The sequence below is a fragment of the Drosophila erecta genome, unplaced genomic scaffold (genome assembly GCF_003286155.1).
Source record: "Drosophila erecta strain 14021-0224.00,06,07 unplaced genomic scaffold, DereRS2 tig00000055-arrow-pilon, whole genome shotgun sequence".
In the NCBI taxonomy this organism is placed as follows: Eukaryota; Metazoa; Arthropoda; class Insecta; order Diptera; family Drosophilidae; genus Drosophila; species Drosophila erecta.
This window is the reverse complement of record NW_020825200.1, coordinates 8,149,951-8,265,345: the sequence shown is the minus strand read 5'-3', so window position 1 is coordinate 8,265,345 and position 115,395 is coordinate 8,149,951. Positions and strand designations below refer to the sequence as shown.

General features: G+C 40.0%; 25 protein-coding genes across 34 annotated transcripts; 12 read left to right on the top strand and 13 right to left on the bottom strand.

Moving 5' to 3' along the window:
- Positions 1 to 3,799: 3,799 nt before the first annotated feature.
- Positions 3,800 to 6,435, bottom strand: LOC6543074 (chromatin assembly factor 1 subunit B). Its single transcript, XM_001969010.3, has 2 exons — positions 5,706 to 6,435; positions 3,800 to 5,641 (listed from the first exon to the last, which is right to left on the bottom strand). The coding sequence occupies exons 1-2, from the start codon at positions 6,293 to 6,295 to the stop codon at positions 3,979 to 3,981; spliced, it is 2,253 nt and encodes a 750-aa protein (XP_001969046.1). The 5' UTR covers positions 6,296 to 6,435; the 3' UTR covers positions 3,800 to 3,978.
- On the top strand, positions 6,388 to 7,311 carry LOC6541932 (peptidyl-prolyl cis-trans isomerase-like 3). The gene is made up of 3 exons (XM_001969009.3): positions 6,388 to 6,486; positions 6,550 to 6,786; positions 6,933 to 7,311. The coding sequence occupies exons 1-3, from the start codon at positions 6,406 to 6,408 to the stop codon at positions 7,176 to 7,178; spliced, it is 564 nt and encodes a 187-aa protein (XP_001969045.3). The 5' UTR covers positions 6,388 to 6,405; the 3' UTR covers positions 7,179 to 7,311.
- A 268-nt stretch (positions 7,312 to 7,579) lies between these two features.
- On the top strand, positions 7,580 to 8,718 carry LOC6541466 (39S ribosomal protein L4, mitochondrial). The gene is made up of 2 exons (XM_001969008.3): positions 7,580 to 8,343; positions 8,404 to 8,718. Exons 1-2 carry the CDS (start codon positions 7,673 to 7,675, stop codon positions 8,621 to 8,623), a joined length of 891 nt encoding a protein of 296 aa, XP_001969044.1. The 5' UTR covers positions 7,580 to 7,672; the 3' UTR covers positions 8,624 to 8,718.
- Positions 8,627 to 9,772, bottom strand: LOC6541387 (NIF3-like protein 1). The gene has a single exon (XM_001969007.3). It carries the CDS (start codon positions 9,642 to 9,644, stop codon positions 8,775 to 8,777), a length of 870 nt encoding a protein of 289 aa, XP_001969043.1. The 5' UTR covers positions 9,645 to 9,772; the 3' UTR covers positions 8,627 to 8,774.
- A 750-nt stretch (positions 9,773 to 10,522) lies between these two features.
- On the top strand, positions 10,523 to 23,045 carry LOC6541508 (NF-kappa-B inhibitor cactus). The gene is made up of 7 exons (XM_001969006.3): positions 10,523 to 10,692; positions 11,130 to 11,857; positions 12,698 to 12,875; positions 13,048 to 13,258; positions 21,305 to 21,393; positions 21,458 to 21,715; positions 22,692 to 23,045. Exons 2-7 carry the CDS (start codon positions 11,157 to 11,159, stop codon positions 22,761 to 22,763), a joined length of 1,509 nt encoding a protein of 502 aa, XP_001969042.1. The 5' UTR covers positions 10,523 to 10,692; positions 11,130 to 11,156; the 3' UTR covers positions 22,764 to 23,045.
- Positions 23,039 to 25,333, bottom strand: LOC6542552 (cell division cycle protein 20 homolog). Its single transcript, XM_001969005.3, has 3 exons — positions 24,829 to 25,333; positions 24,319 to 24,640; positions 23,039 to 24,252 (listed from the first exon to the last, which is right to left on the bottom strand). The coding sequence occupies exons 1-3, from the start codon at positions 25,138 to 25,140 to the stop codon at positions 23,306 to 23,308; spliced, it is 1,581 nt and encodes a 526-aa protein (XP_001969041.1). The 5' UTR covers positions 25,141 to 25,333; the 3' UTR covers positions 23,039 to 23,305.
- A 133-nt stretch (positions 25,334 to 25,466) lies between these two features.
- Positions 25,467 to 26,651, top strand: LOC6543115 (protein cornichon). 3 transcript variants are annotated; one of them, XM_001969004.3, is made up of 5 exons: positions 25,467 to 25,564; positions 25,631 to 25,813; positions 25,871 to 25,983; positions 26,105 to 26,248; positions 26,315 to 26,651. In XM_001969004.3, the coding sequence occupies exons 2-5, from the start codon at positions 25,664 to 25,666 to the stop codon at positions 26,340 to 26,342; spliced, it is 435 nt and encodes a 144-aa protein (XP_001969040.1). In that variant the 5' UTR covers positions 25,467 to 25,564; positions 25,631 to 25,663; the 3' UTR covers positions 26,343 to 26,651. The 3 variants fall into 3 exon arrangements, with proteins under 3 accessions (XP_001969040.1, XP_026835037.1, XP_026835038.1); XM_026979236.1 differs by having other exon boundaries at positions 25,468 to 25,564; positions 25,618 to 25,813; XM_026979237.1 differs by having other exon boundaries at positions 25,484 to 25,564; positions 25,614 to 25,813.
- Positions 26,652 to 27,005: 354 nt separating this feature from the next.
- LOC6542965 (syntaxin-5) lies at positions 27,006 to 29,233 on the bottom strand. 2 transcript variants are annotated; one of them, XM_026979233.1, is made up of 3 exons: positions 28,950 to 29,030; positions 27,996 to 28,856; positions 27,006 to 27,886 (listed from the first exon to the last, which is right to left on the bottom strand). In XM_026979233.1, exons 2-3 carry the CDS (start codon positions 28,672 to 28,674, stop codon positions 27,153 to 27,155), a joined length of 1,413 nt encoding a protein of 470 aa, XP_026835034.1. In that variant the 5' UTR covers positions 28,675 to 28,856; positions 28,950 to 29,030; the 3' UTR covers positions 27,006 to 27,152. The 2 variants fall into 2 exon arrangements, with proteins under 2 accessions (XP_026835034.1, XP_026835035.1); XM_026979234.1 differs by lacking the exon at positions 28,950 to 29,030 and adding an exon at positions 29,168 to 29,233 and having other exon boundaries at positions 27,153 to 27,886.
- LOC6542303 (transmembrane protein 147) lies at positions 29,048 to 30,535 on the top strand. Its single transcript, XM_001969002.3, has 4 exons — positions 29,048 to 29,402; positions 29,510 to 29,648; positions 29,719 to 29,827; positions 30,011 to 30,535. The coding sequence occupies exons 1-4, from the start codon at positions 29,329 to 29,331 to the stop codon at positions 30,370 to 30,372; spliced, it is 684 nt and encodes a 227-aa protein (XP_001969038.1). The 5' UTR covers positions 29,048 to 29,328; the 3' UTR covers positions 30,373 to 30,535.
- A 300-nt stretch (positions 30,536 to 30,835) lies between these two features.
- LOC6541667 lies at positions 30,836 to 33,119 on the bottom strand. 2 transcript variants are annotated; one of them, XM_001969001.2, is made up of 8 exons: positions 32,821 to 33,119; positions 32,605 to 32,759; positions 32,267 to 32,547; positions 32,025 to 32,208; positions 31,585 to 31,969; positions 31,224 to 31,531; positions 31,033 to 31,167; positions 30,836 to 30,975 (listed from the first exon to the last, which is right to left on the bottom strand). In XM_001969001.2, the coding sequence occupies exons 1-8, from the start codon at positions 32,973 to 32,975 to the stop codon at positions 30,851 to 30,853; spliced, it is 1,728 nt and encodes a 575-aa protein (XP_001969037.2). In that variant the 5' UTR covers positions 32,976 to 33,119; the 3' UTR covers positions 30,836 to 30,850. The 2 variants fall into 2 exon arrangements, with proteins under 2 accessions (XP_001969037.2, XP_026835036.1); XM_026979235.1 differs by lacking the exons at positions 30,836 to 30,975; positions 31,033 to 31,167 and having other exon boundaries at positions 31,493 to 31,517; positions 32,821 to 33,117.
- Positions 33,120 to 33,322: 203 nt separating this feature from the next.
- LOC6541814 (glia maturation factor beta) lies at positions 33,323 to 34,353 on the top strand. Of its 2 annotated transcripts, none has more exons than XM_026979177.1 (4): positions 33,323 to 33,525; positions 33,679 to 33,772; positions 33,839 to 34,029; positions 34,092 to 34,353. In XM_026979177.1, the coding sequence occupies exons 1-4, from the start codon at positions 33,523 to 33,525 to the stop codon at positions 34,218 to 34,220; spliced, it is 417 nt and encodes a 138-aa protein (XP_026834978.1). In that variant the 5' UTR covers positions 33,323 to 33,522; the 3' UTR covers positions 34,221 to 34,353. The 2 variants fall into 2 exon arrangements, with proteins under 2 accessions (XP_026834978.1, XP_001969036.2); XM_001969000.3 differs by having other exon boundaries at positions 33,323 to 33,543; positions 33,629 to 33,772.
- Positions 34,354 to 34,532: 179 nt separating this feature from the next.
- On the bottom strand, positions 34,533 to 36,114 carry LOC6541297 (zinc finger protein OZF). Its single transcript, XM_001968999.3, has 2 exons — positions 35,871 to 36,114; positions 34,533 to 35,804 (listed from the first exon to the last, which is right to left on the bottom strand). Exons 1-2 carry the CDS (start codon positions 35,994 to 35,996, stop codon positions 34,689 to 34,691), a joined length of 1,242 nt encoding a protein of 413 aa, XP_001969035.1. The 5' UTR covers positions 35,997 to 36,114; the 3' UTR covers positions 34,533 to 34,688.
- A 282-nt stretch (positions 36,115 to 36,396) lies between these two features.
- Positions 36,397 to 40,207, top strand: LOC6541993 (ubiA prenyltransferase domain-containing protein 1 homolog). The gene is made up of 2 exons (XM_026978864.1): positions 36,397 to 37,401; positions 38,174 to 40,207. Exons 1-2 carry the CDS (start codon positions 36,964 to 36,966, stop codon positions 38,810 to 38,812), a joined length of 1,077 nt encoding a protein of 358 aa, XP_026834665.1. The 5' UTR covers positions 36,397 to 36,963; the 3' UTR covers positions 38,813 to 40,207.
- An 87-nt stretch (positions 40,208 to 40,294) lies between these two features.
- On the bottom strand, positions 40,295 to 42,072 carry LOC6543080 (probable cytochrome P450 303a1). Its single transcript, XM_001968997.3, has one exon. It carries the CDS (start codon positions 41,911 to 41,913, stop codon positions 40,402 to 40,404), a length of 1,512 nt encoding a protein of 503 aa, XP_001969033.1. The 5' UTR covers positions 41,914 to 42,072; the 3' UTR covers positions 40,295 to 40,401.
- An 894-nt stretch (positions 42,073 to 42,966) lies between these two features.
- On the top strand, positions 42,967 to 44,097 carry LOC6541436. 2 transcript variants are annotated; one of them, XM_026979143.1, is made up of 2 exons: positions 42,967 to 43,148; positions 43,392 to 44,097. In XM_026979143.1, the coding sequence occupies exons 1-2, from the start codon at positions 43,138 to 43,140 to the stop codon at positions 44,023 to 44,025; spliced, it is 645 nt and encodes a 214-aa protein (XP_026834944.1). In that variant the 5' UTR covers positions 42,967 to 43,137; the 3' UTR covers positions 44,026 to 44,097. The 2 variants fall into 2 exon arrangements, with proteins under 2 accessions (XP_026834944.1, XP_026834945.1); XM_026979144.1 differs by having other exon boundaries at positions 42,969 to 43,148; positions 43,416 to 44,097.
- Positions 44,098 to 44,111: 14 nt separating this feature from the next.
- LOC6543195 lies at positions 44,112 to 44,959 on the bottom strand. Its single transcript, XM_001968995.3, has one exon. It carries the CDS (start codon positions 44,898 to 44,900, stop codon positions 44,367 to 44,369), a length of 534 nt encoding a protein of 177 aa, XP_001969031.3. The 5' UTR covers positions 44,901 to 44,959; the 3' UTR covers positions 44,112 to 44,366.
- A 41-nt stretch (positions 44,960 to 45,000) lies between these two features.
- On the bottom strand, positions 45,001 to 47,993 carry LOC6541157 (A-kinase anchor protein 10, mitochondrial). Its single transcript, XM_001968994.3, has 4 exons — positions 47,800 to 47,993; positions 47,423 to 47,671; positions 45,995 to 47,053; positions 45,001 to 45,927 (listed from the first exon to the last, which is right to left on the bottom strand). Exons 1-4 carry the CDS (start codon positions 47,825 to 47,827, stop codon positions 45,422 to 45,424), a joined length of 1,842 nt encoding a protein of 613 aa, XP_001969030.1. The 5' UTR covers positions 47,828 to 47,993; the 3' UTR covers positions 45,001 to 45,421.
- Positions 47,994 to 48,310: 317 nt separating this feature from the next.
- On the top strand, positions 48,311 to 70,134 carry LOC6541627. The gene is made up of 3 exons (XM_001968993.3): positions 48,311 to 48,985; positions 55,693 to 55,999; positions 68,115 to 70,134. The coding sequence occupies exons 1-3, from the start codon at positions 48,894 to 48,896 to the stop codon at positions 69,603 to 69,605; spliced, it is 1,890 nt and encodes a 629-aa protein (XP_001969029.1). The 5' UTR covers positions 48,311 to 48,893; the 3' UTR covers positions 69,606 to 70,134.
- Positions 70,135 to 71,609: 1,475 nt separating this feature from the next.
- On the bottom strand, positions 71,610 to 72,908 carry LOC6542768 (WD repeat domain-containing protein 83). The gene is made up of 5 exons (XM_001968992.3): positions 72,760 to 72,908; positions 72,587 to 72,705; positions 72,455 to 72,527; positions 71,853 to 72,383; positions 71,610 to 71,783 (listed from the first exon to the last, which is right to left on the bottom strand). Exons 1-5 carry the CDS (start codon positions 72,836 to 72,838, stop codon positions 71,659 to 71,661), a joined length of 927 nt encoding a protein of 308 aa, XP_001969028.1. The 5' UTR covers positions 72,839 to 72,908; the 3' UTR covers positions 71,610 to 71,658.
- A 240-nt stretch (positions 72,909 to 73,148) lies between these two features.
- On the top strand, positions 73,149 to 75,168 carry LOC6543258 (cdc25-like protein phosphatase twine). The gene is made up of 2 exons (XM_001968991.3): positions 73,149 to 73,433; positions 73,510 to 75,168. The coding sequence occupies exon 2, from the start codon at positions 73,510 to 73,512 to the stop codon at positions 74,785 to 74,787; it is 1,278 nt and encodes a 425-aa protein (XP_001969027.1). The 5' UTR covers positions 73,149 to 73,433; the 3' UTR covers positions 74,788 to 75,168.
- A 440-nt stretch (positions 75,169 to 75,608) lies between these two features.
- LOC6543137 lies at positions 75,609 to 77,447 on the bottom strand. Its single transcript, XM_001968990.3, has 3 exons — positions 77,370 to 77,447; positions 76,933 to 77,242; positions 75,609 to 76,863 (listed from the first exon to the last, which is right to left on the bottom strand). Exons 2-3 carry the CDS (start codon positions 76,996 to 76,998, stop codon positions 75,847 to 75,849), a joined length of 1,083 nt encoding a protein of 360 aa, XP_001969026.1. The 5' UTR covers positions 76,999 to 77,242; positions 77,370 to 77,447; the 3' UTR covers positions 75,609 to 75,846.
- Positions 77,448 to 77,498: 51 nt separating this feature from the next.
- LOC6543308 (protein tyrosine phosphatase type IVA 1) lies at positions 77,499 to 88,770 on the top strand. Of its 4 annotated transcripts, none has more exons than XM_015159593.2 (6): positions 77,499 to 78,060; positions 84,645 to 84,722; positions 85,086 to 85,922; positions 85,980 to 86,146; positions 87,397 to 87,528; positions 87,590 to 88,770. In XM_015159593.2, the coding sequence occupies exons 3-6, from the start codon at positions 85,803 to 85,805 to the stop codon at positions 87,699 to 87,701; spliced, it is 531 nt and encodes a 176-aa protein (XP_015015079.1). In that variant the 5' UTR covers positions 77,499 to 78,060; positions 84,645 to 84,722; positions 85,086 to 85,802; the 3' UTR covers positions 87,702 to 88,770. The 4 variants fall into 4 exon arrangements, with proteins under 4 accessions (XP_015015079.1, XP_015015080.1, XP_001969025.1 ...); XM_015159594.2 differs by lacking the exon at positions 77,499 to 78,060 and adding an exon at positions 83,027 to 83,194; XM_001968989.3 differs by lacking the exon at positions 77,499 to 78,060 and adding an exon at positions 83,027 to 83,572.
- LOC113564040 lies at positions 83,038 to 85,313 on the top strand. The gene is made up of 3 exons (XM_026978227.1): positions 83,038 to 83,194; positions 84,645 to 84,722; positions 85,086 to 85,313. The coding sequence occupies exon 1, from the start codon at positions 83,060 to 83,062 to the stop codon at positions 83,192 to 83,194; it is 135 nt and encodes a 44-aa protein (XP_026834028.1). The 5' UTR covers positions 83,038 to 83,059; the 3' UTR covers positions 84,645 to 84,722; positions 85,086 to 85,313.
- Positions 88,771 to 88,895: 125 nt separating the features above from the next.
- On the bottom strand, positions 88,896 to 89,873 carry LOC113564039. The gene is made up of 4 exons (XM_026978226.1): positions 89,787 to 89,873; positions 89,598 to 89,735; positions 89,249 to 89,488; positions 88,896 to 89,188 (listed from the first exon to the last, which is right to left on the bottom strand). Exons 1-4 carry the CDS (start codon positions 89,834 to 89,836, stop codon positions 89,092 to 89,094), a joined length of 525 nt encoding a protein of 174 aa, XP_026834027.1. The 5' UTR covers positions 89,837 to 89,873; the 3' UTR covers positions 88,896 to 89,091.
- A 4,479-nt stretch (positions 89,874 to 94,352) lies between these two features.
- LOC6543385 (voltage-dependent calcium channel subunit alpha-2/delta-3) lies at positions 94,353 to 103,781 on the bottom strand. The gene is made up of 12 exons (XM_001968988.3): positions 103,043 to 103,781; positions 97,963 to 99,292; positions 97,582 to 97,758; positions 97,447 to 97,524; positions 97,006 to 97,382; positions 96,795 to 96,943; positions 96,189 to 96,694; positions 95,885 to 96,127; positions 95,734 to 95,827; positions 95,257 to 95,678; positions 94,883 to 94,993; positions 94,353 to 94,772 (listed from the first exon to the last, which is right to left on the bottom strand). Exons 1-11 carry the CDS (start codon positions 103,204 to 103,206, stop codon positions 94,883 to 94,885), a joined length of 3,651 nt encoding a protein of 1,216 aa, XP_001969024.2. The 5' UTR covers positions 103,207 to 103,781; the 3' UTR covers positions 94,353 to 94,772.
- Positions 103,782 to 115,395: the final 11,614 nt, after the last annotated feature.

The window sequence follows — 115,395 nt, the reverse complement described above, 5'->3', positions numbered from 1 at the left end:
CTGAAAAAAGGCAGTTGATTGAAAGGCATTTCCTATATATAAACATATACAAAACACATACATATGCATTATGCAAAGCCACATGTACGACATGACACTAACACACACTCACTCGACATACACAAGCGCCAGCATTGCATACAGTTGTTGTTTGGTCTGAATAATTTTTATAGAATTTCATAATTTATGTGTAGTTTAGTTTCCTCATGTATTTATTAAAACAAAAACCAAACGAGCGTATATCTACATATACCGCATATATATATACATACACTTCTATACATATATATATACATATATATAAATATTATATATTAAATGTTTCCTGTTGCAATCTCTCTTTAAAATTATTCATGCCATCAACGCTCTGCATTTGTCATGCTTGTTTAGACTTAAGTTCGAAAGTTTCAACAAAATCCAGCGGCAAAGGAAATATCAATATTCATTTGATTGAGTGTCAGCGTGTGGGCTAAAGTAAATATAAAATACCAAACCAAAAGAAAAAAAAAAAACAAAAGAAACGAGGAAAAGAAAACATAATATATGAAAAGCAAAATCTTTAACGTTAAGTAAAATTTAAAGATAAATGAAACGGATATAAAATCTATCTATTGTATTTACAAGAACAAAAACGAAGCAAAACTAAACTAAAATCCAGATAAGAGTCAAGTAAAGCAAAGCGTATGTGGCCACTTAACTAACTTATGTAAAGAGCAGCAGTAGCAGCAGCCATCGATAATTGATTGATATATTTCAATGTAAATTGTACTTTGTTGAGTTTACGTGTATAGGAGAAGTTTAGCTGGCAAACACACAAACAACAAGCAAACACGAACACAAACGCATACTGAACACAAACTAAATATAATTTCCTTCACTTATTAAGCTGATTTGTTGTAACTTACAATGATTTGTGGCATTTATTCGAGGAGCAAGGCAAATCAGCGAAGATCAAACACGCAATTCAACTTTGGCGGCGCACAAAAGCATGCTATATATTTTTGCCATATCTACGCACACCCACACACAAAAATATGAATCAAAATGAATGGAACGCAGAACTCAAATCTCCCACAATGAAACTAAGGATTGTATGTAATAATATAATAATTTATAAATTCTACATTTAATGATAAAACATCTTCATACATGTACCTACAATGTATGTGACTGTATCTAGCGAATGGCATTTAACCCCGAGTATGTTGAATTGTTTGATTAGACTTATTATTATAATTATTATGTATATGCTTTGTATGTATGTATTTTGTGCATTTTGATTTTACATGACGATTTAGCTGCAATGAATTTATATTGTTATTTTAATAGTATTTCTTTTGTATCTGCCCAGTTCTCTACTTCTCTCCTCCACCTCCTCCTCCTCCTTTACGGAAATATCCCCACTTGTGCTCTTGCTCTAGTTGGACGGAAATCCATTTATGTTTTATAGTTTTTAAGTCTAATTTATGTAAACGCACACAAACACACACAACTTAAACATCAACTAAGTAAGTTTATTAGCAAAATAAATATTATTTAACCTTCAAAAAGAACAAAGAAAAAAAGAGTAAGGACAATTTGAAAAAGAAAAAAGCTAAACGACATCGTTTCGACTTTTTATTGGACACCCCAGCAGATCCAGTGAAACTTTTCAAAAACCGTGTTGGCCACAAAGTCCGTACAATTCCAAGATTTTATATACCGATCAGCGAACATTCACTTCTACGCATTTACTTTGGCCAGCCAACACTTTCCCATTTCCATGACCCCACCCGACCTCTCTACTATATCCTGGCCCAATCAAATACTGTAATATTTAATACGTATGTATTTCCATTCAACTTGTAAAATTCTACCAAAAAGAAAAAAACAAAAACGCAAAAACCATTTTCAAATAAAACTATTTATTCAAAAACAAAAACCAACAGCAATTTTGTTATTTTCGTTATCGTTTCATGATTTCCTAACAGCCAGCAAAAGGTTTTGCATGAATTAGATTACATATGTAGTCATATATGTAGTTGCTGCTGGCTTTGAATTTGGGGTAATAAACAAGAAAAAAAAACACGGCAGACGATCAGTGTGTAGTCATTTGACCAGTAATGCAAAAGAACAAGAACACAAAAGTTTAATAATTGTATGTAACTATAAATAAATACCAAATCGATATATTTATTGACAATTTAATTAAGCCACAAACAAGAAAGTTATTCATTTACCTTCGAGACAAAAGTAAACAAGGTCGGTCTATATATACAGATATATAAATTTAAATAAATATATTTAGTAAAGGGAGAACAACAAATTGCTACAAAACATACATACATACATATGTACTATATTTTTCTCGTAAATAATTATTAATCGAATACTCATACGGTAGCGACTATAATTTACCTCCTCAACGTCGCTCAACTTTCGAATCAACAAAGATCGCAAAACTAAATAAGTAATGAAACCAGCATTCCAGTAATAGCAACATTCGATCATATAGTACAGCATAGTGTTAACCGCATTATATCGACTAAACTTTTTGCATATTTTCACTACTAAACGGAATAGAATAGAATGGAACGGAAATGGAATCAAACATAATTCATATTTTTCTAAACCTCATACACCTCTTTGCTCCACACACACACACCCACATAACTCATAAAATCGCAAGTCGCACCACTACTACAATTACTTTAATAGCAGTTAAAACATTTATAAGTGAAATCCATAAAGAGCTAACAACGGTAATGTTAATTACTTCGAATCAAATGTCCAAGGACATTCAGACACACGATTTTTGTGAGTGGCAAATACCAAACTTTGGCATTTTAAGAGGAGCTGGAGGAAAAAAGGAGATGGCCAGTGGAACCAAGAGTATAGGTTAGACAAAGTTTACAGATTGTATCTAATCTAATTTGTAGCCTAATTAAAAAATGCTTTGGTTGTCCCATGCAGCAGATCAGATTTGTTTAACTATTTATATACTTACCTATATTAACGTATGTGGAAACATAATTCTCCTCAATTCTTGAGCTCCTTTTCTCTCTCTAATGACCACGTGGATGTAGTGTAGCTAATGGCCCATGGAGCTAACTAAGCTCGAACATGATGAATGAATTTGAATCGTTGAATTAAAAAATACAAATAATATATAAAACATAAAAATAATGATATAAAAACTGAAGTAAACCAAAATGTTTGTATGTAAAAGACACTCAAAACGTTAGAGATCATCTACAATTTAAATAAATATAAATAAAACCAAACAAGCTTTTTGTTTTTTAATAAAGAGTGAGATCAATCTACTGGGTTGACAGATTGCATAGCAAGACACTTTACCCGCTCATGAAGCATGCGGAGTAAATTAGTTTTTTATATCGTATTTTCGTAGTGGAAAATAAAATCAGAATTTTTGTGCCTTGAGGTACGATCTTCACAATTCTAAGATGTGTTTTTGCTTGCTATAAATAGTTTCAAATTCCTGGAAATTTTGGCACAAAAATAATTACCTGATTGAAAATAAATTTTAAGACTTTTCTAAAAAGACGTCGCTGTTCAAATTCAAGCAACCTAAACTTAGGATCAGGTAGAACAGCCCACTTAAAGCAGTTCGAATTTGATGTTTTTCGGGGTACAGTCGACCAGTACAGTCACATAACTTATTAGATGATTATTGTCACAGGTGGGAAAACAGTGAATGTAGATATAGTAACTACTGTAACTGTACAATTTACATGGTGTTTTAGCTGAAGGTCATGATTTTCGTTTTTAAGACCCTGCAAAACCACCAGGTGAATTAAGTTTCCATCCAAAGCAATACAATTAAACAAGGGTATTGCCTTTTATTTTGGAATTGTTTTAGAAAGAATCATGGTTATTTTATACAAATTTCTATGGGGTAACCCCAAAGTGCCTTAATATCTTAACCAGTTTCAGGAATTCCTCTAACATACATATGCTACGTCTAATCTATTGCATTATTTACTCTAAAAGTTTCTTTTTTGATTTGGGCGTGGATATGGTTCGCAAGGACACCCGACGAGGCGTCTTGTTGTTTGGCGTGGATGGCCCCGTATCAGTGCGGTTTTGCGGCGTTTCTTCCTGCGTATCCTCGTAGACCAAACGAATGTCCTCAGTTCGCTCGCAGGTGGCCTCGCTGGCTTCTATTACCGCAGGCTTCGTTTCCGTCTTTGTGATCTCCGGCAAGGGTTTTTGAGAAACCTTTTCTGTCGGTGGCAGGGGTGTGATGCCCTCATCGAGGGGCCAGGCATCCATGGCTTCCTCCATTGGCACCACAGGCGAGTTGATCGGCATTTCGATGAGTACGCGTGGAGTTCTCCTCACTGCAATGGGAGTAGCTTGCTTGGCGGGTTGGCTATTCGGCGTCAGATTGAAATGGCTGGAGCTGCCAGGAGTTCGTGGCTGGCGACGCACTTGAATTGGTGTTGCGGGTCGGGACTTCTTCTCAGGCGACTCGAACTTCTCATCAGAACTAATGATCTCCTTGTCGATAACCGGAATCACTCCAAGTGCCGGCTGTGATGTCTCTGCTGGAGGCACTACCTCTGTGCTCATTTTGCGCTTGACTGGTGATGCCTCTGTTTTCTTTACTTGAGTTGATTTTGTGCGAGTTACTTCAGCTTCTCCTTTGGTCTTGGTTGTTTCGATTTCCCCCTTATCCTCCAGCTTACGCGGAGCTCTGCGTATAGCAATCGGCATGGGTGTAGTCGAATTTTTACGGGGCGAACGCCTGATGGCGATGGGAGCAGGTTTCACCTCTTCACTGGCTTTTGTCTTGGGACTGTTCGTGTTGGACGAACTGACACTGTGCGTTGAAGAGTCGTTTTCAGCATCCAGCTCGAGTGTCCCTTCGTCTTTGATACCTGATCTTGAAGTCTTTCCGATTGTATTCGGTTTCGATGTTTCCTTCAGTGGTTTCCGTGTAGCTGTCACTTCATCTGACGATACCTTACGGAGCTTTTGCTTCTTCTTTTTCTGCGCCGGCATATTCTCCGAAGATTTTAGAACAACGCTCAGCACTGCTTCCATATCTTCATAGCGGTCGCCCAGCTCGGTCGGTTCGAAGGTAATCAGTGAGCAGTAGCCATCGGTGCTGGACACGATCAAGACGGTGCCGTCCCTCGACCAGGTCAAATCCGTGAGCCTGCTGTAGTGGATGTTGGAGACAATGGCAATCGGCACCGGCTGCTGGGTGTCGTAGAAGAACACAGAGTTCTTTGTGGCCACAGCATAGATCATGCGGTACGGCAGCGAAATGATCGGAGAATTCTTCTCCGCATTGTACGGTCTCAGACGGTACAGAACCGGAGAGCAGCGAACAGCCACCGCGTATTCATTGGGAAAGGGCAGCACAAAGGCGGGTTTGGACAAATCGTAGCGACTAAACCCATAGCTGGTGTTTATAGGTTTCACAACACCATCGTAGTCGGTAATTCCTGACGGCGTAAGAAGCAACTTGCCATCGGGAGTGAAACATAAGCGGCGGAAGAAGGTCTGCAAGGTTCCATCTTGGTACAATCGTATGCTTTTGCCGTGCATCTCATGGCTCTCTTTTACTGGAAGCCCACACTTGCTGACTCGGTGCAGCACTCGCTTGGTATTGACATCAAATATCCGCATTTGTCTAAAAGAAATTATACTCCACTTGGTTGAAGTTCGAACACATTATTTAGGACTGTATTGCTTACCTGTCTGTGCTCATGGTGGCGATGTACTGATTGCAGGGATCCCATGCCACACCTTGTACGTAGCCCTTGTGGTCATCTAGAATGGCCATTGATTTCCCACTGTGCACATCCCATAGCATCGCTGTGTTATCCACGGATCCGCTGACCAGAAACTGTGAGTTTGGCGCCCAGCTGAGATCGTAGATATCCTCGCAATGACCGCGCAGAACCTTGAGGGTCATCCAGACCTCCTTGTCCTGTTCACTGCAGCCATCGGCGTCCACAATGTTGACAACTTCGTGGTCTGCCTTCTGTTTCCAGATGAAGACCACACTCTCATCATCTCCGGAGGCCAGCAGTTCACCGTTCGGCGACCAGCGGACCGCGTTGACAGCACGCTGATGCCGTGATAGGTCGGCGGCCAGGTCCACATCCACGCCCTCGGCATCATCGCTTCGGTTCACATACCAAATGAGGACATGGGCATCCGATCCACCAGAGGCTAGTCGGCAGATCGTCGGAGAGCGCAGTCCCAGGCCATTTTGTTGTATATCCACACTTAGGACGGGATCGCGGTTGTGCCACGAGATCTCGGGTATCTTGCACTTCATCCTATTTACTTAATTGGCCGCCGTTGATTGCTTGAAGTGCGAAGAGAAAAATTACTTTATGCGGCAGAGTTCGCGCCTAAAAGTGTGACCTTTTGCCATGGGAATACCAAATGATGGTGTTATCGATTCCTGTTATTGTTGACGGAGCCACTGCCTGGCGAGACGAGGGCTGCACAAGCTCTTTTAAAATGGTAAACAAAAGTTGTAAATTCTGATTTCTTCTAGTTTTACCACATTTTTTATGTAATTAACAGTCTGTAACGCTGCACACCGACGTGGGTGACCTCAAAATAGAGCTCTTCTGCGATGCCTGCCCCAAGGCCTGCGAAAATTTCCTCGCCCTGTGCGCCAGCGACTATTACAGCGGCTGCGTCTTCATTCGGAACATAAAGGGATTCATTGTCCAAACTGGGGATCCTTCCAACACCGGAAAGAATGGACAGTCCATATGGGGCCAGAAGTTCGACGATGAATTCAAGGAGACCATCAAGGTAAGCGGGTTACCACGGTTTTTCCAGAAAAACTACTTTTCTGTTGGGCCAAGCCGGCTGGCTTTAATAAGTACCCTGTATTCTGGCTTTAACGGGCATATTGTTGAATGCAACATCTTTTAAATATCAAACCCTTAATTCTTCAGCACACTGATCGAGGAATGGTTTCCATGGCCAACAACGGACCCAACGCCAATGCCAGCCAGTTTTTTATTACATATGCCGCCCAGCCAAATCTTGACCTAAAGTACACGCTCTTTGGCCGTGTGATTGATGGATTCGATGCCCTGGACGAACTGGAGAAGCTGCCCGTCAATCCCAAGAACTATCGCCCCCATGTGGACAAGAAGATCAATGGAGTAACCATACATGCCAATCCTTTGGCAACGTGATAGATTACACACAATGCCATTCATACGCTTGAAATTAAGTATATCTATAGCACTTAAGGTTACGCGATTTATTCGTTTGCTGTGCATTGTTTATGTATAGCTCTCACAACGACTTTTGCATTTCATTTGGAACTTAAACTAGACGGATGATTAAATAAAAATTGATTTCTTCAACAAAAATTTTAAACATTTTAACTTTCGCTTCAATGTTCAGTATAAGTTTTTCAAATTTTCCCGCTTAATCATTTAATTTGTACAACTTTTTATTTAGAATGATGTATCAAAAAGCCTTATCTGCTAAAAGTAGTCGGCATCATACAAACAGGTGCGTTTCGTCACTATGTGTTCTATGAGTTTGAACACATTTCAAACATTTTCGTGTCGCAATGTAGTCTACACATCGATATCAGCATTCTTCAAGTAATCGATATAAGGCGTTAAGGTGCCAATGTTTAATCTAACCTATCGATAAGCTACACAGCCTGCAAAATAAAATGTTGAACAATATTTTAAAAACATCCAGGCAGGTGCTTTATCCCGTGGCCAGGACTTTCAGCCGCAGCAGCAACCAATGCAATGTGGTGACCGAAGCCCCAGCGGCAGTGTCCGCACCTCCGGCGGCGGGATCACCTCTGATTCTGCCGCAAGATTACACAGATTGCTTGCCGGTGAGCAGGAGCACGGCGCGCCAGGCGTGGATAGAGAATACGGATGCAGTGGCGGAGCGCAAAGTGGGCTTAATTGAACTGCATCCTGATATCTTTGCCGCACAGCCGCGGGTGGACATCATACAAGAGAATGTGGAGTGGCAGCGCAAGTATCGTTATGTAAGCATGGCGCACACCAAAACCCGAGCCGAGGTGCGCGGTGGCGGCCGGAAGCCGTGGCCCCAAAAGGGAGGAGGTCGGGCGCGCCACGGTTCCCTTCGATCGCCCATGCTCAAGGGCGGTGGCGTGGTGCACGGCCCCAGGTCGCCCACGACCCATTTCTACATGCTGCCCTTCTATAAGAGGGTTTTGGGATTGACCTCCACACTGAGTGTTAAGCTAGCGCAGGATGATCTGCACATCATCGAGAGTGTGGACATACCCACCGGGGATGCAGAGTTCCTTAAGGATTTAATCGCCGAACGGAATTGGGGACCTTCCGTTTTGATTGTAGACGAGTGAGTACTTCTTGTAGGTTGTTCTATATTCATACAACATATTGATTCTGATTTTTACAGAGATCATATGTTCCCCGCCAATATTTGCCAGGCCAGCGATGATCTTGGCTATGTCAACTTGATGCCAACCTTTGGCTTAAACGTGTATTCTATGCTAAAGCACGACACTTTGGTGCTGACAGTGGCTGCAGTAAAGCATCTGGAGCAGCGTCTACTATACCAACTTAATCGAAACGACGCCGCCAGCAAGGGCGGAAAGTTTAAGCTGGATCAAGTCTAGAACTTAAGAAAGTTAAATCCTTTAGTTTATTTGTAATCTTTTGTGGATGCCAGAAAATGCATTGTTAAACAAACAAAAATGCTTTTAAGATCAAAGGTATAAAGTTGAACTTTACATTTTACAACTTTGCAGTTCTTTTGATATCCATTGCTTAATGTTTGTAGACGTCAACAAATTCACTCAGGTCTTTGTTTACATCGCTAGCCACGGTGACCAAAGGATCCTTATCCACTGCAGATACATATACCAGGCATTGTCCATTAAGGGAATTAGCCAATACTTGGCAAAACTCATAGAGAAAACCTCTTTCCGAATTACTGTGATTGCAGAGTAGGACGGTTGTTTTGTTGTGAGTAAAATCCAGAACTTCGTGATGGGACATTTCGCCGGTGATGATTAGATCCGCTTGGATACCCTTCAGTAGAGATGCTCCAGAACCGGCACAAATGCCGACGGATTGGATGACTGTCTTGGGATTGTGGCCCACAGCTAAAGCAACGTGCACGCTGTTCTCAATATGCTTTTGCAAAGATTGCACCACCTGGAAAAGCTCCATTTTTGTTTCAACATATCTACCGGATCCCGTACCCGGAGGAGCACCCAACTCCGGTTCCAGAGGGCGAATGTTTAGGACATTCACTGCCTTAGACAGCCAGTCGTTGACCCCACCACTCTTCTTATCCCAAGCCGTATGGGGTGAGTACAAGGCTATATCGTTGGCCAAGCATGCGGCCACCACGCGCTCCTTCCAATGTGACTGCGTAATCCTTGTCAGGGGCTTGAAAATGGGTGGATGATAGCTGATTATGAGCTGTGCCTCCTTCTCCAGCGCTTCGTTCACTACGGGCTCGGTTAAATCGTTAGTTAATAGTATTTTCTTGATTTGCTTTTCGCGGTGTGGTTCAATCAGGAGTCCCACGTTGTCCCACTTCTCCGCCCATGAAGTCGGAGCATAGTTCTCCAGCTCCTTGACCACAGCGGCCAGACCTTGACCACTAATGGTGTTCATCCTTCTCAGCATCCCTTGATGTCCTTGATCCTTGATGGCAATATATTCCTCTGCTTAAGATTTTGTGGAACTATTTATATTATTGGCCATTTAGTGCTGCCAACTTATTTTTAGTAGTTGTACAGCTGCTGGTTCTATTAAAAATCTTTGTGACCCGCAATTTTTAAAATATATGATTAAAGAATATATGATTATAAAGATATGTTAAAGAAAGCTCTTTAACTTTAAATGCAATGCAATAAATAAAATGGTTTTAAACCGTATATATTCATATATAAAAACCATTGAAACTTATAAAAGTATCTTTGACACATTGTATTTTATGGGAAGTTTCTGATAAGCTTGTAAAGTCCCTATATTTCTAGGGTTCAGAGAATTATTTAATTAATACCACTTTGTAAAAACCAAAATATTCTTCTATAAAATATTTATTGACCTAGCGATAAACCGTAGATGTGATTGATTATTAAAAAATCCCAGAAGAAGAGCTTATGACAAATCGGTCGCTCAGAATATCCCCTGAAATTCAGATGAGATTTCAGCAGATCTATGAAAAACCAACGAAAGAATCCTGCATCTTATTTCCGTTCGGTAATCGGGAGAATTCCGCCTCGTCGTCATACGCATTTAACATATAACATCAGATTGCTCTCTCACAAACACATATAAAGCTGATTTAAGCCCCGATTACACCATCGCTCCATTTTTTTATAAAAAGTTTGAATTTAGCACTCTTTAATAGTCGCATTTTATTTTATTTTATTTTTATCAGTAGAAAATATGACAGAGGCGATTTTCTTACCATTAAAAGTTTTTAAGGTAAAGAGAATTAAAATCGAACCAACTTCATATCGTAATAACCCATGGTGTAAACGGGGCTTCACAGTATAGACTGCCTTATAAATATATACATATAAGCGCGCTCCCTCGATTTCATTCGCTATCGAGACGTGAAAGAAAGCAGACGTGCGTCCGGGTACTATGCGAATTGCAGATTACAAACATATAAACCATAAATACGCGTTTTAAAGCCAGCTTCGCAAGACAATTAACCAGCAAGGTAGTGAGAAATCAATAGAAAATAGTGCCGCAGTTAATAACACAAAATCTGTGCAGAAAAAAATAGCTAAAAGGAAGCTGTGTGAGAAGGGAGATCAAAAATCGACCTCTGTGTGTGATTGTGGGTGTGTGTGGGTGAAACAAATGTGAAAAGGCAAATAACACATTGAGCAGATTGAAAAATCGAAAATTGTGAACCAGTATGAAACCGTAATTTTATGTTTCTGTGTCTACATTTGTACATAAGTTCATAGAATGCCTTTAATCTACTAAAATTATTGCGTTTTCACTTGTTCGCTTAAGCCTATATGTTTGTTTCACTCGCACCCGCGAGGTGAGCGCTTACTGTGTGTGTGTATGTGTGTTTGAGAGACTGAGCTCAAAAGCAAAGTTCAAAACGACAGGAGTATATATATAACATATATACATATATTTTAGCCCAACTGAGAGAGGAAAAGCACGAAAATGCCGAGCCCAACAAAAGCAGCGGAGGCAGCAACTAAGGCAACAGCAACAAGTGACTGCAGCTGCAGCGCTGCCAGTGTTGAGCAGCGCGGCCCCATAAACGCGGCTAACCCCTCGTCCCCACTAGCCACTAGCGGTAAAATTGGCGGCAAAACACAAGATCAAACGGCCGCCATTAACAAGCAAAAGGAATTTGCCGTGCCAAACGAAACCAGTGATTCGGGCTTCATCTCCGGCCCGCAATCCTCGCAGATCTTCCCCGAGGAGATAGTCCCCGATAGCGAGGAGCAGGATAAGGATCAGCAGGAGTCGGCAACCCAAAAGGAACAGCCCGTTGTCCTTGATTCCGGTATTATCGACGAAGAAGAGGATCAGGAGCAGGAGAAAGAGGAGGAGGAGGAGCACCAGGACACCACCACTGCCACCGCCGATTCAATGCGACTCAAACACAGCGCGGACACAGGCATCCCACAATGGACCGTCGAAAGCCATTTGGTCAGTCGCGGCGAACAGCTCAACAATCTCGGCCAGAGCAGCAGCAGCACCCAAATCACCGGCCGCAGCAAGGTCCAATCCTCCACAGCCAGCACGGCGAACGCGAATCCTTCGGGAACGGGAGCAACATCATCCGCTCCGCCCAGCAGCATTAATATCATGAACGCCTGGGAGCAGTTCTATCAACAAAACGACGACGGCGACACGTAAGTAAATGACATGGAATCTCCACCGGCGTGGTTGCTAGAGTTTTAAATGATTTATGTATATGCGAACACATTTATAGATTACATTTGTGAATTTTTGATTTGTGGAATTTTCCAAGGATGATTTAAAAATATTAGCGGCTTATCTCTGGGTCATTTCAAAAACTTTCCCATGCTTCTAGTTATATTTCAAATATGGTTTTATAAATGTGTTTTTATGAACGCGAGCACAATCAGCTAAAAATATTTAAATAAACCCACATTAATTAGTAGTCTTGTACAAATACATATATAGGTATTTATAAGATCAGAAATTAATCGGTTTATGACAGCTAAAGTTACGCACGAGATAAGAAGCAAAATCCGAAAAATTAAGGTTTTCTTTAAATTCACAAGTAACAATTATAGATTTATAGCACAATCTTTGAATCATTTCCGAATTTCTATGATCTTATACGTGCCGTATTTCCGATGAGAATCCTCAAATTTCCCAAAATAACAAAGACATCGCGGCATTGCCCCGATGACCACCAAGCGTGCTAAGGGGAGAGTTTCGTGAATCACTCAAAGACCATTGTCTGAGGCGAGAAACGCGACTGACACATGTGTTTTAGTCAGGCTTTGGGGTTTTCCTGGTATGTGGACAGGTACGGGAACAGGTTTTTCGGGGCACCTCTTCTTTCTTCACATTACTTTACATCAACTTAACTTACTTGGGTTTTTACGCCGCCACATGACCGACGACAAGTGTACCGAAAGGGAAGAAAGTGCGGGTGCCGAGCGGCAGGTAAAGAAACCCACAAATTCACGTTGTTTTTTTTTCGCTGTCTCTTGTTTCAGACCTCTGCACCTGGCCTGTATTTCTGGATCAGTGGACGTAGTGGCGGCCCTGATTCGCATGGCTCCTCATCCGTGCCTGCTCAACATCCAGAACGATGTGGCCCAAACTCCCCTTCATCTGGCCGCTCTTACTGCCCAGCCCAATATCATGAGGATACTTTTACTCGCCGGAGCTGAGGTAATATTCTACGAAAATCAAAAAAACATTTGAACATTTAATGATTCTTAATATTTTGCATACTCCCTTATAAACGAATGCAATTTCATATCAACTTTTGTTTCTTAAACTCTGAAAAGCAAGTTCAACCGAGTTTTTTAAAACAACAAATTCCAATTACTCATTTGAATAGCCCACGGTGCGCGATCGTCATGGAAACACAGCCCTCCATCTTTCCTGCATCGCCGGAGAGAAGCAGTGCGTCCGTGCCTTGACAGAGAAGTTCGGAGCCACGGAAATCCATGAGGCCCACCGACAATATGGACACCGATCCAACGACAAGGCGGTCAGTTCCCTGAGCTACGCCTGTTTGCCCGCCGATCTGGAGATTCGCAACTACGATGGTAAGTAAAGTGCATTGCCTTTTAAATCAATTTCTCAACTTCTTTACTGATTTACCCAAACATTTGTTTTAATTTCTTTACTCAATTAGTTAATCCTATTGATTCCACAATTGTATATACTCGTAGATATAAAAATATTATTGCTGAGAAATGGAAATCACGAGTTATTTGTCTCTCAAGCTTGTAGGAATTTTTCCGTTCTAGTAAAGTGATTATTTTTGGCCTAGCATTTTCGGGCATACATATATCATTAAGAATATGAATCTGTGCCAAAAATGTGTCATTATATATAGCTCTATATATGCACATATAGTTGGTGTCCCGCCAACGGCTAGCCGCACTGCGAGACATTGTCTGCCATATAGTACACATTGTAGTATATGCGTTATAGACGTACATATCGTTATGGTTATAGGTCCTATAGACGCCTTTGAGCAGATGCCAAAAATACATTGGCCTCCCCGATACATTTCGCTTGAAATTTTCGCTCGTCAAATTCTTAAAAAAAAAAACAACCCTCCTCCCTGTTCCCTGTTCATTTGCGTTATTGATTAACCAAAATAAACGAAAAACGCTCAGAAAACAGAACATTTGCAAAGTTTCAGACGTCAGCAAAGTATAATAAAAACAATTCAACACAAGGATAGGTAAATATTTATTTGTTTGGTGGATGTGGAATCTGAAATACATTTACATAAGCTGGAAATTCATGTTTTGCTCCGTTTGACTCTGGCGCCTCAATTTCGAATGCAATGCATCGAGGAAATAATTGAAATTAAATTTATTTTCCCCACGTAAGGACAGGCGTGTATCATAATTAACATTTGTTTCCTTATTTGATTTTGGTCTGTATTCGCGGACCAGAAATCGAATTATCGATTTGAACGCCTCTGGGTTGTGGGGGTGCCACCCATTGCCACTCATTGCATAACATGCGTGGGAGTGCACAGGAAGGGTTCTAAATCAGAACGTTTATTTATAATCCATAATTTGTGGCACACTGTATTTGCTCACTAAGACTTTGGTTGCACAATCGGTTTATTTGTTTGATTATTTCAATTACGAGGTGTTCACTGAACTTTCAATTGATACTATTATTGAAACTCAAGCTGTGGAATATTTTCCAGTAAAATCAGCCGCTATTTTAATTTCAATTGAATGGAAAGTAAAAGTGTGGTAATTAACGACTAGACTCTTCAAAAAAGGTTAATAAACTTGTCAGAAAGTGTGGCAAAACCAAAGTTATTTATATTTGACCTTTCGTTTGTTTAATCGATTTCTATTGGCCTTTTTGCAGCTGTGTTTTTTCCTATGTATAACCTTGCCAAAAATAAAATCCGAATTCGTGATTGGCAAACATTTGGTGAACAAACATTTTTTTTACCCGTTTGCCAGCTTTAAGCAGCGCCAACCGGTTTGAAGCTCCACAAAACAGCTGCTCCCCATATCGTGAATATACATATATGTATGTTCATATGCATATGCTATATATAACCCGCACATACAAGACACATAATGTATTTTTCGGCTAGCCAAAAGCAACAGCGCACACATTTCCGACAAAAACTATTAAAAACCAACAAAGCAACAAGAAACGAGACGTTCAGACGCTTTTGAGCATTTCGCCTATTCGAAACCTCTGGGTTTTCCCACTGCCACAGCAATAAATTCGAAAGCAATTTTAAATATTCGAGGCGGGACACCGGGCCAGTTCTGTGTTCAATTCACTATTGATGCCGATCACTAAGTAAACACAAGGCCCTTAGAATATGTGGTCCAATTGCAAGTTAATCCAAACAATTGACGTCAGCATTTCTGGGGCAAAAACACACTTACCGATGTAATGTAATAAATCACTTTGGAACAAATGGCATTATTTCATCCTTAAAGCTAGCGAATTTGAATCGTTTTTTCTCATAGTTTTGGTAGACATTCCAACTCTATTTAAAACTTGAAGGCATTCCCTTCTAAATTAAATGCTACTGAACATGTATTTAGGCATGGGCGACGAAAATAGGACACTTTTTTTTTGTTATTTGGCCGAGAGCCAAGCAAGAGCAGACTTTGAAAGAATGCCGAATAATAGCAATAGAAAAATGATAGCATTAAGCCGATTAAAAGCGCAGACAACAGCGGAAATTGGGAAAGGTTCGTCGTTATCGAAGGCACAGAGGCCCCCTTCTGCACCTCCAGAAACAAATATTTCTGTAGCTTTTGGAAATCCCCACAATAGTAATTACGGCCAAATGCTTTGAGGTCGACCAACTGCCCGTAACGTGGCCGTAATCCATTTTTGGGCATCATTAACGCGCCCGACACGCAACTGGGAAATGGACTGCTATTATATAAATAAACGCACGCAAGGCTCCCGAGGACAGGCTCTATAAATAGTATAGGACGTCTTTCGCTAGTTCGGATCGCTTGACAACTTTGTGGGCTTTGGCCTTTGGTAAATCAAGAGGGCCAGAAATTACCACTGTTGATAATAAACCGTTTGTGATTGGGTTATCTGAAAATATGAACTACTGTCGTAGTATGAGCTGTGCCGTTTTGGGGCCGTATCAAGCTGGGTTTCTATGGAGTTTCAGGAAATCCTACTGCGGATTTTGCAATTAATCTGTAAATAATGTAGAAATTCCCGAAGGGTATGCCGATGAGCAATAAACAAATGTCGGTTAAACCAAAACGGGGGAATTTCAGAACAACACATTTGTCCTGCATGTGTATGCCAGTTGTTGCAAATACTATAAATATCTTTATTTAAGCGAAGAACCCCATGAAATCTTTGGCCTGGCAACTAGGAGCACAATTAGGAGCAGTCACTGCCGTACTTCCCCGCCTGATAAGCCGGCCTACTATAAAAAAGCAAACGAGATATGTCCATTGCTGTTCGATCGTCAGCAGACATTGGTAACTGGAAGTCGTGCGTTATCAGCTATGAGGAAAACCCCATAGGTGGTCGTTTACTGTGCGATTAAACGACCCTCTTTACGTCTCCCGAATTGCGCTATTCAACGTCCTCGCCCTCTTTCGCATTCAAGAAGCTAACTTTGTTATTATCAGTGTGCTGGTTTAACCACATTACCACTCGAATGTTACGGTCTCGTGTTTGAAAAACTTTAACTCAGAACCGTAGAAACCCGCTATTAAATCAGGAGTTGACGTAAATTCTGAAAAACCTCTGAAATGACCGTATAAAATAAAAGGCAATATGGAAATAAATACGTACATCGTCACTGGGATTTTCATAAGCTAATTTCTGGAACTTTCGACTGCAGCTGGAACTATTAGTAGTATTGAAAGTATATATATATATACATATATATATAGAAAGTCCAATCCAATTTGTAAAGTTAACTCAGTCTTACAGCATCGCAAACCCGTTCCGGGCATTAATATAATCGAGATCTACGACATTCTGGAATCCGACGACAATCAATGAGTTTTACATTGTCGCTTGTCCGTTGCACCTACAAACAACAACAAGTTAGTCATAAGCACAAGGTTAAATCTGGACTCCGGTACAAGTCAAGTTCCAGCACTATGACATCCCAGCTAAAATCGCAGTATCATTTCCTTTTTAAAAATCTGAAACTAGCATAATCCGCTTAGACGGGTTTATTCACACCAAGAGATGACGATAAGGCTGCGAAATTTACTTCTTTTTTTTCTTGACTGATAACTTAAAGAAATCTACTTTTGGAGAGTTGAAATTCATATGCTTTGGAGTTCGTTCACATTCTTGTACAGATCACAAGGTTAAATTTGAATAGCAAACGAAAATATGTACTTCTCTATTATGGGCTTTGATCGTATTTTGATGTATACTTCCCATTATGGGCGTTCATCGTTTCATTGATTATCTGTCAGACTGTCAGTTATAAACAAAGTGATCTCAGAAGTTGAATTCCCATTTGCTTACACATAAGAGTTTATTGACTTGCAAGTACTGGCACCTATATCTAATAGATCTTCAGTCATTTCATATGATTCCTTCTATTTTTTGCAAGGTAAGCAAGCAGCAGTGAGTAGCGCTAGAATAACAATACCAGATACATTTAATGAGCTCATGCTAATTGCAAAAATTGAAAACAAATGACGGAAGTTAGAGAATGCAATAAATAATGACTGACGCTTGCTGCAAAATCCGAAGTGCAACTGAGTTGACAAACAAAAAAAACCAAACGCTGATCTCCCACCAACAATGGTGACCTCGTTGGGCTTTTCCCCAAATTTCGTTTGCGTCTTAATTGCCGTGCGGTGTTTTCTTTTTCACTTACTTCTCTTATTACTTTTTCTGTGCAGTCCCACACGTGGCTGACGACGATCCCCATCCAATTTTGGCTGGTTGAGTCGGGTGTTATTTGCATTTCGCATTCATGGGGCCCGAAAGAAAGTCAACAAGGCGAGTCCGCTGACATAACGATCGAGCGATATATAGTAGTAGATCGGGCGGGGGAAGGCAACCAGCCGAGTTGAGCTCGAGCTGGGCTCGACTTGCTTTCAAAACACTTTCATTGCCAAGTCAGTCGTCGTCGTCGTCGTCATGACATGGAAAATCCACGGCTTTAATTGTGCTAAATTGTGCTGTTTGTTTTCGCTTCATTTGGCGGCCGGCTGCAGAGCGCTACCTGGGTTTTTCACTTAACTTAATACTTAAATTTCCACATTGGGAAAGTCAAGCATCGACACACGGCACTTGTGTGCGATACAAATTGCCCAACGGCGCCCAGCAGTTTTTGGGGTAAACAACTTTTAATTAGATATTGTATTTTCCCCCACTTTTGGCTTTTGTTCTTATATTCATCTTTTGGGGTATTTGAAAAGCCAGTCGTATTTGGACAGTTGGCTTTAATTTCATCGGCCATGTCTTGTGGGTATTTTTTTTGTTTTGTGGGTTTTGGGCCAGGTAATTCCCCCAATTGCCTGGTAACTTCTTTTGGCACGCGCTGGGTTGGAAAACTCGAAACAGCTTTCAGATATTTCCCACTCCAATAAATATTGCAAATACTAGCACCTGGCTGTACTTCGGCATACATACATATGTAGATCCATAATTATGAAACAATGACCCAAACTGAAGGACAAATAAGCTGGCAAACTGGGGAATACAAGAGATAAATATTTGAAACAAAAACCCACAAGTATAAGCGAATAACCCGTTGTAGAAATTCCAAAACTCTGACCAAACAATAAGCACAATTAATTAAAATTAAGAGATGGCAGCGGTGCGTTTAATATTTGCGCTGTCAATAAATTTATGAACTTTGCGACTTCGGTTGACTTGTGGAGTACTCTTAACTGCGCCGTTGGGTTTTTCTCATAAGGTCGTTGTCGATATCGTTGTCTTTTTTTTTTTTAATATTTCAGCCGCCTGTGCAAATAGTAACAACATCGCATCGTACAGGCTAATGGGTGAAAGGAAGGCGGCGGGTTGGAGGTGCGATCAGATCAAGTTGGCGGTGGTGCCATTTGTGAAACTGTTTGGATTTTCAAGTGCCAGGCAAATAGAATTTCCCATTGTGCGCAGTTTAAAGCGATTTCATTAATTGCTACGTCTCAAATACCATTGCAGTAATTACTTTTCAATATGGTTGTATTTCAGAGCTTGGAGGATATAGCCCTATATAATGTCAACAGTATTTCAGTTCTGTCTCCTATTATCTCCACCTAGTGGCGTCAATTTATGTTCGAGATTGCCTTAGTTTTTTTTTTTTTTTTTGTTGGTGACAACATCAAGTTTTAAATATAGTCGTTCGCCGATAACATTGTTTTGAATTTTGTGTTTCACAATCGTTCACTTGCTTGCAATGAAATAGCTAAAAATAATGGTGACACTTCAACTTCAATTGCTGCTAAACTAAAACAAGGCGATTTCAGATGTATCTAATTATTGGGCAATCAGCGTATTTATTGCTGTTCTAACCGCTTTCTGGACACGTGTCTTCGGCTTCGAATCAGACTTGCTGGCTAAGACATCGGATTATAAGCTGTGATCTTGTGACGCAGCCTGTGGCCCGCTGATGGGGGAATTCCCAGAGTAAAGCAAAGTTTGAAACAAACTTTTGTGTTTCATATTTCATGTTTTATACTGCTGCCGCCCGCCCGTTTGTCTATTAATATACGTGGGTACATAATATCGTTGTATATACATGGCTCTTTAATCGTATGCTAACGATTGGCACGTTGCTGTGCTGAAGGGGCAACAACAATGAGGATTGTCTTTTACTAGCTCATCGGCTTCTCTTTTAGTTAGTCGAGCTTAAAAAAATCTCCATGTGGTCATCGTTATTTTTATCTTGTGACACAATTGTTGCTTTTGTAAGCTGTCAACCGAGAGATTCACCTTAAAAAAAACCCACAAAAAACTTTACTGTGCAGAGCTCCTGACTTTCTTGGGCCGCTTTCTTTTGCAATAACAGATTTCGGTCTTAAATTGCCGTGCGTAATTCGGGTTTTAATCAATGATAACCTCAGTTGGTTTTTTTTTTTTAGTTTTTGTTTGGCTCCTCTGGGGTTATCTCGTTTGCCTCCAATGACTCATGGGTGGAATTTTTAGTATATTATCACAGTTAGTTCTCGGATTTCCTACCTGAAATCTCCGTCTGGGCCTGTAAATGTGTTCGGTTTATGCAAATGTGCAAACTGTTTGTGTGTGAAAGTCAATCAACAGCACGTGTAGTCCAGCAGTAAAAAAAACGGAAACAACAAAGACAAGATAGAACGCTATAGTCGCGTTCGCCTTATGAAAAAATGTTTTTGATTTTTTAAAATTAGATTAGAGGGGGCGTGGAAGCATCAGGAATCATGCTTGCACTGGAATCTTTCTAGTTTTTATAGTTCTATTGATCCTGATAAAGAATAAATGCCGTTACATGCTTCTCAACAATTCTAGTATACCCTTTTACATCGCGACTAACGGGTATAAAAACTTTGAATAACCGGGTAGAAAATATGGCTAGAGTAGTAACAACAACTCAACGTCAACTAATCATAAAGCTATAAAAACAAAGGCGTGGAATACAAAAACAAACAGAGACTAAACAATTCACCTTTGTTTTCAGTTTTTTAGCAGTAGTTTTTTATACATATCTGAATGCGAACGTCGACTCGATCTGAAAATACGAGAATGAATTGATGAAGAATCGTTAAAAGGCAAGAAGAACAAGAACCATGATGGGAAAGAGGAAACTTAAACTGGCTTTTAAATATTAGTTTATTTATTACATTATCTTCTTTAAATGAATTCATTTATATCGATAGGGTGGGTGTTTATATCGCTTTTTAATGCTAGTTGAGTTTAAAAATGAAACATGATCCGAATTCTGTGCAATTTTTTGCCCAAAATGTCAGTTAGATTATTGCACATTTTTTTATTATTATTTCAGACACTTGTGTTTGTGTGTCCATATATCAGATTTCTATATGCATAAACCAATTTGAACTTGGGCAAACTTGTTGCCGAAGCAGAAACCAAAAAGCCAACTTTGTATTTGGTTTGTTAACTTAACGCCAACTGTTTGATTTTTATTTTATTTTATTGTATTTTTTTCCCTGCCTTAGCTCGTCACTCGACTTTGTTGTTGTCGCTTGCTTTTGTGTTATTGCTGCTGGTTTATTGTGGGAATTTCTTGGGTTTTTCAACGCACACCTATGCACGTACATACATATGTATGCCTTTCGATCGCGCACACAGATACTCGCATGCGAAGTCAACGGGTTGTCATATTGTCTTATAAGGCAAAAGCCTCCACTTGGCACCCAGTTCCCTCCCCTCGAAACCCCCCGTTTGCCACCCAACCGGTCATTGTCGTAATCAGAGCTTTTTGTTCGCATTATAAAACACTACTTGTTTTACAACGGAATGCAGCTTTTTTCACAGCGGACAAGCTTTTGGGTTTCATTCATAAATCAAGCTTTTTCGATCCTCAGCGCAGGAATAGTATTAAAAATGGAAATATTTGTTGATCTTTTATTTTTTAAAGCGTACATGATCCTCTCTTTTTACACTTTCTAACCAAAATCTTCTATTTTCTATCGTTACAGGAGAACGCTGTGTGCATTTGGCCGCCGAGGCGGGACACATTGATATCTTACGCATTTTGGTATCCCATGGAGCCGATATTAACGCCAGGGTAAGTGAGAAGATTACGTCAAATTCATCAATTTACCGTACTAATGACAAGTTTTTATAATTAGGAGGGCAAATCGGGTCGCACACCACTGCACATTGCGATCGAGGGCTGCAACGAGGATCTGGCCAACTTCCTGCTCGACGAATGCGAGAAGCTGAATCTGGAAACGGCCACCTACGCCGGATTGACGGCCTACCAGTTTGCGTGCATCATGAACAAATCGCGGATGCAGAACATCCTGGAGAAGCGCGGAGCGGAGACCGTAACGCCTCCGGACAGTGATTACGACAGTAGCGATATCGAAGATCTAGACGACACGAAGGTGAGCGTCACTGCTTAAGAATATGTACCAAGAAAAGATCAACTGAGATCACTTAGAGCGTAAGGCACAATTTGAAATGGTACACCACCAGCTTCCAAAATGTTCAAACACTAAGTAAGAGAGATGTCCCCAGCTGAACTGGTATTCAGCGAGAAAATATTGTTACACTTGAGAAATTACTTATTGTAACTCAATGTATTGTTAACCAAAAAAAAAAGAAAGGAAAATGTTAAATGAAAAACAAAAGAAAAAAGCAAACAGCAGGATAGCAGCAAGTAAAGAAATTATCCACCCATAAATGATTAGGGGATCTATGTTTTAGTAGAACCCGCTCAAAAGCAAATTGAACCAATATAGTATCGCCCGATTGAAACTGTGCCACGGCAATCTCACAAGCAAGTTGATGCATCGTTTACAATCAGGTTTACAAACAAACCGTAGATGAATATAATATTATCCGAAGAACTTTCGTGCACTGTACCAATTTAAATTATATTAAGGTGTCCAATTTCAAACTCGATGTCTGTTGCTAATTCTCTCAACCACGTATATGTATTTGTGTGTCTGTTTCTGTATGTTTGTAATTCTTGTATGTGCGTGCGCGTGTGCGTGAATCAACCAACTAATCTATTATACAAAATTGAATCATAGATCGTAGTACTAAGATAGCTAAATCTAATTGATGTTTTTATGTTCTGACTGAATGAAATAATGTTGCAAAATAAATATTTTATTCTACAAAAAAATGAGCAAAACAAAAATGCAAATTAAATGTTGAATTTGATGTTGTATGGATTGAAAAGGTTTGTAACTCTATTTAGATTTGAATTTTAGATTTTTAGATTTTTTGTTTACTTGCTCTTGCTATGTTGTTTGCTTATTTTATGGCTTTATAAGGCTTTTGTTCTTGTACCTAACAATGTTGTATTATTTTAATTCTAACCAGCTGTTTTTTGCGAACCTCTTGTTCTTACAGATGTACGATCGCTTCGGTGATCCGCGCTATTTTGTCAGCTACAATGGTGGCAATCCCATGACAGTTGCCTGAATGCCCATCCAATCTGTACATACGATTTAGACTAAACATACACATACCTATGATTAACACAACTTGAATTCCCGACCTGGTTATATCGATGTTCCCAGAAGCACGCCTTTTCTGCCCAGAATTGTATGCAATATTATTCCTAGACACACGTTCTCAAAACGCAGCCAGGAAATTGGAACTTAATGTACTTACTGCCCCGGTACGTGGGAATCCGAAACGAATTGAATTCCTTGTGTTAACGCAAATTGTTTAGAGCGAAATAAAGCATACAAGGATGCAGAATGTCAAGCATTTTATTTATACGCACACAAACTTAACTCTAAGAAATAAATGTAACTGACAAAATTTAATTATTCATATATCGTCGGAGGGGGCACATTATCAAAGATTTATCCATAACTACAAAGTACGAAACATTAAACGAGAACTTATAAATTGGATATGCATTCAAGAAATAATTGTCTAGTGTGGAAACAAATCCAGTGCTGAAGCTTAAATTTAGCAATCAAGGGGGTAAAAACAGTTATAAAGGCCTAAGCATATCAACGAATACTCTGTCGAAACACGCTCTGTTTGGCCTTGCTAGCCGAAACTGCCTTTTTGGACGCCAAAGGATCGGGAGCAAAACAGTTCCACAGGCGCAGCGTTTCATCAGCTCCGGCGCTGATCACAGTGCTGCCGTCCGGAGACATGGCCATCTGCAGAACTCGTGATGTGTGTCCAGTCAAGTCGGCTTGCTTCACCATTGTTGGGTATTTCCAGATGGTCAGTTGGTTGTTGGCAAAACCATGGGCAGAGATCAGCTCCTTGTAGTGTCGGGAAAACAGCAGAGCACAGACCTGCGATTTGGAGTCCACGGATTTAATTAAAGTGCCATTGTTCACATTCCAGAACTTGATGCAGCGATCGGCGGTGCCGCCGCCAGAGGCTAAAGTACTTGGTTGCCACGGACACCAGGCCAAAGCACGCACTGCAGCTTGATGGTCGTTGAATTTGTATAAGGGATCGGTAGCAGTTCCCACGCCACCGCTGGCCGCAGACCAAACATTCACCAGATTGTCGTTGCCTCCGCTAGCCAGATACTTGAAATCCGTCGACCACTTTAGGCCGCAAACCTCCTGTGTGTGTCCAGCCAATGTGGACAGCTTGTGCTCACGTGCACGTACATCGTGGTGGACAATGGTGCCATCCCTGCTGCCTGAGGAAACTAGGAACGAGTTCCAGGCCAAGGATCCCACTCGGGCACTGTGTCCATCCATCACTCGCAGACGCTTCACTTTGGAGCAGTCCCACAGCTCCACGGCACCGGTGCTGTTGCCGATGGCAAGTATCTGACCCTCCTGGATCCACGAAAGCGACCCTGCGTAATCGCCCTCCTCAAACTCTGTGAGCTGCTCAATATTTCCGGTTTGCGCGTTCCATAAATAGACGCAACTGCCCAAGGCAACAGCAACGATATTGTCGGCACTCCAATCCATAAGATTTAAATCTGAAAGAAAACAATATTTCAACTGTATTTTTTGATACAACGTAAAAATAGTTTTCTTCAACCTACAATAATCGTTAATAAAATCAGGGGCATCCAGAATTCTCTCAGATGTGGTGGGTATATAGCGTGAGCCACTCTTCGTAGATATGGGCGTTTTTATGGAGTACACAACCTTCAGGGGATTGTTGTGGGTTTCTGGAGCAGCGGGAGCCTTGTTTTGGTAGCACAATATGCGGCCGCCCTTGGAGTCGCCGACTTGGGCCACTTCAGAGATGAGTTTCTGCCGCTCGCCCTTGTGGGCCGACGCCTGGACATTGCTCTCGTTGCTGTTGCTCGAGGTGGCCTTTTCGTTCTCCTCATCGGACTTATCGCCGGAGTCTTTGTTTACCTAATAAAGGTACCGAAAATTGATCATGAAATCAGATGGTAAATAAAATCGATCAAATATGTTAAGGCTCATATTTTCTGAAGGACCTATCTCAAGCTTTATATCAAAAACGTACAATAATTCTACTCCGTTGAGAGCAGACGCTGTACCGTGCATAATGCAGGGCGTGTTGTCAGTAGAATCCTTACCAGAAAGTGTGCTAATTCAAAGTTGGTAGCCGCCCGGTTTGGAATGAAGCGATCTCCGCCTCCTGGCGTCTTAGTAGGCGTGGTTGTGGACTTCTTGGTCTTGCCCTCGCTGCTTTTGCCCGGTGTTTTCGTGGGCGCCTGGACACCCGAGAAACTGGTGTTGTACGAGACGGATAGCACCGATCGGGTGGTATTTATACTGCCACTTAGAGACGCCTCCAGCTTCTTCTTCCACCTGGGCGCAGGTCCGCGCGTCTCACCGTCCATGATCAGGGCATTCTGCAAATCGCTCACAAAATTGAACTGCGACATGGTTTTCCGATCTTTTAGAAGGGTGTCAGGTAGTTTCACAATTTATTACACAGTTGCCTGGTTATATCACGAGAGTAGTTTGAAGTTCATAGATCACTTAGATTGGGCTTATCCCGATTTTCGGGATGCGACACAAATGGCGGTTCGATTCGGAAATGCAATGTGACCGCAACGGCTAACTGTAAGTGGTATATTTATCGGTAGTGAAAAATACTAGAAACAAAAAAAATGTTAAACAAATTAGAATCCGTTAGATATTACAATCGCTTATTTAAATTAAATTCTAATTAATTGGTATTTGATAGCTGAAAGTAGGTTAGTCCCTTTTGCAATGTTACCATACATCTGTGCTGCCTGATCGTTATGATTACTGCATCCCTGGCGCACAGCTGTCATCATCGCCGCCCTTGTAGAAAAAAAACAAGTAAGTCCCAGCGCTACAATTGGAAGCCGAATTTTACTACAATAATTAGCAAGTCACTTTGATTAGCACCTGGAAGACGTGCTCCAGCGATATTACAAGATGGCCTTCAACTTCACCGCCTTCACGTACATAGTGGCCCTGATCGGGGATGCATTCTTGATATTTTTCGCCATATTCCATGTCATTGCATTCGACGAGCTGAAGACGGATTATAAGAACCCAATTGATCAGTGCAATAGCCTGAATCCGGTAAACTTGGTGCTTACACCCACAGTGCGCCCTGTAATCAATGTGTTTGTATTTCAGCTGGTTTTGCCAGAGTACCTTCTGCACATCTTCCTGAACTTGCTCTTCTTGTTCTGCGGCGAATGGTTCTCACTATGCATCAACATACCACTGATAGCCTATCATTTTTGGCGGTAAGTGACTCATTAGACCGTGTGATATGTGAATAAACATGATTTGAGATCCGAAATGCATCACGATTGACCTAGGCGTAGCATAGGTATTACTCATGTTTTGTACCCCCACCTCTTTCAGTTACAAAAACCGCCCTGTGATGTCGGGACCCGGACTCTACGATCCCACCACGGTCTTAAAAACCGACACTTTATCCCGGAATATGCGTGAGGGTTGGATTAAACTGGCAGTCTACTTGATCAGCTTCTTCTACTACATATACGGGTAATTCTAATTGATATTCTGGGTGGCCAGGGTCCTCATTTGTCTAACGTTTCTTGCTAATTTTAGCATGGTTTATTCGCTCATCTCGACATAGGCAGCTGTTGCCTGGGGATCTCAGTGTTGGCGCCAGCCCATCCGCGTCGTTTATAAGTTGTCTATGCTCGGGTAGAAAACTCCCTTTTTGGGGAAGAATGCCCATCAATCGCGAACAATACTTCACTTGTAAATTCTAGTGTAAATCCATAAAGACATCTTGAAGCTTTGTTTTTTTTATAATTTGTAATCTTTTTTTGCAGTAAGAGATTGTACCGTGTTTTTATTATGATTATTTTTGCATTTCGCATCTTTGGTGTAGTTGGATTTAAGCATTAAATAAAAGTCGAGTCAAAGTAACCAATTTTAATTTTCCTGTTTAGCTTGAGGGACAGCGGAGTCTTTCACTGATCACGACAAACATGGAGCAACCAGCACTTACGATTATAAAGATTATGAAAGGTACATAATCCTTATCAGCAGGGCAAACATAGATATAGTCAGAATTTTTATACTAGCATTACACCTTTTCTTAGGTAAAGCACAAGTTTATTACATAAGCAAGCAACACCCAAAAATATAAACATTTTTATCATACAGTTCTAAATTTCGGAAATAATTTTGAATTACAAAGCTTCCATTAGAAAGAAATCATTTGTTATACAAAATATTCACCAAAGAAGCACAGGCTATTCAGTGTGTTTCCAAAATAAATGCATTTTGCTTTAGAACGTATTTATAACTTTATTTTACAATCGTTTCGGGAGGCCACAGCTTGGAATAAACAATATTGTGATTGAATCTTGATTAAATTAAAATGCTGTATACATGGATAGGTACATGGGGCTTTTAGTGGGCAACTGGCGTTTGATTACGACATAAAAACAATGAAGAACAAGAAGAAAAATATGAGGACGCCGAAGATCTTGATCATCAGCCAGCGATTTTTGGAGACCGACTGAAAGTATTTCAGGATCTCTCCATGGGCAGCCTCAATATTCAATTCGGCATCCGCCACATTTGTGTCAATACGCTCCACAATCTCTTCCTGTTCCTTAACCATATGCGCCAGCTGCTGGAAAATTCCCCCGAGCTCAACGATGGTAGATTCTATATTTTGCATGGTCTCCGCCCGCTGCTGGACGTAATTATCTGAATCATCGTATATGGCCATCTGTGTCTGGGTCGATAGGAGCGGTGTGGTATCGCTGCTTCCCATGTCTATGCTGACAGCTTGGTTTTCCTCGCTGAGAAGTAACGATCCCTGCTTCGCTGTCGATGGTGAGACGGTGTGTGCAGCTAACGGACCTGGTCCTTGGCTAAACTGATCGCGTCGCGTCTTCTGCTGCTTTAGGTTCTCAGTGCGCACCTCTAGGATTTGCTTGAAATCCGTGCTCATGCTGGCCAGTTTCGATTGCAGGGCCAGTACCATGTTAGAGGAATGTGACACCAAATGCTTCCCGTTTGTGTGACGCCGCTGATCCTTGGAGATGTCCTGCAGTCGGGCAATTTGTTGATTTAACGCATTTAGGTCGCCCTTGATGATATAAGTCAGCTCCTGTATCTCCTGCGGTCTGTCATCAAATAAGCTCTTCTTTTTGGCCACTAAAACGAGGACGAGAATTTTAAAGTTTGGTTTAATTTTATCGCTACATATTGGAATCAAAATGAATATTAATTAATCTTGTGGGGTTTTCGCTAACCCTGCACTTACACATTGTGAGCTTTTCCAGTTTGGCGTATGTGCTGGCTATGTTCTTTCCGATAAACCTAGCGACCATCATGAACTCCGAGTAGCTTTGAACCTGCTTAGCTTTGCGGGGATCACGAATATTGACTGCCCGGGTGATGTTTCGAGCCTGCAGGGATCGAATCGCATTGGCGAACTCGCCCGTTCGATCGCGTGCGGCCATGATGAATATTTCTGGTTCGGGTTCCGGTTCCTGGGGCTCCTCCTTCGATTGGTAAAACTGTGAACTACTCGGAATGGAAGCGGGGTAGTTGGTATATTGGCTTTGGCTATCGTTACTGATGCCCGGTTGATTTCCGGTGACCACGGCGGCAGCGGCACTTAAAGTGCGCAGTGCGTGGCCGGAGAAGGCGCGTAGGTTCCACTGGCGGGCCGCTTTGCCGTACTTGTCGTCGGAGTAGTCGGGACTGGGGATGGAATTGTCCGACTGATTGGTATCTCCAATGTGGATGGCCGCCTCGTGGCCAGTTGTTGGTGGAACCAAGGACTGTGTTAATAGTCCAACCGATCCAACAGCTGTTCCCGTGCCCACAGATCCTGTTCCTGCTCCTGCTCCTCCCTGATGATCCGCTTGAATGGTATAGGTACTGCTGCTGCTGTAATCCTGCTGGTCCGTTTGATGAAGGCGTCTTCGGGTTTGCATCTCATTTCAGATTGCAGCTTGTCCCAGGGAGTTGACGTTGCTGTTTTTTCATATGCACACGAACGAACGAAATGATCTGTTGGACTTTCCTTTGCGAAAATTGCCCCTTTGTTTTTCTCTTTTCATACACTGGTTTTCCGTTCGTTGTTTTGCTCGGCACTTAGCTGGCAGGTTCGTGTGTCCTAAACAAAGTAAAATTTGGTTTCCGTTTAAGCATGTCCCATTGATTTGGTCAAAAAATTCATAATAATTGCTAAAGATTGCAGAAAACTCACTCGTACGCACACACACACACACACACACACACTACACAAACACAACTCCAGATGATAGATTACGATGACGTGTTGATATTTAAGCAACTATCGATAGCCACGACAGAGATTTAGCAGCATTAAAACTGTTGCTACTTCTTCTCTTTTCTGTCCATGTTTAATTTTTAATATATATTTAAATAATGTTTTTAAATTATTTGTTTTTGTTTAAATCTCACCAACAAAACTAGCTTGTTTTTCATTATCAGCCTGCCATGCCGTCAGCCCTGTTATGCACATATCGATAACCAACGGCGAGCAACGCTAGTTTTTTTCTTTTCAACTTTTAATTCTTCTCTTAATTAAGCCAAAATAAAATAGTCATAGTTTATCAAAGAAAATGACACTGTACCACTTTGGAAATTGCGTGGCCCTGCTGACGCCGTACTACTTCACCTACAAATACTCCGGCCTGTGAGTTTCCGCCTGTTTTCTGGGGATTTGCCGACTGCCAAGTCCGCAGTTCTACCAGGTCAATAAAACTATTTGTGAATTGTCCCGGCCTATTTTTTTATTTACAGATCAGAATATGGAGCCTTCTGGAAGTGCGTGCAGGCGGGAGGCATTTATATATTCACACAGCTCGTCAAGATGCTAGTGCTGGCCACATTCTTCTACTCGGACGCTCCATCCACCAGCGGCGAGTTTAACTTCTTTGCGGTGCGTTTTCTTATCAGTATTTACCTTTACTCAATTAATAAGGCCATGTTGTGGATTTTCTTGTTTGCAGGAGATCCTCCGCTGCAGCGTGGACATCGCCGATTTGCTTGGATTCGCACTAATCTTGAGTCGCATTCCCGGCAAGGGTCATTCAAAGCTTATTACGGCTGGACTTGGATGTAGGTTGAACGACCAACTTAATTAAACTCATGAGGGTAGTTTTAAATGACCGAAGTACTGTACTAAGTTCATATATATGAGCATTACAACTGCGATGTCTGTTCAATTTTTTATACCCCAACCAAAATTTAACAACTCCCAAAGATTCACTTAAAACCAAACATTTTCGTATACTTATACAGGGGCCACCGCCGAAGTAATTCTTTCCCGAGGTATCATGCTGTGGGTGGGAGCCCGAGGCACCGAGTTCAGTTGGATCTACATACTCAAGTGTCTGGAGTCTAACGTGCTTCTCGTGCAGCACATCACTACGGCCACCCTGATTTGGCTCTTTACTCGTCACGATTTAAACAAGGCGTTAAAGCCGCTGGTTAGTCTGCTTCTGGCGGTGACTGTTTTCAAAGGCGTCTGGCTGGAGGGCATGCTCCACATCCTGACCATTGGACCGTGGCTGACGGTGGCTGTGAAAGCGCTGGTGGCGGCCGTAATTGGATTCTGCACACTGCACATCTATTCGGGTCTGGCCCAGCAGATCGGAATTTAAGCAATTGTGCCAAACACTCTGTATTCCTTTGTTTTTGTAACTGGTTTATTTTTTGGTGTTGTCAGAGATAGAGATTTTGTAACAAGGACAACAATTACGGTTTAGAGAATTACCCCAAATGTTAATGAATTATAGCTACGATAAAGTAATAGTAACAAAGATATCTAACGAGTTTTAATGGGTACAATGAATTTTCAAAAGTTAAGATGACACTGAATAGCAGGAAGAAGTTACTTATAGAATCTTTCAATTCTTGAAATGAAACAATTTACATTATAAACGTACGGAAATTAAGTAAATTAACGCCATTGTATGCTAGAGATTTGCTGAACTTATAACTACGTTAACATAATAGTAACAACAGAAAATACTCAACTGTAAGTAAGAACAATGAATAAACATGATGTCGATCATCGTTGACCAACGTAAGAACTACAAAATGTGTCTGATAATAGAGAAAACAATTATCTAAAAGTATTCAGAAAGTCTCATTTAGCGGCAGATTATCTATTAACTTAGCGGACTCTTTGCCAAGAGTAATTTGGTCCATTTCAAGAGAATTAGCTCGCTTAGATATTTCTATAAAACGGTCTCGAAAGAGATCTGAAATTCAAGTTCTAGATTATTTCGAAAACATTTTTGGTTTTATTTTGGACTCACACAACAAATGGAAAAAGGCTAACGAGGCCTTAATGCGACCCTCGAACGTTTTTATAAAATCACAGGCATCGATACCCGTGATTTTCGGATTATTACGCCAAATGTTTAAGAGGATCATCATTACGCTGTAGGCATCTGTAATGAGATTATACTTAAACATACGTAAACATGTTAAAATTGGTTGAACTCACCATCATGATTATTCTCACAGTATATGCCGTGCTCATACATTTGGTTTGAATGAATTATGAAATTTTTAACAGGCTGCTGCAGTTGAGGTTGCAAAATGTCTTCCACTCCAACTGGTCCTGGCTGATATATATATGCCTCTTTATCCCCACATTTTTTATCCTGAGATGGTCGTACAAATATCTCCTTGTAAAGATTTTCAGTAAATTCACCGCCAAATATTGTTCTCAGTGTGTTTTCAGCCTCGTATTCCATTTCTTCTTTACTGAGCTTGGGGACGGAGTGGTTATGAAGAGCTGAAAAAGTTACACTACATCGAAAGAGTAATAAATTTAATATACGAAATATGATAATGTTCCTCACTTATTATTTAGTTTACAGAGAAGTTCATTTGGGTGTTTCGGTAGATTCGACAGTTTGGGCACTTTCACTTCCCTTGAAATGTAATCTTCCATATATTTCTGTCTATGCTTCACCAGCTGCTCCCGAGTATATTCAATATGTTTGTCTACTATTAGCTTTCTTTTCCGATTCATGGGCTGGCTAAATTTTATTTCTACAAAGGAGTTCAAAACTGAGGGCAACGACGGTTCACAAACTATTTGAGTTACTTCAGCTGGTTCAATGTTATACGGAAAGATTTGGGTCATGATAGCATTGTCAGCTTGGAAAATTTGCGAATCATCCAATCTGGGCATTTTATCTGGTAAGATGTCAGTTGAATCTTGAGTTTTTGAGTGACGCTTTACTATAATAAAACAAATTTTTTGAATACGTTTTTCATCGAAATGATAATTTCTTACAGGAGTTTCTTGTGGCGTCGCTGGGGTAAAGCTCTTGAAAAATGGTTAAGTCCGCTCCATCGGCTTCGCCAAAACCATTTGATGGCATAATAACGCTATGATCCTCGAGAAGTTCTATCTCTTCGGTGATTGTAATAGAATGATACGATTCCGAGTGCGTGCAGTTTCGGGGCAGTTCAATAGACTGATTCCGAAAAATAAATCATATAAGGAAAAAGTTTCACAGTATCCTGGCGACCAACCTCGTCCAAGTCCTCCACCACCTGTTGCGTACTCTCCACTTGCCACATTTGGCATTCAGATAGCATCTTTTCGAAGTAGTCCTGTGCGATTTCATCCAACAGTTCCGATTCCTGCAGTCTGGCACGTTTTGAAGCTGTTATTTTAGATTTTTTGGTGATTATCCGCTTTCGTTTGCGTTGGATTCGAGTCTCAGATTTGTTGACCACTACCGATTTGGTGGTGGTGAGAACGTAATCCAAGTTGGTTCGTGTACATTGATCAAGTAATAGTTTCGTATCCCCTATACAAATTAGTGATTATATAGCAACGCTTTCGTAGTATTCAGGCTAATACTTACCCAAAAGTAGATCCACCTGGCATCTAAAAATATCCGTAACGCCGAAAAACAACCGGGAAATGTCCTTAAAAATAACATTTTGTCTGTTTCTCTTAGCCAAAACATCTGATTGTGTTTTTAATGTATTTTTCTCAATTAGTTCGGTGATTTGCTTGCTAAATTGTAGGCAAAAGACTTGGTTAGCTGAAACAAATAGTTAAATACCTATTGATTTACCAGCAGGCGAGTACATCCACATCTGCGATCTCATTACGATCGAGTTGGGCAAACGCCGATTTCTGCATTTTGCGACATCCCGCTCTCCAGCAGGAATTTAGGACGTTGCCCTCATACAAATTTAAGTTCATCGTATCTACCACATAAATGCACATAAATGATAGTATTGAGTATTTTAAAAGTTAATGCTAAACAATTGAACTTTAAGTAAGAAACATGGCGGCGAAAGTAACGGTGCTTTTTTGACAGTCCTTCAGTGACTAGAGATGACAAACATGCTCCAGATATCGTATAAGACACGATTTTTAATTACTATTACAAAAATTGAAGTCTTAAATTTATGAAAAAAAAAAAACATAAATACAATACATACATAACCACATACAACCATAATACAATACATACAATAAAGCTTTCCAAGTTCAAGCTTAAAAAAAACGGTACATTTGGATTATTTTTAATCATCATCATCGTCGTTTAACAACACTTAACGAAACGATATTTTTGATTCAGCTCGTGATTTTTTTTGGCGTTCAGTGAAGGGTCTCACTGGAGGAACAACAAAACAAAACTCAGAAAAAAACGATAGAATTTAAACGATTTCTTAAGGACAAGTGATACTACATTCCCACAAATAACTGCCAAAAATTCTATAGTGCTGCACAATTTCCAGATCCCATCCTAAAGGCTAGAGCTAGAGTTATGGTAAGATGTGCACAAAAGGTGGGAAATCAATTACCGAAATGAAAACATGACTAATGGAGTGTGGGCGTGTTTTTGTTTTCCAATCGACGATTGTTATTTCCAGATAACAATGGGGATTCCGATTCATTAATCAATTATATCGATTTCATACAGGGTGATAACCAGATATGCGACATAAGCAACGAAGTTCTGACGGAATTGAAGAAGTTCAGATTCAGCAAGAGCAAAAATAATGCCGCTTTGATATGTAAGATTTGATTGCCATGGTAACATACATTTGTAGTTTGTAAGACCGCACCATTGTCCCTTGCAGTGAAAGTCGACCGGGAGAAGCAATCAGTGGTACTGGATGAGTTTATCGACGATATCTCAGTAGACGAACTGCAGGACACATTGCCAGGACACCAGCCCCGATATGTCATCTATACGTATAAGATGGTGCATGACGATCAGCGCATTTCGTACCCAATGTGCTTTATATTCTACACACCAAGGGATAGTCAGGTGGGAGTCTAGTAATACCCAAATATCCTGCATATTTCATAACTTCTTATCATTCATTTCAGATCGAATTGCAGATGATGTATGCCTGCACAAAAAGCGCCCTTCAGCGCGAAGTAGATCTCACACGCGTCTACGAAATACGCGAACTAGACGAACTCACCGAGGAGTGGCTAAGAGCCAAGCTCAAGTAGAGAGGTTTCGATCTCTGGGATCAATCAATCCGGGCCGTTGTCAAAAGCAATATTTTATAGTTCTCTGATTGATTTTTGAGCTTTTTATATACATATTCAAACTGGATCAAGCCGATACCAACGATGCATACCAATACCAAACAAACAAATATTGAGATACTACAATTTTTACCTACAGAAAACACAAATCAAGCTTAGTTTATACAACAATGTCTTTTTTATATCGACGATCGCATGCGACGTATGCGCAAGAAGTTTTTAGTGATTTTAGTTCTTGCATTTAAGTAATAATCTTTATAGAAGCTGTGCTCGCCAAATTTCTACATGTATTTATTGTAAAGATATAAAAGCAAACATGACAAAAAATATTCCATTTTATATAGACAAACTAAATAAATGTTTTCAATATCAAAATATAATTATCGATGAAGTACCAAATTAAGAGTACATTTTTTTTTAAGTAATACTCTAGTAATGAAGTCTCTGTGCCGCCGTATGGTGTAGCATAGTGTAACGTCCTTCGCTAGGCGTTGGCGGTGGAGGAGGCGGCGGAGCCAACATGTGAGCCATTGCAGCCATTCCCATTTGTGTGGCGGGGTTTGGTGGGCCGAGATGATGCAGTGCATCGTGATGGTAGTGATGCGACATGGGCGGTGCGGGAGGCAGCGGCAAATTCAGTAGATTATTATTCGCCGCATGTGTGCGGAAATGGATACTTAGGCTGTCCGCCGTATCAAAAGCCTTGTCACAATCCGGGCACTTGAAGTGGGCGTGATCAAGGGTGTCCAGGCCCACGGGATCCGTGTCTATAGCCTCATCATCATCATCGTCCACTATATCATGGTTTGTACTGGATTCCAATGGATGAAGCTTCAATTTATGCGTTCGCATATCTCTTCGCCTGCTGAAAGCCTTGCCGCAGACATCGCAGTGGTGGTTTTTGATGCCCGTATGGGTTATCATGTGCTTGGAAAGATCACCGGCTGTGTAGAAACCCTTCTGACAGAGCGAGCATACCTGATCTCGCACTCCTAAATGAATCTTGTGGTGCGCCTGGAAGTTTCCCAACGCCGAGAACTGCTTGGAGCAGATCTCACACTGAAATGGCTTGTCGCCCGTGTGCGTTCTTTCGTGGACCTTGAGATTGTACTTCTGGGCGAATCTCTGGATGCAAAAGCTGCATTGGTAGGGTTTCTCGCCCGTATGCGTTCTTATATGCTGTGTTAGTTGGGCAATGCACTTGAAACTTTTGTGGCACTCGTAGCAGGTGTGAGGCATCTTTGGCACAGGTTTGGGACCCCGTTTTTTGTGCTCTTCTGGCGGCTTCCTTTGATACCGTGACCGCCTCTTGCTCACTTTGGCATCCACCGGCTCGTCCTCATCGCTATCGCGCTGCGGTAGCAATGGCTTCTCTACAAAGTCCGTGTTGGTGGCCGCATCCTGGCGCCAGGACTCCAAAATGCCAAGATATTGCCGTAGCCGGAGATCGCTGTTTTCGCATTCCTGCTTGAAGTGAAAGGCTACTCCCAGCCGGTAAATACAGTTGTTGCAGATCACCGACGGTAGGCCATCGGTTTTAAAAACCTAAAACAATATGTACATATATATGCCAATTAAAAGTCAAGTACATATTTTCTTTGTAATACCCACTCTTATTTTTGCGCATTGCATCAACATTACGGAGGGCATCATAGCAAAATCAGTGCTATAAATCGAAGTTACAGGATGTAGTTCCTCCAAGCAAACTCGACAAATTTTGTGGATATTATAGTCCATCTTTTAATTCAAGTTTATAGAAATCAACAAATAAATGCCTTAAAGTCTTGTTTTAGACGCCTATCAGCTGATGCGACCAGGGCTACAAAGGTACAGTAGATACTCTAGCTTGTGAAAATGAAATTGTTATATATGGATAAATTTACTTGGCTTATTTCAGTGAATATGAATACTTGGATTAATGTTGCAAAACTTTTGCGGGAGAACTAATATTTTGTTACTTTTTTCCAAGCTGAAAATATTTCCTATACAACGCTGGTTGTGATAACGTTGTGATCTTTACAACCGACCTTTTGTTTTTCTAAAATATACAAAAATGCACCTAAATGCATCGTTTAATATTTAATATTTACTTTCCAGATTAATTTAATTTAAAAATTATAGAATAAAAACTGTAAGTAAAACCAGGGCTGTACAAGTAATACGGCGCTGCCACCTTCAACGAAAAAGTGTAACCTTTCGTTTTTGCGCTGACGTGACGTGACAGTTGATTTGTTTGATTAAAATAACCAAGATTAAAAGCGCAGCTAAATCGATTTGCGCCGGAATCCATTAACCTGGAAGCAGCAGTCTGAAAGCAAAGACGCAGCCGGAAAAGGAGAGGCATCCAGGAAGAACGATCGTCGCACCAGTCGACGAAAAGAGAGAGAGAGGGAGAGAGAGAGAGAGCGTGAGAAACTGGGAGCTGCACGGGTGAAATTTCGTGGTTTCGCGACCCCAACCACCTGGACCCTCCACCTCCCGCTGATAATAAATCCATTCTCCACTGGAATGATGCTGTGTATACAATATTAGCGATTATCGAGAGCAGGCAGCGCATGTGCCGGCATCCAAAAACCACCTAATGAATATTTAAGCTTTTGTAAACAAATTCTGGAGAGGTTAAACAATCCGGCGAATACGAATACCTGGAGGCTAGTTTCATTTCGCTTCGCCGCAAAGTGCCAGTAATCCCTTGCCGCTTGCAATGGTCACAAGCAGCCAGCTGTTGCCCAACGGCAACTTGTCCAGGAATGGCAAGACTAATACAGAGCACGGTGAGGAGGTGGAAGTCGTCTCTGGAGCTCGTGCAGCAGGTGCAGATGCCGGAGTAACACTAACAGGACTAAAAGGACACCCATCCACATCCGGAACGTTTATGAAACTGAAAACCTATCTCCTAGCTCTGCGTCCTTGGTCGCTGTCCGCCAGTCTGGTACCAACGCTGCTCGGCTCGGCCCTGGCCTACCGCTCCCAGTGGGCGGAGGAGTTTTCGCTGGCCACCTTCTTCCTCACCGCCTTCACCGTGGTCACCGTCCACTGCGCCGGAAACGTCGTTAACACCTATTTCGACTTCATCAAGGGCATTGACAAGCAGAAAGCCGACGACCGCACGCTAGTGGACCATATACTCACCAAGGATGAGGTGAGCAATCGAACGGATGGATCAATTAAGAGAATAGTGTGCTGTTCGTCCATAAGACGTATTTAACAGCGGGACGGCTGACTCATTTTTTTTCGGAAAGTAAAACTAATCCAGTTCAAGATCAAAGTAAATGATATCCTTCAGTCGATTTGAATGATTTTCAACAAATTCGTATTATTAGCAGACCGCCAAGAATAATATATGGCATTCTTTACATACACAATTCAATACACAATTTTTCTGACGTGTACATCCAAGTTCCTAATTTCCAAACAGAATACAATTTATGCAATGAGACTCGCGAAGAGACTTTTAATCTTTAATGGGAAAACGTGATTTTTAAGTTCATATTTGTCAGTAGAAAGAAAAAAATGTCTCAAAATTTATATTTCCATGAACTTTTGTTCTACAGAAATAATTGTTAACGGCTAAAAAGTCTAAAAATGCAGTGTGTACCATTCAGATGAAAAAAATTAAATTATTTTTATATACGTTCAGAAAAAAACGTGCCTAAATCATAAACCATTTTGGATGAGAAAACAATATCAAGATATGTTAGCAATTAGCAAGGTACTAATTTAAATCAAGGGCACATATATTAGTAGAGAGTAGTCAAACAATCATACTTTTAAAATTGATCATTTTAAAGAATTTCTTTTTGAACATTCTTTGAATTCCGTTGATTTCATTTATAATAGGAATTAAATAACTGACAGTAAAAAAATACATCAATTGCCACAATTATAAACAATACTTATTTGTTAATTTTCAGGTGGTATCGCTCGGTGCCATTCTGTACATGGCTGGCTGCGGAGGATTTGTTTTGCTGGCTGTGCTCAGTCCTGCGAAAATGGAGCACCTGGCACTGATCTACTTCGGGGGATTGTCCTCGAGTTTTCTGTATACTGGAGGCATCGGTTTCAAGTACATTGCCCTTGGAGATCTGGTAATACTGATACTCTTTGGACCCATATCGGTTCTTTTCGCCTTCATGTCACAAACTGGTCATGTGGACTGGACGACAATGGGTTATGCGATTCCTTTGGCCCTCAACACAGAGGCCATCCTGCATAGTAACAACACTAGAGATGCGGACAACGATCGCCGGGCTGGAATCGTAACGCTCGCCATTTTAATAGGACGTACAGCATCTCACGTTCTGTATGCCATGCTGCTCTTCGCACCCTACTCCTTATTCTTCATCTTCGGCTTGAAGTACTCTCTGTGGTTCCTACTGCCGCTGGTTACCCTGCCACAAGCCTTCCAGATAGAGAAGCGTTTCCGCAACGAACAGACGATGCACTTGGTGCCTCGGCAAACAGCCAAGCTGAACTTCTTTTTTGGCATCTTGTATATTGTGGCCTGCTGTTGTGCCCATCAGTTGCCTACCTTCGGGTTGCGAAGAAATTGATAGACGGTACATGATCAGAGAGAACCTGGTGCAATGTTTTAGGGAATTTCATTAGGATTAAGTCATTGTGAGTCACAAGAAGGGAGTATGAAGCTTAATCGGCTTTCCACTGTTTGACGTTGCACAAATTTCGAATGCTGCTAGTCGCCCGTTAGATTCTAAACTTTTGAACTGAACATATCCTTGCCCTAATGGGTCGATTAATTTGAGAGAAAACCTATGGCTAATATAAGACATTTTGAAATACAGATTACAGGCCTAGTATCAGCTTAATAGTTTTCTATATCAACTCCAAACGATAATCCATAATCATTGTGCATAAGAAAAATTGAATCCAATTCGTTAAGCTAAAAAGTCCCAAACCAAATACATACTTAAAATAAATATTAAAATCTTTGAATAATTTTTTGATACTCAAATTTTAAGAAATACATTTTATTGTCTCTTAAACCAAAAGCATGATATTAGACAATTAATTTCTATGTCAAAAATTGCTTACATTGTCCAAAGGTTTGTTGACTATCTATAATATCGACCTTAAACTATCCCACTCGTTTTTATTTATTTCATATCGTCACAGCCCCAAGTCTCAACCAATCAATGTTATTAATAATTATACTCTTCTCCTCGCGCGTTGGGAATTACGGACCAAGACAGTTTTGTGCAGCAGCAACCAGTAATTGCAATTCAGACCCACTTTTATATTATTCTAAAATATATTCACCACATTCACATGGGTGTAGATACTTAAGTTTCGCGAATCAAAATGCAGATTTACTTTACGAATAGAAGTGCTTAGAAATGCAGCTAAGTTGAAAGTTTATAGCCAATTGGCTGGCTTGCTTTGAACGTTTTACAAATATTATATACACGAACACGAGCATATATTTATACACTAGATCATGTAAGCCCAGTGTCTAGCGGCAGGCTCAGAGTGAGAATTATAAAGGAAAAATCAAGAAAACCTAAGTAAAACGAACACAGAACACAAATTACAATTTTGAAATAACTACATACGTAGATGTCGAAGGAGCAACAATTGTTTTCCATTAACAATAGCGTATGCATATAAACAAATAGCTTTAAATAACAAACAGAAGAGGAGAAAGCCAAATCCCATTTGCATTATAATCGGAACATTTGTGTGGCAATATTTATTTGTACGCTAGATTTTTGTATATTCATTCATTCTTTTGTGTACTGTATAAGGAAATGCTTCTGTTAGTATCGCTCAGTAACCGAGTGGAATTGAACTAAGTGAATACTTCATAGACTACAAATCAACAACCAGATGAACAATAATTATTATAATGATATTGATAATTAAATGTTTAATTAGAGAATGTAAACGAGAATTGTGTAATATATACTGATTTATATTTTATTGAACGTGAAGAAAGTGCAAGGGGCTTTAATTGAAAATTCCTTTTTCAGTCCATCCCATACAGTCATAAAGATAGGCGAAATTCAAAACAAAAAAAAGCAGCATATATTTTAATTCAAACGGAAGATGGAGGATATTCCAGTAATATTGTAAACTCTAATCCGTGTCGAGGTAAGATTGAATGAACTAAACGCCATAATCCATATTACTGCTCTCTAGCCACCAACATGATGTCATATGGCTTCACGGCAGCGGTGGCTCCTTCGAGCGGGACCTCCTCCGGCACCTGACCAGGAATAGCCACCATTTTAAAGTTTTGCAGCACTGTGGTTGTGAACATAAACAGATTCTGTCGCCCCAACAAGTCGCCCATGCAGCGATGACGTCCGAACCCAAAGGGGTTGAAGGCTTTTGGCAGTTGCAGATGGCCATTAAAGAGGTATCTGTCCGGATTGAATGCCTCAGGATCAGGAAAGTCGACTGGGTTGATCAGCATTCCCCTAAAACAGGCTATGACCATGGTGTCCTTCGGAATATCATATCCCGACAAGCGAGTGTCGCACACGGCTCGATGCGGTATGCCAAAAGTGTGGAGCATGAACATCCTGACCGCCTCCAATGTGATAGCTTCGCAATAGGGCATGTTGGCGCGATCGCGGGACCACTCGGGTATGCGTTCCAGACCCACTACCTCCTTGATTTCCTGAAAGGCTCGCTCCTGGATCTTAGGCTGCAGCACCAAGTGCATAAAACAAAAGCCCAGGCTCTTGTTGGTGGTCTCGGACCCAGCCAAGAACATATCCAAGCAAATGGCCAAGAGGCTCTCATCACTGAACATTCCCTTCTCGTCGTTTCCCTCGTCCTGGGCACGGAGATACGAATCCATCAGATCTCTTGGTTCGTCGTAGTTCTTATATGTCAAGCGATGCAGCTCGATCTCCTTGCTCATAAAGGAATACAAAGATCTATGACTCTCCACGAAACCATTGTAGCCAGAGAAGTCCGGAGCTATGAATCGAAGCAGGGGAAAGTGACTGAATAGAGCACCCACCATATCGATGTTTTTGAAGAGCTCAAAAAAGGTCTCCAGCAGTTGCGTAATCTCCAGAGAACCAGGTTCATATCTTCTACCACTCAGCATGCACCAGAGAGTGTTCAAAACATAAACACTCGTTAGGTCGTGCATTTCAATCCTCGCCTGCTTTCCTCCAGACTTCACCACCTTATCCTTTAAGTCCTGGAGCAGGCACGTGGCCTCGTTATGCACTATATCCATCATGCCACTTCTGGCAAAGCCAAAGTTCTTCAGATGTCTCAGAATGAATCTACGCTGCTCCACCCACATTTCACCGTCGGTCAAAAGTACTCCCAGCCGAGAATTAAAGGTTCTTAGGCGATAAAATATACCATCGGGACGGCCGTCAATATCTTCGTTGGTCATCATTTCACTAATGGCATCGTTCGTATAGGCTATCACCACCTTATCCCTGCCAATCTTGAGGCCGAAGAAACCATATGGATTCACATACTGCTGGGCCAACACGTCGATCACCTTGCAAAACATTCCAAGGCGCCACCGTAGTTGGAATACCTGCAGGGCACTTCCCACAACCGGATACCAACAAGGTCCTGGCGGAAACCGCTTGGGCTTTCGAACTCCTCCAAACCAGATGGCCAACAGGGTGGTACAGAAAATCCATATGACCGCATAAAACATGTTTTTGTCTCCGCTTTCACTTTTCCCCAGTTACGCAATCTTCAGTTTCGAGTTGGTGGTCTATCCACAGTTTCCTGCTGACTTGGTCCAGAGTTTGATCCCGCTCCTGACGTTCACTCAAATCGACTGAATCCGCTCAGTTGGCTGGGCGCCGCTTTTATAGAGGTCTTGTGAAAAGCTTTTCCTCATGTTTGATTTTTCCTTTTTAAGTTATCTCAAGTGTTGATTGTTGAGAAAAATGGTAGTCACAAAATTGTATAGGTGAATGTTCTGGGCTTGATTATATGGAAACTATAAAGACTATACTATAAACTATAAAACAAATTTCCTTTTATATCCGACACTCTTAGAGAACTTGAAAATCTAATATACCCTTTTAATATTTGATTGATGAGTAAGCGTTTATGGAAGCGTTTTCGACCCTAAAAGTATATGTATGTATTTTTGATCAGGATCACTAGCCCAGTCGATCTCGCACCTCGCACTAGCTGAGTAACGGGTATCTGATAGCCGGGGCACTCGACTATAGCGTTGTCTCCTGTTATAAATGTAAAGTGTATCTTTTGGAATTCGCTGAGGGACTATTGCATAAGATCCTGACCTCTATCCATTTCCCTTTAGCCTTAAAGCCCAAATCTTCACCCGTCTGACCCACTGCCTCGTGGATAGTTGAACTGCATTTTCCTCGGCGATAATCGACGCTAGCTACCGACATTAATGGTCATGGACAACGCCACCGAAACCAGTGGAGCACCATCGCCGCCAAAGTCAAGGAAAACTTGTTGCGTTCAGAAAACCGCGAAAACGCAAACAGAAAAAACATGTTTGCTCGAAATGAAAGGGAAATTAATGGAGATGTTGGGAAAGAAAAAAGTAAGCAGGCGGAGGAGGAGGAGGAGGAGGTGGAGGAGGAGCTGCCTGGACAACTCGACTGGATGGGGTTATTATGTCATCGCCATCGCCATCGTCATCGCGTTCGCCATTGCCATTGCGGAAAGCGGCGGGATGGACTTTGTTTTCCTGATAAGTCCGCTGGTTCCGGTTTCTGGGGATCGGGGCCTCGGGTTTGGGACTTTGCCGTTTCAGGCGATCAAAGTGGAGCTGCCATCAAATTTTGGCATCCAATTGGGGCCTTAACACGGCTCCACACTCGCGAAGTTAGCCCATTTGAAGACTGGCGTCCGAGCTGCGAAGACGTGACAGGACTGCAATTTAATCGAAAGAATGGGTTTCAGGTGAGCGCAGCGACAAAGTGACAAGGACCCGTACACTATACATACATATTTAAGTTTGCTACACTGGAAAAGTGGTTAAATCGTCGAGTATTTGAATTGAGTTTAGCAAACTAACTTTGATTTAACTAATTCGTCTAATAGTTCGGTGAATTGTGAAGAAACTCCAATATAAAAAACGTTTTAAAATCACAAATAAAATATGTTGTTTCTGGAACCAAATTATTTTAATAAACCTTAACACAGTTCTTATTATAAAACAACCCTTAGAATTGTGCTCTTAGCTGCCACCGGCCTCGGAGCGATGTACATGATGCATCTACTGGCCCAGGATTGGGTGAAGATCCGACCCATTCGAGGAATAACCCAACTAGCCGGAATGGCCGCTCAACCGATCCAACAGGTTATTGCACCCATCCAACAAGCCAGCGGGGCTCTAAATTTATTCCGGAGCAGAAGAGAGGCCAGCCTGAATCATGAACTCGGTTGGATGCGAAGGACCCCAGATTCGGGAGGAGGGAATGGTGGCAGGGGTGGCGCTGCAGGAGGCCTGGATCACAGGCCACCACCTGCCGTCGATTGGAAGAGGATCCTGTCCAGAGATCCCTTCGAGTGCCTGCAATCCTTGATATGCCAACTGATGTCCGGAGCCGAAGCAAAAGTTCCGGAGGCTGAGCTGCTCATGGATTATCTGGAGTCATCGCTGGAGCTGGCTCCGGCCAAGATTGGTCGCGCCTTCAGCCGAGGATTGGCCTTACGCGGCTCCACGGAGCTGTGCTTCAACGAATATCCATTTTGCCTCTACTCCGCCAAAACGATGTTGCGCATCCTGCGTTGGTTCAGTGAATCGGGTGAAGTGCCCGTGGATAAGGTGGCCTAGTTAAAATCCCGTCTAGCTTCACTTTACTTAAGTCTTAACGGGTGGAAAGTGAAAATGTGAAATTTGTGTTTTAAGTCTTTACTGTATACATATAAATATAATATTTATAGCGCTTGGCTAGTAGCAATACCTAAAGATTTTAACGATCTTTGTCATTTGTCTTTTGTCGTTTTAATCATCTTTATTTTATTTTAAAATAAGTATATGTATATAGTTATTCCTCACTTAAGGTGAGGAACCACCTCCTCACTTTTGTTTACTAGAATTTTCAATAAACATCAACCATGAAAGAACGCACATATTAAAACTACAATGATACCGCATAAATTGGAAGATTCGACTTAATGGGACGAAAAACTGCGACTGTAGATCCTGCGCACATGGAAGTGACGGGCCCGGCGCCTGCAGATTGGGCAGCGATGGTACATTCGAATGGCCATGTGGATGCATCTGCTCCCAAACAAATGGCCACAACGCAGCGAGACCAGGCGATGTATTCCATTTTCCGTCCAGGGCAACAGGCAAATAGAGCAGGTTGCGTCCTCCACCATCCTGTCCAGACGCTGATTGATTTTCTTAACAGCCGCATGCAGATCAGCGATGATCAGGAGTTCGCCAATTTGATGAAGGCGTTCCTGAAGGGTCGTATACTGCAACATCTTCTCCTTCAGCTGGTCCAGGATGCGACGACGCTGAGTGTTAAGATTTTTGATCCGCAAATTGTGATCCCTGAGCTTGCGTACTTGCTCCTCCAGATTGCCATTGGACGCCTCCGTCGGCTCTCGCTCCATGCGCTCAAGTTCGCTCTCTAGTGCATCCATTTCCACCAGTAAAATATAGATATAATTTTCCTGCGACTCTGTTTCCGTCGACATTTTGTATTGTTGTGACAGAACTCCACATCAGATAATTATGTAGATTACTTCTGCCTGCTTTAATGCACGAAGAAATTACAAAATACTTGCAAATGGGAAGTGTGGTTACTGAAAAAGTTTATTAATAACAATAAATTTTCCTTGGTTGTGTACATCAGTATGCAAAAATATTCATATACATTAGTTAATACAATTATTTAATCATATTAAAATCGGAATGAAGTAACATAGCTTCTGTTTCATGTTTGAGTTTTAGATTTTGTTGCAGTAATAACAAATGAGCGAGCGATAGTTCAGTTGATAAGGCGCTTTCAAAGCCCATAGCAGTGATTAAAATAAGTTAAAGAAAAATGTTTGATTTGTTCAACACAATTTGTACATAAGAGAGCGTAGTAGAGAGCTTCTGTTGCGACTTTGATTTGTGCACATGTTGGGGAGATTCTCGCTTTGATTTGGGCGTAAAAATAGTAGTTTTAAAAATGAGAATAAGTAGGAAATAAATTCCGTAATGGTAAAGCACATCAGGCCAGCGGAGATGACTTGCCACTAAGAGTGACACTCGTAACATCCCTGACAATCATTTCGGCCACCTGCCAAGCAATCTCCTCTTGCACATTATCCTCCGGCAGGTTCACCAGCTTTCGCATTGCATTTTTAATCTTGTTTCCGCTTACACTCAGTGACCACGGTTGCGATTTTAGGGCCACAGCATCCACGGCCTCGAAGTCCCGCTCATAGCGTCCCAATGAGTTAACAAATCCGAATTTCAGTGCGCCCGCAGGACGCTGCCACAAAAGTTGGGGATTCGTCAGTTGCCTGGCATCGATGTTGAGATTTCCAGACTGATGATTTATCGCTGTTTTTGACGGCGCTTGATCCATGGAAGCCAGCAGTGTGTTGTGCTGCGAAATATGCGTGCAGTCTGACATGGATAGAGTTTTTCGATGTCGCTGTTGGGCGCTGGTGGAGTTTCCAGCTCTTCGCAAGCTTAGCTTTTTTTGGAGATTCGGATGAGGCGCAGAATTATCTGAATAATGAAAAGTAAGCTTAGGTTAGTGCAACTTTGACACACAAGTTAAAGTATCCGAACAAACCTCTCTTAACCTTCAGTTCATTCACGTAGTTATCAAAGATGTGCGACTTAAGGAAGTCAGCGAAATACTTTTGCTCCAGATACTTGGCCGTTACCAAGAGGGCCAAATCGAAGGCTTGCCACTGTTCACCTGGAGCACAGATCGCTTGTTCCACTCGTAAGCGAAGCTTCTGGGACATCCATAGTCGGCACTCGGATTGGAGGGAGAAGTATTTGTCGTATATGATCATGGCATCGCTTTGCGCCGCCTTGCGATCCTCCTCCTTCTCTTCGCCAGAAGCAAAGCTCTTGCGGAAGTTTATGCCGGTGATCCAGAACTCCAGGCATTCCCGCTCTTGTCGCTGTTCCAGGTACTCGGTAAAGTAGAACAAGGCCAGTTCGCTGTTCAAGACGTCGTAGATATTTATAGAGCCGCCCTCGATCAACTCCAAACAGTATCTAGAGTAGTAGCCGCTTTGCAGAAATCCTTGCACATGATCCCGCTCCAGTTGCTCTAGCACAAACTCTCTAGCTTCGTCAAAGCAGCTAGCCGGGATTGGCCTACTACACTCGGATTTATCCCTTCCGCAAAGGAGCAGCGATATATGCGCGAGGATGACGATGGGCAGCTCCACTTGCAGGCTGGCGTTCACTATCAGATACTTTTGGTATATGGCAATGGCATCGCTGATGCTGGCCCGCGATAACTCGGAGTTCATCACACATTCCATCCCAGACTTTTGCCTATTGATTTGTTTGTTTGTCTCCGCATAGATGCGGCTCTTCTCGTCGTCTGTGAGGGGCTTGCGCATGGAGAGATCGCACAGCGTCTTCAATTCAGGTACATCTTTGTCATCTTTGTGCGGAGAAGATTGTTCCATCGCCAACCGAGGAGGCTCCACCGGCTTCTCCTTCTCTTGCGTAAGCGCCGCCCGCTTAAAGTTCTCAATGTCCAAGTAGAATTTGATTAGCGGCAGTGCCTGTCGGGTATCCAGATACTGAACAAAGAAGCTCAGGCAGTTCGGATCGTTGACGATGGAAGCGAGATTCATGGAGAGGCGTGAGTTGTAGGTGAAAATGTCTGGGAAAAAGCAAAAGTTATGAGTTTTTCTATTGATTGCTTAACATAAATGCCCATCAAGAAGTCAGTCTCTGTTATTACAAGCTGCTCATCAAGACGAGATGGCATCTGGCCCTCGTATATGTTTTCATTTATCATTAATTTAGTTTTCGTATGTGAGTGTTTAATATGTTGGTCAATAAATCCAGTTTTAATATAAGAAACTTTGTTTCAAGATAATTGATACGAGTTTTTTTAAACATGGCCATACATGGAAGTAATCCTTATCGAGAGTAAACCTGCGATTTGCCGATCGTTGCAAACCCATCAGATGCGATTCAAAGGTGCTAACGTGATGAGCAATTGAACAATGGGAAATGAGGTAATTACCATCGTTGCTGGCGAGACTGATGCCATCGGAGGGGGCTCCTCCTCCTCCTCCTGCTGCGGATACCACGCCCCCCTCCTCCTCCGCTTCTAGGAACACTTCGTCGCAAAAACTGGTTGTGGAGCGCAGCGAGTGGCGTTTGTGAGCCATGGCTCCATCTCCAGCTCCGTCGGTGGTGTCCACATCATACGCTGGCATTTGCCCAACTGGCCAACTGGCATCCGTGGCATCTTGGCTGCTGCGACGTCGGCCTAAATAAAATCAACGAAAACAAACGTAATTGGTGTCAACAGCACAAGAAGAGGTGGTTATGAAGCGGGGAAGGGGGAGTTGGGTGAAAACAGCAGCGAAATTTCTTCCAATTGTTTGTTTAACTCACTGGCGTGCCTCTTGATGTAATTTAACATCTTTACATTCTCCGGCTTTTGGTGGATACGAAAAACGCTTCTTGTGCTTTAAAATGCCGATTAACTAGGTATTCGATGAAATAATTAATGCAGTGCGACGGTAAATATTATGAAAATGGTTTCAGGCGCTAGGGTATTTTTTTTTAACTAATCATTTTAGTGTATTGTCTTTGGCTGGTCACTCTGTTGGAACTCTATTCGGTTGTGTTCTTTGCTAAAAAGATTGGAAACCAATTTAAAATAAAAGCGTATTCAAACGCCGAATAGCAATTTCACTAAACATAGGCGAATTTCGGCGGCGAAAAGCAAATTCATAATACTGGGCGAATTTGTACGGCGAAAATTATAAGATGGCGTGTTGGTACATTTTAACACTCAACAGATAGGTGGCGCCTTGGGAAACGCAAATTCAGTGTTGTAAAGCACTAAAGCATAGTGACATCTATGTCATCGATATTACTATCGATAAATTTTGCTATGTGCGGTTTTTTCCCTCGCAGACTACGGTCACTCTGCAGTTTATCGCCGAATCGAACGCACGCAACGGACCGGACGGAAATCGCATCTCCCGATCGGAAAAATCGTACAGTGCAGTCAATTCGAATGTCTACAGAAATCGACCAGCGCGCGTGTGTTGGTGCCAGTGCGGTTGCATTTTAAACCAAAAAAAAAAAAAAAAACAGCTGCGAATTCGAATACACAAATCTCATGCTCACTAAGAGCGAAAATATCAAAGAGTACAGAATAGTGAATTGAACTTTTGGACGCGCTCTCCATCCCAATCTGTCTTGTGTCTCGCTCGCTCTCTCTCTCTCTTGTGTGTGTGTAGTGCTAGTGTGTGCGAGTGTGAGTGAGACTGGCAAACAATTTGCCGCTAAATACAAAAAGCAGCTGAGACCAGCTGACACATGTGTGTGTACCAAATACAATAAAGTTTAAAGGCTATAAATAAATTGCAAATGTTTATGTAGCCGTCAAGCAGCAGCAGTAGCAGCGCAACAACAAAAACCACGTGGCACAGACATTTTGGCCACGATAGTAAGCAAACACACAAACACGATTAAAAATGTCCGCCGTACCGGTTGCCATCAAAACGGAGGAAGTTATTCTAGAGCACGCCGAATACAACAGCGCCGAGGAATTGGATGAGGAATTGCAGTAAGTTTGCGTATAAATCTAAGTGCTGTTTGTTTTAAAGAAAAACCACGCGAGTCAACAGCTTGGCTTGCATTTTTATCACGCAAATTATTGATTATTTTTACTACTTTGCTAGTGCGCTCCTTTCCCGTCTCACTCTCCCGTTCTCTCTCTCTCTCTAATTCTCTCGTTTGCTTTTTGCCGCCGTTTTGCCGACAAAACAAATACGGCACAAAAACACCACCACCATTAAGGTTCATCGCTCACACACACATGCAAGCTAGCGTGTGGCGCATTCCATTCCATTTCCACTTCCATGCCGTTTTCTTGTTGCTGGAATAAATGTGACGCTTCTTTTTTCTCTCATCGTTCATGTCTGAGCCCCTTCTCTCCTCACTCTTTTTTCCGTCGCTCTCGTCCCGCGTTTGTGTTGTTGCTGTTGTTTTCACGCTCTGCCTTTCGTCGTCCATATTGTAAAACGGCTGTTTTGTCAATTTGTCAGCAGTGTCGGCAGACGGGCAACAGTGAAGGCACAAACATGAGTCAAGGGTACAGCTGTTAGAAACGATGATTTTTCATTCGCATCAACTGAAGAAGTATAGAGTTAAGTAAAATCGAAAATGATTAAAATACAAAATACAATATGTATTTCTATGCATTTTTGGAAATATATTTTTATTTTTTGAAGTATTTGTACCTTTGATACACATGTATGATACGAAAATACATATGTACAAAGAAATACTATGTTAAATGATTTTAAGCGATCGGTAGATCCTCTTGAAATAATGTTGTTTTTATTTTCCCCCTTTTGCTTTTTTTCCTAAAATATTTGATCTAATTTGTTACAGCTGCTTTTGCTATTTTCTGTGTTCGTCGATCGCGTTTTGCTCTCTTCGCTCCTCTTCTCTTCTCTGGCTCTTTCTTATTCTGCTGCTCTCACGCTCAGCTGCCAATTTGCGCTAGCTCACATGTTCAAATTAACGGAGGTAGAAAACAGCTGCGCACCCGCACTCCCTCTCTCTTTCGCGCCTTCTCGCTTATCGTTCGTTGCCTAATCAACATTCCTATTTCTTCTTTCGCGTTCATAGTTGAAATAAAATCAGCTGTACCGGTAAATTCGTATCATCAGATGGTTTTGCTTCGGTTTTATTTACATGCTTCTCCGTTTTCCTTTCTTCTCTTTGCTTATCTTTCTCTACACAGCAAGCAAAATGAATACGATTTGAAGATCACTTTAATAAATTTAACTATCTATTTAAAACAATTTGAATTATCATATAGGTATAGTCTACATTCCTACAAATTTAATCAGTCTGGGTTTTTTCTGCGCTACCGAGAAATGTGGAAAAAAATAGGCTGGGAAATGCACAATTTTAGTTTCTAATTTTCCTTTTTGCCTTTCTTTCGATCGTTTTCCTTTCGCGAATACAGCCCATGGTTTCACATCGAAAGTTTCTTTTTCCTTTGCCGGCTTATCAGAATCATATGGTGCCGCTTTTCGCTTTTCACACGTCATAAACGGCGCCTTTTCTTATCGCACGAGCATATGTTTTTGCACAACGCCGAAAAGAATCGGAAATATAAGTATATGTATGTGATTGCACACTTATACTAATCCCTTTCAGCTGGCTTTTCAAGGCTTTTATTTCAGTTTGCGTATATACCGGGTAAATAAATATATTAAACTCGGCAAAATGCCACATGTTTTTGCTGCTGCATTAAAACTCGTACTACTGTCTGCGTTTTATGGATTTCTTTTTTATTGCTAAATAGTTGGCAGCAAAATAAGTTATATTAACTATTAGCATTTCGTAAACGCATGACTAGGAACTTTTTTAATAAAAATAATAATTGTTAGGCATACATTTATTTATAACAGTAAAAATATAAACAATTATTTTATTAGAAACTAAAAAGATAAGATGTACACAAAACTCTAAGAAACCATTTCGCTAATACCAAGCATAGATATGTAACTGTTAAAAATTCAAAGGTGGCACTGTTATTTTTGCCACCAGTGTGGGCGGTATAACAACTGCGTTTTAGCAGCTGCTGTCCGTTTGTTGTTGGTGCTAAAATAAAAGAGCGTGCCTTGGCTAAAAGTCTCCACTCACCTCGCCTTCTTTATTTCTCCCTCTCTCTCAATTCCATCCGTTGCACATTTGCGAATACTACGAAAGCCATGTGTTGCGGCTGTTATTGTTGTTGGTGCTGTTCTGTTTGTGTGGCGTCATTTCCGTTTTTACCCCACTTGACTGGAAAAGAGGAGCAGAGAGTGAGAGAGTGAAACAGAGCGTCGTCAACTCTTTCTTTTTCCGTCTCGCTCTCACTGCAGTTTTATAAGAGCCGCTCCCCAGTTGATCCAAGTACATAAGCAGCGTGAGAAAAAGAGAGCCCCATTTGAGTTGCACTCAAAACCAAAAGCTTGTTGAGCGAGAGAGTGGGAGACAGAAAGAGCGCGCAAAAGTACAGATGCCGCCACACATACATTTTTTTTTACTACCACACACGTTTCATTGAAAAAACATATACACAAAAGCTAAAGCCGTAAACCCACTGCAAAGTTGCGAAAAAACCGAAATGAAATAAAAACTAATACCAACACATGGCTTTAAATCTGCTGCGCAAATTTTTGGGCGATGGCCCTGTGTGTTTCGTTTCGTATGCCAAAACGTTTCGCTTGTTTTTGTTTCGTTTCCACAGCACCTTTTTTTCGCTTTTTCCCATGCGGCATTTATTGGCAACCTGCGAGTGAAAGAGAGGGCGAAGTAGGGTGTGTGTGAAGGAGACAGAGCGCTATGGCTTGTTTATGAAAAACACATGATTTTTGTGTACAACAGTTTTTGGGGCATGGCAAGGAGAGGACGGAAAATAAATGGGTAAAAACCACTATTACACCATAGTTTACGAAAATCCGTTATCATTTATCGAAACATAGCACCCATAATTTTTGTTTAAAATATATGTATACAATAAACGGTTACAATAGGTCATATATTTATAAAATTTATAAAAAGGTGTTCTGGTTGACTCAGTAAAAAATAACAGGAGCTTTTATAAATCGTACTACTTTCTTTTCATCTCCAGTTCTCCTTGTTTATATCAATTTTCTCAGACCTCTTAAATTTCCACCCAATTGTAAACACAGTTGCCTATGGTATCAGCATTTCTCAGGATTTCATTAGAAAACAAACAGCTGGTGTAGAATTTCTTTTCGGCGTTAAGCTTTGTGATTTTCCGTATTCGGCCACTTTATACATACATACAATCATATGTATACTTCTGTTTTTTTTTTTGCATTCGTTTGTTTATATTTTTATGGGAAATGCGGCGCCAACTGGCAGACGCAACTGTAAAAAGAGTGGCGATATAGGGGGAAAAGGGGGAAATGCGAATTCTATTTGTTCATTAGTTCATGCGCCTGTACATTGTTGCACAAATTACGCAAGCGGCGCGAACCTTATTGCGTTGCATTTCATTTTTGCTTCGCATTCACAGTCAGTTTCGCAAGTCTGCCCCGGTTTTCCCCAACGAAATTTAAGTTTGAAAGCGGGATTTCCCGTTGATTTTTTTCTGATGCGACGGCTTAAGGATGCAATTTTTCTTTATAGGCATAATTCTTCTGTATCTTTTGCTTTAAGTATCTGTGACTTACAGATATTGTATTTTTGTCATTATAGATTAAATATCCCCGCTAATAATAGGTGACTTCCCTTTTCTCCCACTTTCCTCGGGCTCCATGCATTTCCTTCTACATCCCCTTTTCCTACCTACATCCGTTATCTTCACCTGCTGCAACTGCAGCAATACGACGAAATTCCAGTGAAATGATGACGTAAGCAGTGACCCAATAAACGTATGTACAATTTATGTGCAAAGTGCAACAACAGCAGCTGAAGAGGAGGGGGGCAGGGTAGCGGGTAGGAGGTATGAGTGGGTGAGTGGCTAGGTGGCAACCAGCACTCGTGACTTCGGCTTTTGTCTCTCTGTCTGTTTATCGTTCGTATCTCTGTGCTTTTCTCTCTATGTACTTGCTGGCGAAAAGTGGCCAATGAACTACATTGAACCCTGGCCAAAAGCAGCGCTGCTGCAGCGCCGTCAGCTGTCCACTATCATATGTTGTTATTATTCTTATATTTACCCATTTGTTTTCACCTCGAAAATGCGTGATTGCAGTTGAAGCGGTCACATTATCTTCAGTTGCATCTTTAATAAACTCAGCATTTCGGACGCAAACAGCTGTTGTAACGCCTCAAGTTGGGAATGTTGCAAGAAACAGTTCAAAATTAGATCCGACTTACGGGCACATAAGAACCCGCAGTTTCTAGATATATCTCGATTTATTAGTTTTTCCTGAAAGCAATGGAATGTACCTGAATTTCTACTTGGCTTCCATACAAAGATATCTCTGAATTATATATATTCTAATTTATTACTGAAACTTCCTATTTACTTATTTAAAGGCAAATAGGACACATGACAAAGTAAAGCTTTGTAAATACTGCTTAGAACTTTTCTTTATTTATCGCATCGTTTCCCTCTTAATGCGCGTTGTTGCAATAATCAGTCCCGCCCTCATAAAGTGCCCAAAATGTGTGTAGCATCAAAAACAACAACAGATGTTGCCACAACATGCAGCATGCAACAACATTCCCCGCGCGGTTTTCATTCAGCGTTTTTCGGCCTTTGTTGTGCAAACAAATAGAAACGAGATGGCAAACAGCAGCCAAGTGGCCAGATCCGAGATCCGAGCCACATTCCTTTGGCCTTTTGCAGAGGCAGCGGTAGCTTCGCAGTCTTTGGAGCCTTTCTGCATCTCTGCTTTTCTGGCTGCCACAATATCCACATCCGCCTGCTGCTGCTGCCGTTGACCAACTTTGGAGGCATCCACCGCCCCCCTCTTTCGATTGCCCCCCATGTCGTCTCCTTGGCGCACTTGCCGCAGAAATGCTGCCGGAGAAGAACGACCTTTGGATGATGTTGCTAAAAATAAACCCAGCCAGCGAGACCATGTCTCTAATACAGTACGGCTTCTATAACTAACGCTTCCTGCCATCCGGTTATTATAAAGTATTTCGATCATTGCTAGAACTTAAATATACTGATGGCTATACATTTCTAAACGACTGATATTTTTTAAATCGATATGATTCGTCAAAAAGTAGCAAACTTCTAATTTAGACATTTATTCTCCATTTTAAGTCTTAAGCTTAAAAATCCATAATATAAATATAACTACTTCTTGGGATTTGAGAAAAATCGCTGGTAATGTTCGAGTTAGAGAGTTGAGACTGTATTTTCTAGCATCGTCTTGGAAGAGCGTTGTTGTTCTGTTGTTTCCCCATGGAATGTGGTGTTGCAACTTTTACACACCACCCCCCGCTTCGTGTACCTGTGTTTTTGTTGTTCTTTCTCGCTGAGCATTCCATTGTGAAAATTGTTTTCATTAGCCTGCAGCATGCGCAGCCAAACTCTGGCCTGTGGAAAACGTGTTTGCTCTTTTTCGTAGGTTAAAACCGGTTTGGAATTCTTGGGATCTCGGGTCTTTGGGACTATGCTATGCTGCAGCATAGCGAAGCCCCGGTCAGAAGAAAAAGAGCAAGAAGAAGGCGGAGAAGAGCTGCGAAATAACAAGAAACGGAGGTCCAAAGCAAATCGAGGCGAACCAAATCGAACCGACAAAACAGAAAGCAGAAAACAACAATCACGACGACCGGCGGCGATGGTGGCAACAATAACAAAAAGTGGAATGCCCATACTATTAACAGCTGTGCCACCTCTCTCTTTCTCTGCTGCTGCTGCTGCTTCCCTCTCGCTCTGTTACATGTGTAGTGCAGTAGTCGATACCCTACAATAAAGTCTATGTGGTGCATCGTATCAACAAAATCTACAAAAATCACTCTCTTGTTAGCATATTCCCTGAAACTGAAAGAGGTTGCCTGGGAGTTTGAGCATTGAAATGCAATTTAAGCAACAGATGGTCACCCTTAACAAGATTTTGTAATATAAATGCATATAATATAAAATAAATAATAAATGCATAGAAAAATGCAATAGAAAAATGTTTATTTAAGTTACTAAAATTATGGTTTTATACAAATCAATGCAAATAATTGTTTAACAAGTTAGGGTGTTATTGAACCTAGTATCCCTAACGTTTTCTCTGCTACGATGCTGATGCTAACGTGACAACAACAGACTAGTGACTGTGTGAGTGTATTTGTTGGCTCTCTGTTGGGATTGTTGTGCAGCGTCGGCGGCTTAAACTAAAATTGAATTGAATGGAATTGTAAATTTATGAATGAATGAAATTTTCAGCGCTTTGGTGAGCGGCAACGTGACTGCGTGAGTGTTGTGTGGGGATTGTATAATGTAAAAATTAATTGGTTTTATGCACGGACAGTTTTAATGTTGAGCCATAAATAGCATCGTAGATAATACCTTAAAGTAGGCATGACTGTCTTCTAGAACCAACTGAGATATACATTCATTCTAGATATTTCTGTGATTTCCCGAACTAGTTTACCATAAGATCTAGCCACCTGCTGGGATTAAAGTTAAAGTATAACAATTTCGAAGAGCACAGCAAAAAAAATACTCTAGAGAATAAATAAATTTATCATTTCTCAGACGAGGATATGAGTCTTCACCAATATATATAGCATTCTTTATTCAGTAACCAGCCACATGACTCACTTGTAACCAATTGTATCATCATTTTCCAGATTGCAACTAGAGGATTCAGGGACTGAGAACTATCACATCGAGTACGCCAGCGAGTCAGCCCATCAGGGTTCGCAGCGCCGCCAGTCGAGCATGAGCGGTACGAATACCTCCAAGGGCGGAGGAGGAGGCGGTGGCGGGGCCTTGAGCGATGGAGATGGTTCGGGAAAGCCCCTTGTGGACAGCGAGAAGCGGATGCGCCGGGAAATCGCCAACAGCAATGAGCGCAGACGCATGCAGAGCATCAATGCCGGATTCCAGAGTCTGCGATCCCTGCTGCCGAGACACGAAGGCGAAAAGTTGAGCAAGGTAAGTTACTCTATCCATTCTAGTTTGGCTTGCATTGGACTCCGGTTTTGTAATATACACTTGTTTATTTAAAGAGTACATTCGCATAGAAAGAAGATTGAAAAAATAGTAGATGTTTATACAATTCAGTGTATACTCTCTGCGTGTTTATAAATGTTTTCTTACTAAACACTGAACTTAAGGACTTTAAGTGACCAAAGTCACTTAGTTTATGAGTTCACCTCATCTTAAAACTATATAGAAATTGGTTATTAGTCATGATTCAATGACCCCATGTCATTTAAATGATTTCATTGCAAGTGTCTGCAGGGTTAAATGATGAAAATTATTACCCATGGTCAGTTCTCGATTGGTTGACGTTGTTTCTCGATTCCTCGGAAAGCAAGCCAATCAGCATCATCTCGACATCAACACCATTTTTGGTCAGAGATGCATCAGTCTCCTCCACGTCGCCTGTACCTTCAAGTTTTTTCTGGTTTCTTCCTTTAAGCCGTGACACGCAACTCCAATTACATCTAACCAAACCCCCAACCCGAATCGTTTTGAACTGGACCTCAATTACAGGGCCGTCCACAAACACATGTTGACAAATTGCCGAGGTCTCCTGGCGAAAAAAGGGGCATACGGAAAACAAACATACACGCCACTTGCTAAAAGCTTCCAGCTATGGAATAAAACGTGAATGGAGATGGAAATGGTTTTATGGGGGGCGTATAAAGTGGGGACTAAAGCTTTGAAGGTCCCTTTTCGACATTTAGTCGTCAGGGCAACCGTGTTGGCGTCGTCGTCTCGATTGTTTGTCGTTGGAGGCGTTACGCTTTTTCTTTTTTACGCCGCCGCATATATATTTTGCTCAGCTTTTCTTTTTCTTATGTTGGCATACACATGTTCTCATATTTATGGGATTTTCACCTTGAGACGACATCGATTTGTTGTGACGCGTGTTTTGTAAAAGGCCGGTAGAACGAACGGCCTTGTTAGTGAGGGATGATATTAGCCAGTCTTATATGAGCAATTTGCGTAGGACACATTATAGGCACTTGCAGATTTTTTTTTTTTTTTTTTTTTTTTTCCAAGGACATCCACTTCAAATTGCGGTACGATTAAGTGGCAGACGGTTGTAAATCAAACGAATGACCAGAGTTAAAAAAGAGCACGACAGTTATTTCTTTTTTAAATGATGTGTCTGTGGCTAGACAAAAAAGACGGCTGAAAGTACAAATCAAAGTAGATAAACTGAAAAATAATTAATGTATATATCAGAAGTAGAACAATAATCTTAAAAATAAAACACTAAAGAGAATCAAAATGAATTTATAATCTGTTTCGTACTCTGATTCCAAATGACCAGTCTTTTTCAGCACTGCTGTTATACATATGTGTCGTTTGTGTAGTTTCCCTGTTTTGAGGATTTCTGCAGCCTTCTTATTTATTGCAAATTGAAAAGTGTCAACTGAAATTGCCAAGCCCCATAAATCAGTATTTGGCCTAAAAAAGAAAGGCAAAGCAGCAAGACTCAGCATAAACAAGCGTGGAACGTAGCAACAGCAAAAAGAGTGAAATGCAAACAGGATGAAAAGCGCGTAAATATTAAAAATACTACCACATGCAAAAACGAAAGGGCATAAACAAACACAACAACGACGTAGCCTGGTGAATGACATAATGGGCGTAGACAGAATGGAGCGAGAAAGAAAAAGACGAGAAGAAAGTGGGGAAGGGGGGAAAGGGGGAGGACTAGTGCAAGTAGTTTATGGATTTTTTCTATGCACTTCGTCAACGTCGACGATTACGAACGGTACCAACACGCCTGTCACACATAGTAAACATTGTAGTAAATACGTGTGAAAGAGAGCAGCCTATGCCCAGTAAAAGGGATGGGGCTATGCACTAGCTCTTTCGAGAGAGAGTGGGAGAGAGTACGCAGCGAAAGAGGAACCTCCGACAGCTTGACCAAGTTTACACCCGCTATATAATCGGTTAAGCACTTATAGTGTCGGCTAAGTGCCGGCTATATAACAGGTTCATTTCTACTAAAATATATGTACATATATCACCAAATGCTTGCATTGCTTAAAATCAAAATTTTAAGATGATTGGAAATACATTAAAAGAAGTTTAAATACTTAGAAGTCAAAAGGGTTTTTGAAGTAGTTTGTCGTTTGTAATGGTAATATTACAATGTAATATCTAAATTTGAATTTTTTTATAGCCTTTAATTTTATTTGAGTGATGTTAATAATAGTTGTGCTTTCAATAGATGACAACAATTGAACACACTTAGAAAGTAGAAAAGTTACTCTTTGGTCATGTAAGACTAGGGCACCTGAAACGTAATGAAAGCAGACTTTACGCACACCAAAATGCACACAAAAATACTTACATATTTACATCATTGCTTCAACGCACGGGCATAATTTAACACACATGCAGGGTACATAAGCGACTGACAAAAGTGCGAAATGAAATTGCAATGCAGGCCGAGGTTGGCTGACAGAAAGCTGCGACGACTGAAACCATTCACAGTTAGGCACACGCACATAACGGTGCAAGGCAGGGACATATACAAACACCAATGTACATACCTACATATATAAATATATATATATATATACAACCACGCCCTAAGGTGGGTGGCAAAAGGCAGGCTGAGGAATGGAAATGTGTGTGCAAGTCTGTGATTTACTCGCGCTCTCCTCTCTTTTGCACTCGCCATTTCGCACTCTTCTCGCCCACTATTTGGCAGGTCAATGAACTTGCTCGCTAGGTGGCGCTGAAGTGCAAATGTGCAATTGCGTACAGTTGCCCCCATTGTTGTTTTTGTGACTATTCGAAATACACTGAGAAAAAACGCATAGCTTCTTACACAAATTATAGGAATTTTCTTAAATTATCCACTGCGAACACCAAGTCGAATAGAAAATAATAATTAGATTATTTGATGTCCTTTGCGTATTCCTAAGTATTGGGCTTGGTTTCGATTTTCTACAGATAAATTAATGAGGAATTAGGCTTCTTTAATGAACGTCTCAAATTCTAACTTTTTTTAAATGTTATTTGAACAGCACTTTCAATATTCCGCAGTGTGTGAAGATTTAGGCGCGCCCCAACTGAACTAACCTACATTACGGTGGGTGGGGGTGCTCACTGTACACAGTACACACCTTACCCAGACAGCGAGCAGAGAGAAGACTGTAAAATTTTCTATATACAATACAATATCGATTCCTTTTCCAGCGGCCGACGAAGAAAAGCGCGCGCCAAACGCAAAAGTTACCCCCGAAAAAAGTTGGGGAACTCTAAGGTTGCTGATAGTATGGGAACGGTGGGGATAAAGGATAGGAAGATGGGATAGGCCGATGGCGCCAACATTTTGTTCGCCTTCTGCTGATGGGAGCCCACACCACTCGCTCAGCTGTGGAAAGTTTTGCATGTGTGTGTGTGTGTGTGTTGGGAATTGTGGGGGTGGGTTAATTTTTCCGGGAGGTTTATGATTCCCAAGAGTGTTTCATTGCCATTTCATTTCCAGAGTTGTTGGCGTCTGTCTGGCGCCTGGTAGGCAGCTGTTTCACAGCCGATGACGATTCCGAATGGAACGGTCGGTGGTTGAACCACCCAAAAATAACCCCCACCATATGAAAATGGACTTCAGCTTGGCAGTTGCGCACTGGCACTGTTGGCCCGGCAAAATCCGTTTTTCATTTGGGCCTTGATGGCCCTTGTATTTTCTGGACTCAGGGGCGTGGCACCGGGGGCGGTGGGTGGAGGTCGTTGGGTGGTGCTTGTTGGTGGTGCTGTTGCAGTGCACTAGGCCATTGGCATCTCGCAACCTTTTGCAGATGGAAGCGAAAAGAAGCGGGATTGCAGCTGTAGATTTTGATGCGACCACAACTTCTGGGCCACGCCAACACCCAGTTTGTGCTGCAAACCAAGTACATAGATGGAGCACATATGTGCTATGTAACGAGTTATATAACCCCATTTATATAGCGCACTGTGTGTAGCCTGTACTTTCAATTGCATTTCGTAGTAAAAATGCTTGCACTACTACGCCACGCACAAATTCATGAGGAAAATACTCGAGGTAAAGTACTCGCATGTAGCAGCAGCTACAAAATGCAATTACTGAATCCACGCTGTTTGTAATTTTAATTATTTGTATGCTTCAATGGGTACATTTAATTAAAAACCGCGCTTTGCCCAATTTCTCTAGGCACTAAAAAGGAAAATAGATCCTCGTACGCCAAATTATTTAGTAAGTTGTAATATTTGTGTTTACACACTAAATAAAGTTATCCAATTGGGAGTGTTTGTCAATATCAAGTGTGCATTGAAAGCACGTTAGAGATGGACCGATTAGAAATATAATTAAACCAATCGGTAGTCAGGACGATAACTTATCGGACACTCAAGACTTTCTCAGAAGAATGCATCAGCAAAGAGAAAGCTGTGACAAAAGCAACAGCCTAGCCAAAAGCTTAAGCAAAAAAGCATACATAAGTGCAGTGGATCAATTACTTTGTGGGCAGACAGAGCGAGATGGAGATAGGCTATAGTAGATGGTGTGTGTGAGTTGCAAAAATGTCGGTCGGTCGTTGGTCTGTCTTCATCTCCATCTCGCTCTTCCCCACTCCGTCTGGCGATTTTTTTCTGTTGATTATATGGAATGCCGTCTCGCCGGATTTAATGACTCTGTTGCATCGTAACGGTGTTTTTTCATCAATGACCGTGCCAAGATCGCTGACTGTCGTCATTACAATGTCGACCGTTTTTCTGTCAGTGTATGTATGTCTATGTAAGTTCCGTTTGTATTGAATTATTGCTCGTCATTTATAGTTATACCTTATGGATACTACTTTAACAAAAAGTTTCGAATGCAAAATTTTATGTTATGAACTAAGTTTACCTATCAATAAAAAAAATCCATAAAATATCCATAAAAAAAAGTAATATATTTACTTATTCATAAAACCATATCCGAAATTTTTCATATTTTGGGTTAAGAACTGTAGCTTAATTTAAGTGCTTAAATATCGACTGTATTTTCAAAATCCAACAATAAGGTGTTCAATTACCATACCAGAATGGATCAGCAAACAGCTGTGAAATCTTGGCAAAGTCTCGATAAATTTCTGTAGAAATCGCAAAATAATACAAATTACAAAAATCTGAGTGCGAGACACAACAACAAAGTCAAACAAAAACAAAAGCCAACCGGCATTTTTGCTGCGCAATTTTACGCATACAAATACAATCACGTTTAAGCGCGACTCAGCTGGTTAAGCAAAAGCAACAAACACAGTGAGAAAACAAGGTTATAGTCGCGCTGACCGGCAGAAAAGCTCGATTCCCAAGAGCCCAGCTTTCCCAATTGCGTCGCAAGCTCTGGTCACAAAGAAATATAGCTAAGCAAATAAAATCGATATTATACATTATATAATATATAAACACAACCTAGTGAAAGAAGACATTGATCTATAGCGTTTATAGGCTTCGCTTCGTGTTCACAATAAAGATAAAAGAAGAAAAAGTTCGGGCGAAATATTACACTATTTTTTTGTATTTTAACAATTATCCCTTGCACTCGAAGCAAAACTTACGCACCATTAACAAAGGAACGAATTTAAATTCCACCAAAGGTCAATAAAACGCTTAACCCAAAGAATGCCAATGGGGTAAAGCCACGACATGCCACAAGGTTCATAGTTTTTCTTTTTTGTTTGTTACTACCGGCTAAACAAAGCTCATGGTCAATGAAAGCATTTAATTAACATAAGGAAAGGCTAGACACACAAGCACGCGAAAATGCCTGAAAGTGTGTTAAACACATAGTTTTGGATTAAGGCAGCGAAAGAGACGGTATGATGGCCGGAGAAAGAGAAAGGGCAAAGGCGTGGAGAATGTTGTTTAATTTCGAGAAATATACATAAATAATACAACAAGATGCACGAAAATGAGTGGCAGCTGACCCTCACACACAAATCAGCTGATCGAATTTCACGTCTAAAAAACAAAGTGAACGCGGCAAGCGACCGACGACGCCTGCGGCATTGTATTTATTTTTATCAACGGGCGCTCGTGCTGTGCTGTGTTGTTTACCCAAGACAGCTGTTTTAATTAACCCAAATAGCAACAACAGCAAGTGAAAATATATAATTAAATTTACATTGCTGAATGATGACGAAGTCGCTAAAGTTGCATAGCCATCGGTTCAGTGGGTGTGGTATTAAAGCTCAGATAAGAGATAGTTTGTTGTGAATAATACTACTAATGATGCCTATAAATGATCCTTGAAAAATAACATGAAATGGATATTACTTGTTGATTAGCATTTGGCTTGATAGCTAAGTACTAAATAGGTTCAAGAAACCTTTATATCTGAAGAATATCCCAATAAATCTATATATTTCATAACCGCTTAATATAGTTTTAGCAAAGTTACTATTACTGCATCCCTGGGATCGTTAGTGACGTTACTTTTTTCAATTGCCACGCTAGTTTGGCTTTCTTTAATGACCGTTTTTTACGACTTTTGCCTTGGATTAACTTGGGGCACATATAAATACGTTAACTACGTAGATATATGACTGGGTACAATGCATATAGCTGTGGTGAGCTCATCCAACGCACGTGTTTGAATTTAATTGGGTTAGCGTAAAAAGAAAATAATGCTTTTATTTTCTGCTCATACATATTCAACTTGAGCAGTCGCCTTCAACTCGTTAAAAATTTGCTTAAAATGCTTACTAAATTGGCAAATACCAAAAACCAGATGAATTTCTGTGTGTGCGCTGTGCGGGTGTGTGAAGGTCTTCCCGATTGACCTCGCCCCAGTCCCTTCGGAAATCATACTTTTTATTTTCCCACAGATCCTCATATGTACATATACGCATCCGGAAGGGTAATTCAATTCAGTTAGTATTTAATTCGTATAAACTATTTTAAGAAGCTAACAAAAAATTGAGGTATTGTATTGATAGTCAAAATAACTAACAGAATTTTTTTTCTTATTAATATTTAACCTATTTTATCTATTTTTCCCATTTTCGATGACAGCCTTCCTTTGGTTTCCTCTCCCAAAGCGGCAGATCTCCACAGTTTTGGGGCAATAAGGGGGAATGTTCATATGGGCGTTTAAAAATAGCCTCGATTTTGTTGCATCTGATTTGGCCGCAAAAAACGAGATGTTGTCACCCCAAAATTCTCTACTGGGACCCCACATACACCAACACACATACGTATTTTGACGTAGCGTGTACATGTGGGAACACATGTTTGGCGCCCAGCAAAAGCAGCTGAGTGGGAGTGGGAGCGGGAGAGAACGAGAGCGCGAGAGTGGGCGTAAGAGCAGCGAGTGCGAGTGAACCGAAGAAAGGCCCCCAATCTCTGTGGGTGTGGGTGTAGATGTGCGTGTGCATGTGAGCTATATAGCGCTCATTCTATAAACCATATCTCTCTAGTGTGTTTGTGGGAGTGTAATTTCGAGTAAAGCCGGTAGAAGTCGCAGCTGTTCTTGGCTATTTTCACGCTCACACATTTTTTGCAACAAAGGAAAACAAAAATTCTCTAGCGGATTTTATGGCTCGTGCAACTCGTGTCGGGTTCCGTTATGACCAAAAATGTTTTGAAGCTAATTTTAGCAGGCTTTCGTTACTAATAAATACGAAATCGTGTTTTATTGTTCATGAAGGAAAAAGATCAGTTTACATTTTGAATATGATAAAATTCCTACGATCCTTTACATATGTACATATAACGGATACAAACCAGAGTCCATATGGATAAATAGTTTTTATTTTCATAGCGGCATTCTTTTGATTTATTCAGTATCATTTTTGTTTCACTTTTGACAAAAGTCAGGCATTTTAATTGAATTTCTTTCGTGCACTCGAACGCAGAAATTCAGCTATCTTTAAGTTTATCGTGGCCATAGAGCAAACCCAAAAATTTGCACAGAAATTAATGTCAGCTGACTTGCTTTGTTTCGCTTCTCATTTTCGTGGCGCTCCACACACACACCTGTCATCATCTGCAGGTGAAGAGTCGAAAGATAAGCGAGAACGCTACGTTAATTGTTTCTTTTCGCTGACGTGCGACGCAGTTGAACAGAAAGCAAATAACATATCAACCGGCAGATGGCAGATAATGGGAATAAACAATAATATCAGGAGCACATTGAGGAAGAGATAGTTTATTAAAGAAATGGGTAGAAAAGTGAGTTTTAAAACTTACTCAAAGTTTAGTCATTTGCATCGATATATACGTACATATATGTACATACATATGAACATATGTATGGTACATCATTGGGTACATTAAAAAACCTAGAATTTATTCTTTCCTTTTTGTTTATTGTTTACAGAAGATAAAACTTCATTGGTTTTGTGGAGGAAGTAGGATTTTTCAATTCCAAATAAACGGTTATCAATAGTATCTAGTTTTATTGCTTGCAAATATTTACATACTCAAAAAGATAAAATTCCAACGTTCAGTTTTACCATACCCTTTGTTTTTGAGACGTCCCAAAACACCAAAGTAGTAAAAATAAATTGATTTTAGCCGGTTGTTTTTCGTTTTAACCGCATTTTACCAAGAGAAAAGTGCCACGCTTAGAAAACATGCGTGCACGCACGTAGGCCAAAAAAACAAAAAAGAAATATAAGAAAAATGAGGGAGAGGTTGGAAAACTGGGGTGCTGGTGCATTTTCGGTGGTTTCGTATCAAAAATCAAACCGCATGGGACAGCGCCGCATTGTTTTCCGTCTGCTTTTCATTGGGTGGTCCCCGTTCTTGCCTTTTTCGAAATCGCGCCCACATAGCAGTGTCATAAATGAAGAAAGTTAAGTAGTTGGACAAGTTAAAATGTTTAATTTTTTAGACGTTTTAAAATATGAAACTTTTGAAATTATTTTAAATTTGTACATACATATATACATACATATGTACATACATAAATTTGTATTTCAACGGTTTTGTCATATTTCGATTTTTGCTTGAATAAAATGGGCCCGATGTGAACACTTTTGAGTATTAGTAAAATATATTGTTATTCATTCTTAGATTATTTACCGCTACGCCCCACACACAGATATGCACCAATACGACAGCGTAGGCCGAGTGCCAGCTCAGCTGATGACGAATTCCCTCTCGTGCCGGCGGCGTATTTGCTATTTTTATGCATTTCCTTTTATTCAATCAACGAAATTGTAGTGCAAGTTGTGGGGTGTGCTGGCAGCAACAAAAAAACAACATACAGTGGAAAGCAAGAACAACAAGGGCGCCAGAAACAGACGCGCCATTTATAGAAGTCAGCTGTCAAAAAGAGAGGGAGCGCACCTTCCAACCGGGAATAGCTGGAAAGCTTGAGAGAGAGCACGTGGGAGAGGCAGCAGAAGCGCAAAAGCTTGGGCCCACATGTTTTTCGCTACGTCTGGTTTCCGTTTCGCGGAACGAGCGAATATGAAACGAATACAGAAACCCAACGAAGACCATGGCCGTCTCGCTCTAACGTTATACAATTACCCCTAACTGAAGAAGAAGGAGAGTGGGAGAGCTAAAGCAAGAGAGGGAGAACGAGAGCGCCTCTCTAGCAACATTTGTGACGACGACGACGCCGGCGAATATTGAAAAACTTTTCGTATTGGAACTGTTGCTGGCTTCTTGTTGGAAAAAAGTACAGTCACCGCAAAAGCGGCCGTCTGTTGTGTATTGTCGCTTTGTTGGTTGGCTTGTGTTCGCTCTGAATTGGATTCTTGTTGGACCCGCCAGTTTGATCGTCTTTTTTTTTCGTCCGCTGTTTTCTTTGCTTTGTTTATGTGGTTTTGCTTTTGACTTTGCCTTTTGTTTACCCACACTGATATAAACGGTGGTGGATTTTATGCCGGCATTATTTTTCCCCCAGCAAAAACAACTATAATTGAGAAGGCAACGACATTTTCTTATTAGCCAAGGCCTTAACTTGCCGGCTAGTAGACGCGATTGTCTGAGAGTGGGAGACCATAGAGAACCATATGACGCGGAATGGGCGAAAAGACCATATAGACAGCATATGATTGTTCCAATCGGATTCAAAAACAAGTGCATTTGCTGATTTTTCTTAGCAAATGATTGTCAATCAAAAGGCAATGAATCAGATGTTTTTGTTTGTAACTTAAAAAGCAAATTATGTAGATATGTTATCATTATATGATGATATGATATATAATATTATATGTCCATTGTCAAATGTCAAGTCCACATGTTTTTATTTTTGTTAGTAAAATAAGCGAATCGTTTTTGAGTCCTCTGCATAATTTTCTTGGGTTGTAGCCCTGTTTTCTTAACCAGGCATAACAAAAACTTCGAATATCTACAATGTTGTTTTTGTTATTTACCTACATATAAACGAATAATGGTTGTATATTCTTCATAAATATCTTGACAGATACGTCCACTATGTCTTAATTTTAAAGTACAACGTCTTATCAGACAAAGCGGCTACCATAACTGCCGCTTCTTCTGATCTTTCCAATAATTCCCATGACTGCAACGATTTCCAATACACGAGTCAATGAACGACCTTTGTGTGCAAAAAAAAAAAAAAAATCTAGAAAACTTAAATATGCTGTGTGATTTATTCTCGCTTTTGCCGCTGGCTGCTGTTTATTTCTTATAAGATATGCACACGACATTGCAATGCCGCCGTCTGGCGATAGAAATAGATATGGAAAGATATGGCGGGGTGGGGATTGTAAGATTGAAAATCGCTTGGGTACGACTAATACTGGAAACAACAATAATAACACCGAGAAAACTGTACACACCATGCTCTCTCTCTCTCTCACACCGAAGCGGAGTAACAACAAAAACAACAACTGCCATCTGTGCAATTGATGTTGTTGGGGAGGGGGTGGTGGGAAATTACCTACAGATGCGGAGAGAGAACGACAAGAGAGGAGAGAGAGAGAGAGAGCGAGAGCAGCTGTGCGATGCCGGCAGACCAATAATGTTGTTGTTTGGCTTGGCCATCTTTTAGTTGTTGTTATTATTGCTTTTTAGTAGTGACCTCCGACAACAAACCGAAATCGAAACAAGTTTTAGCAACAAGAAAAAAAAATTGCATTAAGCTGAGATTTATGGTTTTTTAATCAAAGTCTGAAGAATGCAAAGGCATTCCTTTGCCATGAGTATTGCATTTGTAAAAAAGTAAAGTAAATTTGTGGTTACTCTAATGGAAATGTCAATCACTAGTGTGGTTTTGGGGGAAAATTAGTTTTATTAATTTCACATGAGTTTCTATTTGCGTAGAATGTAAATCAAAGAAATAAATATAGTCGTTATTTTGAAAACTTTTGTTAATTTTGTAAATTGTATTTATAGAAAACAGACTCGGTTTAATAAAGATTTAATTTCTGCCTTTGATACCCATTCGCATTCTCCATTTTTCTTTACTACTTTTACTTCCCACGCTATTTTGTTGGCAAGTGTTGCAAAAAGTGTGATTTGAAGAATGCGCGCATTTTGAAGGACACCAGTTCCTTAACCCTTTCGTAAGGCCAGCCTGTTGTTCTCAGCTTTACTACACTGTTTACTATAAACATCGCAGAGGCAAAACAAAAAGGGCCAAGGGAAAATGCAAAAGCAAAAAGGCGATTCCATTTATGTCCATATGTATGTATGTACATATGTATGAATGTGTTGTGAGTGGTTGCAATTAAGTCCCCTCTCAGCAATTATGCTTCGCCTTCGTCCTCCTCCTCTTCATTTTCTCCTATTTCCCCATACTCAGTTGCAGATACTCTATGCTTGTGTCTTTCTCAATGACTTCTATTGTGGAGCTAAAAGAGAGAAGGGTTGATATAAGGGTTAATAACTTCAACATCTTAATGATCATTCTTGATAAACAAAAATGTAGCTACATGAAATCTTTTTAATTCGATTAGAAGGGGAAATGAAAATAAATAATAAGTTAATAAATAAATAAGTTGAAATTGCTTTAAAATGCAAGTTAGTTGTATAAAAGTTACATTATTAAAAAACGAACCGAAATGGAAACCAATGCATATACCAAACTTTCACATATGCACATGTATATTTTCAGCAGGTAGATTAATCCTTTCGTACTTATTATTTCTAGGCCGCCATCCTGCAACAGACCTTCCAATACATTGTGGAACTGGAGAATCAGAAAACGCAGCTGCTGACCCAGAACAGTGAACTGAAGCGACAGGTGGGCGAGCACGAGGCCGGAGGTTCCGGCGAAGGTGGTGGTACCAACTCCGGCGGAAACTACAATGACTCCAGTGCCAGCGCGGGCAACTCCACGGCGGTGGCCATCAAGAAGCGCAAGCTGACTGACAACGTGATCAACATCCAGGCGATTAGCGACAGTTCCGACGAAGGTCTCGGCTCGATGTCCCCAGAACCGATGACTCTGCTCACAGCCGGTGGAGCGGCGGCCACCAAACTGAGTAATGCTACCCTTCTGGCGGCCAAGGAGCTTCATGAGTCGAAGAAGCAGTTGGAGAAGGAACGGAGTCTGCGGCGACTCCTCGAGGATGAGTTGCAAATGATCAAGCGGCAGCTGTACAGTGTGGCAACCGCACCGCCCGGAACTGCTGTGGCTGCCGCATCGGGCGGTAGTAGTGGCGCCTACATTCCACGCGAGGTCATCGAGCACACCGATAACTTTGTGCGCAGCGAGGATTTGGAGGAACTTGGCGGCACTGTATCTTATGTGGAAATCGATGAAATGACTGGGCAGCAGCAGGTGGTCGTGTGCTCCAGCATCGAGGAACTAGAGGCCGATGCCGCTGCCGAGATCATAACCGAGGATCAGGTGCACGAGGAGGTCATCCTGTCGTCAAACAGCTCGACGGAGTCCGAGAACGAGGTTAACGTGAACGCAATTGCCAAAGCCTATGCCGAAGGATGCACGTCGAGTGCTGCGATGCTGCAGCCAATTTTGCAGGCGGCCATCAAGGCCACGCCCAAGGTGGAGGTGGAACGCATCCATGAGAAGATTGTCAAGGTAAAGGCGGAGAAGCACGATCTGCCATCGATGCAGACCGCAACCCACTATCAACATCCACATCGCCAGAATCTGGAGACCATTGTCCAGGCCATCAGGCATTTGGAGGGCGATCACCTCTTCGCAGACGGCAGTGGGGGCCAAGAGAAGTTTGGCCAGCATAATCTCCAGCAGCATCACCACCAAATGTCTGGAGTGCAACACCAGCAGCTGCAACACCATCGTCTGGCGCAGGATGCCCCGCTGGCCCTCACCACCACGGGCAAACAGCATGCCGCGCTGGCGGAGCTGCGACCCTTCCTTCAACTCAAGAGCGGCGGCAACAAGCAGGTGATCATTACGGCCAAGTCGGCCAAGGATGCCGGCGGATTGGTCTCCACGAGCACCACCAGTACTGCGGTCACGCCGACGGCGATCTTCAAGGTGCAAACAACGGGCGGTCATGGAAGCGGCAGCCATTTGCCAGCGGGCTCCTCGACGGGTGCCATAATAACATCCAGCAATGGCAGCGGTGGCGCCCAACAGCTGACCATCACCACATCCTTGAAGCAGTGCCGACCGGGCGTGATAGTGGCCAAGCAGTTGCCGTCGTCCTGATTCAATGGCCCCAAAACGGGAGCGGGATCGGGCAATAATGGAGCTGGAGTAAAAGCAGAAGGAAGATGTGGCGCCCAGCGTGGGGCAGGAGCTGTAACTGGAGCACGAGCTAGTATTAAAGGCGCTCGCCAGGACACAACAACCACACCGACAAAAGCAACCGCAACCACTCAACAACAATTTACTAAGCAAAATCATTTTGCTGCCTCCAGGCAACGTAACAGTAACAGTAAGAATAGTAACCTTATTGTAAGCAGTAAAAATAGTAGCATCATCAGCAGCCACAGAAATGTTAAAGAGACTGTTACCAAACAGAGGCAGAGGCAAAAGAATGTAAATTAGTAAGAGTTTAACGAAACAAACAAAGTATGATATACCAAGCAGACCTAAACAAATTTTGTATTTTTCGGATAATTATGATTTAATGTCTAACTAAACCAGACCTCCTTTTCCAAGCTTCAATCGCCAACAAACCACAATACATACTTCATACAGCCACTGTAATTAAATGCAAAGAGTAAAATACAAATACCATTTGTTCATTTATTGGTTAAGAAACTAGAATTAACTAAGGAAACGTAACATACAACTGAGCTATTGATTTTGAACAACATAATAGAGCAGAAGGCAACAGCATAACGACAAAAAACGAAACCGAAACAAAACAAAGTACAAAAGAAAAAAGAACGCAAATAGACATACATACAATTTATCAATTTTTGTTTGGTTAATTCTATTGAATTTCATGCATTGGAAAAGTGCGAAAAAAAAATCGAACGTTGAGAGATGCCGAAATTGTTTAAGCAAGTTTAATTGATGATTCCTTGAACTCTATAAACACCATCGCATTAATTTTTACCTTTTTTTAAATTATTTTTTCTTATCTTTAATTTTAACGTTTATAGGCGTACATTATATACTTTGAATGGAACTTATTGAGTTTTTGTTGATATATTTGTGTAAAAAAATTTTAAGTCTAATTATGTAAGCGAGTGATGAGCGTAGGTGGTAAACATTAAACAAAGCAAAAAGAAAAGAAAGCAAGAAAAAACGAAAACAAAAACAAAAAAAATTATAACATTCTAAAGGAAAAGATAAAAAATGTAAAACGAAAAACAAAATTAAAAAGCAAGTGAAAATCGTTTATTATATAAACTATTATATAAATATATAAATATAAATTATATACAAATTACGCATACCTACCACAACATATATAAATAATACATGCAGCGTACATACGAACATAAGTAACGGAACATTACATAATATTACTACTAAACTACCATAAACAAATACTTTGCATACATATTTAATATGCTTTAGTAACATAAGTACGACAGGTTCAGATAGTTTGACCAGGAATCCCTCGATCCCATTTACCCCCACCCACAACACCACCCCCCACTTCAACAAAAGAATGCGCACGTGTGAGCTGAGCTTTAGAGGCCAATGCAGCGGCTGTCTCCCTTCGCCAAGCTGCGTCTGCGCTGTGCAATTTCAGTTTCTTAACTTTATTCAAAACGTCTTATAGCTGCCAGCTAGGACACCAAGTGTCCCTGCTCGGGCGCCACTGTAGAGACCCGATTCGAATTGAAGAAACTCTTCTTCGCGCAGCGTTGCCGCGGCTAGGCGTCCGCATTTCCCCCACAAGGAGAGAGACTATGAGAATGATGAAGGATACAGCCAATGCATGTAGGCAGCCACATTTTGTCAACCACGCCTGCTCGCCCACTCGTCCGCATTCGAAATATTTGATTAAGGAAAAATTATGCAGGCCGTTCATAGTTAAAGGAAAAGAAACCGTGAAGAATATATAAGCCGGATCATAAACAAAACAAACACATATTACTACATACATTCATGCTCTATGAAAACAAAAAATTATGTCAAATAAATGGTTTTTCCTTTTTCCCTCAACAAAACAATACATTTTTAATTTGGCGGTTTTTTTATGAAGGCTTAAGTCTTCATGTTTTGATAATAACATAAATATCAACTTAATATATTATTTACATCACTAGCTTTTGTTAAAACTATACGGCATTATAACTTATAATTGCTCCTCTTCGATTTGCAAATCTGTTGAGAAGACATACATGTCCCGACGTCTCGCGAAAAGCATTTCCTGTCGCTTGGGATGAGTGGCTAATGAGTGGACGACACCGCCATTATCACCTGTTTGATATGACAAGGAAAACCAATAAGTTAATATAAAGTTAACAGAGTTGAACCATTTATAATTACTTATGCGAATGCGCTGCAGTATTTTTCCTTCGAGCAAGTCGTAAACAAAGGCGTCTCCATCACTAGAGCCCGTGACTATATGAGCATCGTTTGACAGTATTCCGCACTCAATGTGATAGTCATCGCCGCGATGACCCCTGTACTCGAAGAGTAATCCCCCAGTCTCACAGTCCAGCAGTCGCACCACACTATCCTGACAGCCGGCCACCAGACATTGCTCGTCACTCGTCTGCGCCAGATAAGTGATGGGCTCACCAACCTTGTCGCAGGTTAGTTCGCCCACCCGAATATCGTAGGTTCTTACACATCCGTCCAAAGAGGCAGCGTAGATGCGATTCTCGTTGGTTGCCACAGTGGTAATGCAGTCCCGAGCCTCCTTCATCACCTGAACGGGATCCAGGCGACGCGTTCGAATGTCCCAGCACATCACGGCATTATCCCGACCCCCGGAAATGGCTATGGAGGAGTCCTCGTTGAAGCAGACGCATCTTACACCGCCGGCGTGGCTGCGTAGTCGCCGTACTGGAGCTCCTAAATCAGACGGGACATTAGCAATGATTGGTGCTCTTTCAAACCGAATTGAAAAATGCCTAAAAACTCACCTGTGGACACATCCCAGTAAATTATGCTCTTGTCTAAGCTGGCGGAAACAATGTAGCTACTATCACAGCTTCCCTGCAATATGCCGAGCAAGATTACTGAACATTTCAGGTAAATAATATATAAGACTATACCGCCGCATCAGTGACTTCATCCGCATGACCACCATAAGTCTTTAGAAGTAATCCTGAAACCGGATTCCACAGCTTTATCTTCTTGTCAGATCCACAGCTCAAGCAATAAGTGCCATCAACTGATAAAAATATAAGTTTAAATAGAGTATATATATGCACAGGAATCCACTCACCATTATAGCGCACAGCTCGCACTGCTCCTTGCTTGCAGTCAATTGTGGTTTTTACATTAAAGTTCTCGAATGCCGGCATATTTCCATAAACAATTATTGCATGAAAAATATAAACAAACGAGTAGTGTGACCAGATGTAATAAAGGAGAAACGCTCTTTTTGAATTTTCTAATGAATAAAATAATAACACTGGTAATAACACTTTTGAACTAATTAATTCTTACTAGCATACTTATTAATTCTTTGTTGCGTATTACCCCATTTTAAACGTATCACCCGATGAACGTTTTGTAAATATATTGATATACAAAACATTATTATTAAGAGGGCTGAGCATTTTAAATTACACAAATGAACAGCATTTCATTGATTTTTCACATATATAGTTAAACCAGCCATGCGAATACCTCAAACAATTAAACAAACAATATAAATTCAAACGAAAGCGCGCTGTTTTTATATGGCGCAGTGGTGAGTTAGCAAGTGGTGAGTTTGTACGGAAAGAATGGGGAATTGATAAAGGCGCCAATAAAGTTGACCGGCAAAAGCGAAACGAAAGCGAAAGTGGCCAGAACAAGAAAAACGCCAAGGATTTGGCAATCAAAATCACAAGACACGCTGAAACCCAAAGTCTGGACTTCCCAATAGTTACGCATAGCGCAAATATATCCCGGGTAAGTACAATTCAGTAAATCCAGCTGATTTTGGCGGTTTACAGCTGATGGAAAAACTTTGTTTTTTAACTCGCAGATGGCCAGCAAGCGGCTGATGCTCGATTTGGAGGAAGAAGATGAGGAAATTGGAGCGTGTGGTCAGGAGAATTTAGATCCACATGATGCTGATGTCGTATACCAGGCCAAGAGACGTAAGTCAGCCGTGCAGGAGACCCCTTTGCAAAGGATGCTCAAGCGTCATGTTGTCGCCAGCGCCATTCTATCGCCCATCACCGAATTGTCGCAGAATATGCAGGGAGCCCGCCTGGATGGCACTCCCAAGTCCACCCAGAGAGCCCCAACCACCAGGATCCTAAATACCTTTAATAGCCAGTCCTCGCGAACCCTCAGCAGCTTCAGTAGCTCCTGCTCGAGTTACGAGTCGGGCAACTCTCTAGATGATGAGTATATGGCCATGTTCGAAATGGAATCAAGCGAGAATAACAATCTTGAGTTGCCCGATGACTTGGAAGTGCTCCTCAGCGGACAGCTAAAGTCGGAAAGTAATTCAGAGGAGTCGTCCAACAAAAAAGGTTCTCTGCGTCGCTGCTTAAGCATGTATCCTAGTGAACAAACCGAGGAACCGGTTCAAACACAGGATCAGGAGACCAACATGCCCATCAAACAGCTGCAACGGAAAACCCTCTCAATGAACGATGCCGAGATTATGAGCGCACTGGGTGATGAACCAGAGTTAATAGGAGATCTCAGCAAACCATGTACTCTGCCCTGTTTGGTGACAGGCATTAGACACCGTGATCTAAAGACCATCTCCAGTGACACGTTGGCCAGATTGATTCAGGGCGAGTTTGATGATCAATTGGGTAGCCAGGGCGGCTACGAGATCATAGACTGCCGATATCCTTACGAATTCCTTGGCGGGCACATACATGGGGCCAAGAATTTGTACACACGTGGACAGATACAGGAGGCGTTCCCCACGCTGACCTCCAATCAGGAAGATCGTCGCATCTATGTGTTCCACTGTGAGTTCTCGTCGGAACGGGGTCCCAAGCTATTGCGCTTCCTGCGCAGCAACGACAGAAGTCAACATGCCCACAACTATCCGGCACTGGACTATCCTGAACTTTATATCCTGCATAATGGGTACAAGGAGTTCTTCGGCCTCTACTCGCAGCTGTGCCAGCCCAGCCAATATGTGCCAATGCTGGCCCCGGCGCACAATGATGAGTTCCGATATTTTCGGGCCAAGACCAAGTCCTGGCAGTGTGGCGAGGGTGGCGACAGTGGGATCGGCGGTGGAGGCTCTCGGGGCCTCCGAAAGTCACGATCTCGACTGCTCTACGCCGAGTGATGATGTTTTCAGGCTATAGATATAATTAACGAACCGATCCGCCTGCCATAAGCTCACAGAGATCTCAATGAGAACCGATGGCTGCTCACTCTTAGTCAGAATAATTTGTATTACTTAAGGACCCAAATTTTTAAGTTCATTTTTTGTTGCGTTGTTCAAATGTTGTGAAAGCACTTTAGATTTATTTAGTTCCTGATTTTGGATTATATTTTGCGTTATGTGTACACAAAGACCAAAGCAGAACCACCAAATATGGGAACAAGAACAGAAAATGGATAAATGTTCTCTAGTCAGTGAATGTGAGAGTTTCAAAATTAATTATAGTTTATTTTTGTGTTCGGAATTTAAAAGTTATTTTAAGAAAGTATTTCGTGTTTCATTTTAGTGTTAATAAACCAAATCGATTTGATTATGTAAAGAAAATGTATTAAATCTTTAAGCATAATAACTTCACTTTTAGATTTAAGAACTCCAAAGAAAATTACAAACTATGCTGAAACTATTTATTTATTTACACCTATATCAGTCAACTTTTTTTTATAAGTATCTAAAAACAAGCATTAAATTTACAATTTAAAAGTTTGAGGATGAATTAGTTTAAATAAAACAGAAGATATAAGACTCTTAAAATATTAACAAAAAAAATGGTGATACAAGTTTTTAATTAATGGAAGGTGATAATGAAGAAAATAATTCCCTAATCATTAAATATATATGTTATATGTTTATATTTCACAGATTTTCCAATGCTTTAAACTACTTAATAAATATGAAGAAAACAAATATTTTTTGATACCAATCAAAAATAAAAAGGACAATTATTTTCGTGAACAGCTATAAAAGAGGCTTATTTTATTTATTTTTGTTTAACAATTTCTGACATTTTGGAATACAATTCAGATTCAAATTTTGTGCTTTCGGAGATTCTGTGCAGAATCGGTGATTTAGTACATGAGAGTAAGTTTTTTCATAAAGTAAGGTTTCCCGAAAAGGCATCGAACTCGTGTTTGGACCTGAATACAATGCTTGAGTTATAAAAAATAAATTTCTGATGCTGTACTAAACATCATCATTTAAATCGGCTTCAAAGGGAGCCTTGCAACCGGCCTTTTCGTAAAACTCCAATGGCAGGGGATCCTCGTTGTCATAATAGTCGGAATCACGGGCGCAACTGGGACCCAGTTCCATTTTCACCATCTTATCGCGCCAAAAGTCGAGAAGCTCTTTGGTAAGAACCTCATCCCTCAGCTTGAAAATCCATTCGTTGTAATCATCCGGTCCATAGAAACCAGCATCACCCTTGTACTCCTGCAGCAGATCGGCGGCCTTGTTTTGATCTTCTATCGAGGGTGTGCCATCAAAGAGCAGCTTCCAGATGATCTCCCTGGCGGCTGCCGCAATCTTCTTCACGCTGGCCTGGTGAACGCTATCCGGTACGATTATTTTGGTCAGGACAAAGCGCTTCATTAGCGATCGGTATTCCTCGAGAGGATTTCCCTTTGTTAGAGCTGCCTCGAATTCACCAGACAGGGCGGCGGCATCATCGGCACTCAGTTCACCCGGTGTGGTGGACACCGCTGCCTCATCCTGATCCAGTGAAGCCTGCTGGTCCAGTGCAGCGCGCACCTTTAAGCTGGCTGCAAATGGAGCAGTACATCCGGCATGGGCGTAGAACTCCAATGGCGGGGTGTCGTCGCTGTCGAAGAGATCACAGTCGCGTGACCAACAAGGACCCAGTTGCTTCTTCACCAGGACATCACGCCAAAAGTCAAGGAGCTCCCTCTTCAGGACCTCATCCCTTAGTTTGACAATCCATTCGTTGTAGGGCGTCGGGTCGTAGAAGCAGGCGTCACCACGGTATTCCTCCAGCAATTGGCTGGCCTTCTCTGTGTTTGATTGCGAGGTACCGGCCTCGTCGAATATCAGCCGCCAGATGACGTCACGCGCTGATGCAGCCGTTCGATCGAAATTCTCCTTGGTGACATCATCATCGACGATTTCGTCTACCTGTACGCGTGTTTCTATGAGCTTTTGGTAATCCTTGACGGGATCCACCAAGCCAATGGTAAAATCATTCTGTCGAGGTAATAGTTGTTATTGTTAGTAAACTATTTTGGTATATTGTGTATAGTTATATTACATTACCTGTGCTACTTTCTCGGCTGTTGCCATTTTGTCGGATTGTCCGTCCTCGGCCTTTCGCTTGGACATTCCCCTCAGGATAATTCGGCGATTTAAGGTTCTTCGAAGTAAAGAGTTTAAAATCGTTGGGCTATGATCGTCACTTTTGTTGCCAAGAGATAAGATGACTTATTCAGATCGTCGCTTGCTTTGCGATGCAATGTACATAAATAATAGGGTAGTTCTTCTCTGTAGAGAGCATTTTAATTGGGATATTCTCGGAACGTGCAGGACTAAAATCAAGATAAGGAGACCTGTTCGAGTAATAATAAAACTAAATGTGTTTTATAAGTATATTATTTTATTAGTTAGTCGGCGTTTTGTTGCTTTTGCAAACAAATTTTTGCTTATACATATAATATAATATATATATAAAATCCATATGTAATGTATATAACTACCATATTTGATGAAAAATACACAATCTGCGTTTGAAAAACAATTTCAAGATATATAAATAAAAAATAAACAAATATCGATTATAACCATTATCGATTAAACATCGTAAGATAGGTTTATTAAAATACTAAATGGAATACGAAACTATCGGTCGTATCGAATATTTGAGTATATAATCACCATCGGTGACTACTAACACAAACGACCGAATTGTTCGCAACGCCTACTTCGATTACAAGTACTTTGCTCTTGGAAATCGGTAGAGAAAATTGTGCAATTCGTGCTGGAAACTACACATATTATTTTCGTCCGATTAATTCAAGTTAAATTAATTGTTTTATTTTATACCGTTGGTTCCGCCCCGCGCTGACAGTGTGTGCGTGCGTGTGAAGAGACAAAGGAATTTGAGGTTAAGCTGCAGACGAATTTTGCGTTAATGTCGCCGAAAAACCAACGTTTACCAATCCTATTCCATAGAAAACACTTACAGTAAAGATACAGTCAATTTACAGTTGCAATAAGAGCAATAGTTGTGCAGTGAAAGAAACACACACAATTGCATTCGTGGAAATCGTGTCGGTGTGAGTCTCGCGGTGCGTCTGTGTGTGCGTGTGGACGTGAATTCAATTTTCTCGTGCACGAAAAGCAACGAAAAAGCTTCAAAGTTATACTCAAATGTGTATGGCAATTGTGGTAAGTGTGGAAGGGGATCGGCTAAAACCGCAAGTATTTAAATAATACTTTTTTGTTGCATAAATTGCTCCGAGCGTCAGCGAGCACACATACAAATACTGAGCCACCAAGTATGTGAGCTTCTGTGCGTTGGCGTTTACATTAAAAATCTTTCGGTTTAACATTTTTAACTGGGTTTTGTGTTTTTCTATTTGAAATATAGTCCTAAAAATAATTTCGGGTTTTAATTGGTAATTGGTATTACCATTTTTTGTTGTGTTCAAATTTACAAACCATTTACATTTATATTTTTCTGTGCAAATACAATTATTTTAAAACATAATATATCACGCCATTTGGTAAGAGAAACAGAAATTTATAAACATAAACATTTATAAATAAAATAAGGGTATTTTAATAAGTACTTAGCATATGAACTTTTCATGTTCCTTACTCGAAATACTAATAGTACCCTGTGATTGCTTTGAATAATATTCTTTTCTTCGCTATCAAAGTTGTAAAGGGAGGCAACATTTTGCTGTGTTTACTTACATAAAACGATAAGTAAAGTAATGTCCTATTTGTTATCATACACAGCAATCATATACTTCATTAAAGGGGTAACTTCACGCATTTTACTTTCATTTGACCCAGTTACCTGGTTAACTGCCCTCTCCAGTTGAAAGTAGATGTCAGCTGACCCAGTTTTATCATCCGAATTAAAATAGGACGGGACAAAAACTATTTTGCACTGCACCAGTGAAGTTTGCTTCCATAATTTTTGGCAGTTTTTATCATCTTCATACGCCATTTGCTTGGTACATACACGTAGATTTATCTAATATCTAATCTGTTGAAGACATTTCAGGCAGATTTATATCATATCAAAGCGCGAGAGCAAACAGTAAACAAAAGACATGGGCAAGAGAAATGGATTTTAAACGAAATAGCCAAATCAGTTGGCATTTTATACTGAGCAAATGTGGACGTAGCAAAGTGGTAGTGCAAAGATTGCCTTTCTTCGTAGCTTTTAATTTTACAATCAGTTACTCAACAAGGTTTGGCTGTGATTTGCTCTTATCTCGAGTTTTCGCATTTATCTACCTGTGTTTATCTTGATCGCACTGTTTGCTAATCGATATCAGTAAATTGCGTCAATTGGAATTGAAAGGCGAATAGTACCCGGCAACTGAACGCACAGGAATTTTATATATTTACCAACCGGTGGTTGAAAACCCTAACAATATCCATTATTCAACCAGTTCTCTTGTCAGATTTCTTGTGCTCTCCCTTTTATTTCCGTTTGGGGTCTCTTGTCCTTGAACAAGTTCAATGATATTGCCCCGGCCCGGCAATACAAACAAAAAAAAGGAAAAAAAAAAAAATCTCATTCAGTTTCATTCTCTCTTTTTATTTATCCATGATAAAACAAGAGCGAAAAGATAAGAGTATCAGCCATTTAAAAAATCCGGTTTGGCTTTATCAAAACTAAACCAAACGATATTATACAAAAATACGTCATCACTTGACACACCTTACCAAAACGCAATTATTTAGTAGAGTAACGTTCCTTTTAAACACATATATGTACATATGTATATTCTTTAAGATTGATTACCTATCGAACATTGCATTAAATTTCATTCGCTTATCACAAGAGTACATGTCTCTCAACTCGGGATAGAGATTACGTATACGCTTCTTGGTTATTTCGTATTCCAGCTGTTTGAATTTTGTTGTCTGGGTTTATCTGCTTTCCGCCAGTTCTTAAAATATTCTATATTCCCACGCACACAATCGAACATCAATTGAATTCCTCGAATTGTGTGGCAATACGTTCGATCATTAAAGTGCTTCCAGCAATTTGTTTGAGGTCATTTTGATTTAGTGCAATTTACTGGGAACATCTTATCAGAACATCTTGAATGAACCGCAGCTAGAATTCTCCTGCTGACTTATTAAATACACACATTGCACATTTGTTGAGAACTTAAGAACTCGCTAATTAGAAATGGGAGTTGCAAAGTTTTTTAGTTATTTTTCCTGGTTATATATCATTGTGCTGTATTTTTACTGCTGTCACGTTTTGGCAGCTTGTGTGCAGAATTTCACCAATACATGTCATATCCAAAAATAGACCAAAAAGCAAACAACAAAGCATGCAATACGATTTACAAACGTCAGTGGGCGGTGTAGGGTGGTAGATTGGTGGAAAAAGGGGGGAAAAGTCACCGCTCACACACCACCGACCACCCCGGATTCTATATATAGTGCGATAAATGCGGCGCTGTTTGTCCCCAATAGTATTGGCCTGCCCTTGGTGAAGGCACAGTTCCCCAAAAACTAACCAGCGAAATGGCATTTTACTGGTGTACTCCTTACATCTATCTATACATCAACCTTGAAGGATCTGCAATTTGTGGCAGAAGACATGCAATTGATAATTGCAATAACAAGACAGAATTGTTATTTATTTTTGTTTTGCTTGCATTTTATCAAAGCCAAACAAGAACAGCTGTTTTCCGATTAAAAGCCGTTGATGACGCATGAGAAGCCACCGCCTGGTGCGTCACGAAAAACAATTGCGACCACTTGGCAACTGAAAGACGGTTTGAGATCCTAGTTACACCCGTGGCCGCCACTTCCTGCCCATCTCCTCCTGACCGCTGCACTCAGGAAGCCTCGGGGCGAACTCAAAATTTCCATTATGGCGAAATAACGAAATCGCTGATGGGGGGAGATGGTGTTGGGGCTTGGACATCGCTTCTCGTCCATTAGTAGTCGCAAAATCAATAACTCGAGCTCGGTCTCAGTCTCATTTCAAGTCGCTTGCGGTGCACGGAGCAAAGCAGTGTGGCTCTGTTTTTTTGCTGTCTATTTGTTTGACTTGCGCTCCTAATACCCATACTTTCTAGATATGAAAGCGTGCCGCGAATATCTAAGGTGAACAAAACTTAGCCAAGTCTAATGGGTTGGTTCTCCTCATGGAAGTTCATGCACGTTGTTCATGCTAAGTTCTAAGGCAATCTTTATTGATTATAAATTTCCTTTAAGATTCTTGGGATGCACTCCATATATTGATCTTAAGTCATTTATAATTATTATTGATATTCCTTTAAGAGTCCATTGATCGAAGCACACAATTTTTAGTGTACTTTGTTTTTGGTGAACTATTTTGTTTATGTTTAGTCTACCAGTATTCTGCGGCGTGTAGTGGTGCCTAGTATTTGGAAAAATAGGCCTAACGTTTATACATAGGTGTCCAAATCAATTTAATGTATTTGTAGCGTCTGCGTTGTGTCTGGCTTTTTCGGGGCATGTCTCTGGTTTTATTGAGACCTGTAGACAGCATTAGCTTAGTAAGTTGAGGCTTGAGTGGCAGTTACCCTCATCACATTTCCCGACCGTTAGTCATTTTCAATTTGTTTACAACCTATTACTCCTGCTTTTGCAAGGAAGCGATTACTCGCGAAAATCGGCCAGTCTTGTTTGCCAGAATTGCAGTCGAAGTCTAAGTACGAACAAAAACCTGAATGAGGCCAAAAAAATAAGGGAACTGAAGGGAATCGAAGTACTTTGAACCCCGAATCCAAACTCAGACACACCGGCATTCAATGGTGTCTTCTTTCATACCTCCAGACTTCAACGGTTCCTTGTTCTTTGTTTCCAGACTCCCTCTGTATAAGTTGTCTTGTCCTTTTCGGAGAAAGTCCAATCAACTTTCGGCGCAGACGAAACCATCTGGTATCTCGCAGGGAAAAAAGAATATTTGGCGAATATACAATAGAGTATAAAGAAGCTTTGCCTTATTGCAGGGATATCTTTAGGTTGATATACATTTGTGAATAGACGAGCAATCAAATGTTTGATTTCCCAAAATATGTATTAGGATGTACTACCTCAGATTTGAAAAGTGTATGTATTTGGAAATCTGTGTATGTGGCGAGGAGCATTCAAGTGGAACAAATACGTACATTTGTATATAACAAGTAACAATAAAGCCGCAATTTGGTATTAGTGTCGTCATGCCATTTGCCTACATCTTGATTATATTCAACTGGTTTAAACGTAAGACTAATTTCATATTAAGTTACACGTTTGTGTGCGCTGTAGCCTTCATTAACTGTGCATATTATAAGCCGCATTTAGCTTTGTTTATTGCCCTTAAATAACGACTGACCTTGGCATCCCGTAAAAGTTATAATCTGCCTGCGAAACTTCCCTTAGCTGCGGTTTGTATGCTTTGAAAGTCAGGTAGCCAGACTGATAAAAATCATATATTTTAGATCTTATCAATAATTTTTGTATTTAAAAAAGTTACCATATAGATTAGAGTCTAATATTTGAGTATCCTACGGATTTTATCTACTCACGTATTTTTAAATACCAAACCATTAAACAAATGTATAATTTGTGTGGGTCATAAATAAAAGTGTTCGCTAGGTAATGTGAAAATAACTCTGTTACATTAGTATATTTTATTCTGAGCTACACATATATTCAAACTTATAGGTATCAGCTTATTTTTGAAAATTATTCCACAGACGAAGTGAAAATGTAATATCTATAATTAAATGTAAAATCTATAATTAAATGTAAAATCTATAATTAAATCATAATGAAATCATTAATGGACCGAATAAAATACTTTGAAACTGATACATTTTTAGTAAGCACAACATTTTCCTGTTCACCCTCCATTGAACTTTGCTATTTTTATATAAAGGTAGAGAAGTAAAACTAACAAAGCAATTGGTTTCTATTTATCCTGCCTCTATTGTTTTTGCACAACAGACCTTTTAAAGTGCTTTAAATATGCACCAGACTGTAAGATATTTTTTTGTTCGGCGGGGGAGAGGTGGGCAGAAAGCAAACCTCTCTGCGTGAGCAATTGGAGAGATATGCGTCACGAATCTCTCCGCTCTCTCCGGCAATGGAGACTTACTGCCGGACGGAGCGGTCGTTTCCGTAGCGTATAATGGGCGGCGAAGAGTTGACAATCGCCAGTCGATAGCAAAACATGAGAGAGTGCTCATCGCGCAGCAATACGCGTCTACTTAGTGTGGTAATCGTAATCGATCAACGTCTCAGAATCGACACTTGTCGATATTTAATCGAGATTCTATCTCGCCGCATAACGGGCGACGAACGATAGGTAATTTCAATTGACCTGCTGGCAAAACAGGAAGTGGAGGACAAATTATCAGTAGTTTTTAATTAACTGATAGAAAAGAAAGCTCTCCGATCCACGGATAAAATCGATTATTGTCTTCCGGCAAACACCTGTCGATATCTAATCGGGAATCCATATCACCATATCACCGTCGTAATCAGCAACTAATCGTTGTATTTGCTTAAATGCATAGGGAAATTCCTATGTATGTACATATAGATTCTTACCTATATATTTGCTTGTGTGACTTTTCTATTTCGCCAAGACGCAAAACAAAAAATACATTGCATAAGTCACAAGTAAAAACAGACTGGGAAATATAGCATCAACAAAAAGTGTTGTTGCCTAACGTGTCATGAGGTAAACACACAGACTGACAAATCTAGAATGTACTGGTATATACTAGGTACATGCCCAGAAGAAGTGAAAGTTTTCAATTTTACCAACAAAATGTTCCTTCTATATATTTTGCTTTTGCACCCGCTTTTTAATTAGTTTCACGCGTTTCAATATCATTCGCGATTCAACAATGGATTTCCCAATACAAACCATAATCTAAATGCCTTTACCAGAAGGAATCGGCCAATTCTCAAGCGAAATATTCGCCTACTTTAGGCAGAAGTGCAAAAATAAACACAGGTCGCACTGGGGCCATAGAAAATGGAATATTTGCTTAAAGAGTTATCGCGTTTGTGTAGATATACGCGTATATATGCGAAATACATATTATACAATCATTGTTCTGCATCGGTATTTATTTGTGGACTAATTTTATACATATGTATGCTTTCCACGATCATCAGCGGAATATAAATAATGTAAAACGGTCGTGGAAATGAGCAGACATTATCTTGGATCGCTTTTAGGGAATATTTTTCATATTTTTTGAGACAGCAGACGACCAATACATTTTAAATCCACTTCAAAGATTTTCCTTGCGTTTGTTCTCTTGTTTTCGGAGAACAAATTTCAGTTGATAAAGGCGGTGTGTTTTATTTTTAAATGGACTATTTAGGTTGCCTTTTAATTATTGCAAAATTTGGTAAATCCCAAAACTGTTCAAATTATTTGTATTCTACTCGGGATTTTTATGTGCTTACGGCACCTGTTTGCAAACTTTAAGATATGCGGTACATACAACGTGAGCCACAACCCCTCAATGATTTTAATTGTAATACAACAGTTTTGTTTTTATTTAGCTTTTCACGGTTTGCATTTCCATGCAAATTTTTGGTAGCAAGCCTCAAATCGATTTTTTGTAAACAATGAGAATTTATTTCGGCCAAAAAGCTTTTAGCTGGAAATATTTTCAGTCTCTCTTAATAAGTTGATTGCAAATGGCTGTCTAATAAATTTCTAGCTTTGTTGTCAATTTCCATTTCATTTAAATGTGGTACCGAATGTTTTCTCAACATTTTATTTCTTTTTGCAGTTGGTTAGACCTGTTCCCACATCTATGGAGTTTCATCTAGACAGTGCAGAATACTGCCAGGCACAGCACAAATAAAAAGTGAGTATGGATTTTCGTGAGTATATGGACTTTTTGCCTAATTAATTAGCTCAAGTGGCACGGGCGGTACAGTGGGTGGCGATGGAAAGGTCACTTGACTTACTGTGAACAAAGCACTGTGACCTTTCTGGACAATTGGCGGCTTGACCCGCCCCGAAGAACATCGCGGACAAGAGTGTCGTGCGCGACGAAAATGGCGAATGTCTCAATTATTTCATTGCGTGTAATTGAGCTAAATTGTTTTTTAGATTCCCACGAATTGTTTTCAATTAAATGAACAATGGGAGTCGCAAGAAAGAAGCTTAAACCGACTTGCACCAGAATTGTCTGGAATAAAACTCATTCTAGTCTCACTCATTGCAGGTAAGCAATACTACAAAAAGGCGGAGATAGCCTAAGTGAACACGGTCACCTCTTCGAAAGTCGACATCGATAAGTGGTGTGGATACGACCATCATCATACCGTCAACGGATCAGCTGACATCGCGACAGCAGCGGCCCCAATTAGCCAAAGACTGTCAATCTGTGGTAGAGAACGAGGAAAACTAAATTTTGAAGCATCGTGGTGATCACAGAATTTATCACAGGAAGGGAAATATTTAAATTTTTATCAACGAAACCTAACAAAAAACCTGAGCCCAAATCATTTTTGTTAGCTTAAAATACGTGGGACACTTAACGGGGAACCATTTTTCAGTCAAAGAAAGTTGATTGATTTTCTTTGTGATAGCAGAAAAATCCATAATTGTACTTAATTGAAAACAGAACTAATTTTACTTAAACGATACTTAATCTAGGTTTGTGTTTTGGTATAAAACATTTAATATACGATACGAAAAAGAGTTAATTATATTTATATTTATTTTTTATACATAACTCTAACTTAAACAAGATTCAATTGTAAGCCTCTAACACGCTGAATTTTTAATCTAGAAATCAAAATACTTCCGTTTAAAAACCAATCAAATCTTTGTGAAACCGAAACAAAAACCACACCTCAAGATTGTAAGAAAATAACAGACTTTACTTAAGTGCACACGAGCCAGATTAAGTCCTTCAGAACAGCTTTTGTAATTGTTTATGAGCATCACCATGCGTCAAAAAGATCTGCGCCCAGCCCCCGCTCTAATTGAGTACAAGGGCATGAAGTTCCTAATCACCGATCGACCATCAGACATAACCATTAATCACTACATTATGGTAAGTCTCTTAATCATCTTAGCCTAAACCCCATTCATTTCTATGTCGTTCTTGTAGGAGCTAAAGAAGAACAATGTCAACACTGTGGTGCGCGTGTGCGAGCCTAGCTATAATACCGACGAGCTCGAGACACAAGGTATTACTGTCAAGGACCTGGCCTTTGAGGATGGCACCTTCCCGCCTCAGCAAGTCGTTGACGAGTGGTTTGAGGTCTTAAAGGATAAGTGAGTACAATAACAGCGCTCTTGCATTCGCGTAGATAATTGTTATTTTATAAATTATGTCATTTGTTACATTAAGCGTTTTTTTAATTTTTTGGTCCTAACAAAACTGAAGCTCGAATAGATTTAGTCATTATTTAAATTGGTTTTGATTAAAAAGCCTTTATTTTAGTTAGTTTTAACGTTTAATATTAATTAATAATATTAACATTATAATAACAACACTGTAAATATATTATCATTTATTTTTAAGCGAATTAGATTGCTAAATTTAAAGCTACCACCAGCTCAAAAGTTCCTATCTAAGACATATGTATTTGTAATATTAAATTATTTTATGGAAAATAATTTCTGATATCATTAACCACAATCGAACTAAACGTGACTGCAAAAAACAAACCTCAAGTGATTTTTATCAATTTATTCAGTATTATTTGTTGCTTTGTGCCACTCAAACTAAATATAAACAAATATTATTAAATTCAAACTATAAAAACGCCAAAGAAAAATCGAAACGCTGCGCTAGCCATATATCCGATGAGCTGTTCAAAAATTCCACACACATTAAAGAAGAACATTTTGAAGATGTACAGAACCCCGCTTGTAGTTCCCGCTATCGCCTTAGATGCTAGCTTAGTATGATTTCTATCAGTTATAAGTTGCTGTATACAATTTGGTTAACTAAAAACTTCTGCACATTCCTTCCTTCATACTTCTCTCAACGTTTTCGTTTTGTAAATTTCGAATTCCACACTCCATAAAAAACTTGTACTACCTGTAAGCTACCAAACTTGATCAACGAGAACTTACCTTACCTTCCTATATGATTCGTTTCGTGTGCTATTTTATGATACCGCTGCTGCTGTGCCCTAGTTTTAGAAAGTCCACAAGCGCCACACTATCCTACTACAAACATAAGCGATTCTCGCTTAGACACATACCAAAAACAGTTCCACCAACAACAGCAACTGCAACTGCAATAAGAACTTCAGCAACCAGAGCCAGTTTATCCGCAGCATCAGGTCGGGACACAGATACAATTCCCCTAACAGCCAAAGATAATCACAATGATACTGGCGAGGCAGCATCAGCAATTTATAATAATACTGCATTTCTTGATAATGAAACTTGTCGGTAAGCGTAGACCTAGAGTTTTAGAGTTATTCGACCAAAAGCAATAAAAGCAAATTCCAAATAAAATAATTTTTTTTTTAATTTTACAATGAACTATCATTTTGAATTGTACCTTACAGATATCAACAAAATCCAGAGGCTTGCGTTGCTGTTCATTGTGTGGCTGGTCTGGGACGAGCTCCCGTCCTTGTTGCCTTGGCACTGATTGAATTGGGCTTAAAGTATGAGGCAGCAGTGGAAATGATTAGAGAGTAAGTAGTTGATTAAAAGCCAAGATGAATAACAATTCAATGAACACTCAATTTGTTTTAGTAAACGACGTGGAGCCATTAATGCCAAGCAGCTGTCCTTTTTGGAAAAATACAAGCCAAAGGCGAGACTAAAGCACAAAAATGGTCATAAGAATTCATGTTCTGTGCAATAGATTTCCAACACCATATGTATATTCCCACCAGACAAAAAGTGTTCATTTTTTCAAAAACAAAAAAAAATGCAAGCGGGTAGAACAGCGCGTACACAAATATGAATTGATAGGCAGCAATCCGAAAACCAAGTACCACAGAGAACCCAAAAATATGGACGGAGAAATTGAGTTACAGCCCCAGTTATTACTAAACCTCAAATCTCAAATTGAAATGTATTGGCAACAGTTGTGTAATTTGTATGTATTAATTAATGTAATTTATTGTTATTTTACAATTCGATTCCGCCACCCCACACCAAGCAAAAATGTTGTACCTACAGCATATATAAACAGACTTATACGCATATATTTCATTATGAACGGCCCGATTACCCCATTAAATGGTTGTAGAGGGCTTGTCAAAGTAGTTAAAACATAAACAACATGCTTAAATGTAAAATCTAACAACAGCAATAAAAGCACATTAATAAATCAAATCTTCAGGATCTAAGTAAGAGAAAGGTGCACGGAAAGGATAAAATCAACTTGACATTTATTTTCTAAAACGGAAAAATGTACTTAATCGCATATTAGTTTGGAGCTCAGCACTCAAAAATCTGCATTATTTATATTTTGTTGATTACTTTCCTTTCGCTGCGTCCATTTCTAGCTATCAACGAATGAAGGCGTATATCTAAATACATGTTTAGGTTTTATCTTTAAACAGTAAAAATACATTTATTTATATTAGAGCCTTCTTTTTATATGCAAACACCTTGCTTATTTGACACTACAATACCAATCAGCCTCTCACATATATGCATTAGTTCTACGTGTGTATGTGTGATTCAAAGATATATATCTATACATATAATTATGTATGTATTATAGAACTACAAAGTTTTACATTAATGACTACATACATTCAAACTCAAGAATTGCAAGCAGTAAAGCAGCAAATTAAAGAAATATTTCAAACCAGCAGCAGAAAAAAATAAAATAAAAATTGAGAAAATGAACATGCAAAAAAAAATTTAACTTTATTGTAAACAACAAACTAACAAATTATATTGTGTGAAATGGAGACGATGAGAAGCACGAAGGAAAAACACAAGCCGAAAATAAAAACAAATGTAATGCTTATAAATAATTTATCCAAAATACTGAATTGTAATTTTTTAAAATGTTAGTCATTACAAGAAAATAAAAATGATCTATATTAAAATTAAACAATCAACACATTATTTTGAATGATCCGATTTATTTAGCTCAGGATGAGAACAAGTCCATTTGGTATCTTGGTACTATACGAACCAGAAATTTGAGATTAAGATCAAAGTACAGCATTATTTTCACATTTTTCTTTATTATAAATAATTATATTGTTTTAACGATTTCTCATTCCCAATTGTTATTGTCCAAACGGAAAAAAGTCGAGAATTGGTAATTTATAAGATTGTACAGTGTTCGTTTCTGGTTCAAAAGATGGTATTTTAGAATATGTTTCTCTGTAAAATTAAATGGTGTTTATAAATTATTTAACATAAAATTGTTGAAAATAGACTTACTTGCGTGGCAATATTGATAAAGGTTTTGGAAAAATCTCATGCATTACGAGTACTTGTTTATTAGTTCTACGTTTGGAAAGCAAATGTGTTAATCCTTCATTTAGATTAATACCAGATAGTTTAAGTGGGAACTTTTTTATTTTGGTACTTGCTGAATTTAACATTTTTGGGATACGTTTCATATGACCTCCTTCATTTCCTTTTTGCCGATTTTGACTAAATTTGACAGCGTTGTGGTGCCTACCATAGAATACGAAAAATAAGTATAACATAAATGCTTAATTTATAAAAGAGAAGGGGGAACATATTATTCGCTTATCGTTATCGCTTAAATTCATATAATGCTTACAAATTATCCTCTTTTATTCCGCCGTTTCTGTGTTGTATATTCCAACTACCTTTGTTTCGTATGGTTCTCGGCTTAGCAATAGTTTTTGTCCGCCGATCTAATTGTTTGCCACTTAGATGTTTGAGAATTTGTTCCATTCTACACCAAACATAAATTAAATTTTTGTTTTAAAGATTGTGAAAAAAATACCTGTCCTCTTGCGATTTTTTAAAAGCATAGAAATCATGATATAATGACATCTTTAATTGCTGAATTGCGTCTACAATTGGCTGAAGATTATTTGATACATCACTTCCCAAATTATTTATTGAGGATGGGGTAGAAGAAAGTGCTGTTGTTGAAGTATTTGGGTTGGGAGTTGTTAGGGCAGTAGTGGTGTTCTGTGTTGGTGAAGTGATTGCTGTGCTTTGTGTTGTAGGGAAAATTGTAGTGGGTGTAGTTGAAAAAAGGTCGTCCTGTATTGGGGATTGTGTAGTACTCTGAGTACTACCATCCAACAATACCTTGTACATTCTTTCCAAATCATCGAACAACTCCAACAATTTTTCCATCGTCAAATCCGTAATATCTTCATTGGGCGTGACGGTTGTGGAAAGAAGTATTTCCAACTCCGCTGAATCGCTGGAATCCACATTGCCCGCAACGATTTGCTTTAATACGGCTTTTACTCTCGATAAAAGCTTGGGCGAAAGTTTCCCGTTCGACTTGTCGGCTAAAGTTTTCTGAATCTTACGTAATTTTCTTAAAAGTTCTACAATGTTTTCGATTTTGTTTTTATATGAACCAAGCGTTCTTGGTTGACTAGTGGTAGTTGAATGAGATAAGCTCAACCCAGATGTCGTAGAACCCTCCGTTGCAGACAGCGTTTCTGAAGGTTGAAGATGTGAGGCTGTATTCTCTGTTGTTAAATGTCTAAAAGTAGTAGAATGGTTATTAGTGGTGACTGTTGTTGGATTGTTGGTTAAAATAGGATTAGTGGTAGTGCTCTCTGCAGTGAACTGTGTACTACTGTTTATATTTTCACCATCTTTAAATTGGGAAGTCGAGGCTTCTGTTGTCGAAAGGTAAGGAGTAGTAGAATGGGAATCAGTGATCAACATTGTTGAATTGGTGGTTGCAGTGAAATGAAATGTGGTATCTGTTATTTGTGTATTATTCGACTGGTTAGCAGTACTCCCTGTTGTTGAAAAAGTTGATGAGGCTGTTGTTGAATTGGTGGGGGGAATTGAACTATAAAATGTGCTCTCTGTAGTTAACTGGGTGGTACTCTTTATATCATTCTTATCATTTAATAAATCGACTAATTCTGAAAGTCTCTTAATTAAATCTTTCAGAATTTTAATTTCATCTCCATTAATCTGGTCCTTTAAGTCATATATGTTTATAGTTAGATGGGGATTTGTGATTCCTGTTGTAGAAAGAATAGTACTCAGATGAGAACTGGTGCTCTCTGTTGACGAATGGTAAGAAATAGTTGATTGGGATTTTATCGTCGATGTTGTCGACGTGTGAGGTGTAACTGGATGGAACGGAGATCTTTCTGTTGAGGAATGAGTCGTATCGATTGGCTGGGAACTGTTTCTGTCTCCTGTTGCATAGGTGGTACTCGTAATATTTTCTTTGCCACTTAATTGATTAATCAGTCCTTTAAGTTCCTTGATCAAATTTTCCATAATCTTAAATTTATGGCTAACATTATGATTTGTAACTTCATGGTTGTTTGTTGTTGGACGGGAAGGCGTACTCTCTGTTGTATAAAGATTAAAAGTAGTTGTTTGGGAATAAGTAGTCACTGTTATCGGTTTGGTGGTTGTAATTGGATGGGATGTAATACTCCCAGTTGAGGAACTTTCCCCACTTAAGTTGGTAGTTCTTGTAATATTTGGTTTCTTATTCAGTTGACTGATAAGCGCTTCTAAACCTTTAATCAAATTAAACATATCTTTAATTTTACTGTCACTTCTGTCGATTATTTGATTTGGATGTGAAGTAGTGACCTCTGGTGTCGAACAGGTTGTAGTCGGATGAGTATAGGTACTTTCTGTTGTGCTATAAGTAGTACTAGAATATTGGTTTTTATCATTTATTTGAATAATCATCTCTTTTAGACCCTTTATCAAATTCTCAATAATATTAATTTGATTGGATCTGTCGTCACCAGTAGGATGTGTTGATAAAAAAGTGGTTGATGTTAGATAGGCAGTTGTGGTGGCATAAGTGCTAGTAGTTGGCTGGGAACTACTAATCTCTGTTGCTGTGAAATTTTCATTATCGCTTAATAAAGTCACCAGTTCCCTAAGGTTTTTAATCAATTTCTCCATGACCTCACTTACACTGGCACTGATGTCCACATTTTGATCCGTATTCTGAATAGCTTGGAAAAAGGAATCAATAAGTGACTTTTGGTTCTCTATCCATTTGCTCAATACTGTTCTAATACGTGTGCTGTTGCTGTCTTCGCTTAAAAGTCTTATTGATTCAAATAATTGCATAAGCATATCCTTTACAAGCATTATGTCGCGAGGGGGTATATTCCTTTTTGTATTCAGATTTGATTCATGATCTGTCAATACTTCGGTGATCACCTTCACAAAGGAATCTAATAAAATGCGCTGATTCTCCGCCCACTGGAGGATCAGTTTAGATGCCTTTTCGTGGATTTTTTGTGGTCGAGATCCAGATCGATATTGTAGCTGCAGGTTCTTATATAAATCTTTCATAAACTGCAAGTCTTCCTTATTAACAAAAGATTCGGATTTGTCATGGAACGAATGAACATTCTGTGATTGCGGTGCACGATAATTTTCAAAATGTGTTTTTGAATCTTGTAAATTCTTTTCTGAACTTAAATTTTCTAATCCTTGTGACTCTACATCCTGCTTATGCACGCCTTCATTATTTGCATATCTTTCTGGATAAAAGATATTATTATATTTGGTTGAATCGTGACTTCCTTCTAGTTGTGATGCATATTTTATATCTTGAAGATCTTCAACCGATGATGGCTCAGGATATTCCTGTAAAAATTCAAGTCGCCGGAGATTCCGTGGATCCTTTTCCGCAGGGTACCTCTTTTGAATAAGGGATGCTAAATAATTTCGATCCTTAAGAACTCGTGGATCTTGTTCATCATAACCAATTGGAAGCTGTTCATTACGATGTATAAACACCCTTTTACGTCGATTTGGAGAAATATATTTCGTTTTGTTTCCTTGATCCGATATATAATATCTTTCATTGGTATATGGATTCGCAAATGATTTGTGTTGTACGTGCCTATATAAATTTCGCGTGTCGTTCTCACTTAACTGAAAAGGAACTTATTAAGTTCGAATTTGCATTTGCACATTTTTCCTTACGCTTGCTTTTATTATTTTTGAAATCACACAAAACAACAAAGTTTTTAGAAAAAAAGAGTACATTGTTTAAATTTCTCTGGCAATTGAGTAAACAAATCGTAAAATTTCTGATGATATATAAAGCAAACAAACATGGACCGTTAATAACTAAATTATATTAATTTTCTGCCGATTTTCTGCTCGAATATTTCTTTCACATATAAGTGTAAAGTCAATTGCCTAAGATAGTAGGGCTGTATGTAATTCAAGAGAGTTGCTTTAGTTATAAATATTAAATCTTAGCTCCAATTATAAAGCTATATACTAAATACTCTTACCTTTTTAAAAGCCATACAAATTGAAGAACAAATAAATATTTGTCGACGATTAGTTCATTTATTTTGCTAAGGAAATTTAAAATGTTTATCGTTTCTTATTTTTAGTGGACATGTCATATACATTGTGTATACGTGTCGAAATTTAATAAAATGTGATTAAAAGAGTCTATAACTCATAGAGATGAACATTAACTTGATGATGAACTTGCAGCAAATCCACGTATACCATTATAACTAGATTTCGTTATGTCATATTTTTATACATTTTACAACGTTTAAACACTCCAAAAAATAAAGATTGTATTAGTAATTCAGTTTGTTTTAAAAATTACATTTAATAGTTAACTGTTTTCATTTCATTTTTCCATTTCAGCTTATCATCTTAGCTCACCTTTAAAAACTCCGTCTTCTTTTGATTTCATTTCCTTGAAAATAATCTTAATTTAAATTGTCTTCATCATAATATTACATATTTTGTTTTAGGTTTCTAGGCATAAATTCATAAAGTTCATAAATTGTTTCCACATTCGAAATACGATACAAAGGCAATTAGGTTTTGGTATTCATTTAAGGTTTGGTTTCCCCTTCCAACTTCTCTGTAAATCTTGCTTAAGATTTTTGACTTAGTGTAAGGCCTGAAGAGTGCTGTAAATTATAGATGGGGTTTTCGAACTCATTATTAAATAAGTATTGCATACTTTAAAGGTGGTCCTATACTGGGTTTTATAAATCTGTGCGTTAACTTGCCGTTTTAAAAACATTATATTCAATAAAGTACACTTTACAAAGCAATACGAAAACATATGAAAAATGTTTGCCGCATTAGCATTAAATATTATCTGTTGTAAACCGTTTTGGGCTGTGTTCAAAAACGAAAACCATATTTATTCTATTCCGTTTTGAGAAATGGTGAATATTCCTAACAAAAGGAAGTGTTCTTTTTTTTTAGCATTTTCATTATTTACGTGTATTATAATATTTATACGTTTTTATTGTTGTAAAAAATCAACTAAGTTTTATAAAATTACAAAAATAATTGTCATTCGAATTATTTTTGTTCGCATTTACTAATATTTGCTAATTTATTCATTTAATATTTGGCATTGGTTGCACCATATTAATCTATCAAAATAGTCATTGAAACGTGGGTTTTTTTCTATAGGCGTTAGGCGTTAGGTATGTATTGTATATAATAAAACATTGCATTCATTATGATTCTAAGAAACTGTTGAAGGAGCAGCTGGGAACAGGGAAACTCATCGTGTGAAATCGTTGGTCTTTAAGTAGTCTCCTCTGTTTACAGCGGCCTCCATCATTTACTACATTTTTAAAATAAAGTAAGACCCAGTTTCATAATTTTTGGCGCAGTTTGTAAGTCTAAAAGTTGAAATTGTTCTTGCTTATAGTGGTTTAAGTACCGAAGATTGTGCCAGTTTTTCTTTGTTACGCGTTGTTGTTAAACATCCGACAAAGTATTGGACTATGGCATGGTTTACAATCTATAGAAAACCAAAAATATATTTATATATTAATGTATAAACAACAAACCGATCGTAGTCGCGTATAGTACATAATAGTTGTATAATATATAGTTTTGTGTGCATTATACCTAACGCATAAAGCTGTACGTCAGGTGAAACACTAAAATTATGGTCAGCGGCATTAGCTGAAGCGTCAAACCCAGCCGCGAGGCATTGCCGCAATAGGTGTACAGTTCCTCCTAAATAAAAATGAATCGAGTTAATTACAAAGTTTCTTAATAACATTAATAACATTATTAATCGTAATCATAAGACAAAAAGTTGGGCGGCTTGAGGGCGTTGAGCAGAATCGATCTAACTCTTATAGTTCCCGAGATCTCGACGTTTATGCGGACAGACGGACATGGCCAGATTGAATCGGCAAGATTTTCCGATCAGGAATTCATTCTAACTGTTGCAATGAATCTAGTAAACCATGCTGTACGGATATACAAATACTTACATCTTCGTGTACCGTATAACACTCTTCGATGCGCCGCCGTTCGTAGAAGCTCATGTTGAGCTTATAGCAGGGGAATTCTTTATCGTATTCCATCCGCTGGGGTTCGGTGCTCAGGCGAACGCTACGGGACGGCATCAGGACATTGACCACCACCAGCACCAGATTGGAGTTCGGGATCTTCTTGACCAAGAAGGGTCGAGTAGAAGGCGCCTCCACAAAGTCATTGATGCCCACAAGGGCAGATGGCTGCAGTGCATAAAGAGTGGATCGCTTGTCACACGCCTTATAGATGGGATCGGGTTCGGGCTCATCAAACATGGCGTTTTCATCGTCACTATCATCTTTTGGCTTAGAAGCCGAAGACTTTCCACCATCACCCACGGCTACGTACTCGTCTTCAATCTCATCTGTATACTCCATAACTGAAAAAAGGATCAATTGAGATTGTAGGATATACGGAATATCGTTCTTACTTACACGGCGCTCCATCAGCCCACCATTGAATTCTCTGATATTGAAAGAAGAGTCGTCCCACAAGCCACTTCCAGCCGAAACTTAACAGTCGAAGGGGCTGGTGAAGAAATATATATATGAGATATATGACTAAACGAAAATGTTTGGGACTTACATGCAGCAGGCCGTGGCCATCGCTACCCGCCTTTGGCTCCTCCTTGCATTGCTCCTGGTAATCGTAGACCTCTATGCTGAGGAAGATGCCCCTTTCCACCATCGCAGTCATAACATCGCCGTGGAACTCGCCAAAGAACTTGCCTGTGGTATTGATATTCTGTCCAATCACGATGTACGCATTATTGTCAATCACCACGCAATCCACGTCGTCATCAGTGCAGATGGGCAAGCAGTGGTTGCACTATAAATTCGGAAGTAATTTTAGGTAATTTAATATGCAGATTTCATTTGTATCGACTTACATGATCCACTGCGGTGATGGTGAAGAAGCGCTCCCACATCCGGGCGTGCGAAAACTGGAAGCCCACTACGCAGGCAGGAGCCTCCTTGCCACCATCCCTCGGAAAGATCGCATGCGAGGCGGTGACCTTGACCTCGCTGTCCTCCATTGGATCATCGTAGTACTTCACCGAAAAGACGAAGCTCTCCGATCGATCCTCGTGGTGCTGCAGGATGGCACTCTTGTACCAGGTCTCATCGATGGCCGTGGTGTGGTAGTCGCCGAATTCCCGATCCGTGTCCACCTCAACCTCTCCGAAGATAAACTGCCAGCGGGTCAGGCCACTCATGGTGGCCACAAATCGCAGATCAGCACCGAAACGCTTTATCAACTGCCTTTCCTCATCGCTCTCAAATCGCCAAACCCCGTAGCTGGAATTCGTTACCTTGGCATCGAAGATGAGCAGGTTCACTAGCTCCTTGTTGCAATAGTAGGCATCATCATCGAGCGTTTTGCGGCCACAGTTCACTGAAATCAACAGCCATTTTTAAGTCACTTTAAGTATTTATCTTGGTTCGTAGTAATTTTTTTTCTCAAAAAAAATTAGCAAATTAATTAGCACACTTACGATCATCTTTGTCGTCCCAGTCGGATTCATCTTCCGCATATTGCTCTGGCCATTTAAAATCGTGCTGCATCTTGCCCAGAAACTCGCGTAACTCCGCCTCAGGTGTTTTAAACTCATGACCCTCCAGATAGTGGTATTTGCAATAAACCCTGCATATTTAATCAAATATTTAATGCACTAATATTTTTGGAAGCTTTAGGTTCACACCCACCAATCCGGATGAACTTTCCAGTTTTCGCCGACGAAGAAATCCGATATATTTATCTTCATGTGCTTATTTTTCTCCACCTCCTCGCCAACTTTGATCCACGTTTTGCCATATTCGCTGGGCATTACGATGCCCAAGGTGAATGGGGTGTTGGGCAGGGGAGCAAAGAAGTAGTCCTGCTTCTCCTCGGAAACACGGCGCATCTTGTCATAGTGAAACTTGACGGATATGCTCTTGAACTCATTGGCTTCGTGGCGCACCATGGCATTGCGAATGTGTAGAATAGATTCGCCCGGTTCCCGCGGACTTTGGTCCTCGAACAGGTGTTCCACTTCGGTGAAGTCGATGCTGTTGTAGTTCGGATTCATCTTCCCATTGGTCTGGCATTACAAAATGATTAAATTATACATATACATATGCCCCGGTTGATATGGTTCAGCTTACCCCAATGGGTCGTAGATCGGGATGCAGCAGAACATATCCATTGTTGGACACCACGAAAGAGTAGCCATTAACACCCAGCTGCAAAATACTTTTCAATTAGTATCAAACATTTTGGTCAAACTCATTGCTCTCCACCTTGTAAGGTAGTGTCAGCTTGTCTATATCTTCCACGGGCACGTCTGTTCCAGCGACTCCTAACAAACGTGCCCTCGGATTGGTGCGGTTGGCGTGGCGATAGAAGCGATCGAAGGCGGGCACTCCCACGGAAATCATTAGTCGAGGTCGTTTCTCATTTGAAGTTTTTGGATCGTACTGTATGGGGAAATACAATATTATCACGTTATATTATCCACAAATTAAAAAAGGTTGTTATGAAATCAAATAGAAACGTATACTATTCATATTTCAAGTTTGAAGTGTACAAGTGTAAGAATTGATCCAAATCCTAACTAATCCAAGGACTTAGAATTTGTATTATGAAACCATATTAAATATTTAATGAGTTTAAATTCTAACCGTTTTGTCGGTGAATGCGTGTGTCCAGGTGGGCGGATGCTGTTCGTTCTGTAGCACCAAGGGCGTGGCAATGACATCGACGTACTTCAGCACCTCTTCGTGGACCTCATCCAAAGTTTGGACATGCGAGTAGTAGCCCCGATTAAGGCAGGCCATCCACTGGATCTCGCGCACCTTGGTGACCTCCTTGCCCAGCAGATAGGTGAACACACGGGTGTCCATCTGTGAGGTTCCATTTTCGCCGTTGCCCCAGTTGTACTTCTGAAAGACTTCGGTGGTATTTCCAGCCACTCCGTCGGTGACCAACATGATGGCCTGGTTGCAGGTGGAATTGGTGGCACAATGACGACTATCGTAGTATTTTCGCAGCAGTTGGAAGGCCGTCTCGTAGGCCAAGGTGAGATTAGCATAACCTTCCGGGTCGTCCAACAGTTCGATCTGCTGGTTGAAGACCTCTATGTTTTCGGGTGTCGCCTGGACGAGGGCTCCATTGAAGCAGGGTATTATGTCGTTTACCTCACTCGAGTACCGCAGGATGGTGAAAAAGTCATTGTTGGAGAAAGTGTCTAGGATGCTGCGAATGGTAAACTTTGCCACATGATGCCGGAAACCCGTCATCGAACCCGAATGATCCAGCAGAATGACAATGTCCTTTGAGCAGGTGGCCGTCTCAATGTACCAAGACCTCTTGCGGCAATCATAGGTGTCGGCATCATCCCGATTTGCTCTGGTATCAGTCCATTGGGCAGCGGGATAGTGCCGCAGTATTCCCGTATCGGAGCCAAAGTACTGCCAAGATAAGGCCGGATCGGATTGGTAGTTCTGACGAAACACCTCGTCCAGATGCTCTGACCACATAATGGTCTTAAGGACACGCTCCGATCGATCATATATATTCGATGGCACGTGCACCGAACTGTGTTCCGTGTCCACTGGCGTATTGTAGAAGTGTGTGTCCGGATTCAACTCCATATCCCTATACATCCTGGCGTTCTGAGCCTCATTCGGTTCCAGCTCCTCGGAACTATTTCCATTAAATTTCGAAAACTTGCTAGAGATGTAGGTGTAGTTCAGCCGCGCATAAGTGAGATTAAACTCAAAGTTCTCATTCACGTATTCCGCCCGCTCCTGGATGCATCGCACCGCATCCATTTTCCTCGCCAGCATCTTGCCCACATTCTTCGTAATCGACTTAATCAGCTCGGTGCCATTTTTCAGCTCCACACGGGCATTGTACTCCTTGTACTTCTCCTTGATCTCCTGCGACTTGGTGATCTTCTGCGCCAGCGCAAACAGCTCGTCGCCAAACTGGGTGGCCCACTTGCCGACGCTGCAATGAACGGAACACTTGGTAAGTAAATTAAAATATTTATTTTCTTACAATTAATTATAAGCAGAAATGGTTTAAAGGGTGAGATTATATCGTATCGGAAGCATTTTAAATGCAATATTTTTTAGCTTTAAGTACATATTGTATTGGTATATTCTAGAATATTTTGTTCGTATTTATGTGATGTCAACTTTTTTGTGGGAATTAATATATTTTAACTTTATAAAAATAATAATAGTAATGAGTCATTGAAATTGTAAGGCCCATATTTTTACTTAATTGGTGGGGTCATCCCTTTACGAAATTTTTCCCTTTGCAATTTTTTTGCAGCCAAACATGCAATCCAATTAAAATCTTTTGAAAGTTATATCCCCACGAAGTCCAAAACAGTAAACAACACTGTTCCGATGTCAGAACTGCGCCAGCTAGGTGCCAACCACCTGTCCGAGTTCCACTAATTCAATTAGCGCACATGTTTGCCAGTGTGGTGTTGGGGCGTGGGGTGGCTTGTGGGTGGTGTTCGCACCTTCCTTGCGGCGCACACCTGGCCACAATGTGGTGACAACGCCGTCTTCCTGGCAGCGCAGTCGGCGTTTCACCACTAGCAGCTGTTCCAAGCTGAGAAATCAACAAGTGCCTGCGCGCGCACCGCTGCTCTCTTTTCCTTTTCTCTTAAAAGACGTGCTTTCTCTTCAGAATGTAGGATGTTTTCGGGCCGATTCCATTAGTTAATGCATTCGAATAGCAAAAACTAATTAAGCTATAGATTGCGAAGGCTTGGGTGTTTAGTTATTCTGTGTGATGTGCACTATAGATGGTAGTTCGAACGTAAGAACTTGAAATAATTAAACAATAATATGTGCCTCCATAATTATTAGTTAGTTTAGAATACTAAGATCCGCTCTTGGAGACAACTAATAATAATCATAATTAATTTAATTTGGTTTTCCGTTTGGCAATCAGTAGATGTACATTTCAGTCGCAAAATGTTAAGGTATTTGGCATTAACTTGAAATTTATCAATAGAGACCCATTTTATAACCCATACCTATAAAGTAAGCTATTAGGGGTAATATAAATACAATTTCAACCGTTTTTATATGACTTTTTAGAGGAGTTAGTGGGTGTTAGTGTATATTAGAAAATGTGTAAATAATTGATTTAGCCAGATGCATTTGCCTGACAACCGTTCGCGTGAGAGTTTGCCATTAACTATAAACATTTAAAGGCATTCTGTGCTTGTGCCTGCGCATGACCGCACTATTTCCCTGCCGCTCTTTAGCTCTTTTCAGTGCGGGAAATCTCTTGACGTGGCTTTTGATGTCGCCGACGCTGCCGGCGGCGCTGTTTCGGCCATTTTCATTTCACTTCTGTCGCCGACGTTGCCTTTGACACAGTTATTCCGCCAGCCCCGAAGCACCCCGATATATGCCCCCGATGTGCCCCTAAATATTACCCGCACACTCTCAAGTGTTTTGGCCCGGTCGGCGCTCGGTAAAATTGTTTTTGCCGCTGGTTGCTAGTTGAAAATGAACGATGCCTCTCTGGCTTTTATTGCGTTCTGGAGTTGTTCAATTAATTTGCCCATATTGCTTTGTCGTATCTCGTTTGTCATTGTTTTAGATGGCCCTTGTTAGCTATGACCACGGAAAATGCGGAAAACCATTAGCACTCGGGAAAAATGTATCACTTACAGAGCTCAAGGCATCACTGCCGAAAATTAAATCTCGTCACCACATGAAAATTTCTGGAAACATTTTATACGAGCATATTTCATTGGGCTTGCCCAACTCTCTTTGAACAAATATTTTCTATTTAAGATTGAATTTTTATTGCGGCTGCAATGCGCCAAAAATCCCCATTTCCCATTAAATATTCTTAGTAATGCGAACGGACATTAAATGATTTTCGTTCTCTGCTCTTTTACATGCCGCAATTTTGTGGCTATTTAGTAGAGCTAATTTGGTTGGGGATATTTTATTACGGCATTTTTGGTGTTTAATATTTGATTATTTATCTATCCCTGTTGTAGTCGCTAATTGGACATTTACTTTATTATAATTTGTGTGGCCTGCTAAACTTTTTATTTATCATTTAGATTCGCTTGCGTATTTCTGCAATAGATTGTATAATACGGTAAATAACTATACTTTTCATATGTTTTGTTTTTCAAAATGATATATAAACGGTGTATATTCTATTATACATATATTACTTTTCACTTTCCATCACTGAATCTAATTTTGAATTCATTTGAAAAGTATTAATCATGAGGGCCCTAAGCTTTCAGCAATCGTTTGCAAACAAAAGAGAACAGATTTTTATTTCCCTAGCTCCCATGTTTACTTTAATTAATTGTATGTCTTTTGGCCGTTTGTTTTGTGGCCTCAAACAAAATGTCCGATAAAATATTCATTTAGCGTAAATAGGCATCAGTGATTCTACCTTTTCACTTCATTCCTAAAAGGCAGCATGTCAGAAATATAATTTTCATGTGACTTAATAAAAACTTGGGGTACACAACAAGAATTGCGACCCTCGAGCAAGGAAAATACTAATATGAGGGGGAGAAAAGTCTAGAGAGCCAGAATGAGTAAAAATGCTGACGCACAAAGTAAAATAAAAGTGTTCGAAACCAGAGACAAAACGCTTAAACACGCAACGAAAAATGACGGAATAAATACGGAATAACGGAATAAATAAAATAAAATAAATAAAATAAAATTAAATTAATTTTTACATCCAACCATCTTTCATATGGTGTGAAATTCGGAAAGTGTGCATGAATATTGGTTTCAATTATCATACGTCGCATTTCTATGCAATGCATATATGCATCTCAAAACTTGGAATCTTGTGTACTCTTCTGATTTAACCAGCTAAAATTTATGTATGCAAACGCCTAAGTGACTGTGTTTGTAAAACCCAAACTAAGTACGAATCATTGTTAGTGGTTGTTTTAACAGCTTATCAGCACAGCTTAATATTCACATGTAGCAAATCATTTGCATATTCTTCACTTGAATGCGACTTAAGCTGATTCAAAGAAATGTTGTTGAATAAACCAGGAATTAAATCAACTTAAGCTTTGGGCTCTAGCAAAAATCAAATACTGTATAAAATAGAGTTCTCCTCTCAGCTTCGTTTCGTTTAGTTACTAGGACTTAAAGTAGTTGTCATTTAACTTTAATTGTTTGTTAAAAAAACAAACAATTTATATATAGAAAACTAAATTTAATAATTACTTTCAACGAATATGGAAATTTGTTTACTCAACAGATCAAATGGTAAACTTTTTTAGAACTAAATTACTCAAGAGGATTAAAAATTTACGGTAATGGATTGAAAGAACATCAAAATCAGGCATAAATAGGGGCTTTATAATTACGTTGAAGTTTTATACAAAAAAATTAAAGAACTGCTTTGAATTCACCCGCAATTGCGTGAATATAAGAGCTTATTCATAGCCGCCAGTCGAAAAGACCCATTTTATGCCCACAGGGAATATTGTGTAGACGAATAAAAAGCCGCGCGACAGGCAACGAAATTAGCATAAAATGTACGAAAAATTAACGAGCAACGTTGACAACGAGATGAGGGCGGCGGGCACGCCCCCTAATTGACTGCTTTTCAAAATTCCGCCCCCCCATTCCCTTTGTCGACATTAAAATCCTTGCGTGTCTCTTAAATGTAAATATCCTGCTGACCAATTTCCACCTGCGGGGTGTGGGTGGCAGATGACAGACTTACGCTTCATCCGCCGCCGAGGCCTCCGCCCCCCAGGGGGTGGAGGTCGAGGGGAAGGTGCCGCCATGCGGCCCGCAAATCAGCAACAACAACAGCGGCTGGGAGAGAGAAAATGCGGTCAAAATGACAGCGAAATGTGTCATCAACTTTTCGCATAAACCAAACATTTTTCTCGCATTTTCCTTGTTTTTTTTTGTCGATTCGATTCTCACTGGTATTGTTCCTAGGGGCTATATCGTGGCATTTGGCCCCGTTTATGGTCAAGCTGGCAGGCGGTACACTTTGAGAAACACGAAATATCACTTCAAAATTGATATACAATTTAGGGTGGAGTCGCAGCGTCGACTGCGACGCAAGCAGAGCTTTTCTTTTCGCTCTCCACCGCGCACAGGCACACAAACACGCCGAACGGCACACGGGGCGTATGCGTAATGCGAATAATAACTACGATAATAACTGCGATTAACGCGAAAGCGCGATTCTATTAATTTTATTCTTTCGGTGCGCCTTTGAAAAGTGGCCACGATTTTCGTAATTTATTTTCGTATCTTAGTTTTCCTCAGAGCTGCGTGCGTTGAAATTTTCTATATATAAACGGCGGGGCTCCGAACGATTTGATTACACATATGGAACACACTGTCGCTTGTGACTGTGTGTGTGTGTGTAGACGGGCGATGTTGAATTTTCCGCGGTTTCACCGTTTTTCCGTGCCACGAGCCGCCGACGCCGAAGAGCTGCGAACAACTGAATCGGATTTCTGGCAAACGTAAAATGCCAGCTCTTCTCTTCAGGATAATTCTTGCTCTTCAATGGGAGAGAGTCCTATTTTTAGTCTCTCTCCGTGTTTACATTTTGAATGTCTAAAACAGCTGTTTTCGTGGATTTTCCTTTATCTATTGATTTTGTCACTAGGGAAACCGTTGATTTTCCCACGCGCATCTTCTTTGTGCCGCTTATTCATAACAGAGAGGCGAGTTTTCCGCACTTTTCAAAGAGCTCTCGAGAAGAGAATTATCAAGATTTCCACACTTCAAGAGTTTTTAAAAATAATTTTCGATGTCTTTGGAGCTTTTTTAATTCGAGGGACTCGTATATTTGTGTAAGCTAAATTTTAACGAAGGTTTTTTTGGTGTTTGGGCGAAGGAGTTAAGGAGGTCTTTATTTATTTTTATTTAACCGATTACGTATTAATTGGGTTTTTGTTTTTATTACATTTTTGTGACCAATGTAAGACATAATGTAATTCTTATTGGCATAATGTGTTACCTACAAGTCAAATGGTTTTAATAAATGCCGATGTATTCACTACACAAATGAATTCATGACGCTTAGTTTATTTTAATATTTAAAGCTTCAAAATTAATTTCAGCTGCTTCAGCAGCTTAACAAAAATGATTGGCACAGTATTTAAATCTTCAGATTTATTTTAAATGGAAACGACTAAGAGAGAAATTTCCCTTTAGTGCTATCTCCTTGCGAGTATTCATTAATTGCCAAGACATAATCCAATGCCGCCTGCATATTTCATGAGCCTCAAAAACAGACTTTTGGGGCCCATCATCTACCCATAATTTCGGTTCAAGTATTCAGTCTGCGTTTAGCAACGAAATCCAATTTCGGTTAGCGTAAAAACCGAAAAAAACAGACACACACATGCGAAGCGGCAAAGTTTAAGTGCGCCTAGCGCACATCAGTAGCATATCCTCACCGAAAACCACGCTTATATATGTATGTATGTACATATAAGCACACACACACAAACAACTTCTGGCAAGGACGTGCAGGATGCCGAGCACCAGTTCACATTTATGTGGAGGCAGGGTCAGAGGTATCCGTGATGACGATGACAACGCACTTAGTCAAATTTTTAATGAACTCAACAGCGTTTTACTTTTACACAGAGCGCCTCTGCCAGCGGAAAGTTTGAGTTTTTCGACTAAATGATACCCGGTTATACTAAATGTATCTGGATTTATTGTAAGCCTCTTTTCTTGACGAAATAATGAGAGAGTCAAATTTTTAATGAACTCAACAGCGTTTTACTTTTACACAGAGCGCCTCTGCCAGCGGAAAGTTTGAGTTTTTCGACTAAATGATACCCGGCTATAGTAAATGTATCTGGATTTATTGTAAGCCTCTTTTCTTGACGAAATAATGAGAGAGGTTTTTTCAGGTTTTTTTTTGTGAAACTCCTGATATGGTAATAATACTTTTTTTCAATGTATTAAAAATGCATTAATTAAACGGCAAATTAAAAATGCTTGTTTGTCCTTGCGCTGCTAAAGCAGAACTTAAAGTTCTGCCCTTCACTATTTACATATTCATAAATATAATATACCCGCTTGTTTTATTATAGTGAGAGGTGCAAAACCAACAACTAGAAAAGCGTATGATGGAGGGCCCTTTCGGAGTGTAGTTGCCTGCAGTTTGTACTGACAAAAGGTGGAATGCAAAAAGAGGAAAACTTTCAGTAGTGGCATTTCAGGTATTTTTCCCAGGCTCTAGCCACTGCAAGCTGGCTAAATTGCGAGCATACTTTTGGGGGCACCCATTCTCCAAAACCTCATGTTAATGCTCTCGTAATTGTGGCAGCTGTAGAACACGTATCTGCCGGATGAGAAGCAGTGTTACTTGTGTGTGCTGCGGTTGGTTCCACACTGAAAAAAGTGGTCCAACACTATTTTATTCGAACAGATTGTTCCTTACCCTTTGCCCACGTTAAATACACCGCTCAGACTAACCACCAACAAATATAACTTGCACGCGAAAAATTGTATTTAAATAGCTATTCCTAAGTGTATCAACAGCATCACGTTTGCCGGCTCAAGTGGGCGGAAAAAGGAGCCCCAGAAAAACCGCAAAATGTTGGCTATGCGCATTTCATTTGCATTTGAAATTATGAGCAGCTCAAAATTGTGGCATACTTTCCGCTGTTGACTTTTCACCGATAGCCGTTAGTAGAGACAGCCAAAAATTGTTTGAGAACTTATATGGACGCACTTCAATTAGAGACAGATAGACCAGAAAAGAATTTCCAATCGAGTCGAACGCCTTGAAGCAAATAATCAACTTTTTGGCAGTTTGAAACTTTTTTGTCAGCCAAAAAGCCTCGAGGGCTGTGCCATCGGTAATATTTCGCAACATCAACATTTGTTTCCTTTTCCGTTAAAAACAGGGTGCTTAGATAATGCTTAAGCTAAAAACTTTACACCATCGTGGGTTTAAATTTATAGTGCTGAAGATAAAAGATATTCTAGGGGGCTAAAACGAAACAGAACGAATTAAACGTATTTTAAATTCGGTTTATAAAAAGCATTTCGGATTGCGGGACCCTGTGGCCATAAATATCCTAAGAGAAAACCCTATTTGAGTTCGCCCTTTCACCTCCACCTGCTGTTTACTACGGTCACCAGTGCAACAACAAAGAGAAGCATGACAATAAGAAAAAATCCAAAATAAGTAAAAAAAAAGTAGGTTGACATCGAGTGTCAGTTGCTATTTTCATTTTACTGTTTGGATTGGTGCCAGTTTTTATCCTCTCTGTCAATTTCCCTTACCCAATTTGGCAATGTCCTCGTGACTCTTTTATATTTATTGCTATCGAAATAGATACGTGTATAAACTATTAACTTTAAAGCTAATCCAAATTATTTAGAAAATAAACGTATATTTTGACTGTATTTCCTGTTTTAAATCTTTATTTTCTGTATTATAAGTTACTACAAACATCCTGAAATATAAGGAAATACGGCAAAACAGCACAAATAATTAAAGTCACGTGGCATTGTGTTTTTCCGGGTCTGAATAAAAGGGTTCTTCTGCTGATAGGTTCATCTTTCCGTAATTTGTTTCTTGTTTTCTCACAGTTGGCTAGCTTCACTTTACAGTCGCTTGGCAACATCAGCTTCATTTCGTTCTGACCACAAGTCCTTTACCCGAATTTTTCACGTATGGCTGCCCAGTGAGCGTAAGTAACGTGAACAACCTAAAGCGTGTAAAAAGATTGAAAAAGTTAACATGTCTCGTATTTTCTATAATGTCCTTTCTACCATGTTATCGTGCACGTTCACATCCGACAAATCGTTACCAAGGCTGCAGGGCATATTGGACTTTTGGAAGTGATTTAATTAAATTGGGATCTGTTAGAATTTGAGCTCTGCACGTGGCTTTAATATCATAACAATTTCGCAGAACAACTACGCAGAACGAAAACAATACACAAATGGGATAAATAAACGATGGAGCCTGGTCATTAATTATGTCAGTTTTGGCTAAAGTCTAAAGGCCAGCAGTTAACTGAGAATCGAGTATCAGTGCCATTTCGGCAGGGGAAGTGGCATAATTTATGGACTGGCGCCCATTTCATGGGCTTTTGCTTCCTGGTAAATTATGGCACCCGTACGTGTCCTTTTGTGTCCTTGTATAATATCTCACCAACTGACAATGACACTGACGCATTTGCTTGTCGTTTTTTTCCGCTCACATTTGTCCCTTTAATGCCAGCATCCATTATGTTTCGAATGCGAGAATGTTCTCATTAGCCCGTTGTCAAAATTGAATTAATTTATATAGCAGCCAATTCTGCTAATTAGTAATTGCTGTTATTGTTTGTTGTCCAACGAAATAGCCCTGTCAATTTTTGGCTTTTGGTATTTTCGATTTGTGTCGGCTTTGTGGTTGGCTTTGGAATATAAGACCGCTAATTAGTTGCTGACATGGCAATGAGGGAGAATTTAACTACACCTGTGTAGCTTCAGTACACATAGTTGAAAATTTATATAATAAGCATTAGTGTGCATAGAAAATAATATATTATGATTACAAAATGCACAAAAATCTTATCAAAAAACACTTGTGCACGTAGCTTTCATCGGATTTTACCCGATAAGCACGAAAAGTTGTAACAATGTTTTTGTAACCGGCTGTAAGCTTAAGCTGATTTCTTTTTGATGTAAATACTCCGCATTCTAGTTGATTTTTTTGCACTTTCGTTTTAATTAGGCGAGAGAGCTTTTGGCCAGATTTTCTTTTAAGCCCATAGGGCAGGCACTTTTCCTAATTTATCTTTTCAATGGCAACCCTTGGCCCAGCCTTGTTCAATTACTTTGACCCATTTTCCGGAAACAAATGAAAATGAGAAAGCCATCACCCTAACCCCTCCCAAAAGCCCAAACCTCGCGATTAATGGGAAATTGTTTTCGGGTTCAAATTTATGGCAACTGCTTCAACGCCTCGAGACTATGAATAGATTAGATTTTCAAAGCAAATCGATACATGCTTTGCTTAAACGCCAGCTAAACAAGCTTAATTGCGAGGAAATTAGATTCAATGAACCGCACATTAGTCCCCAAATCGATGTTGAACTTGGATCTAATATGTGGCTTGGGAGTAATGAAAACCGGGTGAAAGCTCCTTCATTGTCAGCCGATTTTGCAATATCCTTAATCAATTATCTGCTACAACAGCGCGATGTCCTTGGGACTTGAAGTTGACAAGTCCTGAAGGAATGCCGGGCGCTTAACCTTGTTGTTGGTAACGTTGATGGACAGGCTCAGTGGAACCAACTTCTTTCTGCCGCATACCAAACATATCGGGGGCGTGGCACACCACTTGTCCTCGTTTCCGGAAGGACTCCTGCCCATTGTCCTGCTGACTGATGATGGGGGTGGGTATGATTTATGGATCTAGGGCTCTTTCGTTCCAACATGCGAGGAACCGATGGGTTTTCTTTTTTACTGGACCCAAATATTTCGATGACATCGAAAAAACGTCGACTCCAGATGGCTTATAAACGATGAACAAAGGTTGTCAGTTTTTTCTGCACCGATGGCCCTAAAAAATGTTTGATCAAGTTTGTCGGGATTCACTGGGGTTCCGATTATAGTGGAAAGTATGGAAAGGTACACTTTAGATGTACACTTTAAAATAACGAGACACTTTTTCAAACGTCTTAAGTATTTATGACCTTACTTCAGTATTTCCTTCAAACCTAAGCAAGTTAAGTAGGTACATTTGCCCAAATATGTAAGTATATAGGGTTAATCTCAACAAAGAAATTCATATCGAGCATGTTCCCACGATTGATAACGCTTAGGCCATTAGGTCAGTATAACGAAAGCCATTGACGGACAAAGAAAGCCAATAGAAAGAAGACACCTGACATTTACACGTGCCGATAAGGAGGAAAAGAGCGCGGGAGTGCACAGAGTTCAGATGTGTCAAGATTGCCTTGTCATTGTGCACCTAGTTAAAGAGCAAACAACGGCAGGAAGCCGTCGAGGTGTGCAAAGGACATGCATCCTTTAGTTGCAAGTGACATTGCACGAAAGGCCTCTTCTCATCAGCGTTGAGTCCAATTAGTGTAATTACAATTACAATTACAGAAAAATACTTCGTGATTATACGGATTATTTCGAACGCCATTCAGTTGCATTTTAAAATTATTTAACTTTAAAAATGAATTGTTGCATACTCGTGAACAGGTTTTACGTGATTTTATCAACAGTAATAGTTAAGTGTTCTATTCGTAGGCCCATAATTATAGTTATTAATTACCGTGCTCTACTCAAAATGAGGTGTTCTTTTTGTTTTGTGTACTTGCCCTGTGCGTTTTGTCATCCATGTCGACTGAGGCTCTAAGTGGTTTTAAAGACATCCGCTTTTGTGGCGAAGATTGGCACCATTGTCAACACTTGACCAAATAGTTTACCCTGTCGGTATGCGAATTCCGGACTGAATATTCATAGGCCAATGTGCTGGTGGGAATCTCGTCATCCATGCATTATGCAATTGCAGGCATCGTCGCCATCATCATCATCGTCATCTCAATGGTAGCAGTGACAACAATGCCAATGGTGATGGCTTTGACGAGTTCAACCGGCACAGAAATAAATGGGAAAAAGGTGGGACTGCCATTTCGAAATGGCACTGAAATTGTTTCTGGGCTCAAAAAGAGTCGGTGTCTGTGATGAATCGATTTGAGGCATAAATGAATATTAAATGGGCAATCAAGAAAAACGCTGTAAAGCGATGTATGTGTGCATTTCATAGACTTCGGTGTAAGTTTTACAACAAACATATCTGGCTATAAACTGAAGGTTACTAAAACATTAAAAGAAAAAACGTATTTTTCCTTTATAATGGGGTTTTACTTTAAAATTACCCCTCTTCTTTACTCTTTATCGCTTACACATTCTATTTAAGTCACTTTTGTCAACTGTGTCTGCTTATACCCTTTACTCACAGAATTAAGGGGTATATTAGATTCTTTTAAAAGTATGTAACACGTATAAGTTTTCTACCCTATAATGTATATAAACTATATTTCTGATCATGATTACTTGTCTATAATAATAAATTGATATTCTTATTCCAATATTAACATTAATAAGTCATTGCCTGCATCGCATTTTGAATATAATGTGATATCGGCGCATATGTATCTATTATCGATACACATCCTTAGAAATCAGGATGGCAACGCCCGACATCCTTTGAAATTGCGATGGCAACTGAGGTGCTATGCCCGCAAATGTATGTTGTTTTCAATTTTCGATGTAGAAAACGAGAAAGTGCAGACGAATACAGTTTCGAAAAAAATAATAGCACAACCAACGTTTCTTTAATAAAAGCGGTAACAAATTTAGTTCAACTTAAATTTAATTTTAATTTAATTTAAAAGTTTAATTTTGCTAAGTGTAATTGAGTTTTTAATGTTATTTTTTAATTCGTAGACTTTTGTATTTTGTTAACATTTAATGTGTTTAATTTAATATTTACATTTAATATTTAATGTAAAATTATTTTTATAAATTTAAATGCTTAATAAATAAAAAAATAATTTTCAATAATATTTTGAAGTTTGTTGTTACAAACAAATGTAAATTTTGAGTAGGGTGACCATTCAAAGAATTTATGTGTAAAACTAAAATGGTGGTTGCCTTGCGTAAAAATAGGTTTTGTTAAAAGCTTTCGAAAAGGAGTCCAGGATAAAAGCTGTTAGTCCTGAAAAGAAAATAAACTAACAACAATTTCAAAGCGTTTATTTTAACAACCGATAGAGGGATCCATAGTGAATAGTAATTAAAAGGGTTCAAACGATTTCCGACTGTATTCGACTGATAAGTACATGGTACAAAAAACCACTTTGGTTAAGTTTGTCATCTGTATAATGTTTTGAATTAGAGGGGCACGAAAACCAATCACAGAATCAATCATTTTTGTTAACAATGTTTAATTTGTCTTCACTTTCACTTAAATCAAACGACTTTAACTGCATAATTTGATTAATTACAATTAATGAGCACAAAGGCGAAATGGAGGTTATTATCTTCATTGAGAGCTCAATGAAAACCAATCGAGTGTGTTTCAATAGGTTTAAGCGAAAACAGCAACACAAAAGCGGTAGCTGTTCCAAAAACAACAATCACTTGCAGGAACAACAATTTACAAAAATGACCTCAATTTGATTGTTTTCAGGAGGTTCAGCGGTGCGTGTGTGTAAGTGCACGATTGTATGTATGTACGTGTATGTGTTGAAGGCCATGTGTTTGCAGGTGAAATGCATGACAAATATTCAATTATTTTCCATTAAGGCAGCATCATTGATATAAATGCAATTCTGGCATGCGTAATTAAATTGCATTTGATAATTTCAGGACCAGTGCAAAATGATTTTCATTAACCCAACATGATCAATTTATTATCCACCGTAGTGACGAATGCATTTTGCAGAGATGTACGGGTGATTAAATTGAAAACCTTCCAAAAAACGTTCTTTTTCGGGATTTAACGTGGAAGAATTGAACAAATTTGTAAATGATACTTTTTCGTTAACATTAACATTTACTACAAAATTAATATGATAGTTGAGTTAAAATACATTTGATTTACAGTGTTCCGCATAATTCGGACTTTACATTCGTAGCAGTACGCAGAAGAATGTTCATTCATCATGCATTCGTGGGGATGCCTTACAAAATATTTCACCATAATAAATAGCATAGAAGTATGCAGCAACACGTAATAAAAATAAAAATGGGCGCAACAATGAGGACGCCACATCAGAGAAAAGGAGTTCAAAGGACATTACAGCAGTGGTCAGACCATTGTCGCGTTGCATCCGCCAACGTAGTGGGATAGTTGGAAAACCGACAGGAAGTCGGTGCCCTGCTGAATGGATGCGATTCATGGGAGCGGACAAATACCGGGATTATCATTTATTCACAACAAACACTCACTCACATGCCGCTGCTCATTCGCCCCATGGATACCCCTGTGGTAGGGGATCTGCCAAGAAATCCGGAAAATGGCAGCTGGGAAAAATCAAGTTGAGGGCTTGAGCGGGGGAATCACTTTGGATAATTTCATTAAACAGCAGCTTAATGAGTGTTCGCGTTACATATTTAAGAACCTGCTGGCGAACTGAGTGATTCATGTGAAGGATGCGTGGTAAATTAAGAAAAAAAATGTTGATTTTAAGCTTAAGAAAATATGAAAAACTAATAATTAATGAAGGTGTCCTAATATTTATTAATATTTTAATTTCTGTATTATTTGATATACATGAATATCGTTGGCAACTTCCTATTTCTATCGTCTGTACTTAGTTGTTTACCATCTGACATTGATAGGCTTTTAAATGCCACCCACAAAAATGTTGACAAGTTAACTCAGGACGTAAACCGAAGTATTTAAATATTCAATGTTCATGTCAACCATGCCAGACAAGAATTTAAACTCAAATTCTTCAGTGGTCAGCTTTTTGAATGTTTCCCTTTCCTTTTTTTTTAAGGCACCCACGTTGGAGCACCACCTAGACTGGGATCTCCCCAATTACTCCGCATAGTTTATGGTCATCAACCAGTAGTCTACGAACGTTGAAAACTTTCTACTTCGAACCCAAACGTACCAGCATATATATTTTATAAAATTTAATGCTGCTGATAATAAAATGTGCACCAAGCGGGACACAAAAACACACACACACAGCACGAGGAGTGATGTTTGTGCCAAAGTGCAATGCGCATAATTCATGTACTTAAAAGCGTTAAATAGAATGCCAGAGTCGAGTGACCGGATTCAGAGGAAAGGGGGCTAAAATCGGACGGCGGCTGAAATGGGCGTACAGTAATAAGCCTAATATGTATGTAAATTGTGGACGCAGAGGGCCAAAAACTGTGGCAAATTGCCTGGTCAAAACCAAAGCCATCCCGAACAGCCTCCATGTCTTCTGGTGTGTCAAAATTTATGAGGATTGCGTGACCTTCGTGCAGTTGTGCGTGATAAATCAATTTCATTGCAATTTGTAATTGTGTAAAATGTATTTTCAATTGGCCCGGCCCAATGCAGACAGAGATGCTTTTCGTGGGTGTGTTGGTCGGCTGGTTGGTTGGTTGCCTGGGCTGGGTTGCATTGCCCTGGTCTGGTCTACTCTGGTCAGAGATGGCGACGGAAATGCATGATTTTGGTCACATTTCCAATTGTCAATGAGATTTCAAATCTCCGAGATTTATGCGCTGCAGTTTCACCAGGCGCACACACAATGACCGTTTTGTGCGCTGTGTCAAGCCATTTCTAAGCCATTATATATGCACCACTGCCATGTCTCCGCCGTCCGCTGTCCGTTTGTAAATTTCTGTTTTTGGTTTCATGATTTATGCTCGGCCGCCACATCGAAAGCCAAACCGAATCAGCCTGCAACCACCCACTCACCTAGCACAAAGACTAATTGCATTTGGTTAAGTTAAGCCCAAGAAATTTAGTGGATAAATTAAATCAGCTGGCAGAACTAATTTGATCCGAAGTTAAGCAATGTACGATGCTGCTCAGCTTGGAAGTGAGCCACATTGAGCCAATTTAAATAGCAGCTGTGTCACAATTTGGCTTGATAGGAGGTGTCCTTAGCTTTTTTTGTGCTGACAAGCAAAAAATTTGAAAGCAGATTTTTAGAGAATTAAGCCAGAAACATTTAGAGCTATGAAACTTCAAAATCGGAATAATATAAGTTGAGTTATGGAGTTTAGAACTTCAGCCTTAGGGACGTTTTTTTTTTTTCAACTTCTACATCATACATCACAAAAATTCCAAAAAAAAAATTACAAAAAAATAAATTTCTAAATTTGATTTAGATTTTTAGACAATTGCGGCAGAAACATTTAGAGGTATGCCACTTCAAAATCCGATTATATATTTCCCATCCCTATATGGTCTTTGGATTACTAATTCGTATATAGCTTGATTTTAATCTACGTTGAATTTATTCATATGGGTGAGTTCCACAATTAAGTGGTTATATTTCATGAATTCACCATTATGTAAGCCAGAGTTTTGGTCAATTCATTATTAATTCATGCAAATTATGTTTAGTCAATGCAAAGCCCAGTGGCAATTAAGCTAATATAAAAGGCGATAAACGAAATTTCAAATAAGCAAACCATATGAAATAAAAACAAACAACCAGTGCTAAGCGAGTCATTTAATCTGCATCATTAATCAAGGAGCATAGGCTCTGATTACTCCATTGAATTAGACGCAATACAATTCATACCGAACACAAAAAATGGAGCAACCACACTAGTGTACTTAAACACCCTGGCATTGTTAATTTGGTCAATGGGCTTTGGTAAAATCGATAGCGAAATAAACAGAAATGAAAATGAATACCTGTAATGGCAGTAAATAAACAAGCCGAAAATTGCTCAACTTTAATTAACAAATTTTCTGCACGCCATTCGAATTTCAGTAATGACATTAAATGCAGCATTACATTTGCAGCAATTTAATAACCATCAAAATAGGCCCTAAAATTCTAAATTGCCCAATAACTATTTATATTGGTGGCCGAATCAACATAATTATTTTTATTGACTTCAATAAAGATTTTACACATCTTTTTTTTGCAATTTGAATAAGCGAATGGTTGACTGAGTACGGAACAAGTGTTCAAGACAACTTAACTTTCAGAAAATAACTTTTCCACCGTTCAAGCATAAACCTTATGTTTAGTTATAAAAAATTTACATTTCTCATTGCATATTTATATCCGTGTGCTTTGATGCGTTTGCAACTACACAACATTTTCTTCCTGACTTGCTGCAGCTTAAGTTAGCTTTTTTAATATTCATCTCTCACTAGCTGGGGTTGGCAAACAGCAGATCAAATGTTTGAAAACATTAGAATAAGTGCTAATTTCCTAATAAAAATTCAAAAGTAAATGCAAATTGTGAGTGGCAGTCATAAAGAACAAAGTCAAACTGTCAGGGCACGAGAATCTCGGTCTATTTATGCATGAATGGAATTCAATTTGCATAATTAAAGTTAAATGCATGGCATTTGCTCGGTAAATTCATAAATAA

Bases quoted from the DNA above. Each gene is read 5' to 3' on its own strand.
- LOC6543074 (XM_001969010.3), bottom strand. From the start codon at position 6,295: ATGAAGTGCAAGATACCCGAGATCTCGTGGCACAACCGCGATCCCGTC. The intron at 5,642-5,705 runs GTAAGCAATACA...AATTTCTTTTAG, and splicing joins GCCACCATGAGCACAGACAG to ACAAATGCGGATATTTGATG.
- LOC6541932 (XM_001969009.3), top strand. From the start codon at position 6,406: ATGATGGTGTTATCGATTCCTGTTATTGTTGACGGAGCCACTGCCTGG. The intron at 6,487-6,549 runs GTAAACAAAAGT...TGTAATTAACAG, and splicing joins GCACAAGCTCTTTTAAAATG to TCTGTAACGCTGCACACCGA. The intron at 6,787-6,932 runs GTAAGCGGGTTA...TTAATTCTTCAG, and splicing joins AATTCAAGGAGACCATCAAG to CACACTGATCGAGGAATGGT.
- LOC6541466 (XM_001969008.3), top strand. From the start codon at position 7,673: ATGTTGAACAATATTTTAAAAACATCCAGGCAGGTGCTTTATCCCGTG. The intron at 8,344-8,403 runs GTGAGTACTTCT...TGATTTTTACAG, and splicing joins TCCGTTTTGATTGTAGACGA to AGATCATATGTTCCCCGCCA.
- LOC6541387 (XM_001969007.3), bottom strand. From the start codon at position 9,644: ATGCTGAGAAGGATGAACACCATTAGTGGTCAAGGTCTGGCCGCTGTG.
- LOC6541508 (XM_001969006.3), top strand. From the start codon at position 11,157: ATGCCGAGCCCAACAAAAGCAGCGGAGGCAGCAACTAAGGCAACAGCA. The intron at 12,876-13,047 runs GTAATATTCTAC...TCATTTGAATAG, and splicing joins TTTTACTCGCCGGAGCTGAG to CCCACGGTGCGCGATCGTCA. The intron at 21,394-21,457 runs GTAAGTGAGAAG...TTTTATAATTAG, and splicing joins GAGCCGATATTAACGCCAGG to GAGGGCAAATCGGGTCGCAC.
- LOC6542552 (XM_001969005.3), bottom strand. From the start codon at position 25,140: ATGTCGCAGTTCAATTTTGTGAGCGATTTGCAGAATGCCCTGATCATG. The intron at 24,641-24,828 runs GTAAGGATTCTA...TACCTTTATTAG, and splicing joins TTGAATTAGCACACTTTCTG to GTAAACAAAGACTCCGGCGA. The intron at 24,253-24,318 runs GTAGGTTGAAGA...GTTTTCTTTCAG, and splicing joins TGATTTTATTAACGATTATT to ATTTAAATCTTATGGATTGG.
- LOC6543115 (XM_001969004.3), top strand. From the start codon at position 25,664: ATGGCCTTCAACTTCACCGCCTTCACGTACATAGTGGCCCTGATCGGG. The intron at 25,814-25,870 runs GTAAACTTGGTG...TTTGTATTTCAG, and splicing joins AGTGCAATAGCCTGAATCCG to CTGGTTTTGCCAGAGTACCT. The intron at 25,984-26,104 runs GTAAGTGACTCA...CACCTCTTTCAG, and splicing joins ATAGCCTATCATTTTTGGCG to TTACAAAAACCGCCCTGTGA.
- LOC6542965 (XM_026979234.1), bottom strand. From the start codon at position 28,674: ATGCAAACCCGAAGACGCCTTCATCAAACGGACCAGCAGGATTACAGC. The intron at 27,887-27,995 runs GTAAGTGCAGGG...TCCTCGTTTTAG, and splicing joins ACTGGAAAAGCTCACAATGT to TGGCCAAAAAGAAGAGCTTA.
- LOC6542303 (XM_001969002.3), top strand. From the start codon at position 29,329: ATGACACTGTACCACTTTGGAAATTGCGTGGCCCTGCTGACGCCGTAC. The intron at 29,649-29,718 runs GTGCGTTTTCTT...TCTTGTTTGCAG, and splicing joins GCGAGTTTAACTTCTTTGCG to GAGATCCTCCGCTGCAGCGT. The intron at 29,828-30,010 runs GTAGGTTGAACG...ATACTTATACAG, and splicing joins TATTACGGCTGGACTTGGAT to GGGCCACCGCCGAAGTAATT.
- LOC6541667 (XM_001969001.2), bottom strand. From the start codon at position 32,975: ATGTGCATTTATGTGGTAGATACGATGAACTTAAATTTGTATGAGGGC. The intron at 31,532-31,584 runs GTGAGGAACATT...CTTTCGATGTAG, and splicing joins CTCTGTAAACTAAATAATAA to TGTAACTTTTTCAGCTCTTC. The intron at 31,168-31,223 runs GTGAGTTCAACC...ATCTCATTACAG, and splicing joins CTGTGAGAATAATCATGATG to ATGCCTACAGCGTAATGATG.
- LOC6541814 (XM_001969000.3), top strand. The intron at 33,773-33,838 runs GTAAGATTTGAT...TGTCCCTTGCAG, and splicing joins AAATAATGCCGCTTTGATAT to TGAAAGTCGACCGGGAGAAG. The intron at 34,030-34,091 runs GTGGGAGTCTAG...CATTCATTTCAG, and splicing joins ACACACCAAGGGATAGTCAG to ATCGAATTGCAGATGATGTA.
- LOC6541297 (XM_001968999.3), bottom strand. From the start codon at position 35,996: ATGGACTATAATATCCACAAAATTTGTCGAGTTTGCTTGGAGGAACTA. The intron at 35,805-35,870 runs GTGGGTATTACA...ATATTGTTTTAG, and splicing joins TGCAATGCGCAAAAATAAGA to GTTTTTAAAACCGATGGCCT.
- LOC6541993 (XM_026978864.1), top strand. From the start codon at position 36,964: ATGGTCACAAGCAGCCAGCTGTTGCCCAACGGCAACTTGTCCAGGAAT. The intron at 37,402-38,173 runs GTGAGCAATCGA...GTTAATTTTCAG, and splicing joins ATATACTCACCAAGGATGAG to GTGGTATCGCTCGGTGCCAT.
- LOC6543080 (XM_001968997.3), bottom strand. From the start codon at position 41,913: ATGTTTTATGCGGTCATATGGATTTTCTGTACCACCCTGTTGGCCATC.
- LOC6543195 (XM_001968995.3), bottom strand. From the start codon at position 44,900: ATGTCGACGGAAACAGAGTCGCAGGAAAATTATATCTATATTTTACTG.
- LOC6541157 (XM_001968994.3), bottom strand. From the start codon at position 47,827: ATGTTAAATTACATCAAGAGGCACGCCA. The intron at 47,054-47,422 runs GTAATTACCTCA...GCTTTTTCCCAG, and splicing joins CAGTCTCGCCAGCAACGATG to ACATTTTCACCTACAACTCA. The intron at 45,928-45,994 runs GTTTGTTCGGAT...TTCATTATTCAG, and splicing joins TGAACTGAAGGTTAAGAGAG to ATAATTCTGCGCCTCATCCG.
- LOC6541627 (XM_001968993.3), top strand. From the start codon at position 48,894: ATGTCCGCCGTACCGGTTGCCATCAAAACGGAGGAAGTTATTCTAGAG. The intron at 48,986-55,692 runs GTAAGTTTGCGT...ATCATTTTCCAG, and splicing joins GAATTGGATGAGGAATTGCA to ATTGCAACTAGAGGATTCAG. The intron at 56,000-68,114 runs GTAAGTTACTCT...TATTATTTCTAG, and splicing joins AAGGCGAAAAGTTGAGCAAG to GCCGCCATCCTGCAACAGAC.
- LOC6542768 (XM_001968992.3), bottom strand. From the start codon at position 72,838: ATGCCGGCATTCGAGAACTTTAATGTAAAAACCACAATTGACTGCAAG. The intron at 72,528-72,586 runs GTATAGTCTTAT...GGCATATTGCAG, and splicing joins ATGAAGTCACTGATGCGGCG to GGAAGCTGTGATAGTAGCTA. The intron at 72,384-72,454 runs GTGAGTTTTTAG...CGTCTGATTTAG, and splicing joins TTACTGGGATGTGTCCACAG to GAGCTCCAGTACGGCGACTA.
- LOC6543258 (XM_001968991.3), top strand. From the start codon at position 73,510: ATGGCCAGCAAGCGGCTGATGCTCGATTTGGAGGAAGAAGATGAGGAA.
- LOC6543137 (XM_001968990.3), bottom strand. From the start codon at position 76,998: ATGTCCAAGCGAAAGGCCGAGGACGGACAATCCGACAAAATGGCAACA. The intron at 76,864-76,932 runs GTAATGTAATAT...TTACCTCGACAG, and splicing joins CAGCCGAGAAAGTAGCACAG to AATGATTTTACCATTGGCTT.
- LOC113564040 (XM_026978227.1), top strand. From the start codon at position 83,060: ATGAGAGAGTGCTCATCGCGCAGCAATACGCGTCTACTTAGTGTGGTA.
- LOC6543308 (XM_015159595.2), top strand. From the start codon at position 86,967: ATGATTCGTTTCGTGTGCTATTTTATGATACCGCTGCTGCTGTGCCCT. The intron at 87,278-87,396 runs GTAAGCGTAGAC...TGTACCTTACAG, and splicing joins CTTGATAATGAAACTTGTCG to ATATCAACAAAATCCAGAGG. The intron at 87,529-87,589 runs GTAAGTAGTTGA...AATTTGTTTTAG, and splicing joins GCAGTGGAAATGATTAGAGA to TAAACGACGTGGAGCCATTA.
- LOC113564039 (XM_026978226.1), bottom strand. From the start codon at position 89,836: ATGTCATTATATCATGATTTCTATGCTTTTAAAAAATCGCAAGAGGAC. The intron at 89,489-89,597 runs GTAAGCATTATA...ATTCTATGGTAG, and splicing joins GGAATAAAAGAGGATAATTT to GCACCACAACGCTGTCAAAT. The intron at 89,189-89,248 runs GTAAGTCTATTT...TTAATTTTACAG, and splicing joins TTATCAATATTGCCACGCAA to AGAAACATATTCTAAAATAC.
- LOC6543385 (XM_001968988.3), bottom strand. From the start codon at position 103,206: ATGTTTGGTTTATGCGAAAAGTTGATGACACATTTCGCTGTCATTTTG. The intron at 96,944-97,005 runs GTGGGTGTGAAC...TTAAATATGCAG, and splicing joins TGGAAAGTTCATCCGGATTG to GGTTTATTGCAAATACCACT. The intron at 96,695-96,794 runs GTAAGTGTGCTA...TGTTGATTTCAG, and splicing joins CTGGGACGACAAAGATGATC to TGAACTGTGGCCGCAAAACG.